Genomic DNA, 144,179 nt, shown 5'->3' on the forward strand with positions numbered 1-144,179 from the left:
AGGCCTCCAGCTGCCTGCCTCACAGGCCAAATATGCTATTTAGAAAACTGGGATATAAGAGACTGGAGAGGGGTTGAATTGAACGTTTGGTCAATCTACAGGACTACAACATTGTTAGTACTTCAACTCCAAAAGGCTGACTTCAGACCAGGGAAGTTAAGTCTGACCATTGTCAGCTGTCAGTCTCATGAGGAGGTGGAAATTCAAATCAAATCAAATGTTATTTGTCACATGTGCCGAATACAACAGGTATATACCTTAACCAACCTTACTTACAAGCCCTTAACTAACGATGCAGTTTAAGAAAAATAAGTGTTAAGAAATTATTTACTAAATAAACTGAAGTCTAAAAATCGAATCAAATCAAAAAGTAACACAAGAAAATGACATAACAATAAGAAGGCTATATACAGGGGGTACCGGTACCGTGACAATGTGCGGGGGGTACAGGTTAATCAAGGTCATTTTTAAAGTGACTATGCATAGATAATAAACAGCGAGTAGCAGCAGTGTAAAAAAAAAATGTGTCATACCCATGGTATACGGTTGGATATACCACAGCTTTCAGCCAATCAGCATTCAGAGCGCAAACCACCCAGTTTATAAATGATAGGCTTGAGAGCAGCTTCAGATAGTGATGCTAATGCTGCGTTCATTACATTAGCCAATCAGCATTCTCAGTAACTTCAAAGTAATAGTCAATGTAAATAGTCTGGTGGTCATTTGATTAATTGTTCAGCAGTCTTATGTCTTGGGGTTAGAAGCTGTTAAGGATGTGTGTGATGTACAGTAGGATGTGTGTGTATAATGTGTCTGTAATGTGTGTGTAATGTGTGTGTTATGTGTGTGTAATGTGTGATGATGACACAGCGCTGAAGCTGACAAACACACACACACACACACACACGCACACACACAATCACACTGTACAAATACACATACACTCACACACTGTACAAATACACACACAGACACACACACAGGTTTACATTTATTGGGATGAGTCTTGTCTTTGAGGCAGAACTGAGCAATTTTCAGCTAGATAGGCCAGCTGCAAAGACAAAATTGGCTATGTTGTAAAAATTAATGACAACAAAAATGAGCTTTTTGGTCTTAATTTAAGGGTTAGGGTTAGCAGTGTGGTTACTTTGTGACTGTGCCAGTACAAGATTAAGACAAAAAATGCTAACCTGCCACACACACACACAGACACACTTGGCAGGGTTATCTCAGTCTTTCTATGTCCTCAGTCCCCTCGGCCTGCACTGTCTGCTTGAGCTAATATGTGGCTTGTTTTCAATTAGATGTTTTGATAGGGGATGAAAGTTTGTCCATGCAAAACGTCGTTGGCCCTAAAAAAGGCTATCAAGGAACTGTACTACCTCAGCTTACAAATAACAAACATGATGAGGAGAGGAGAGCAAGTCTCCCGAGTGGCGCAGAGGTCTAAGGCACTGCATCGCAGCGCTAGCTGTGCCACTAGAGAACCTGGTTCAAGTCCAGGCTCTGAGGCGACATGGAGGCCCATGGGGCCATGCACAATTGGCCCAGCATCGATCCTGGTTAGGGGAGGGATGTCCTTGTCCCATCATTCTCTAGTGACTCCTGTGGCAGGCCGGGCACAATGCATGCTGACACAGTCAACAGTTGTATGTTATTTCCTATGGACACATTGCTGTGGCTGGCTTCCGGGTTAAGCGAGCAGTGCGGCTTGGTTGGGTTGTGTTTTGGAGGATGCACGGCTCTCAACCTTCGCCTCTCCCGAGTCCCCAACAATACTATCACAAAATATAGACATTTCACTGATGACTTGTGTCGGTTGTATTTATGACACAGCACCTTTTGATAAAAAATTAACTAAAACTAAATATCACCAGAACTAGCAGTGATAAGCTGTATGATTAAGCGTCATAGGTTGCAGGGAACCAAGCTCTGACACATTGATTCAAAGTAAAAACAGGCACATTTCAATGCAGTCACATTTCACAATTCAATACTAGAAAAAGGTAATTGGCAACTTACAACTCAACTGTCCCTGATGACTCAATGCAAACCGGAAACTTCACTGGACAATACTGTCTGTCACCTCAACCTGAATACAGAAGTGTCATTAATGAGCTGCCAAACTCTCTCACTCTCTCGTTTCTCACTTCTTTGAGTTCATATCTTTTATTCTATAGTTGAATGTTACTCTAACACAGCGAACGGCAACAGGGACCACTAGGCTTTTGTTCCTACTGAACCCGAACACACCTGATTTACCTAATCAATCAACCAAGCTTGGTCTTTGATTTAGACCACTTTCAGCTGAATGATGTGTATTGGTGCTGGGCTATAACACAAGCCTGCACCCGCTACAACCAGCCAGGACCTGAGTTTCCCACCCCTGCAGTATTAGGTCAAAGTTTGTTGTGTTTGTTTATTTTGCCTAAAAACAGACCTATGAATGATGTCACCGCCCAACGTTGGCGTGTTGCTTTGGTGAGAGCAGCTGTTGCTCAGCGGTACTGTGCAGTGTGGTGCTGTGAGTAGATGAGAAGTGGTGTGTACAGCAGTGTAACCAGTTTAAGGGGAGGGTTCCTATCCTCAGGGAGGGGTCCTGTTTTGGTCGTTCACAGGGGAAAGCTGCTGCTCGCTTCACATCATTGTTTGCTTTCCCAGCTGCCTGGAGTGAATAGAAAACAAGGCCTGAGAGGTCCGCCCCTTTCCTCTTTCTCTCTCCTTCCCTCCTTCTGACCCTTTCTTCTTCCTCAGTGTTCAAAACATCCCTGGAAGAAAAGCCAGTTGGCCTGGGAGAATGACCTCACCTATTGTCCCCAGCCTAACTCTGGCAGGCAGTAAAATATTGACACAGAGAATGACGTCTGCCTTCAACTTGAGTTTGTCAACAGCAGGGGAGCTGTGTTTGTTTTTGGTGAAGAAGTCATGTACAATGTCACAATATAACCCATAAATGGTCCATGTTAACATGATAATGCCAAAGGTGCTCTTTGGTTTACAAACATCATGGCAATCTAAGTAAAATCAAATCAAATCAAATTTTATTTGTCACATACACATGGTTAGCAGATGTTAATGCGAGTGTAGCGAAATGCTTGTGCTTCTAGTTCCGACAATGCAGTGATAACCAACAAGTAATCTAACTAACAATTCCAAAACTACTGTCTTATACACAGTGTAAGGGGATAAGGAACATGTACATAAGGATATATGAATGAGTGATGGTACAGAGCAGCATACAGTAGATGGTATCGAGTACAGTATATACATATGAGATGAGTGTGTAGACAAAGTAAACAAAGTGGCATAGTTAAAGTGGCTAGTGATACATGTGTTACATAAGGATGCAGTCGATGTTGTAGAGTACAGTATATACATATGCATATGAGATGAATAATGTAGGGTAAGTAACATTATATAAGGTAGCATTGTTTAAAGTGGCTAGTGATATATTTACATCATTTCCATCAATTCCCATTATTAAAATGGCTGGAGTTGCGTCAGTGTCAATGACAGTGTGTTGGCAGCAGCCACTCAATGTTAGTGGTGGCTATTTAACAGTCTGATGGCCTTGAGATAGAAGCTGTTTTTCAGTCTCTCGGTCCCAGCTTTGATGCACCTGTACTGACCTCGCCTTCTGGATGATAGCGGGGTGAACAGGCAGTGGTTCGGGTGGTTGATGTCCTTGATGATCTTTATGGCCTTCCTGTAACAACGGGTGGTGTAGGTGTCCTGGAGGGCAGGTAGTTTGCCCCCGGTGATGCGTTGTGCAGTCCTCACTACCCTCTGGAGAGCCTTACGGTTGAGGGCGGAGCAGTTGCCGTACCAGGCGGTGATACAGCCCGCCAGGATGCTCTCGATTGTGCATCTGTAGAAGTTTGTGAGTGCTTTTGGTGACAAGCCAAATTTTTCAGCCTCCTGAGGTTGAATAGGCGCTGCTGCGCCTTCTTCACGACGCTGTCAGTGTGAGTGGACCAATTCAGTTTGTCTGTGATGTGTATGCCGAGGAACTTAAAACTAGCTACCCTCTCCACTACTGTTCCATCGATGTGGATAGGGGGTGTTCCCTCTGCTGTTTCCTGAAGTCCACAATCATCTCCTTAGTTTTGTTGACGTTGAGTGTGAGGTTATTTTCCTGACACCACACTCCAAGGGCCCTCACCTCCTCCCTGTAGGCCGTCTCGTCGTTGTTGGTAATCAAGCCTACCACTGTTGTGTCGTCCGCAAACTTGATGATTGAGTTGGAGGCGTGCGTGGCCACGCAGTCGTGGGTGAACAGGGAGTACAGGAGAGGGCTCAGAACGCACCCTTGTGGGGCCCCCGTGTTGAGGATCAGCGGGGAGGAGATGTTGTTGCCTACCCTCACCACCTGGGGGCGGCCCGTCAGGAAGTCCAGTACCCAGTTGCACAGGGCGGGGTCGAGACCCAGGGTCTCGAGCTTGATGACGAGCTTGGAGGGTACTATGGTGTTGAATGCCGAGCTGTAGTCGATGAACAGCATTCTCACATAGGTATTCCTCTTGTCCAGGTGGGTTAGGGCAGTGTGCAGTGTGGTTGAGATTGCATCGTCTGTGGACCTATTTGGGCGGTAAGCAAATTGGAGTGGGTCTAGGGTGTCAGGTAGGGTGGAGGTGATATGGTCCTTGACTAGTCTCTCAAAGCACTTCATGATGACGGAAGTGAGTGCTACGGGGCGGTAGTCGTTTAGCTCAGTTACCTTAGCTTTCTTGGGAACAGGAACAATGGTGGCCCTCTTGAAGCATGTGGGAACAGCAGACTGGTATAGGGATTGATTGAATATGTCCGTAAACACACCGGCCAGCTGGTCTGCGCATGCTCGGAGGGCGCGGCTGGGGATGCCGTCTGGGCCTGCAGCCTTGCGAGGGTTAACACGTTTAAATGTCTTACTCACCTCGGCTGCAGTGAAGGAGAGACTGCATGTTTCCGTTGCAGGCCGTGTCAGTGGCACTGTATTGTCCTCAAAGCGGGCAAAAAAGTTATTTAGTCTGCCTGGGAGCAAGACATCCTGGTCCGTGACTGGGCTGGATTTCATCTTGTAGTCCGTGATTGACTGTAGACCCTGCCACATGCCTCTTGTGTCTGAGCCATTGAATTGAGATTCCACTTTGTCTCTGTACTGACGCTTAGCTTGTTTGATAGCCTTACGGAGGGAATAGCTGCACTGTTTGTATTCAGTCATGTTGCCAGACACCTTGCCCTGATTAAAAGCAGTGGTTCGCGCTTTCAGTTTCACGCGAATGCTGCCATCAATCCACGGTTTCTGGTTAGGGAATGTTTTTATCGTTGCTATGGGAACGACATCTTCGACGCACGTTCTAATGAACTCGCACACCGAATCAGCGTATTCGTCAATATTCCCATCTGACGCAATACGAAACATGTCCCAGTCCACGTGATGGAAGCAGTCTTGGAGTGTAGAGTCAGCTTGTTCTGACCAGCGTTGGACAGACCTCAGCGTGGGAGCCTCTTGTTTTAATTTCTGTCTGTAGGCAGGGATCAGCAAAATGGAGTCGTGGTCAGCTTTTCCGAAAGGGGGCGGGGCAGGGCCTTATATGCGTCGCGGAAGTTAGAGTAACAATGATCCAAGGTTTTACCACCCCTGGTTGCGCAATCGATATGCTGATAAAATTTAGGGAGTCTTGTTTTCAGATTGGCTTTGTTAAAATCCCCAGCTACAATGAATGCAGCCTCCGGATAAATGTTTTCCAGTTTGCAAAGAGTTAAATAAAGTTCGTTCAGAGCCATTGATGTGTCTGCTTGGGGGGGATATATACGGCTGTGATTATAATCGAAGAGAATTCTCTTGGAAGATAATGCGGTCTACATTTGATTGTGAGGAATTCTAAATCAGGTGAACAGAAGGATTTGAGTTCCTGTATGTTTTCTTCATCACACCATGTCCCGTTAGTCATGAGGCATACGCCCCCTCCACTCTTCTTACCAGAGAGATGTTTGTTTCTGTCGGCGCGATGCGTGGAGAAACCCGTTGGCTGCACCGCCCTGGATAGCGTTTTCCCAGTAAGCCATGTCTCCGTAAAGCAGAGAACGTTGCAGTCTCTGATGTCCCTCTGGAATGCCACCCTTGCTCGGATTTCATCAACCTTGTTGTCGAGAGACTGGACATTGGCAAGAAGAATACTGGGAAGTGGTGCGCGATGTGCCCTTTTCCGGAGTCTGACCAGAACACCGCCGCGTTTCCCTCTTTTTCGGAGTCGTTTCCTTGGGTCGCTGCATGCGATCCATTCCGTTGTCCTGTTTGTAAGGCAGAACACAGGATCCGCGTCGCGGAAAACATATTCTTGGTCGTACTGATGGTGAGTTGACGCTGATCTTATATTCAGTAGTTCTTCTCGACTGTATGTAATGAAACCTAAGATGACCTGGGGTACTAATGTAAGAAATAACACGTAAAAAAACAAAAAACTGCATAGTTTCCTAGGAACGCGAAGCGAGGCGGCCATCTCAGTCGGCGCCGGAAGTTGTATATTTACAGTATATAAACCACATGACCAAAAGTATGTGGATACCTGCTCATTAAACATCGCATTCCAAAATCATGGGCAATAATATGGAGTTGGTCCCCCCTTTGCTGCTATAACAGCCTCCACTCTTCTTCATTGCTGCGTGGACTTGCTTCCATTCAGCCACAAGAGCATTAGTGAGGTTGGGCACTGATGTTTGGCGATTAGGCCTGACTAGTTGGAATGCAGTCGGCGTTCCAATTCATCCCAAAGGTGTTCGATAGGATTGAGGTCAGAGCTCTGTGAAGGCCAGTCAAGTTCTTCCTGACCAATCTCAACAAAACAATTCTGTATGGGCCTTGCTTTGTGCACAGGGGCATTGTCATGCGAAAACAGGAAAGGGCCTTCCCCGAACTGGCACAGAATACTTTACTCCTGAAATTATTTAGGCATTTCAGCTTTTCATTTTGAATGAATTTGTAAAAAATATATATATATTATACATTATGGTGTATTGTGTGTCGGCCAGTGACACTAAATCTCAATTTAATACATTTAAAATTCAGGCTGTAACACAACATTTGGAAAAAGTGTGAAAACTTTCTGAAGACGCTATATATACACTGTATATATGTGTATAAATTATTGATACTATATCAATAATGGGAGGAATCAGTACAATGTGTATAACAGTGCAGATTGAGAATTGAATCGAGTTTTGAGATTTTGGAGTATAAAGTCACAGGTTTTTGCTCTGCTGACTTCTCCCATTCTGGAGGTGTTCTTTTATACTTTGTTATTACATACATATGACTAGATATTAGATAACACGAGAAATGACAGACTGATTACTCATCAAATCCAATTGTATTGGTCACATGCTTCTTAAACAACAGGAGTGGACAGTGAAATGCTTACTTACGGGTCCTTCCCAACAATACAGAGAGAGAAATGTCATGGTAATCAAACAGCAGTTATACAAGTAAACACCAGTTCATCCTGTTTCGTACAGTGAATATGTGAACTGACCACGGAAGCAATGCTTGGAGAGTCTTTGGGAGGAGGAAGCCTCAGAGTGTACAGTACACTTGTACTTTGGACACTGGGCCAATACTCCCCCTTATTACCTCTTAGTAACAGCTTGGGTCACGTGGTATTGCAACAACCTTTCACAGGAAGTGAATTTAGGGTAATCGTTTAGAAGTCAGGAACAGTCCACTCCCTCTGTAAGAGCAAGTTTTACCACATTCCAGAACCATAAGGTCAGGGACACCATTCCATCCATTCCATTGCACTGAGACTTGTAAGTGAGGGCATAGTTGTCATGTCTCTGTACCTTTAAATGACAGGGACATTGTGTTGTAGTAAACGCCTGACAGATAGAGACGGTAGATGGGTAATCTCACACACAGCTTGCAACTCCCAGCAACACTTGATCCACTTCACTTGGTTTGAGTTCAGTGACTTGGATGCGAAAATGTGATGAGGGGTGTCCCGGAACCTGTGACCTCATCATCCTGTTACCTCAAATACAGTCACAATTTTCTCCTCGCAGATGTCCAGAAAAGAGGATACCACCCTCCTCTTGGTTTCCCTGCTCTCAACATTGGAACGAGCCGGTGATGACACACCGGGTTTGGCAAACGTTGGTTGGGTTGCAGTTAGGCACACACACACGCGCACGCAAACACACACACACACACATTCCCATGTGTGAAAACTCCAGAGAGGCAGATGGAGAAAAGCAGTCAAGAGAGAGTGTCTGATTTTTAAGTTCTACAATTACTGACAGTTCTCATCATGGTGTTCTGAGTCAGGAAGGCTTTGTGTCATTTTCATACAAACATGCATCTTGAAGATGAATCTTATGAAACATGATGAACATACTGAACATACTGTAACGACCTAATACCAACACCTAGAAACCTCATCAAGGGTTTTATATATGTTGGCACAATGGCTAAGGTTGACAGTCTCTTCTACAAAAGGGCTCCTACAATCAACAATAACATGTTAAACTTGTTCATCATCTAAAAATAAGGATGTATCTCCCATTGGAAGAGGTGGTGATCTCCCATGGTGTTGAGTGAAAGTTGTGTTCTTTATGCAGGAAGTCGTATGCTCCTAGCCTTGGTGGGAAGGATTTCCTCAGGAGCATCCAGAGGGGAGTTTCACCCACCTGCACATTCGCAGGATTCCGATAATTCAACTGTTTTTAACAAGCTCTCCAGCAAACTGTCCTCCTCCCCTCCACCCAAGCCAACAGGCCTGCAGTTTGTCTCACACTCCTCCTCCTCTACATTTGAGTCATAACTGCCGCTTTTCACACTTTTTCAAAAGCGATCTCTTGATAGGCTAATTGGGTGAAGGCTGCCCCTTGTGCTGAGACACCAATACTGCAGGCACGAGCTCGGGAGAAAGGTCTTATCGTGTGGTCTGCAGGAGTAGGAGCCCCACACTGTTCTGTAGAGCAAGAAAGCATCTCAGTAATAGAGCTCTTATTATAAAATACATTGTGATTTAATATGTTTGCCCCAGTGCAAAGTTTGGACCTGTTTTTTGTATTTATTTTTAGATATGAATAAAAGGATCAAATAAATACAGAAAACTTCAACATTAATCTTGCTTTACTCTAATCTTGTCACCTTTTTGTTCTTATAGGTGGTAGGTGGGGTCTTTATGGATGCAGTGCTGATGCTTTAAGGCTTGGCCGTTATCAGGGGAAGGAAGCTCCACTACTACATGTGAATATCATATAGAACTCCACAACTGAAGTGACCTCCACAGCTAAGGGCTTCCTCTTATTAAGCAACAATGTTCTGTTTTGTTCTGTTAGAAGGGCTGTTCTTGAAAACATAGACGCGTAATGTGTAGAACATTGCCACTGAGTTCCACATTCTGTTTTATGCAAGCTAAACCCCCATGTTGGATTATGATGTGGAATGTTCTTATGAGTTCTGTAAATGATGTACATTCCATTGCACCATAGGAGGACCATGTGTTTCATGTAGAGAAGAGAATACTCTGTTCTATGCATTCCCCTCCGACGGTTCAGCATACTCCGTAGACACCATGTTAGCACCCAAAGTTCTAAGAGGAATGCATTAGAATGTTATTGTAATAAAATGTTTTGAAACAACATCGAGAACAGTCGATCACATTCTGTATTCTTGAGCTCTGACACTACCTCTAACTGGCCTGTCAGGTTCTCACACTGTGTACCATACGCCTCCAGACGTCCCTGTTGAACTTGAATGTGGTTGTAACGTTCGTCGTTGGGAGAAAGAGAGGAGGACCAAGGTGCAGCGTGGTAAGTATTCATATTCTCTTTTAATGAAAACGAATACTCAAACAAAACCAACAAAACACGAGAACGAAACCAGTCCTGAATGGTAAAATACAAACACAGAACAGAAAATAAACACCCACAAAACACAGGTGGAAAAAGGCTACCTAAGTATGATTCTCAATCAGAGACAACTAATGACACCTGCCTCTGATTGAGAACCATACCAGGCCAAAATCAAAACACAACATAGAAAAAAACGAACATAGACAACCCACCCAACTCACGCCCTGACCATACTAAAACAAAGACATAACAAAAGAACAAAGGTCAGAACATGACAGTGGGGGTGTTAGGATTTGGGACGGGATGGGATGGGAGGAACCATCTGCAGGGAGAAGCCATCCTTCCCCTGAAGAGGCCAGGAAGCAGAGTGAAGGAGGGAAACAGGAAGGGAACTCCTCCAATGTTAAACTGAAGGGATCTGGAAAGGAAGTCAACCTGTACCAGTTATTTTAAATGGTGAGAGATTTAGATGGTTGTTCTGGGTGAAGGAGAGAGGCTGGCTGTATGGTCGGCTGTCAGTGTAAAGTATGTAGGATGTCCTGGTATCTTGTGCTATATTTTGTGTTTGGAGTAGGAGTGTGTCTGTATATTGTGTTTCTGATGGGAGACCAAACAGAAAAGACTATGAAATAAGTCTACTCAAGGACTGAACACCTCTCTTCTATATGAAAGAGGGTTGAAATGAATCAACATATTATTGTTTTCTTCTGTTTTTGGGAGGGGTGGAGGGAGGCTATCTTTGGCTGTATTATTGTTTTGATAAGTAATGGGAAGAAAGAAGTGGTTCAAATAGGAAAGTGTTGTTTTCCCCTCCATTATTTCTTTTTCTATTTGAATCTGGTGATTATATTTGGACAGCTTTTGGAAATAACAATCTGGGCTGTGGTGTGAGTGATAATCAGTGCATGAGCAGATCAGAGGCAATAGCTGAATCCCAAATACCCCCCAAAGTAGTGCACTACATAAGGAGTAGGGTGTCATTTTGGGATAGAGACAATGGTCCATGGTTATCCTATTTATCATATCCAATTAACCAATCAATTATTCAATTATTCAATCAAGCTATCTTTCCATCTACCTACTTTTTCAACTATTACCAGTCACTACCATTACTACTGCAGTCATTACCACTAATTTAACTTATTTCACAACCATAAATACTTGAACTTTTCTTGTTTTTTCTTGGTACTCTAGCCTATCCCGAGTGGGATCCCGAGTGGGCTCCCGAGTGGGCTCCCGAGTGGCGGAGCGGTCTAAGGCACTGCATCTCAGTGCTTTAGGCGCCACTACATACACCCTGGTTTGAATCCAGGCTGTATCACAACCAGCTGGAATTGGGAGATCCATAGGTCGGTGCACAATTGGCCCAGCATCATCTGGGTTTGGCCGGTGTAGGTCATCATTGTAAATAAGAATTTGTTCTTAACTGACTTGCCTATATACATTAAAATATATAACCCTGCCATGACATTTTTTCTTCCATGCAGACTGTGTGATGCTTCAGAAGCCATGTTTCCTTCTGGTATCAGGAAGGTGTTTTTGCAGAGGTAAGCGGACGTGCTCCTGATTGCATCTCACCACCGCTGGGGCTCAAATAGAGCAGAGGGGGACATCGTGAGCTTAGACAGAGAAAGAAATGGGGGGGAGGGTATACTGTAGAGTGATAGTGCTGTGTTTGTGGAGGTCATAGTGCTGGGAACAGCTGCAGCAGGACTTCCTGTCCTGAACAGGAAACAAAATGGCAGCGGACGGAACACTCAGAACAATGCTGTGAAACTCAGCCGCCACCCAAGTAAAGAGGGGAGGGCCTGGTGAATCAGAGGGGAGAGAGCCGGACTGAGCCCATCCCAGGATCTCCGTAGGAACCACGTAGTGGAATATTGTTACCCCAAAGGCCTTTACAATATGTCCATCCTTATGACAGTACAGTATAAACCACATACTGTAACACTTCACCCCAGTGGCCTTTGGTCTGGTCTGGTTTGATTTCATTTCATGTGATTTAAAAAAAACACAAATCTAAAAAACATCTTAAATCCAAATATGTTGTTTTTGCTATGGTCCTCTTAGATTGCAGTCTATGACAGTATGATGGAGGCTTCAACTTCTGATATCTGGTCTGGCTTTGATATTTAGATAGTAGATTTAGTTAGTTTTGTGATGAAGGAAGATGATTCTTATCCATTAGATATTTATTCTATAATTGACCTTCTTTTTAGTTCTAAAAGTAACAGACTTTCCTCAGTCAAGGTTTCCATGTCCTTCTAACAAAAAAATATTTTGCCATGAGCATTTTCACGTTTCAAAACTTCATTCATTTATTAGAATAGCGAGGAGGATGCAAACGGACATGACTTTCTTGTGTTTAATGTCACACAGGCCCTATATTTAGCCTGAAAGACATAATAGGCTAGGAATGGTTGTATTGTCCTCAGGGCCTGCAAGCTTGGGAAAGGGTCTTCCAGGGTGACTATTGGGGTAAAGATGAGACAGGAGAGAGCAACTTATACACATACACTCAAGGGTTCACAGAGACACAAATACACCCATGCTGTACAATACACCCTCAAGTGCAGATACACACAAAAACACACACACACGCTCTTATGGACGGGTAAGCTGACAACGTCATGAAAATGATGTGCAAGCATCGATGAGGCAGAAGACCGTGTGGTGCTATGATTCTGAACTTTCAGAAAGCTAGCAACAATGACAAGAAGCTGCCACGTGAGGAATCGTATGTGGCTTGTGTTAAGAGTCAATGTGCAGCAGGTGGGACGGAGTCAGGCGCAGGACACAGGGAATGAATAAGAACGGACTTTACTCCACAAAACAACAAAATATACCAGCTCACAAATATAAGCGACCACTTAACACAGAACAAACACACACAAAACCATGGGGGGAACCAGAGGGTTAAATAAGGAACATAATTATGGGAATGGAAACCAGGTGTGTACAATGAAGACAAAACAAATGGAAAATGAAAAGTGGATCGGTGGCGGCTAGAAAACCGGCGACATCGACCGCTGAATGCCGCCCGAACAAGGAGAGGGACCAACTTCGGCGGAAGTCGTGACAGCTTGTTTCAGCTCGTCTTGCTTTGAGGTGTTTTGACTCATGTTTTGACTCATGTCTATGCTAATATGGCAAAAACGTCATAGCTAAATAACCAACAATTGTTACGATATATTTGAGAGACAACAAGTGCTCATTGTGCAAATCTATTTATGTTTTTGACATGTTGTCAACAATCTAAGCCAACCCAGTCTGTTTTGTCGCATAGTTTCGCACGCATCGGTTTTGCTGCTAAACAACCAACCCGAGAATACACAAATATTTAGACAAAAAAAACAACTGATATAGAACTACAACACTGATATAGAACTAGAACATTGATATAGAACTAGAACATTGATATAGAACTAGAACATTGATATAGAACTAGAACATTGATATAGAACTAGAACATTGATATAAAACTAGAACACTGATATAAAACTAGAATACTGGTTTATAATTACAGTGCATTCAGAAAGTATTCAGACCCCTTGACTTTTTTACACGTTTTGTTACGTTATAGCCTTATTCTAAAATGTATTAATTGTTGTTTTCCCTCATCTGTCACATTCTGACCTTTATTTCCTTTGTTTTGTCGTTATTTAGTATGGTCAGGGCGTGAGTTGGGGTGGGCAGTCTGTTTGTTTTTCTATGTTGGTTTTTATGTTCAGCCTAGTATAGTTCTCAATCAGAGGCAGGTGTCGTTAGTTGTCTCTGATTGAGAATCATACTTATGTAGCCTTGGTTTCACTGTTGGTTTGTGGGTGTTTGTTTCCTTGTGAGTGTTTGTCGCCACACTGTACTGTTTCGTTTTTTGTTTTCATCAGATCGTTTATTGTTTTGTATTTCAGTGTTCAGTTCGTTTTTAATAAATCGTCATGAACACTTACCACACTGCATCTTGGTCCGATCCTTACTCCTCTTCAGACGAAGAGGAAATCTGTCGTTACATCATCAATCTACGCACAATACCCCATAATGACAAAACAAAAACACATTTTATACATTTTTGAAAATGTATTTAAAAAAATCAATAATTATTCAGACCATTTACTCAGTACTTTGTTGAAGCACCTCTGGCAGCAATTACAGCCTTAAGTCTTTTAGGGTATGACGCTACAAGCTTGGCACACCTGTATTTGGGGAGTTTCTCCCATTCTTCTCTGCAGATCCTGTCAAGCTCTGTCAGGTTTGATGGGAGCGTTACTGCACAGCTATTTTCAGGTCTCTCCAGAGATGTTAGATCGGATTCAAGTCCGGACTCTGGCTGGGCCACTGAAGGACATTCAGAGACTTGTGCCGAAGCCACTCCTGCATTGTCTTGGCTGTGTGCTTAGGGTCATTGTCCTGTTGGATGGTGAACCTTTGCCCCAGGTTGAGGTCCTGAGCTCTCTGGAGAAGATTTTCATCAAGGATCTCTCTGTACTTTGCTCCGTTCATCCTCCCTCGATCCTGACTAGTCTCCCAGTCCCTGCAGCTGAAAAACGTCCCCAAAACATGATGCTGGCACCACCATGCTTCACCATAGGGATGGTGCCTGGTTTCCTCCAGATGTGACGCTTCCCATTCAAGCAAGAGTTCAATCTTGATTCTCATGGTCTGAGAGTCCTTTAGGTGCCTTTTGGAAAACTCCAAGGGGGCTGTCATGTGCCTTTTACTGAGGGGTGATTCCGTCTGGCCAATCTACCATAACGTCCTGATTGGTGGAGTGCTGCAGAGATGGTTGTCCTTCTGTCAGGTTCTCCCATCTCCACCGAGGAACTCTGTAGCTCTGTCAGAGTGACCATTGAGTTCTTGGTCACCTCCCTGACCAAGGCCCTTCTCCCCCGAATGCTCAGTTTGGCTGGGTGGCCAGCTCTAGGAAGAGTCTTGGTGGGTCAAAACTTTTTCCATTTAAGAATGATTGACGCCACTGTGTTTCTTGGGGACATTCAATTCTGCAGATATTTTTGGTACCCTTCCCCAGATCTGTGCCTCGCTCGAAGGACAATTCCTTTGACTTCATGGCTTGGTTTTTGCTCTGACATGCACTGTCAACTGTGGGATCTTATATAGACAGGTGTGTGCCTTTCCAAATCATGTCCAATCAATTGAATTTACAATCAAGTTGTAGAAACATCTCAAGGATGCTCAATGGAAACAGGCTGCAGCAGAGCTCAATTTTGAGTCTCATAGCAAAGGGTAGTAATACATATGTAAATAAGGTATTTTTGTTTTTGACACATTTGCAAACATTTCTAAAAACCGGTTATCGCTTTGTCATTATGGGGTATTGTGTGTAGATTGATTAGAGAATATATTTATATATGTTTTTGAATAAGGCTGTAATGTAGCAAAATGAGGAAAAAGTCAAGGGGTCTGAACACTTTCCGAATGCACTGTAGAACACTGATATGGAACTCGGCCACCGATTCAGAACACTGCTAGGCTTCCTGTGCACCAGCATTGTCTTACGTCAAATGGCATCACTCCCGCGCGACGGACGTTGCACTATCTGACGTGACACAGAGGCTAAGGGTGATGGAGGCAGAAAGGAAACTCAGCCAATGGAAATATGTAGCTACAGCACATCAGACAGCACTATACCATGACGTAAGTCTATTCCTCTGGGATATGCTTTTCCAATTCCAAACTAAACATACACCCTGATATAGGCCTGTAGCTATGAGGTAGAGGGGCCACAATGGAAACACAGTGGAAAGGTTTGATCAAATCTACTACTGTAAGAGCAGGGAGGGCAGGTACCAGGCAGCATGGGATGGATATTCCGCTCCATCACCAACTCAGGCTGGTTCCATCACCGTAAGCAAACAGAGGTGGAGTCTCTATCTTCTGGGAGAAGCGTCCATGTGTTGCTCATATGATAATAGGGTTGATTTGTTTAGTGCTTTCCAAAAATGGAATTTCACTTTGTTTTACGTAAAATAAATATTGACAAACTACCAACCATCATTCATTAAACAAAAAATCACACTGCTGAAAAGGAAAAATAACTCAGTAATTTATGCACATACTCACCTTGCTGTGATGATTTTTGTTGTGGTTTTTTTATGTTAATGATGTAAACTGAACAGAGGGAAATCAGCATCTGTTTGTCTTCACGGCCAATCAAGACAGAAACATAAAGTACTAGCCCATGGCTCATCCTTACTTTCACACAAAAATGTATAATTATCATGTTCTAACAGTAGTCAATGGTATTCAATGGCTTGTCATGTATTTCTGCAGCTGCTCCAGGTAACACAGCATCCTTTTCCTCTTAGAATTTCTACTCCCAAGGTGGGCCGGAATGCAGCGGAGGAGCTAAGAAGTAATTAAGCTTCTATTTTTAATGTATTTTTATCTGATACCTGCTCACAGAACTGAGACTGACAGACTGATAGTGGAGATTCGTACATAACAGAGGCCCTAAGGATGAAAATCCTGGAATAAGAAGGACCCGGACACCACTCATCTCCTTATCGCGTCGCACAGGTGTCTCTGAGTCTTATTGGACATACACCTGGCTGTGTGTGCCTGACAGTTCTGTTTACTTAACAGCCTCTATTCAACTCCTCTCCCAGCAAGACATATGAGAGATATGCCCTGCAAGTAAACAGGCTGATTGGGTGAATGAAGTGTCACTTGATTGATTTTCTTGTTTCGCTGTCATTATGATTTTGAGAATGACTGTGATAATGGCTCTTGCTTGTGAGGGTGACTGTGATGAGCAATCAGGTACTGTGTAGTTAGAATGGCAACAGTGGTCCACACTGTTCAAAGGAGAGCTCATCTTTTGGTCGAATCTTCTGTAAATGCAATAGGTCTACTGTGCATTTAATCTGTCCCTGAACTTTGAGAAACTCTGTTGGTAGTACACTAACTTTTATTATTACAGAACTAAATGTGTCTGTCGTATGTTTCTACTTCCTGAGAAGATTATGAATAGCGACAGCAGCAAAGGTGTCAATTCTTTTAAGCAATATCTGATGGTCCTCAAGATGCTGTATCATTGAGCTAAAATACATTCCTTCGCTGTACGCCTACCCAGATGCGTTTTCAAGCCTACAGGGAGCTAACAGCACCTCACACTTAATCCAACCTGTCCTGTAACTCGCCTCCAAGTGCTGTAACCTAACGTAGCAGGTGTACAATAAACACCTGAGCGGGGTCCCCACATCCGGTTTTCAGGGGAAAAGGAAGCTAAGTTGAAGATACTACATGTTTCTTCCGACCCTGCTGAGCATAACCGCCAACAGAGGTGCTCTGATGAAAACAAACAAACATTTTCATCTGTCAGTAGTCAGTAGTTCGTTCCTGTTATTATCGGTTCAGTTATGAAATTCTCTCTCTCTCTCTCTCTCTCTCTCTCTCTCTCTCTCTCTCTCTCTCTCTCTCTCTCTCTCTCTCTCTCTCTCTCTCTCTCTCTCTCTCTCTCTCTCTCTCTCTCTCTCTCTCTCTCTCTCTCTCTCTCTCTCTCTCTCTCTCTCCTTCCCTCCCCCTTTCTTTCTGGCAGAGCAGCTCATTCTTCTTCATTAGAGCATGTCGGCAAGAGTGATTGATGCAATAGTAATGGGAAGAGAGCAATGTCCCCTCTCCCTGTGAAGGATCCCATAAGGAGGCAAGCTGCTTCATCATGATAGAGGGATCTCCAGAAACAGTGTTTTATCTTTAAGGGGCAATGTGAGCTAGATAGAACAACAACAACATACGTAATACATGTGAATTATGGCAGTGGCAGTTCTACTCTACCATTTTGAATTATGTATGCCATTTCTGCCATGCTTCTAAATCGATCAATACATCCACTCTTTCTCATAATGTTATATACGCCATTAGGAAACAGTCTTGGGTTTGAATAAAGCATGCAGTGCACTCTACTCAGCCTTCTGAACAGCCATATGAGGATACTGTCTTCTTCCATTCTACTCTGACCTCTTTTCCTCTTCCCAAAACATCCTGCCAATGATGGCAATCTGTATTCATCCAGCAATCCTCAAGACCTTGTCCTTGAGACATTCTCTGTGTTTAATACTGCATAGTGTTTTAACCAACAGTATTGGAAAGAGATTTCAGTATTGCATGAATACTTTCCTCTGTGTTCATAATGGCCTAGTGTGGGCTTGATTCATGATCTATTCAGTAAACATTGAGTAACAGCATTTTGAGGATGGAATCTCTGTTGTCCTCTTGATGCACTGAGAGAGTATGGCGGCTGGTTGAGACGAACCCTGACCGTGTTGACCGATATTCACTGGCATTAAACAAGAGGCTGGCACAGCAGCCACTCAGGCCTGTAGCTGTAATGGGAAACTGTAGTGCATGACAGCTAATCAAAGCTAGCTTAGTATCACACAGGAAGATCTCATTCCCCAAGACCTAAAGTACTGCAAAACAAGGAGTAGGGTAAAGTTACCCCTAGACACTGATCTAAGATCAGTTTGGTATTTCATCCACTAATGGTTAAGATTAGGATTTGGGAAGTATAAGATTAAACTTCATCCTGAACCCTACAACTGCTCAAGCTTTACTTAATGAGTGAGGATAACATTTTGACACCTTAAAAATGAAATGCATATACAGTGGGGAGAACAAGTATTTGATACACTGCTGATTTTGCAGGTTTTCCTACTTACAAAGCATGTAGAGGTCTGTAATTTTTATAATAGCTACACTTCAACTGTGAGAGACGGAATCTAAAACAAAAATCCAGAAAATCACATTGTATGATTTGTAAGTAATTAATTGTCATTTTTTTTGTTGCATGTTCCCCCTGTAGGATGGCACATAGAGCTCAGCCTTCACGGCCTCCAGGAAGACATCTCTGTCTAAGGTGGCGATGTCCACTATCTTAGCCACTCCCTTAGCCCTCATCCTGTTAAGGTTATCATGCTTGTCGAAGATCAACGGGAGGCTGACTACGGGGACACCTTGGTAGATGGCCTCCTGGACTCCGTTGGTGCCCCAGGAGGTCGTTCTGTGAGAGCCCACCAGTAAGGTGTTGTTGCACATGGAGGCGGATCTCTTCCCAGTGTACCTCCAGATGACCTTCTGAGGAAGTTGGCGAATGTCGTGGTGATGCCCTCGGGGATGTCCTCAGGAAACTGTCCAAACAAGGTCCCCATGGATATAATGATGACCCCATGGTCCCCGGAGCTCTGGACAAATTCCTCCATGTCCTGGGGAAGTGACTTGGAGGGCTTGCACTGGAGACTGCCCATGTAGACCGTTGGCATGGTAGGACTTGGGAAATCAAAGATAAAGTAATTCATTATGAGTCAAATGTCTGCTGCCTGGAAGAACGTCATGTAGTGAATGTCAGTGTCGAAGTGACAAAGTTTAGCTAGGGTTTAGGAGATATGCGATTTGCAAATAAGACATTTTTACCCTCTCAAGAAAAGTAATTTTTCGACCTTATCTCCTATTGTTGGTGCATACCTTTGGTCATGTAGTGGATGTGGACACCTGCTTCATCTCATTCCAAAATCATGGGCATTAAAATGGAGTTGGTCCCCTCTTTGCTGATATAACAGCATCCACTCTTCTGGGAAGGTTTTCCACTAGATGTTGGTACATTGCTGCGAGGACTTGCTTCCATTCAGCCACAAGAGCATTAGTGAGGTTGGACACTGTTGGGCGATTAGGTCAGGGCTCTGTGCAGGCCAGTGAAGTTTTTCAACAAGCCATTTCTGTATGGACCTTGCTTTGTGCACAGGGGCATTGTCATGAGGAAACAGGAAAAAGCCTTCCCCAAACTGTTGCCACAAAGTTGGAAGCACAGAATCATCTACAATGTTATTGTATGCTGTGGTCGTTAAGATTTCACTTAGTGGCACAGTGGTAACTTAGTCTCTAGTGCTAGTTGTGCCACTAGAGATTCTGGGTTTGAGTCCAGGATCTGTCGCAGCCGGCCACGACCGGGAGACCCATGGGGCAGCACACAATTGTCACAGCGTCATCCGGGTTAGGGGAGTGTTCGGCAAGCAGGGATGTCCTTGTCCCATCTCGCATTAGCGACTCCTGTGGCGGGCTGGGTGCAGTGCACGCTGACACGGTAACCAGGTGCATGGTGTTTCCTCCGACACATTGGTGTGGTTGGCTTCCGGGTTAAGTGGGCATTGTGTCAAGAAGCAGTGTGGTTTGGATGGGTTGTGTTTCGGAAGACACAGGGTTCTCGACCTTCCCCTCTCCTGAGTCCGTATGTGAGTTGCAGAGATGAGACAAGACTGTAACTACCAATTGGATGCCAATTGGATACCACGAAATTGGGGAGAAAACTTGGTAATAAATAAATAAACAATAAATATTTCACTTCCATGGAACTAAGGGTAACCTAGCCCGAACCATGAAAAACAGCCCCAGACCATTATTCCTCCTCCACCAAACTTTACAGTTGGCACTATGCTTTGGGGCAGGTAGCGTTCTCCTAGCATCCGCCAAAACCAGATTTGGCCGTCGGACTGCCAGATGGTAAAGCGTGATTCATCACTCCAGAGAACACATTTTCACTGCTTCAGAGTCCAATGGCGGCTTTACACCACTCCAGCCGATGCTTGGGATTGCCCATGATGATCTTAGGCTTGTGTGCAGCTTCTTGGCCATGGAAACCCATTTTATGAAGCTCCCGACGAACAGTTATTTTGCTGGTTGCTTCCAGAGGCAGTTTGGAACTCGGTAGTGAGTGTTGCAACAGAGGACAGATGATTTTTACGCTCTACGCGCTTCAGCACTCGGTTGTCCCGTTCTGGGAGCTTGTGTGGCCTACCACTGGCTGAGCCGTTGTTGCTCCTAGACGTTTTCACTTCATAGTAAAAGCACTTACAGTTGACTGGCGTAGCAGGGCAAACATTTGATGAACTGACTTGTTGATAAGGGGGTATCCTGTGACGGTGCCACGTTGAAAGTTACTGAGCTCTTCCATAAGGCCATTCTACTTCTTGTCTATGGAGATTGCATGGTTGTGTGCTCGATTTTAAACACCTGTCAGCAACAGGTGTGGCTGAAAGGATGGAAGTTCAATATGTAGCTAGATGTAGAAGGCTAATGTTAACTAGCTAATGTTGCCCATGAAAGGAAGTTAGGCTAGCGAGCAAGAATTTTAGCCAGGTAGCCTAGGACAAAAAAACTGTTAAATGTGCACTGTATGACAGAGTGAATGATTGGCATTTCTCTACCAGTAGGGTGTCAACATGTTTTGTCTACTTGCATGAACGCACTCACACAGACACAAATCAGAACCATGAACAGCCATATCAAATGGAGCTTCGGTTAATTGGACACAATCTTTTATTTGTCACTGTATTACACTAAGCATAGGTGATTTGATGATGTTGAAATGTTGGTTGAAATTGTGCTGGAATAGTGAGATGTTAATTAAAACATCACGATGCCCCAAAAGGTGAAAACAAAACAAACATTTCAGCCTCAGGCCATCATCAGTGTAAATCGTTGGCACACACACCTGGCTTGAAGGATAATTGTACACTGTGAGGTTGGAATAATATTGTAAAAATTATGATAATGCCCTTTTAGCGTAATAGCTGTTTGTTTGAACAGACCACCTGAAATTTCTGCCTGTTTTGGTGGGTTGGAATTTTGGCCTGCCTGGTGACATCACCAGGTTGGTAAAATAGTTAATAGACCATTAAGAAATAGAGTTCCAAACCTCTCTGCCAATAAAAGCTAGTTTTCACTTTTACTCTTTTACTGTTTAAAGTGGAATTACACAAAAAAAATGTGTTTGTTTTCTTCCAGATGTAAAAATAATGGCCTTCTGATGTGATTTAAGCATTGACATGGAACAATTGTAATTTTGAGAGTGAAAAACAAAAACATTCTAAAACCAGATCTATTTAACTGTGTAAACATAATTTGGGAAACATGTCAAATATAATTTGTGGAGAAAATCTGAGATTTCACAGGGCCCCTCTTAGAGTTGTTTATTAACCATTATTTCACCAGGTATACTGACAGAAAAGTGCACTTCTTTCTCTTGTACACTAAGGACCCAGAGAAGAGCTGCAGGGATGAGAAGAGAAGAATGAGCCTATTTGAAAGCAATAAATAAAAATTGTAGCTTACCACATGATTCATTTGTTAAAAGTAGCTCTCGTGCTTGAAAAGGTTGGAGACCCCTGATGTAAAGTAACAACCTAACAAATAATAATTATTATTTTTCATAATATACAACTAAAAGATTTATATCAGCTCCATCAGACACCAAAAGGTATTTCATTTTTACAATTATTATCCAAGTGTTTAAAGGCCTTGGCATATATTATTATTATATTATTAATTCTAACATTATATTATTCCAACATGTAATACAACTCTCCAAACGTATTTTTCTTATTTCGTTAGCATTTTAGCATGTTTTTCTATATTTAGAACAAAAACACAATTTATAAAGCAAACATTATCCCTTAGGTCTAGAACAGCAAATACCTAAATTGTTTAAGTATATGTTGTGTAACAGTAATTACAATATTTTTTTCTGAATACTGACAAAAATATATATCTTAAGGGGGTTAGCCATCAATGAGGGAGTTGACAAGCCACTGATGGAGTTAACAACCGATTCTGTAAACATACAGTCCATGTATATATTTTTGCCTCTAAAAATAGTTCAATAAAACATTTGTAAAATACAGAAAATGATTTGTTTGGAAATCCCCAATAAAAACATGGTGGGGAGCTGCAATGTGTTTACAGTATATGCTATCTGGGGGCCCTGACCTTCAGGGGACCTGGAGTCTGTCAGAAGACCATTCAAGGCCATTCTCAAACAAACCAGTGTTGCTGGGACTTGTAATAACACATTATTGTTACTGCATGATGAAATTGTCTTGCCTAACAGTCGGATCTCCATCCAATCTTTTCATTATGTTAGCAGCAGTCTGTTTGAACTGTGGAGAGCTGCAACATGATGTCAATGTACACTGTCTTCAGTTTCCTCCCTTGCTTCCTCCATATTTGCACATTTGAACTTCTATTTGCACTTCAGATGACCTTAGCCACATGCAGACAATAGGCCTACTCAGAACACTAGGCCAAAGGGGTGTTCCAATCTAACAAGCATGCCAGACAACCTAAGAGCAGCTACTTCACCACTAGAGAGAGTGAGTAACAGTAGAGAGTGGGCTGTCAGTACAGTGTGGGTTGGTAATGTTGGGCAGAAAGGAGACAAAAAGAAAGTTGACCAGACAGAAAAATAGACAGGAGGGAGGGCGGACACTGACATGCTGGTGAGTACACAGTGTGATGGGTGGATGGCTGCAGTAGGTGGGTAGATTCTCATGTGTATAACATACAGGCAGAGAGATAGGGAAAGGAAACAGGCAGACACAGGGAGGAAGCTGGGCTGAAGCATAAAAACAGAGGAGATTGATTTCCAGAGTGTTTGCACCTGCTATTTTCAAAAGGGAATAAAATACACAACACAAAGCTAGAACCATGAAACTGTCTTCAATTTTAAGACTTTATACACTTTAACATGTTGTTCTAAAACTCCTATAGGTTTTACTACCTCTGGAAAAGAACAGGTGCTAGCACTGTATACATACGTGCAAGCTGTACACACACACACAAATGCTCAGTAAATCTGACCCTGGCCCTTGTACAGTGCCTTCAGAAGGTGTTCATACCCCTTGACTTATTCCACATTTTATTGTGTTACAGCCTGAATTCAAGATTAATTAAATATATTTTTTCCTCACCCATCCACATACAATACCCAATAATGACAAATTGAAAACATGTTTTTAGAAATTTGTGCAAATATATAGAAAATACAATACAGAAATATCTCATTTACATAAGTATTCACACATCTGGGTCAATATTTTGTAGAAGCACCTTTGGCAGCAATTACAGCTGTGAGTATTTCTGGATAAGTCTCCAAGAGCTTTCCACACCTGGAATGTGCAACATTTGCACATTATTATTTAAAACATTCTTTAAGCATTGTCAAATTGGCGTAACAACCATTTTCATATCTTGCCATAGATCTGTAACTGTAACCTGGCTACTCAGGAACATTCACTGTCTTCTTGGTAAGCAACTACAGTGTAGATTTAAACTCGTGTTTTAGGTTATTGTCCTGCTGAAAAGTGAATTAATTTCCCATTGTCTGGTGGAATATTTTTTATTTTGTACAGGTTTCCTTCTTTTCACTCTGTTATTTGCCTTAGTTATCTTTGTTTTCTTTATTATTTTGATTACGTCAGGGTGTGACGAGGGTGGTTTGTTTCGTTTTTGTATCTTCTAGGGGGTTTTGTATGTCTAGGGGATTTTGTAAGTCTAGGAGTTTATATGTCTATGGTTGCCTAGATTGGTTCTCAATCAGAGGCAGTTGCTTATTATTGTCTCTGATTGGGGACCATATTTAAGTAGCCATATTAATTGGGTATTTTGTGGGTTCTTGGTCTATGTTTAGTTGCCTGTCTGCACTACGCATATTAACTTCATGGCACGTTTTGTTGTTTTCATAGTCCTTTCAGTGTTTTTTCATAGTCCTTTCAGTGTTTTTTCATAGTCCTTTCAGTGTTTTTTCATAGTCCTTTCAGTGTTTTTTCATAGTCCTTTCAGTGTTCTTTCAGTGTTCTTTCAGTGTTCTTTCAGTGTTCTTTCAGTGTCCTTTCAGTGTTCTTTCATAGTCCTTTCAGTGTTCTTTCAGTGTTCTTTCAGTGTTCTTTCAGTGTTCTTTCAGTGTTCTTTCAGTGTCCTTTCAGTGTTCTTTCATAGTCCTTTCAGTGTTCTTTCAGTGTTCTTTCAGTGTTCTTTCAGTGTTCTTTCAGTGTTCTTTCAGTGTTCTTTCGTTAATTAAAGAACAATGTATGCTTACCACGCTGCGCCTTGGTCTCCGCATTATAACGACCGTGACATTGGTATTGTGGAGTAAATACAATGTTAATCCATCCTCAGTTTTCTTCTATCCCAGCCATTCAATTCTGTAACTCTTTTAAAGTCACCATTGACTTCATGGTGAAATCAATGAGGTTTCCTTCTTCTCCGGCAACTGAATTAGGAAGGACGCCTGTATCTTTGTAGTGACTGGGTGCATTGATACACCATCCAAAGTGTAATTAATAACTTCACCATGCTCAAATGGGTATTCAATGTATTTTTCTTTTTTTACCCATCTACCAATAAGTGCCCTTCTTCACGAGGCATTGGAAAACCTCCCAGGTCTTTGTGGTTTAATCTGTGTTTGAAATTCACAGCTCGGCTGAGGGACCAAACAGATAATTGGATGTGTGGGGTACAAAGATGAGGTAGTCATTCAAAAATCATGTTAAACACTATTATTGCACATAGAGTGAGTCCATGCAACCGATTATGTGACTTGTTAAGCACATTTTTACTCCTGAACTTATTTAGGTTTGGGTGGCAGCGTAGCCTAGTGGTTAGAGCGTTGGACTAGTAACCGGAAGGTTGCGAGTTCAAACCCCCGAGCTGACAAGGTACAAATCTGTCGTTCTGCCCCTGAACAGGCAGTTAACCCACTGTTCCCAGGCCGTCATTGAAAATAAGAATATGTTCTTAACTGACTTGCCTGGTTAAATAAAGGTAAAAATTAAATAAAAAAATATCTAAGGAGTTGAATAATAATTGACTCAATACATTTCAGCTTAAATTGTTTTATTAATTTGTATAAATGTTCCACTTTGACATTATGGGGTCTTGTGTTTCAGCCAGCGACAAAGCATCTCAATTTAATCCATTATACATTCAGGCTGTAAAACTATTTTTGTGGAAAAAGTCAAGAGGTGAGATTTCTTTCTGAAGGCACTGTATATAAACATTTGTTTTAGCATGACTGACAGTCCATGTCTCTGCAGGTGGGAGTTCTATCTGCCTCTACCTCTGTCTGGAAGCTCCCAGGTTGCTCATCCATATTGATATGCCACAACAATCAGACATATTTGGTAGACACTGGAGCTTGTTCAACATTGCAGCCAGGTCAAGACTGACTGATCTACAAATCACCTTGCATAATAAATACTCATTAGTAGATCAGCTACTCAGTCATAATTCACACACAGTGCATCCCAGATTTGATCTGCTTGAACACACCCACAGACTGTGCTGTCCTGCATTGAGAGCAAATATTCCTTGATTAAATATTTTGCCAGAGGTCGGTGCTTATCACTGCAGAAAGTCTTCAATTAGTCACTGTGGACCTATAGACAGACAAAGGTGTGAATAATTGCTGTTAAAATGAGGCAGAGAACTTTGACTGCTCTGTCTGACTCTCAGTAGGTTGCCACAGATAATGGTTGAAACTGTGCAAAGCGATATTTGGTTCAGGTCAAGTGGCCATCGTGCGCTCATCATGCAAGGGAGTCCCAGATGTTCCATCAGCAGCTGTTCAAGAGGGTCCTTTAAATCAGAAATGAAGTAAATGAACTGATACATTACAACATGACACGGCGTGTTAGCAACTTTCTAGATGAGTTACACCTGTGAACGTTTGGCAATGCATTTTATATGTGTGTGTGTGGTGGCAGAATTTGGGGTTACACTTTCTATTGAAAGAACTGTTGTGTAACAACATGATTGTATTATTACCTCCCAATATATAAGGGACATGTAACCATTTCTTCCTAGAGTTGGTCCCTGTGAAATCAGAGCTGGATCTTCCCTGCAGCTGCTTGTATTAACGATTATTCTACACTGCTCAAAAAATAAAGGGAACACTTAAACAACACAATGCAACTCCAAGTCAATCACACTTCTGTGAAATCAAACTGTCCACTTAGGAAGCAACACTGATTGACAATAAATTTCACATGCTGTTGTGGAAATGGAATAGACAACAGGTGGAAATTATAGGCAATTAGCAAGACTCCCCCAATAAAGGAGTGATTCTGCAGGTGGGGACAACAGACCACTTCTCAGTTCCTATGCTTCCTGGCTGATGTTTTGGTCACTTTTGAATGCTGGCGGTGCTTTCACTGTAGTGGTAGCATGAGACGGAGTCTACAACCCACACAAGTGGCTCAGGTAGTGCAGCTCATCCAGGATGGCACATCAATGTGAGCTGTGGCAAGAAGGTTTGCTGTGTCTGTCAGCGTAGTGTCCGAGCATGGAGGCGCTACCAGGAGACAGGCCAGTACATCAGGAGACGTGGAGGAGGCCGTAGGAGGGCAACAACCCAGCAGCAGGACTGCTACCTCCGCCTTTGTGCAAGGAGGAGCAGGAGAAGCACTGCCAGAGCCCTGCAAAATGACCTCCAGCAGGCCACAAATGTGCATGTGTCTGCTCAAACGGTCAGAAACAGACTCCATGAGGGTGGTATGAGGGCCCGACGTCCACAGGTGGGGGTTGTGCTTACAGCCCAACACCGTGCAGGACGTTTGGCATTTGCCAGAGAACACCAAGATTGGCAAATTCGCCACTGGCGCCCTGTGCTCTTCACACATGAAAGCAGGTTCACACTGAGCACATGTGACAGACGTGACAGAGTCTGGAGACGCCGTGGAGAACGTTCTGCTGCCTGCAACATCCTCCAGCATGACCGGTTTGGCGGTGGGTCAGTCATGGTGTGGGGTGGCATTTCTTTGGGGGGCCGCACAGCCCTCCATGTGCTCACCAGAGGTAGCCTGACTGCCATTAGGAATCGAGATGAGATCCTCAGACCCCTTGTGAGACCATATGCTGGTGTGGTTGGCCCTGGGTTCCTCCTAATGCAAGACAATGCTAGACCTCATGTGGCTGGAGTGTGTCAGCAGTTCCTGCAAGAGGAAGGCATTGATGCTATGGACTGGCCCGCCCGTTCCCCAGACCTGAATCCAATTGAGCACATCTGGGACATCATGTCTCACTCCATCCACCAACGCCACGTTGCACCACAGACTGTCCAGGAGTTGGCGGATGCTTTTGTCCAGGTCTGGGAGGAGATCCCTCAGGAGACCATCCGCCACCTCATCAGGAGCATGCCCAGGCGTTGTAGGGAGGTCATACAGGTACGTGGAGGCCACACACACTACTGAGCCTCATTTAGACTTGTTTTAAGGACATTACATCAAAGTTGGATCAGCCTGTAGTGTGGTTTTCCACTTTAAAGTTTGAGTGTGACTCCAAATCCAGACCTCCATGGGTTGATAAATTTGATTTCCATTGATAATTTTGTGTGATTTTGTTGTCAGCACATTCAACTATGTAAAGAAAAAAGTATTTATTAAGAATATTTCATTCATTCAGATCTAGGATGTGTTATTTTAGTGTTTCCTTTATTTTTATGAGCAGTGTATTATAACATTAAATGGTCTCTGCCTTAATCCTTGGATCAAATTTTCCACAACATGTGGGAGTATGAGGTTCCCCCTTTCAAGATCTCATCCCTCCAACAAGAGTACAGTAACTTATGTACTTGGGCAACTGTTCTGGTCATAGATGGGTTGCTATAGTGATATCATCACCCACATGGTTTTTCACACACACACACACACACACACACACACACACACACACACACACACACACACACACACACACACACACACACACACACACACACACACACACACACACACACACACACACACACACACACACACACACACACACACACACACACACACACACACACACACACACACACACACACCATTCTCAGTCTATTCTACATTCCTCAATGTATTTATAAGATAATGAATGCCCTTCAACACAGGAGGGAAAAATGCATATTGTTAAATGACAGTCGAGGTGACAGATTAACAAATGTTAAATCATTTAAAAGCTAAATCTGCATATGGATTAGTTATGGCCACTCTTGAAGTATCATTCCATTACTCACACGGTGATGTTTTGCAGATGAGCAATTGAAAAATCTCTGAAGCCAGTGCCATCTTTAAATGGTCATTTCCATTGTGGAAAAAGTATTTTCACATAAAGGTCTTCTGCATGACGTAAAGTAGAGATAAGCACACACCTCCGCACCTAGTCACAGGAGTCTAATACAGTTAGAGAGTAAAAAAAGAAATGATTGAGCCCACTCATTTTACTTCCACTGATCCTTTCAGTCAACTATTATGGTGAAATGACGGTGTATGTAAATGACATTTTTCATTACATAAATCAAACAAAGTCTTCAGTGTTTAATCCACTGGTAGAAGTCACAACCACGAATGCTTCTTGGGGAAGATAAAATGAAGGTAGAATGTTCTCAAGAGATAACTACTTCGCCTCCAGTTCAACACACACACACACACACACACACACACACACACACACACACACACACACACACACACACACACTGGTTTCCGGGCTTACATGAGAGGATGACTCATAAGGTAATGTGCTGTGTAGGAGTTTCAAACATGTGCCTCATTAAAGGTGAGATAGGTGATCCAGCTAGCACATTTGGTTCCTTGGAAGTTGTGGGAACATATGTTTTTGGTTTAATATTTGTTTTGGGAACGAAGCCATATGTTTTCTGACCGGTAAAACTGAATGTTTTTTTCAACGTTCTGAGAACAGAAGTGAAAATGTTGCCTGTTCTGTGAATGTTTAGTTTTAGGTTGCAGGGAGGTTCTGAGAACATTGAACTCTGGTTCCATTAAAGTGTTCTTGTCAGGTTTTATTAATGCTCTGAGAACAGAAATAATAAGGTTATTTGGAGGTTTTTTAATAACGTCCTAAAAACTCACACAGAATGTTTCAATATGACTTTTATTAACACTGTCAACTTTTTTGAACTTGTGGAAACTAATTTCCTTAGGCATTAATCATTGCAACACGTCTTTTTTTATTGTGACATGGCATCAGTGAGATTCAAACCTATAATATTTTGTTTTCTATCCATCTATCCATGGAAATGGTCCGCTACACCACCAGGATGGGTTTTTTACAGATACAAAGCTGTTAATTTTAGTCTATTTTAGTCAAGACCCGATTTCAAAGGAAACAAGCACTCATTAAGATCAGGTGTGGCCAACACATCTGAACAGACTTAACAAAATAGAGGATAGAGAGAGTTTTGTTGGTTCTGAGAATGAAATGTATATGTTTTTAAATAACATTCTTGGAATGTTCTCTTAACATTACTAAAGTTTTATTGTGGTTTTTAAATAACATTGTTAGAATATATATATATATATATTTTTTAACTAGGCAAGTCAGTTAAGAACAAATTATTATTTTCAATGACAGCCTAGGAACAGTGGGTTAACTGCCTGTTCAGGGGCAGAACAACAGATTTGTACCTTGTCAGCTTGGGGATTTGAACTTGCAACCTTCTGGTTACTAGTCCAACACTCTAACCACTAGCCTACCCTGCCGAATATCCTGTGAACACTAAAGTTTTCTTAACGTTCTTCGAACATAACTTTAAATAGAACCATGACAAAACCTGTAGAAAACGTTATGCTGAAATACTGAAATTCCCTCAGATGAACATTGTTTCTTAACTTTCTCTGAACTATTTGAGAACATTCCCAATGTCCAACAAGTGTTAGAATGCTCCTAGAATAATACCAACATTTAAATGAATTGAACTTTTAAGAAACGTTTGTTAAAGTAAGAAAATATCAAGAAAATAATGTTTTTTTTGTCAAGTTCCTGAAATGTGCTGAGATAGTTGCTTGGCTTTGGAACAAGCTTTCACCATTCCCAGAAAGTTGTGGTAAGGTTGTACGCAAAATATATGTTTTTTAGAACATTATGTGCTAGCTGTGGAGAGGGCTCTGTTAAGATCCTGCTGTGCTGTGCTGCATGGCACAGTGTGGGGGAGAGACAGCAAGTACTGCTAACACCCAATGCCCTGACGATAGCATGGAGACCAGCCTGCCAGCCATAGCTTCACCATGTGCAGACTGAGGAAAAGACCCTACAGAAATTTGTGCTCTAACTCAAAATGAGAATGTTACGGTAATGATGCTAAAAAGCCTACTTGTGTGAACTTGTGAACTCTACAAATGGATGAGAACTTTGATTCAGCAGTAACTGAGAGATCAATCAAAGATGAGCTCCTGTGATTCTGAGCTCCAGATGATTTCAGAGGGTTTCTCTTAACAACAAATGAAGTGGCTCAAAACAAAACTGTAAAGGCTTTTATTTATTCTCCAGTACCTAATATGATCAGAGGCTTAAATGCTCACTGGCCTTCGAAGCCCTGTTCTGTAATATTGGCAGACGGTGAGCTGTGTTGAAATTGTCTAGCCTCCAGGAACACTGCAATAAAGCCTTGTACCTGCCTGGAGGCGTCTGAGTTCAGCTGTTTCCTGTTCCTTCCAGAGGCAACGTGACAGGAGACACAGAGGAGAAGGAGAGGACACAATGTTCCTGAAGGCCCCTCTGGATACTAATGGGGACTGAAGTGACTGAGGTTAACACTAATGCTCAAGCACTATTTGGGAAAAGTACAGTCGTGGCCAAAAGTTTTGAGAATGACACAAATATAAATTTTCACAAAGTCTGCTGCCTCAGTTTGTATGATGGCAATTTGCATATTCTCTAGAATGTTATGAAGAGTGATCAGATGAATTGAAATTAATTGCAAAGTCCCTCTTTGCCATGCAAATTAACAGAATTCCCCAAAAACATTTCCACTGCATTTCAGCCCTGCCACAAAAAGACCAGCTGACATCATGTCAGTGATTATCTCGTTAACACAGGTGTGTTGACGAGCACAAGGCTGGATATCACTCTATCATACTGATTGTTTTTACATTTTATAATATGCTTATTATTTTCCAATAAAAAATTCAATAAAAAAGACAGCAATAACAAACAATGGCATTCATTGTACTGTTGAATGGGATGGCCAATTTATATGACAAAACAAAACTTAACTCACACATACACAAAATAAAACAAAATCCTATTAGGTGGTACATGTATAAGAAGACGGCATATAGTCATTACAAGCAGTGTAGTTAAGCCAAAAATAAATATTGAGTGGAGAACAGCACAGAGTAGCAGCAGATCGTCAACCCAGTTATGAAGCGGGACTAGACCATTTATCCAGTATCGGCTGCCATATTTTGTAAAACACTGGACTTCTATTGGAGGTATTGTATCGAATCTTTTACATATGTATTACATTCCCTAAATCCCGTAACCACATTTCAAAAGGTAGGTACAGTCTCCAATTTCCAAAATTGCAATATGAGCCTTTTGGCTAATAGAGTACAAAGAGAGACAGCCTTCCCTTCCTGGTTATTCACATCAACTGTACCAAACAGAGTGATCAATGGGTCTGGGGCTAGAAATCTATCAAAGGCTTTAGATAAGTAATCAAAAATGAGACCCCAGTAAGCATGTAACTTAGGGCATGTCCAGAATAAGTGGGTCAACGTCCCCTCATCCTGCCACCTTTCACACAGTGGTGAGGTGTCCGGGAATATTTTATGCAGTTTTACTTTTGAGTAATGTAACCTGTGTATCACCTTAAACTGTACAAGGTTGTGTCTGGCATTCACTGAACTGTGGTTTATATTCTTGAGAGCTTCTACCCAGTCCTCATCTGAGATTTCTGAACCAAGTTCTTGTTCTCAAGCCCTTTTAATGGTGTCTGTGGATGCATATTTGTGGGCCTGTAGCACATCATATAGTCTAGATACTGACCCTTTTGAATGGGGTTTGACAAGGAACAAGCTATCTAATGTAGGACTATTTGGCTTCATGCCACACTGTGGGATATGTGTCCTGATTTGGAGGTATCTGAAAAATATCATGCTGATTGAGTTCGAATAACAGACTGGAAGCATCAAAAGGAGGGTGGTGCATGGAATCATTGTTCTTCCTCTGTCAACTATGGTTACCTGCAAGGAAACACATGCCGTCATCATTGCTTTGCACAAAAAGGGCTTCACAGGCAAGGGTATTGCTGCCAGTAAGATTGCACCTAAATCAACCATTTATCGGATCATCAAGAACTTCAAGGAGAGCGGTTCAATTGCTGTGAAGAAGGCTTCAGAGCGCTCAAGAAAGTCCAGCAAGCACCAGAACCGTCTCCTAAAGTTGATTCAGCTGCGGGATCGGGGCACCATCAGTACAGAGCTTGCTCAGGAATCGCAGCAGGCAGGTGTGAGTGCATCTGCACGGACAGTGAGGCGAAGACTTTTGGAGGATCGCCTGGTGTCAAGAAGGGCAGAAAAGAAGCCACGTCTCTCCAGGAAAAACGTCAGGGACAGACTGATATTCTGCAAAAGGTACAGGGATGGGACTGCTGAGGACTGGGGTAAGTAATTTTCTCTGATGAATCCCCTTTCCGATTGTTTGGGGCATCCGGCAAAAAGTTTGTCCGGAGAAGACCAGGTGAGCGCTACCATCAGTCCTGTGTCATGCCAACAATAAAGCATCTTGAGACCATTCATGTGTGGGATTGCTTCTCAGCCAAGGGAGTGGGCTCCCTCATAATTTTGCCTAAGAACACAGCCATGTATAAAGAATGGTACCAATACCTTGTACCTTGTCTGGCATGTAGCCTATTGCATCCACCGTTCTTTATTCCATGTGCCAATGTATGCCTTGTAATTTTAAATACACTCTCTGCATCTACTTGTTTTCATTTGTGTCGGGTTGAATTGGCAGCAGGGCTCCTGTCTCAGACATCTCATTTGTGATCGTCATCGTGATCGTCATGGGTAAAGTTACTGCGGAGTTCACTGCTGAATTACTAGCTAGAAACCACCTCCTCACAAGGTGCTAACATGACAACCCTTTCACATGTTCACTGTTTATTTTTTAATACAAGCTACTTTTAAAACGTTGCCATAGTCATCAAGTGCGTGTACATTAACTGAATTTAAAAAACGAATGTCAAGCACAATGTATTTAAAAGTATAATATTACACTATACTTGCATGGGTATTACTAGCGTTATTACAAAGGTATCAGGTATGTAATGTAACATAGAAACTAGTTATATTTACAGTTTCTCATAGTTTCACAGTTGTCCTCCAATGTGTGTGTTTAAGTGAGAAGCCTACACTCAGTTCTTATAATGTCAGAGTGGAAGTTCAGTGGGTGCACTGAGCTCCAACCCTTTGAAAAACCTCTAATGTTTATCCAGAAAACATAACCAAAATTGCATGTTTACTCCAAAGCCTTCGAAGATGTTGATGCGTTAAGTGGAATGTATATTTGTTTTTGTCTCTACAGACCAGTGGCGGTTTGTGCCTTTCAAGATTAGGGAGGACGCTTTTTTTTATGAGCATGGCCTTATTTTTATTACAGCATATTGGATGACTGTCATTCATATTCCATTCGCCCAGCTCAATGTAACATCGATAGGGTTACGCTACAACATGATACTCAAATTTTCCCTATACCAATCATGAGGTTGTTACAACCTAGCCTACAAATATAAGTTTATAATTTTGGTGCACAAGACAAGAAACATAATTGGAGTAATCAAGGTGACCGACAATGACAAATTCAATACCATATTGCACACTCTTGCCTGCATCTAACTGATCTGGGGTGTAATCATTAGTCCAAACATGAGTTTCTATTGGACAAATTCAGGTAGGTTCCTCCTCATTACGTTCCGTTTGGTTCCGTTTAATTAAGAAACATTTTGCAACAGAATCTGCGGAATGAATAGACCTCTGATCATTCGCACACACAGTTCACTTTCATAGCAGCCACATAGATCATCACTTTGCTCGTTGTATAATTCCTTCTCGCCTCTACGCGCTCTCCTCCTCCTCCTCTCAACTTTTCCCTTTGCTACACAGCCTACATCGATGTCACCATATTAACGTTATAGTCAACAAACTAGAACTAGCGTGTTAGCAAACCCACTGTCCAACCCATGTGTAGAATCATGCAGTACAGTGTACAGCAAGCAGTTTAGCAGTTACACCGGCAGGCTCCAGTGGCAATAAATTAATACAATCGAAAGATTACCTTGCTTGGAAGAGTTGCAGCGTTGGATAGCTTTAGCCAGCTAGCTAACATAAACATAATTCCTCTCAGGTTGTCCAACACAGAGATAGCATTCCTCTCTGTTTGAGTCAGGTTGTTGAGTAGGCTAAATTAGCCATTAGCTAAGTAAGTGAAAAGTAAACTAAGAAGAAAAAATACAATGAAATATCTTGGTTATTTGGTGATATGTGAATATGTTTACCTAAAAATTATAACCTTTTAAATGCTTAACTATTATAAGTTCCCTTCCTCCTCTGATGAGCATCCACTGCTCCAGACAACACCACCAGAAAGATACAAGGCATGAAATAGCCATTTTAAGTTCTCCTCTGAGTGTCTACCCCACTCAAAGAAATTCTGTCAGCAGTGTGGGTACAGGCTCTGCAGTGAATGGAAGAGTCTGAATCACAAGCCTGTAGGCCCCCAATGTATACCCCCTCTCTTCTCCTCTATCCATAACCCACAACATTATTAGACCCCATTGTTGATTGTTGTCATCATTGTTGATTTTGATCAAAACCCACTTCTTCCTACAAGTTTTATTGTGGTGGTTGATTATGTATTAACTACCCTGGAAATTAGCCATATTGGTGGTGATGATGATGATGTGCAAAAAGAGTCAAATCCATGAAACAATGATGTTATTCTACATTTCATATTTTCACATTACCATACTCTTATTTGATGTTGCTGACCATCTCTGCTTTTTGAGCACAAACTAACTCTCTTCGCAATAAAGGTAATGAAGTATGGATGTGTGTCTTCCTGAGCCCAGCTGCTCCGTGAGTGAGTTAGTTAGTGTTATTATCTGTTTGTGAAATCCTGTAATCCAAACCCACACCACCCACCTGCTCACAGATAGGGCCACGCTGCTTCCTTTTGGAGCCCTCTACTTTAAAAACACTGCAGTGGACCTCTGTGCCTTCAGAAAGGATTCATACCCATTGACTTATTCCACATTTTCTTTTGTTACAGCCAGAATTCAAAATGGCTTAAATATTTAAGTTTTTCTCCCCCATCTACACACAATGCTCCATAATGACAAAGTGAAAACATGTTTTTAGATATTTCTGCTAATTTATTGAAATTAAATAAGTAAATAAATATCTAATTTACATAATTATTCACACCCCTAAGTCAATACATGTTAGAATCACCTTCGGCAGCTATTACAGCTATACACTTTTCTGGGAAAGTCTAAGTGGTTTACACACCTGAATTGTGCAATATTTGCACATTTATTCTTTTTTAAATCCTCAAGCTCTTCAAGTTGGTTGTTGATCATTAATAGCCAGCCATTTTCAAGTATTGCCATAGATTTTCAAGACGATTTAAGTCAAAACTGTAACTAGGCCACTCAGGAACTTTCAATGTTGTCATGGTAAGCAACTCCAGTGTACAGTACATTTGGAAAGTATTCAGACCCCTTGACTTTTTGACACATTGAGAGCACTCCTCCAGCTACGATGGAGTCCGTCACTCCTCAACAGGCCAGGCTTGGTCCTGTTTATGGGTGAGTCCCAGAAAGAGGGACAATTATCTACAAATTCAATTTTTTTGGGGGGGCAGAAAACAGTTTTCAACCAGCGATTGAGTTGTGAGACTCTGCTGTAGAGCTCATCACTCCCCCTAACTGGGAGGGGGCCAGAGACAATTACTCGATGCCAACATCTTTCTAGCTCATTTCCATGCTGAAGCTATGTTGCGCTTGGTGACCTCTGACGGTTTCATCCTAACATCGTTGGTGCCGACGTGGATAACAATATCCCTATACTCTCTACACTCGCCAGTTTTAGCTTTAGCCAGTACCATATTCAGATTAGCCTTAACGTCGGTAGCCCTAAACATCAGCACCATAGGTAACTTCCATAATGCTGTGAACAATCTAAGAGACAAGGTAAGAAGGGCCTTCTACACTATCAAAAGGAACACAAAATTTGAGATCCCAATTAGGATCTGGCTTAAAGATCCTTGAATCAGAACCAATTTCCCTTTATAGTTGTGAGCTCTGCGGTCTGCTCACCAACCAAGAATTCACAAAATGGTACAAACACCAAATTGAGACTCTGCATGCAGAATCCTGCAAAAACATCAGTGTGCAATGTAAAACACCAAATAATGCATGCAGAATAAAATTAGTCCGATACTCTTTTATTACCAAAATCCAGAAAAGAGCCATTCAATTCTACAACCACCTAAAAGGAAGCGATTCCCAAACCTTCCATAACAAAGCCATCACCTACAGAGAGATGAACTTGGAGAAGAGTCCATTAAGCAAGCTGGTCCTAGGGCTCTGTTCACAAACACAAACACACCCCACAGAGCCCCAGGACAGCAGCACAATTAGATCCAACCAAATCATGAGAAAATAAAAATATAATTACTTGACACATTGGAAAGAATTAACAAAAAAAACAGAGCAAACTAGAATGCTATTTAGCCCTAAACAGAGAATACGCAGTGGCAGAATACCTGACCACTGTGACTGACCCAAACTTAAGGAAAGCTTTGACTATGTACAGACTCAGTGAGCATAGCCTTGCTATTGAGAAAGGCCGCCGTAGGCAGACATGGCTCTCAAGAGAAGACAGGCTATGTGCTCACTGCCCACAAAATGAGGTGGAAACTGAGCTGCACTTCCTAACCTCCTGCCCAATGTATGACCATATTAGAGAGACATATTTCCCTCAGATTACACAGAACCACAAAGAATTCGAAAACAAATCCAATTTTGATAAACTCCCATATCTACTGGGTGAAATTCCACAGTGTACCATCACAGCAGCACGATTTGTGACCTGTTGCCACAAGAAAAGTGCAACCAGTGAAGAACAAACACCATTGTAAATACAACCCATATGTATGCTTATCTATTTTCCCTTGTGTACTTTAACCATTTGTACATTGTTACAACACTGTATATATATATATATGACATTTGTAATGTCTTTATTGTTTTGAAACTTCTGTACGTGTAATGTTTACTGTTAATTTTTATTGTTTATTTCACTTTTGCATATGATCTACCTCACTTGCGTTGGCAATGATAACACATGTTTCCCATGCCTATAAAGCCCCTTGAATTGAATTGACACTCCATGTATAGTAGTTCAGCAGTGCCCCCTACTGGTTTTGCAATGGGTCTGCAATGGGTAGGGACTATGGAAATTGCCTGTTAACTGGTTTACCTGAATTGACATTGTCTGATTTAGTTGTAGTACATTTAGTAAATTGCATGATTTTCATCTATTCAAGGAAAAGGAAATTCAGCATTATGAATAGTAATTTCAGAAGTTATTCAACAGTATCTGCTTGGATAGTGGTTTCTGACAGATCTCAAATTAATACAAACCAATTGAACGTACAATCAGTACATTTTTTTATCCCAGTCAATTTTTACAGTAACATTCCTGGCTAGATTTTGACGGTAGAGTAGCCTACCAGTGTTAAATTTGAAAGACGTCACGACTACTGTTACCTGGATCTCTGATTGGTTCAGAGACTCTATCCGGGTACTGAGCTGGAACGAGCTAAAGGTACCAATATGGCGGAGGTAAGAGGGAAAACAGGGGAGAAGCATCATATTTTAAATCGATGTTTAGAAAATGTGTGTTGCTAACTTTCTATTTAAATGTAATCGATTACATAGATTAAGTTGTTTTTGTTCAATATTTGTGGTTTTGTGTCAAAATTGCCGCAAATATCCCTCTAAAATATGTTTGAATGTATACACCGATCCTTCACGACAAGGCCTGTTCGCTCTCAGCTGCTTTGCTAAGGTCTACCGGGCAGACTCAAACGCCAATTTGATTGTGGGAAGAAAAATAAATAGACTTGATTTACAATTAATTGCGATTGTGTTTTTCGGTTCTTGTGTAAAAACAAAAACATCGCCTATAACTGGTGAATTGTTCACAGTTTTAGGTAACCGTGTACGAGGCAAAACAATAATTGTTTTTTTTATTGTCAATAAGATTAGCTTTAACGCTAATTTCAGAGCATTGGCAGTACACAACTGGATATAGGGCCTTGATGTTATTTTGCGTGCCACATCCAAATGGTATCATATTGCTACTTAATATTACAATTCTATAACATTAAATAAACCGCTGTGCGTTCGGTATGTGTTTTCAGGTTGCGGAAAAATGCATCTTTTATTTATTTATCCTGGTGGATATTATCGACAATGTCTGCTGTAAAAATAACTGTTTGTTTAAACGAAAATTTTCGAAAGTGTAACAGTAATATTCACAGATTCAAAATTGCTTAATTGGTGCTATTATATTTTTGTTCTTCTGAACAGGCTTCCTTCGGGAGTTCGAGCCCAGGTAATGTCGGAATCATTTTATATTCAGTTAATGTTTTGATACCATGTAGCTAAATACATTTATAAAATATTTATTAAGGAAGTAATTCTTGTAAATTATTTAATTGTGCTGTGGGTGCGCCAATGGTATTGACAAGCAGTGCCCGTTTTGTTAAGAGTATCTCAATTTATTTGTGGTTGTCCTTGTAAAGGTGCCTTTAAACTGCATTCTAAAATAGTTTTCGCCCACAGTTGGCTCTTTGTCGTCGGAAGATCATGACTTCGATCCGTCAGCCGAGATGCTAGTTCATGAATATGACGATGAGAGGACTTTGGAGGAGGAAGAGTCATTTGAGGGCGAGAAAAACTTCAACTCAGAGATAGCCGATCTAGAGAAGGTTGGTTGGCTATAGCTACAGATTGTAACACCAGATAATGTGATTTAACCCAACTTTTTTACCATTATACTGGTAGATACAGGTGTGACTATACAAAACATCAGCAGAGATGAACTAACCTTGTATTAGCGATTGGTGGAAACAGGAGTCTCGTCAAATGGATGCATCCAGTTGCACGGGGTCCGTTTTGATTTGAGAAAATGCTCTGATATTAAAATAATGTTGTTCATTAAGTTAACCAACAATGTGTACGTCGCCACCTTGTCTATTTCAAGTCTTTTCTCATTAATTGAGACAGGTGTGTCCACCCCCAAAGTGCTGCATGACAGACATCCTTGTCTAGATCAATGTGAGAAGACTTGAAATAGAAAAGATGGCGGCATACACATTGTTGGATTACTTCATGGACCAAAATATTTTAGTTATTTTAATAGAGCATTTTCTGAATTCAAATAGACCCACTGCAACTGGACACAGACATTTTATGAAACTCCTTTTTCCACGAATCGAGGGCGAAGATGGTATCGCCAATACCAGGTTAGTTGGAAAAATCTCTGACAATGTTTTTTTTTATATCCACACCTGTAATTACCAGTATAATGGTACACATCTTTTTCCCATGGAATCACATTATCTGGTTTTACAATCTGTAGCTAGATTGGCTAATAATATAAATTAATATACTGTTTCCTTTCTTCTAGACAGGCATTGTAGTTGTAATTTTTATTGGAATATTTTTTAATTCTGTCTGTTTGAATTACCACTTCCCTACTTCAATTAATAAAATGTTATAGGCTGGGGGGGAAGCATAATGTATACATGACTATGTTCTATGTTATTATGGAAACAGACACTGTGTCATGGAACTTTTTGTCTAACCATTCTTCACATAGCAGACATGAAATATCATGATTTTGATTGTAGAGACATGGTCTAATAGGATTTCTATTTGTTGTAACAGGAGGGGAACATGCCCTTGGAGGAACTGCTGGCCATCTACCGCTACGAGGCGTCTGTCAGTACGGCTGCAGGATCCAGCATGGACAGCTCTTCTGGGGAGCTGACGGATGAACTGCCAGACATGACTTTGGACAAGGTGAGCAAAATTCAGATTTGGTAAAGGGAATATTAATATATATTAAATATATTTTAAAAATGTCACCGTGTACTGTATAGACAAATTTGTGGATATTGAAAGAGGTTACCTTCTAACGTTACAAATGGTGATTGTGTTCTTCCACAGGAGGAGATTGCTAAAGACCTGCTATCAGGAGACTATGAGGAGGAGACCCAGTCCTCCGCTGATGACCTTACTCCTTCAGTCACTTCCCACGAGGCCACTGACTTCTTCCCCAGAACACTCAGATGTAAGGCAATTCACTTCAATTGCAACTTTAATAGGACACCTCAGGGGTAAATAAGACATTGTCAGAGCTCAAGAGAGACCAATTACAAAACGCAGATTCATATAGTGCTTTATAGTGTGAAAGTATTGAGTAACTGCAATATTTTATTTATTAAAGCTGCAATATAACTTTTTGGGCGACCCAACCAAATTAACAGAAATCTTATGTATTTATTTATTTAATATCCAAAACATACAATATACTTTCAGTGAAGCCGCTCAACAACTACATCATACCAGTCATCCAACAGACTCCCATTCAGAGCGACACACAGAAGCATCCAGGGTCAATGCTTGGATGGGCACATTGACTGATCTCCCACCAGGCCCTAAAAATCGTGAACCCAACCCCTCCAAGATCCCCAATAGCTGCCCCTCAACCATTCGAAACCCCTCCCACGACGAAAAAAATAATAATAATAATAATTCCACCCCCCCCCAATGTACCAACAACCAAGAGAATGAACTAATGAGAAAAAAAGAAAGACAGAAGAAAACAGCAAACAACAATGCAAAAAAAAGTATTAAATAAATAAATACATTTCAAACAAAGGACATCGAGGACAACTAAAATCCTAACAGCAAACACCTGCATGGCATCAGCCTCAGGCAAACCGGCATTAGTTGTAAAAACACTGCCCCTCTGTGTCATTCAAACTATTTTTATTATGTTTATTTTTTAAATGTTGCTTATTTTTGTTATGTCATTCTCATTGAATGGAAGTCTAAGAAACGGTAGATATGTTCTATGTGAGCTATTTCTATGCTTCCTGTTATGTTTTGCGTCTTTTACTTTCGGTTTTGTACACAAGTTTTAAACAGCTGAAAATTCAATATTTTTGCTTATGGAAAATATATTTCACAGTGGTTTCGATGGTACAATGATTATCTACACTATACTTGCTTGTTTTGTCACACAAATTGAAATTAGGCAAACCATTCTAATTTTAGCAACCAGAAAATGTCAACGCGATTTCTGCGTAGTGCATCTACTGTGAAGTGCAGGTGTCATTATTTTTTTTTACATTTTGATATATTTTTTGAATTTTTACCCCTTTTTCTCCCCATTTTCGTGGTATCCAATTGTTGTAGTAGCTACTATCTTGTCTCATCGCTACAATTCCCGTACGGGCTCGGGAGAGACGAAGGTTGATAGTCATGCGTCCTCCGATACACAACCCAACCAGCCGTACTGCTTCTTAACACCGCGCACATCCAACCCGGAAGCCAGCCGCACCAATGTGCTGGAGGAAACACCGTGTACCTGGCAACCTTGGTTAGCGCTCACTGCTCCCAGCCCGCCACAGGAGTCGCTGGTGCGCGATGAGACAAGGACATCCCTACCGACCAAGCCCTCCCTAACCCGGACGACGCTAGGCCAATTGTGCGTCGCCCCACGGACCTCCCGGTCGCGGCCGGTTACGACAGAGCCTGGGCGCGAACCCAGAGACTCTGATGGCACAGCTGGCGCTGCAGTACAGCGCCCTTAACCACTACGCCCAGGTGTCATTATTAACAAAAGCACAGTAACTTATTTATCTTGTGCTTTGTCAGCATTTATCCCCTCCCTAACATTCATACCATCTTTTAATATGATCTTATCTTGTTCGTGATGAGTTGATAAGCACAGGACGCCATTCGGATAGCAATAATTTTAATGGGGAGTGCCCTTTCTGTCTTTGCATTGTCAGCTAACACTATCTACGACGGTGATAAGGAGTCGGAGTGTGAGGAGGATGGGCCAAGCCCTGAGGACTCCAGAAAGGTAAGAATCCTGTCCTTTTAAAGCTGACTTTATTTGAAGGGGATACAAGATTAGGTTTCCCATAAGCACTAATTGGAGGTCAGTTATTTTACTTTCCAATGGTTGCAGTTATTTAGTGACCTTATTTTTGTTAACTGAACCTAGACCTGCATTTGGAAACATGGTGCTGCATGTTCTGTTTTGAGCGGTAAGTCTGTTTGTATTTCACAGGAAATAATGGTGGGATCGCAGCACCAAGCAGAGGTCCCCACTCACCTCTGTCACTATGGTGTTGACGAGAAGGGTGAGTGGAGGTTTTCTTACGAGGTTAACCCATAAACATATTGTCAAAGTTGCATTTGACAGTCAGATATTTAGAAGTGTTTCCAAGTGTAATATTGCATAGTGTCTAACATTGTGATTGTCATCTGCCATTTTCGTACAGTATACGAAGATGATGACCAGTTGCTATGGACCCCGGACGTGTTGTCAGAGAGTAAGGTCAGGGACTTCCTGTGTGAGGAGTTGTCATGGGCAACTGACGAGAGGACAAGAAGTAACACGGCAGGAGCTCATGTGAAAGACAATGAGCAGGTCAGTCATCACTTTAAGACTCACTGGATGTCATAACATTAGATATGCTCCTGCTGCCATCACAGAGTTCACCTATTCCTCTGTCGTCTCCCTGTAGGCTCTGTATGAGCTTGTGAAATGCAACTACAATACCCACAAAGCATTGGAGCGGTATTGCAGTAATGTGAAATCCTCAAAGGGTAAGTTACCATTTTGAATGATTAGTAGACTCATAAATGTCACTCTATTGTGAGGGAAAATGACTCCTTGTGATTTTTACAGAGGAATCCCCACCGTGGTCTGAAGATGAATGCAGAAACTTTGAACATGCACTACAGATATACGATAAGAATTTTCACCTCATACAGAAACACAAGGTGGGACTCTCTCAGTTACTGATTAAAGGGTGTAGAAATTATCATAATGTTGAAAGCTTCTGTAAGGATATGGACACTTTATGTAGCCTTTCTTTAAAAAGCCTTTGACACTAACTTCCTGTGTTGTAGAACTTTTCTCTTTATCATGTATTTCTGCCCTTCATCAGGTGAAGACACGGACGGTAGCTGAATGTGTGGCCTTTTACTATATGTGGAAGAAGTCGGAGCGCTTTGATTTCTTCGTCCAGCAGAACCGCTTTGGCAAAAAGAAGTATAGCAGCTATCCTGGCGTAACGTAAGTGATCGTTCATTCTGCTCAACAGTAGTAACTGAGGTCTGAATTCATTGCCAAATGTATGTAGACAGAGTTCTCTCTGAATATGATGAAAACCTGTGTTTGCAGATTTTATTTTATTGTGCTTGCAATTACATGAAAGGGGTGGCTCATGGTTATTAAAGGAGAATGTGTCTATGGCTGAGTGTGTGTTAACCTCGTGTGTCTTCCCTCTGCCTGCAGGGACCTGATGGACCGACTGGTGGACGAGGCGGAGGGCCTGGCAGTAGACAGCTCCTCCTCTGTTTGCTCAGGTCAGGTGGAGGAGGAGGGGTGAGGATGGAGCCCACCACAGAGCAGCAGCTCAGCCTGCTCAACTCCATCACTGCCAGCGACCTCACAGGTTAGTCAACAGGGTCTCAGATGTTCCACACTGCAATTAGCACAAACTGACCCCATCATCCTTGACAGGGTAACTATATTTTTCACAAGCATAACTTCAGATCTGGTATTCAGTATGAATCTACAGTACACATATTATATACAACTTTATACAATCTACATAAGTCCTAAAAACAATACATATGAAATCCACAGATAACCAAGTAGTTTATATACGTGTCCCCCTCCCTCAGCCCTGAGTAACAGCGTGGCCACAGTGTGCAGCCCAGCGGAGGTGAGCTGCCTGGACTCGTACAGTTTCCCCCCTCTGGAGAGCCTCCACCGGGGGTCCCTGGCCCACGACGAGCCCCTGGGCTTTCCATCCAACGGAGGGGACCCCAACTGTCTCAACATGCTGGATGCTGGCTTCTACCACTCAGACCTGGGCCAGCTGGGTGGGGTGTGCGGGGCCAAGGAATGTGAGCGGCCCTCTAAGAGGCTGAAGTTGGCACTGCCCGACTCCTTCATCAACGATGCTTCTGTGGGAAACCTCGGAGTGGACTTTGAGGGGCGGCGGAAAATGACACACCACCGTATCACTGGCACCAAGATGGCAGTGTCCGTCACAGACTTTGGGAGTTTGGCGGGGAGCCCAACAGACTTATGGGAGCAAACACACGGCATCACGCACAGCACAGCACGGCGCTCCAGTCAGTGTGACCTCCTGCCGCCCCGCCCCCAGAGTTCCACATTTAAAACCACCCTCCCATGTGTACATAAGACTCACTCACTGGAGAATTAGATTTGTATTTAATAATTATATATATATGAATATACATTTATTTCATTTGTGAAATATGACATCAGTGATGTCTTTATCGTATAGAACTAAAAATCTTGATTTCTCAAGAGTTTATATAGCCATTTATTTTCTCTGGTCCTGAGATGTTTAATGTCCGTGTTTGTGTACAGTGGGGTCCGGCCCAAGGCTGCGGATAGACAGTTGTTTGTCCCCCTCCCCAGTTATCCTGTCACTCATATTCAGCTGCCAAAACATCTTTGTTCTGGTTTCATATGTAGTTTGTTCATTGTTAAAGTGGTACTTTTGATTGAATATCAGTGTTTACAGGTAATTATAGTATCCAGGCTTGGGCAAATATTATTTTGTCTGAGATGAGCCTGGGATTTGTATTTAATGCAACAACACTCATTGTTGTCGCGGCGTTGTAGGTTATAACTCGTTATAACCTCCCTCTCTGCCTTAGTTTTTTTCTCCTGTGGAAGCTTATTTTGTACTCAACCTGCTTTTTTTCAGACCTTAACAGTCCAAAGTGGCCAAACCGGAGGAGAATGTTCTAGAAATGTAACAACAGTATATTATATGATAATTTGTCATTGTTCATTTTCGTGAGTCGTGACAGGTCAAGACAGATTCAGCCTTATAGTCTCTTAAAACTAACACCCCAATAAGCAGAGCAGCTGTATCTGTCCATCAGATTGTCTGAAATGTTTCCTTAAAAATCGCTCGTATTGCCCCAGAAATTAGTCTATCATGAAAATATTTTACTTTATGAAGGAAAATGTTTTTTTGGATTGGTATAAGTGTTGCTTTGAGATGTCATGTGTTCAGTTACAGTAATGTATATAGTTTCTACCCTATACTCTTGGCACAATACAAATCTATTTGGCCCAGGCAAGTTGTGCTGTTTGCATGTTTATCATGGAGTTCGTTGAGCTTGACCACTCGGCAAAAAAAAAAGAAGAGCAAAACAAATGATTCTAAATTGCATTGCAACTAAAACGGCCTGCGTAAGATTGTTAGAAGTATTATTTCCTTATTTAAAGCCACTTTCATGTAACTTCCACAGTACGGACGGGAGGATGCCTTTTATTATCCGGTCTATAAATTAATGTCCAGTTGCAGTCTAACAGCCTACTTCTTTTTCTCTTGACTGAACTAATTGTGAATTGTTGATTGTCGTGGAGTCATCACTGTGTTAATGAGTGCAGTAATAGTGTTTACTTAATTTAACTATGCATTGTGAGTTGGATAATTAGTTCGTTTTGGGGGTATTTAATTCTGAATGTCAGACACAGAAGTCCATAGATTTTTGCATAAAGATGTACCATCCAATAATTCACTATCCTGAGTGTGTCCTGTCGGGTTTCTTGCATATGATCATTGGTTTTACCTAGGTAGGTGTTATCTAGTCACTATTTCTATGGCAAACATTGGAGTCGGCTGTTTGTTCACCTTGCATTGTTTCCCCAAATGTGGACAGTTTCATGTAAATAATTAGCTAATAGCCTTGAGAATGTCTTCATTGACTTAAACTTGTGAATCTGGGTTGATACAAAGACTTTAAATTGTATTCCTTGTAAAAGGGCAATGTGTAGATCTGTACAGACATGACATGTTCTTACGTTTTACTGATGGACTTTGTTTGGATACTTTGGGGGGACAATGCATGCTAGCTGTGTGACAGTTCTTGAAAATGTACCACAAAAAAGGCTTTACCTAAGACTTATTAATATATTATTCAATGTCGCATTTTGTGTTCTGAAGTCTGCAATCATATGTACAAATCCCATTTTGTTTCTCTTTTATCATTTTATTTCCACATTGCTGTCTTTGTCTTGGTGATAAAGGGATTGCTTCTGTAGTCCCTATCTTGAGAGATGGGTCTAGTCCAGAATCAAGCCCTTGTCCCTATCCCTTAGGTACTTGCATAGATCTGGTATGGTTGGATAAATATAACCAAAAATGGTATACCATATTGCTTATACCCATCAAATACTTAGATACATCAAGTGCCTAGGGAGATGTACCAAATGATTGTTGCTCACCATCATACAAAGTGCAGATGCAGTGGGTGTGTCCAGGTGCTCTCTAGCTTTAGAAGTGCAGGGATATATTTTTCACCCAATGGTTTGTACAAAGACTTGGAAATACTGTCTGAATGTAAAGGCCATTGACTAGATTAATATTTAGATTTTACAACCCTGTGCTGAAATCTTGTGATTTCATTGAGACTTGTGTGTAAGAAAGCACTAAACTAATTCCTTTTATATTTTGTATTGTGTTTTGAAGATAGGGGGGGTTACTATAGCAGATATATATATATATATATAAAATCTAGTTCTGTGAATAAAACCTGCAAAACGTGTATCCAGAAATAGACAATCAACACATTTACAATCAAATGTTAAGAAAATCTTTATTGTTTATAAGAATTGTACATAGACACGGAATTGTTTTTTTTTTTTCTTTTGGTTTTAAGCATTTTGTATTTTCTGTTCTTTAATACATGGTGTACGGATCCAGAAAAAAAGATCTGGAAAATGTCTCAAGACTCCTGCTTTGACTTGTGACAGCACAATTGTGATTTTTGTGGTGTTCCCTAAAATGTGTTACCTGTCTCCAACTTCTTCACTGACATCACTATGGTGGGTCTAAACTTTATAGTTGTCCCCCACAATTGGGGCGGGGACTGTGGATCTCCGTCTGTTCATACGTTAGTCACATGGGATATCTCAGACAGCAAAGGCCTGATTTTGAAGAAACATCGGTGAATGATCTGTCATTCCATAGAGATCCAGCATTTACAAAATTACACTGATTGGCCAGATGGTGGTGCTATAAAAGACTGGAAATACCAACTTTGAAAGGTCACACCCCTCACCTTGTTTCACCTAAAACATGAAAGTTGGTACATATATCCCTCCTCACAAGGAACACATTTGCCTTAGGTCTGCCGTGATGGACTTTCTGCCATTTAGAATTTTGTCAAATTAACCCTGCTCTTCTGGTACCGAATGACCGATCTGCATGAAACTGTGACATCTATGGACAATGGTCTGTCAATGCAATATTTTCCAGACGAGTACCAATAAACATTCACGTGGGTGTGGTCAAGAACATAAATACATATAAATCAGTTAAGGATATTCGCATTGTAACACAGTTTAAGTGTTTAAAACACTTTCAAGACATCGACCACACAGTGGCACTATAACACACATGTTTATATATTTTGATCTATTTGACTTGTGTACTGAAATTTGGCACACATGCTCAGGGAAATGAGTCTAGCTAAGCCACGTGATATCGCAGACATTTTGATGAAAGTTGAGTGAATGATGCTCTTGCCATAAAGAGACGTCTTTTACAAAATTACACTGATTGGCCCAAGGACGACATGTTTACTGTGTGTTCCCGAAGAAAACTACATTATAGGGGGTTTTGGCATAATGTATCTCGGGTTCTGTAGTAGTCACATCTTGTCTTGCATTGTTAATCAATTTGTACTTTTCTAACAATACTAAGAATGTGTTAGTAGTACTTAATGTTTTGAAATCAAAATGTACTTTGAGCGCAGTATACCAAATTAGGCTACCTGCCGTTGGACTAGTAACTGAAAGGTTGCAAGATCGAATCCCGAGTTGACAAGGTAAAAATCTGTCGTTCTGCTCCTGAACAAGGCAGTTAACCCATAGTTCCTAGGCCGTCATTGAAAATAAGAATTTGTTCCTAACTGACTTGCCTAGTTAAATAAATGTAAAAATAATAATAATTCTGCGATGACATTACTTCATTTTTGTAATTTACCTCCATGATAAAATGGTAACAACCATTACTGTAGTTAGATGTGTTGAAAAATATTCCAGGATATGTCATTTTATTTGATTAACAACTCATTACACAATATACAAAGTATCTTACAAAACAGTATACCAACTAATACAGACAAACTTTATACACAGGGGTATAAACATATATTTTTTAAATAGGGTTTGTTTTGCTTGACCATTTTTCAGATTATGCAACATTTAAATAAAATGTAAATTCAATACATTTTGTCCACAATCCGGATTTGGGCGAGTGTTCGGCTCGTTCTCGATGCAGTGTGCTGTTGAAATCTACGACCACTAGGAGAAATGCGGTGAAAAGAGTGTCCATGTTACAACCGAACTTTCTGGTTACATTGAAGAGGATCGATTAAAGTCCCCAGGGCCCGTGTAGGCGTGTTTCGGTTGGAAATGGATTGCATTCGATTTGGAACCGGGCTGCCTCCCGGGTGTGAGCCAGGTGCCCCTTTCAAAAGCCACAACCCTTTCAGAGCAAGGGGAACAACTACTTCAAGGTCTCAGAGCGAGTGACGTTACCGATCGAAACATTATTAATGTGCACCCCGCTAACTAGCTAGTCATTTCACACAGATTACCGTTCGATTTGAGAATTGCCCTCCTCCCCGTTTTTTCCCGTTGATGTGAGACGGGCCCGGTGCCCCGCGGCTGAACATAATCGAATCCGCCCATTGTAACAACGTTGGATACAATGCGAACGCTGCAGTTTCATTGGTTTAACATTACAGAAAGGCGTGGTTAAATCTTGTTTATTCTGTTGATTATGAAAGGTCAAATGGTGGTTGAAACCTATGACATTGCAGTAGGTTTTGGCATATGAAAAGGTGAGAAATTGGCTATCTAACGTTAAGAATGGCCGGCGCACGCGCCCTCGGCTTCAAGGGATGTCTGAAGATTGGAGGCTCTCAAATAAGAAATCTGCTTAATGCAAAAGATTTCTTCCTTTTCGATTGCGATGGCGTGATATGGCACGGAGAAGAGGCAATAACTGGTGCCCCTAAGGTGGTGAGTTCTTTGATCAAACACGGCAAAAACGTGTTTTTCGTTACAAATAATTGCACTAGGCCACGTAAGAATTACGTGAACAAGTTCAACCGTCTGGGCTTTACTGATGTTATACAAGAGCAGATATTCAGCTCCTCGTATTGTTCGGCGCTTTACCTGAGAGATGTCGCTAAGGTGCAAGGTAAGGTGTTTGTCATCGGCGGAGAGGGAGTGCGTAATGAACTGTTGCAGGCTGGCATTTCTTTCGTTGGTGACGAAGACGCGCCTGACGACACTATATTTAACTGCGCATTGGCCTCGGATGTCAAAGCGGTCCTAGTTGGACATGATGACAAGTTTACCTTCCTTAAATTGGCCAAAGCCTCCTGCTATTTGCGGGATCCAGAGTGTCTGTTTTTGGCCACTGATGTGGACCCCTGGCACCCGCTGCAAGATGGAAGGATATTGCCAGGTATGTTTCCGATGCTGTGCACTAACTAACCTAGCTAGTAAACTAACTGACTGGTGTGCGTGTGGAAGAGGGGAACAGAGCTAGAGAAAAATAATAGTATGTACCCTATTTCCAACCCCCATCTCTTTCTCAGGTTCTGGGTGTCTGACAGCAGCGCTGGAAGTGGCCACAGGTCGGAAGGCTATGGTGATAGGCAAGCCCAGCCCCTTCATGTTTGAGTGCATCTCCAGCCAGTTCAGAGTTGACCCAGCCCAGTGTCTGATGGTGGGTGACCGCCTGGAGACAGACATGCTGTTTGGGGCCAACTGTGGCCTGGACACCATGCTTACACTCACAGGGATCTCTCAGATGAAGACAGCCCAGGAGTACAGAGACGGTGATCACTCCACAAATCAGAGCTTTGTACCGAACTATGTAGTGGATACCATTGCTGACTTCTTACCTGCTTTTGAGGACTGACTTTGTGTTTCAGATGGTGGTATTGTTGGTTCACCAGTGTTGAGTGACTCTGTCTTATAACTGACTGTTCAAAATATTACTAAGTTTAAGAAAAACAGTTGTAGGATCAGGAGTGAAATGTTACTTCTTTATTCTAGTATTGGTTGTAAGAACTACTCATCCCAGGTAAAGCTGTTTTAACATTTAAAGGTTCTAGCAATCAGGTCTCAATGTTGACATTTTTGGCAGTGCGTGTAGGCCTACTGTAAATATCCCAATGCATTTTTGATGTGTATAGTGGTGTGCTGTGTTTCAGATATCCCTTATTGGTTTTAGAACATGTGAAGATCCATATTTCTGAATGGCCTGTGACCGTTGCAGACTTACCACATTGATGAGGTAATCAATGCACAAATAGTATTGGAGAAACTGAAAACATTTGAAAAAAAGTCTTGAGATAATGACTGTCTTTTCAATGTATTATGATCTTGTAAGTCATTTAATACAACTGGTGCCAGTACTGTCAGTTGAACTATCCCTGTTGTGAACTCCTTTGCTGGTAGACTGAAATGTGAGATTTGACATTCATATTAGACTATTTCCCTTGGGTGTGGTGTTTGACATGTATTGTCAGATCCAATAAATGTATATTTTATATCTGAACACTGTCAATGAATCACTCTAAATACTCAACACCAGACATAAAACCAAGTTAATGTTCTAACATGTATAAGTGTGTTAAAGTCCATTGTTTACTCACTGTGGCACAAATGCCATCTTAAATATAAAGAAAATCACAGGCAATTTCACAGTAATCATTTTAATCATTGTCCAATATTAAACAATCCATTCACTTCTATTATGTATCCTACTTGCTTTGTACCCAAACAAATTTGCACCAGATTAATCCATGTTAATCTGGGCCATGAGAAATGAGCCCTTCATTTTCTTCAGTTGTGGCGTAATTCAGTCTGGTCCTTGTCATAGAAATATGCAACTATCGACAATGTAGTGTAGGGATGGGATAACAGGCTGGTCAATGGTACACAGATGTACTGTTGATGCCAACATTAACCTTCAAGGTTTGAATTGAGGGTGTAAAATAGTGAGCACTGAATGAGGTGGGTGCTGAACAAATAGTATAATTGGAAGATTTACTGTAATGGCTTTTCTTCTAAAATAAAACAATTAAAATGGACCCATTGAAATTAAGGTAGAATCAAGCAAAAAATATCTACAGTCACATCTTTAAAAATAAACTTTATATATACAATTTCAACATGAATAAAATCTTTATTCTGCATGACGTTTAATGAGGTGTTGCAGCAGGTCCTCTTGTTGAAGAACAAAATTAGGCAAAGAAACTGATTTCCACAGATAAGGACCTTGGTTGCATTCACTGAGTCACTAAAGTTCACTCTGGTCCACCACGCTGAAAAATAAACCAGAAGAAGAGTGGTTAGTGAGATCTTAACTATTACAACAGTAAGGTAACAGTTAATGCACTTTGTGTACCCGGGATGTCTTCTGTAACACTACGGGCTGAATTCAAAGCACATATCATACCCATGAGTGTAGCTGTATGTTACCACTTGTTACTTTTTAAAATCAACAATACCACACAATTACAGCACTTCTTCAGCGCCACAAAGGCATTAACCTGAATATAGTCCATCTCTTCTGCTTCCAGTGCTCTCCTGCGGTATCTTTGGGGGAGTTCCTTCACTGTGGCCAAGCTGTCTGGGGTTCCAGGGAGCCGAGTGAGAGGCCCAGGGGGTCTTGATAACGGCAGCGGCACTACAAGTGGAGGTGGACTAGGAGAGCTGACTGCTAATGTTTTCAGAGCCTCTTGGACTGAAACAGAGGAAATGGTTGTTTGTTTTTAAACAATATTAATGTAGCTTTTAAAATCAGTGACTTTGTTTTAAACATCCTTTGTTTTATGTTATTTTACTTTTATTGCTTCGATTAGCACATTCATAGCACTGTTTCTATAATGAAATTGGAAAGGACTAAAATAACCTTTTCCTAAATTACAGTCGTTGGCATTATAAAAAAAAAAATGGAAAATCAAGTCAGTGTTTCCCCTTTTATTTTAAAAGAACCTCATAACAATACCCAGGTTGGCCAACATAATGTCAAACTAACAGAGGACAAATGTTTTTAATGCAGTGAGCTACAAAGTAATATTACAATAGAACATTGTTTGACGCAATTCATACTGCCTATCATGTTCAAGTTAATGCAACTAATCAACATGCAACAAACACATTGATATGCAATAGGCTACATGTTGACGAACAAAGCATAATTGCAAACAGTAGCCGTGTCCCTGAACAGTCAAAGGGTGGAATGTCCTCTTCAATAGGGTTAGCACTATGCATGGACAAACAAAACAATAGCTCGTGCAACATCAAACTGACAAGTTGCTACTCACCATTCGGCCTGGGTACCCCCTCTCTGTTGGGAAACTTGATTAGTGGAGCATGAGGTTTCACAGCCTGAAAGGTAGTCAAATGAAACCAGACAAATTAAAATCAAACACTTAAATTAAAAGTAGTTATGACACACTTGTCTTTTGCAGCCAGCCAGTCCTATATACCATTTAATGCTATGAAGTGAAAACAATGCCATATTGTATTGTAGGCCTACACATGTTTATCATTACTTTGAATAAACTGCATACTGGGAGGCTGCATGGAGATAACTAGCCAGCTAGCTACTGGACAAAATAAATGAGCTAACTAGAGTAAACACTTTGACAGGAAGAACTACTGTCAACTACTACTGATTAATGAACTTGCTATGTATAGCCTTATTTCAACACCAAACCACATAAATCATGTTACACTTATGCCAGTTAGAGTGGAGCTAGTTAGTCAACTTTCATCTATATACTAGCTAACTACATGCTAACATTTTGGAATTTCATGCAGACCAACAAGGGCATTAGCACGGGTAGTTTGCTCGTTAGCTTTGGGGATGCACAGCAATAACATAAATGTCGCTGGTTTCTGACCTTGAAACCGTAACGTCTTACATTAACTAGTCAACGTTTAAATGTACTCACTTGAGTGACAAGAGTTGTTGCAGAGCGATAAATTACCCAGTTAGACAAGCGTACCTGTACAACCCGCCCAACAGTCGCCATTTTGCTACTGACTTTGCCCCCCATGACCTCACGGTTCTTCTTCCGGTTGAAAACAATTCGCAGTTCCTAAAAAGTACCAGAGTATTTGTCATGTGAAAATAACCAAGTCCACTGTATGGAAACCATAGGTTGGGAACAACGGTATGGATGGGATGTGATGCGAATGTGAGCTGTCAAAAAGCTAACCGGGTCACCGGCGGATAACACCGTCACATTCAGAGTCAAATACAGAATAAAATATCTATGTACGGGCTCCAAACCCTTCATAATTTCTTACCTTTGTATAGATGCAGTCAGCTGAAAATAGGCTTTATTATTCGAAATAACAGTAAACGTTCAGGTCAGTTTCTCATGCCATTACTGTCAAACGTGACTTTTGCTTGTACCAACTTGATTTCTAAGAATAACACAAGGAAAATCCTCTTAATCGATTAAAATGCTGGTAGCAGACAAATTCCATCAACCACATTGAGCTACGTAGGGTCCATTGAAAATTAACATTGTTTTATACGTCCAAATAATCAGTATAGAGTATAAGCAATGACAACCGCGGTTAGCAAAAGAAAATAACCGACCGGTACCTTAATTTTACTCCGCCTAGAAAAAAGCGGGGGGATACTGAAGAATTACTTGGTCACGTGGTTAGTCTTAATTTCCTGGCGGTATATTCGATATTGCACCAAGAGCGTATCATCGAGTCGAATTTTAAAGGACGTGACGTTTAACCAATGGAAATAATGTTACGGAAATTGTTAAAATGACTTGTCCAATAGGATTAAACTTCTCACTTCAGTTGAGTAGAAATGTTGTATTGGTTTGCAAGTTAACTGCTAAAGGGAATCCATACATTGTTTGTGTATTGAAAACTAAGAAAAGGGTACGTATTATATAAACGTCTGTATTATATTATTATATTTCAGTTAGTGTTAATGAATTAGTTGCTTTCAAGTTCTTACCCGACATTCCTGTCATTTAGCTGGCTAGCTAACTTTAGCTGGGGTTGTCCGCTTGCCTTTATCTAAGTCGTTCATTGATCATCTCTGGTTTCACTGACTTAGATGGAAATGTAATTACAGAGCTAAACAATTACAGAAAATCATAGCTAAATGTCCTTTCCTTGAGTTGATTGTTCTTCTCTATGGTTCTCTTGACGTTGGCGGTGAACACACTGACTGACACTTTCATTTTCCAGGAAATAATTGAACATGGAGTCCTTGGATAGACTGGAGAACCTTGCCTCAAGTCTTGAGACCATGGCATTGAATGGTTTTCAGGCTACTACGGTTGACAATGGACAGAAGGACAGCTCACCTGCAGAGATGCTAAGGTTTCTCCACAATTCTTATCTATAGATCATTCAATCATTCTGCAATACTTTCAGATGAATATGTATCATTCAGAATGACCATTTAACCAACCCATCTGTCATAGAGTATGTAATACAGGTAACTGCCAAAATAATAGAAACACTTGAGTAAATGAGGGATGCAAAGTATACTGAATCAGGTGCTTCCATCCAGGTGGGGTTTCTTCAGGAAACGTGCCTCAATGAAGGGATGGGATAACCCCTGTACTTCAGCATGAGAACGAAAAGGGCAGTTTTCCTGGAAAATTAGCAGTATTTTCGATCTTCTCAATGGAGCAGTGTGGATAAAGGTACAATTTTGAGCACAGTGGCATATCCCATCCCTGCATTGAGGTACTCTTTCCCAACCAATGTCTCGTGCCAGCTCCATGGTTTCTTAATGTAACCATGACTGCTTTACGATCTCAATGCAGCTCAGAATGGTTGGTATCTTCTGGCAAGGTGCAATTGAAGCTGTTCTGGCTCGTGGAGGCCCAACGCCCTATTAAGAGACTTTATGTTGGCGTTTCCTTTATTTTGGCAGTTACCTATGAATATAGCCGACACTTCTTAACCGACACTTCTTAACAAGACTTGTTATTAAATTCTACATTCATGAGTGTTTCTCCCCTCAGGATGAAAGAACAGATGTCAAATCAATGTTTTGAGATGGCAGTGAAGCTCCAAGCAGGTAAATTACATTACCTTTATTACTGAATTGGGTATGCTGATATACTATGTGACAATAAGACTGTAATTATTTATCAATTTCAAATGTCATTTATCAGGAAAAAGCAAAAGATCTTCTTGCAGTGCATCTGATGCTGAGAAAGACTTGTGAGTGTCTTTAGTTTGCAATATCATCTCATGTAGGCCTATCCATAACCAAATGGAATATTTTCTCAACTCATATTTTGAAAATGTGGATTTCTTTGTCTCTGGGTAATCCACAGGCTGGATTATGCAAATAATTTGGAGGAAGCAAAAATCATTCATTTTAACAAGACATTGGCCTTACACAGGTAACTATCACATTTCTGTATTGATATGTAAAGTAATGGTCTTTCAATCCATTAATTACTAGTGCATTAGTTATGATAATAGTCATGTGTTGCTTGCAAACCCTTTAAGTAGAAGTTTGGAGCATCAGTTCCATTTGGACAGTCTACATTTTTTATTTTTTTTACTGATTATACATTGTGTTGTATTTGTCAGGATGCAGGTGTGGCATGCCATCTCTGAGAAGCTGAAACAGAGTGATCCAGAGGCTGTGTAAGTCCAACAGGAGCAGATTGTAACAGCCTGTTTGCGTCCCAAATGGCACCCAATTCCCTATAGTCCACTACTGTTTACCAGAGCCATATTTACTATATAGGAAATAGGGTGCCAGGAAATAGACCCTGTCTTATTGATAGCAGTTCCTCCTAAACTGGCCTTTGAGAATAAAAATATTATTAACACTACCATTAATATACTTTGGGATTGATTTGAATTTGTTTGTAAAAAATTAAAATACACAAACCACCAATAGTTCAGTTGTTTCCCTACCGACATTGTTATTACACTTTACCTGCCTATACTGTACATAACTAACGTTACCAATTTAAAAACATGTAACTATATATTTTTAGCACTACTTGATGTGGTGTGGGGCCTGTATATTTTTATTCCAGAGCAATGAGGGGACTGACCAGTTGTAGCCTAGACCTTTGTTCAAAGATAAAGACACTTCAGCAGGTGGGTGCATCTGTTTTCAATATGGTTGGAAGTTTTCAACAATCTGATGGTGTGATTGCTATCCAACCGTTTTATAAATGAGAACAGAATGTTTATTGTTTTCATCAGAAAAACGGTGCAGTCATTGGCTTGGCTCTGATGTGGTGTCACCAATTGTTGCAGATTTATGGAATGCTCTTTCTGACCTCTTGTTTGCTTTGTCAAAAGGAATCATGTGAGCTGCAGAACCAAATCACAGATGTTAAAAAGCAGAGGCTAGGTATTACATCACCCACACTTACTGCTTTACCAAGGATGTATAGGAAAGTTCAAATGTATTTTTTGAACCTACTCTTATGAGGGTGTAAGAATTCACTCAATTTTAATGAAGATTAACAATCACTTCTTTAGTGAATGTTTTCGTACTTTGCCTTGTAGTTCAGGAGGATAAGTGACGTGAACAAAATAAAATCCCTCAAGCATATTTTATTATTTGACATACGTTTTATTTATTTTTCTACAGATCTAAAGCGTCTCACTCATGAGAAGATGAAGGAGATGGATGAACTGAAGAGGAAGAGGGAGCACCCAGAGGCAGAGAAGTACAGAAATGTCCTGCAGAAAGGCCAGTCTCATCTGGAGAAGTACCAGAAGATGGCCACCATCACACAGAATGTCCTGCGGGTAAATTGCACTCTATATCTTTAAGAATACAGCTCTTTATTCTTAGGGTGTGTCCCAATAATATCTAATTTCTTTTGAAGTGTGCACTAGATTACTTCGTCTCACAAATCTGAAAGCTTTGGACTCGAATGAATGTCCATGATATTTCTTGTGCCAGTCATTTCCTTCCAAATCAGTAAAGGGATGTGGGGAAGGTTATTTAATTGGGACAGAGCCTTGGTGCCAAGAGGATGGTAGCATTTTACCTGTTCTGTTAATAATGTCAGAACTCATGATGCTATGTTGGATTTTTTTCTCCAGGGGATCATCATTGCCAGTAAAGTGAACTGGAGAGACGACCCCAAATTGAGAGACATCTCCATGATGCTGGAGGACATTCCCATCTCTGAGGAATGAGCTTTCCGCATGGAAGGGAAACATTTCTGTGACATTGTTTATATGTATAATATGTTCAGTTATCAAGGGAGAGGGGGGAGAGATAACATGAACTGATGTTAAGAGCACTTGGTAAAGTGCATAATACACTGCATCAGATATGGACATATTTTTGTAATAAACCATTAGTTGTTTTTACAATAAAAAAACATATTTGTATTGACCATGTGTTTTTATGAATAAAACTGCTGTTCACCAGTTTTGAAATGTAGTAAATGTTTTAGTGAAAGGATGGGAAATAAATTTTATGCATGATGAAATCACAAGTGTATGGCTCTGCCAGTAGATGGCGGTACGCACCACTCGGCAAAGGTTTCTACCATTCTAACCACGGCAGCACATTTCCTGCAGACGTCATAAATCAGGATATTTCGGTTATTTGCACGTGTCGATTTTTTTGTTGCGACGAACAATTTTTGTGTAATTCGTTTTTCTTTGAGAGTGTCTCAAAGTCGATTGAAAAATGCCAAAAGTAAGGGCAGAAAAGAAAACCAGACAACACCAACAGGTTAAAAACCAAGGTTTGTTTCAGCTGTTTCTAGTATCTAGCAGCTAACGTTAGCAGTGGCTTAGTGCCAGTCGGAGCTAGCCAGTTGCAGATACGTTAACAAACGTTAGCTAGTCAGGCTTATGGCGCTATATATATATATATATATAGGCTAGAAAGAAGACACTATTGATCTGGCGTGATTTTATTTAACCATGCGTTTATTGTAAATTTGTTACCTGACTTGCGTAGTTGAATTAAAAACAAAACAACTGTTTATGTAAATGTATTCTAGGGGTCATGTTCAACACTGGCCTTGGTCAACACATCTTGAAAAACCCACTGGTAGTCAATGGAATCATTGAAAAGGTAATGTACTGGTTGTAACCACTTTGTTTACCATTGGTAAAGGTCAAGGATCACAACCACCCCTTCTACAATTTTCATAAGCATGCAAAGAAATGCCTTCACATTTTCAAGCAGCTGTACCCTCTCTGGTCAATATTACATGTTATTGATAGGAAGGCTCACTGACATGTTCCAATTCCGATATCCATGTTGGCAGGCTGCTCTCAGGCCGACAGATGTGGTGTTGGAGGTGGGGCCTGGCACAGGAAACATGACTGTCAAACTGCTTGAGAAAGCCAAAAAGGTGAGAGATTCGTTCTTACTGTCAGTGAAGGTTTGTAGCTAAAGGCTTATTTGAAGCTTCTGGTACTTACTGTTGCTTTCATCTTCCCCATGTCTGAAGGTAGTGGCCTGTGAGTTGGACGGTAGGCTGGTTGCTGAGCTCCAGAAGAGAGTGCAGTGCACGTGAGTACTTGCCATAACTTAGCTACTGAGATACATTTACAATTCCTTAAAAGGGGAGTATAAGTTGAAACTGTGATAGTGACATCTGTGTTCATTGTCTGTAATAGGCCTATGCAAACTAAACTACAGATCTTAGTGGGGGATGTCCTGAAAACAGAGCTGCCTTTCTTTGATGTCTGTGTTGCCAATTTACCTTACCAGGTAAAACTCATCACCCTCAGTAACCAACACTTACCCATTTCAGTATCATAATTCTGACAATAATACATACCTACAGAAACATGTTTCATTGTTGTTTTGCAGATTTCATCACCTTTTGTCTTCAAGTTACTTCTGCACAGGCCTTTCTTTAGGTAAGAGACAAGAGAAGCTGGCTGGTTCCAGAGCTGTCAGACCCCCCCCCCCCCCATCCATTAGTACACTTGGGGGCCAAATGTGAACCTCAAACAGGCATTGGTAGACCAGACTGTTGTGTAAATCATGCATTATTATCAATGTGGGGCGGCAGGTTAGCCTAGTGGTTAGTGCGTTGGACTAGTAACCGAAAGGTTGCAAGTTCGAATCCCAGAGCTGACAAGGTCCAAATCTGTCGTTCTGCCCCTGAACAGGCAGTTAACCCACTGTTCCTAGGCCGTCATTGAAAATAAGAATTTGTTCTTAACTGACTTGCCTGGTTAAATAAAGGTAAAATAAAAAAAGTGAGATATTTAGGGACATTTGAGTGATGTGCATGGATCTCAAGTTGGGATTTAGCCAAATCAAAGTGTGTTTGTCATATGCACAGGATACAGTGTAGTGTACAATGACATGCTTACTCGCAAGCTCTCCTCATAAACAGTGCAACAACTTAAACAACAGCTAAAACCGTTTATTTGGTGTCTTGTCAGATGTGCAGTGCTGATGTTCCAGAGAGAGTTTGCCATGCGTCTGGTTGCCAAGCCTGGAGACAAGCTGTACTGCAGGCTATCCATCAACACTCAGCTGCTGGCTCGAGTAGACCACCTCATGAAGGTCAGTGGGATCTCTTGCTTGCGTCCCAAATGGGCTCTGGTCAAAAGTAGTGTATTATATAATAGGGAATAGGATGCCATTTAGATTTTGGGACAGAACCATTGACTCAGCCATGAAACTGACATTCTGCATGCGGACTATTGTCTTTCTCAGCTATGTTTCATTCTTGCTTTATTCTTAATTCTCATTTCTCTCTTGCTCAGGTGGGGAAGAATAACTTCCGTCCTCCTCCTAAAGTGGAGTCGAGTGTTGTCAGAATAGAGCCTAAGAACCCACCACCTCCTGTTAACTTCCAGGTAAGTGTTAGTTCTGTGAAGGTGATTGTATAAGAGACATGGTTCACTGTCACCTACATGGGAAAGATAGGAGTTTAAATGTTCTGCTGTACAGTAGGTCTTGTGATCAGGTTTGTAATCTTGCCTCCAACAGGAATGGGATGGTCTCGTCAGAATTGCATTTGTGAGGAAAAACAAAACCCTCAACGCAGGTTTCAAGTGAGTACCAAAACAAAGCATATTCAAATCATTCTTGGTCATATCCTGTCAGCCTCAAATGGTTGTGTGAAAAGCTATAGCCTGAAGATGTTTTTTTCCAGGTCCACTGCAGTTGAGCAGCTGTTGGAGAAGAACTACAGGATTCACTGTTCAGTACACAACGTGGTAAGCACACACATGCCAATATTCCACTTATGCAGTCTATATTTTCACATTCTGGATGTGGTTGGGTGATTTATTACTAGTTAACGAGTCATTACATTTGTTTGTTTCTGGAACAGGAAATCCCAGCAGACTTCAGCATCACCAAGAAGATTGAGAGTGTTTTGCAGGAGGCTGAGTTTAGTGAGAAGCGAGCCAGGAGCATGGACATAGATGACTTCATGGTGTAAGTGGAGCTGGACTATTCTTATGTTTGCAGTTTTTTTCTCCTTTAATGTTAATGTTTTTTTTGTTGAGATTCTTCATGTCATCTGTCTTCTATCCAGACTTCTCCACGCGTTCAACTCTGCTGGGATCCACTTTTCCTAACTGGACAGCTGAGGACTTTGTGCAGGAGCGCAATATGGTGGAAACATATCCAGTTGTCAAACCTCCAGTGTTCTTTAAAGAACAGAAACTGGAAGCTTTTATGGATTGAGATCACATCCAAGAGTCATGTGATTGTTTGGATGATAACTACTTTCACTGGCTGGAGGAATGCAGCAAGACACCTCAGACTCATGGACTACCTTCATCATGCCTTTTATATGACCATGAAAGCTGGTGATAAGTGAAATTGTTTGTTTTGCTGAAATGTACATATTTACTAAGCAGTAACAGGTATAGTTGATGTTCATACATAAAACAGGTGACACAAGTACCTGTTGAGATGTGTTCTATGGTCAGCCCTACAGTATGTGCTTGGTTGTCATGGATAGGTTGAAAAATATACTTTGTCAGATGTCTGACTCATGGTTGTTGTGTGAGGAGCCCTGAGCCAATCTTACGCAATTCATGACTGCTTTACCACCATAAATGACCCCAACTCTTCATCGGAAAGACGTAATAGCTAAGATATGCGAAATATATAATGACATAACTTGGGAGTATTCAAACAGGCTTTGCTGCACTATACCCATCTCCCTATGAAGTCTGCCTCTAGATGGTGCCACTTCTGCTGAGTTACAGGGCCAGAGTCACGACAGTCCCACAAACAAAGGACATCACACTGCTTACTACACATCTTGTCATTTAACTAGAGGTTTTCCTACCCATGACGACTGGAAATTAAAGGGCTATATATAATCCGTGTCGTAGCTCGATTGACATTTAAATGCAATATTCACGGTAAACCATGCATGTCGGTGCAATTTTAAATATCAACCGTACTGTAATGGGTTCTGGATTGAATCTAGTCCAAATTTTCATCATACAGTGTTACTTAGCCCTGTAAAATCCAGGTTGTATTTTGACTGCATGTGCATTTGTCAGTTAAGGAGACAGGTTCTATTGGCATTTCAGTGGTGCAGGTCAAGGGTCAAATCAAACAGGACACTGAGCGTTGGGCCAGTAACCGAAAGGTTGCTGGATCAAATCCCCGAGCGGACAAGGTAAAAATGTGTTCCCCAGGAGCTGAAGAGGTGATTAAGGCTGCCACTGAGGGTTTGGGTTAAATGCGGAAGACACATTTCAGTTACCACTGACGAGGTATCCCCTTTACTTCCGCCAGTGTTACATCTGTGGCAAACACAGAAACATACCACTGACTTACTGTTGCGTATTTACTATACATTTGTCTTTACAAAGTTAAATGGGTGAAAAATGACTTTTTACAGTATTAAATAACAGGAGAACAAAACAAACTATAGACAAGGACTGGTAAGACATGAGAACCACAACTAGATTTGACTTCCTCTCAACTCAGGAAATTGAAGAGGAAGGAAAGAAAGACTGGCCCTACAGAGTAATGTATTCTGTACAGTGCCAACTGAGCAGGGAACCAACCACACGCGTTGGAGGCCAACAGAGAGTTGCACATGCATACATGTCAATCAGACCTACCAGAATACACAACACTTGTTGTAGAACCCAAAAGCACAACCAACAGGTCTCTGATGAAGACAAGTCAACAGCCGTTCAATTTAAAGTACATTTTTTTTATTTTTAAATAGAACCGGGCAAAAGAGTAAAAATGTAAAATCAGCTATAAAAGGTATCCAAGGTTGCATTCCCCTTCTGTTATTTCTGATGACATCCGTGGTGAGCCTGATTAGATGAGTCAGTTTGTTTGTGACAGATGTGCCACGTTTTTATAGTCATGTTCCTGTATGTGCCACTGCCCATTCCACACACAAAGACCACACCCCCCTCCCGTGTCAGGTCTGGTCTACAGCAGGGCACGTGGCCTCTTAGGATTGATCTGCTTACTGGCTTGTTCCTCTTCTTGGAGCGACGAGCGGAACGACTTCACTTTATCTGAAAAGAAAGGAGCAGAAAGAGTGGATTAGATATTACTGCTTATTAAAATAATACGATTGAAAACGCTGATACATGCAGAGAGACCAAAATCAACAAAAGAATGAAAGAGGTGGAGAATAATACAAATACACCAGGAGTCAAAATAAATCGCTAATTTTGAGCATGTGGACACCCCTTCAAATTAGTGGATTCGGCTATTTCAGCCACACACGTTGCAGAAAGGTGTACAAAATAGAGTACACATCCATGCAATCTCCACAGACAAACATTGGCAGAAGAATGGCCCGTACTGAAGGGTCAGTGACTTTCAACATGGCACCATCATGGGATGGCAAATTTCTGCCCTAATAGAGCTGCCCCGGTCAACTGCAAGTTATTTTATTGTGAAGTGGAGACATCGAGGAGCAACAGCTGCGAAGAGGCACCCCACACAAGCTCACAGAACAGGATCGCTGATGCGCGTAAAAATTGTCTGTCCTCGGTTGCAACTAGGGTTGCAAATTTTGGGGAATATTCAAAACGTGGAAACTTTCCATGGGAATTAACAGGAATATATGGGAATTAATGTAAATATATGCTAATTAATATAATTTAAAAGTAGATGTTTTTTTGCAATGGATATATTTACCATATCATATGGAGACAGAAACAAACATTTGACCTTATCATAAGTAGACATAATTGCAAATGATTAAATCCTTCCAATATAAATTTAAAAAACAATTCAGTTACAAATGTAACTTTAATTAAGTTGACTCTTCACATCACCAACTACTTCTCTGATAGAGTTCAGTGTGTCAAATCGGAGGGTCTGCTGTCCGGACCCCTGGCAGTCTCTATGGGGTGCCACAGGGTTCAATTCTTGGACCGACTCTCTTCTCTGTATACATCAATGATGTCGCTCTTGCTGCTGGTGAGTCTCTGATCCACCTCTACGCAGACGACACCATTCTGTATACTTCTGACCCTTCTTTGGACACTGTGTTAACCAGAAGGGGACTAGGGTTCCAATTTTGGAACACCCCCCCCCACGTTCAGCTGGAAGGTGGCGCATGGAATGCAAAAATATTCCTACAAATATTTAACCTCCACACATTAACAAGTCCAATGGCTCAAATGAAAGATAAACACCTTGTTTATCTACCCAACAAGTCAGATTTCTAAAATGTTTTAGGGCGAAAACATAGCACATATTTATGTCAAACCACCACCGAAGACACAGCTAATTTGCATAGCCAAGTTGAAAAAAATATGCAATCAACAAATGCAGGATTAAAAGAAAAATAATGCACTAACCTTTTGAAATCTTCATCAGATGACAGTAATATAACATGTTACAACACAGTACATTTGTTTTTTTCAATAATATGCTATATATATCCATAAATCTCTGTTTACAATGATGCATCGTTCAAAAAATGCTACTCAAATGTCCTGAGAAATGACGATAGCTCCGGCAGATAACGTCAGCTAACAAGGAATACACATCATAAACTTTGACTAAATATGCATGTTCTACATATATATATAGTTAGATACACTTCTTCTGAATGCAATCGCTGTGTTACATTTATTTTTAACGTTACAGGTTTCGTTCACTAGGCTATACTATGAGTCGGCGCTCAAAAAGTAGCATTATGGCTCCTCTATCTTAGAGTCCACAGAAACCCAAATTTACTACATAAATATTCCCTTACCTTTGCTGTTCTTCCATCAGAAGACCTGGAAGGAATTATACTTACCAAAAACAGCGTTTAGTTTTGCAGTCTGTGTCTTTCGGTTCTCAAACACGACACATTTCGGTTGAAATGTAGCCAAAAGTCAAGTGGATGCGCACCAAAACGTCGAACTTACATATTATATGTCGACTAAACTTATCAAACTAAGTTCATAATCAAGCTTTAACATGTTATAAATGTGTACAGCAATCGTGAGGACGAACAGAAACGCATGCATTGTTTAATCGATCTTGGAAAAAAGACAGGAACGGAGTAGAGCGCGCATGAAAGTGACCTGTTTTTTCGCGTGACCGAAAGGTTTCAGCCCGCCAAAACTCTCGTGAGCGTGCGATTCTCACAATGAGAATCCCCATTGAAAGCTGAGATCGCGCTGAAGACAAAGAGACTGTTCCCAGACCTGTAGGTGCTTGGGAAGGGTGGGGGCGATGACGTCAATGTTGGGCCAACTTTTCTGATGACAAGAGAGTTTGGGAGAATGACTGCCCTGAGAGTTCTGCTTTACATACAGACATAATTTAAACGGTTTTAGAAGCTTTAGAGTGTTTTCTATTCAATAATATTTTTATTTGCATATATTAGCAACTTTTGACAAAAAAAATGTATGTTTACTATGGGCACGCAATTACTCCAGCGGGGGCAGTAAACAGCCCTATCCCCAAGAGGTACCCTCCAGGCAAGCTTCAATGCCATACAACTCTCCTTCCGTGGCCTCCAATTGCTCTTACAGTCTTTCTCAGTCGCTTTGGTGCATTTCTTAGATCAAAAGTGCAATTCTTGATACTACTTGTACAAATTCCAAATCATCTAGTCACTTGTGCACATCATTAAAACAATTTCTTATTCCTTTGAACAAATTGCAATTGATAATGTACAAGTGTCAGCTTTTTTCTACATTATCAATTGCTCATGTCATGTTGATCAAAATATAGTAGATGGTTCTCTGTTGAATAGTCTTACCCCTCAAAACATCTAGGCATTAGTTCCTTGCATAAGCCATTACATGCTAAATTGTTGAACTATTTGTCACAAACTGTCAAGCATAGTTTTATACATTTCTATTAGACCTTTTGTACAAAAATGTGAATTGATGAATCGTGCAGGTGAAATTGACCCTCAAGTGTTAGTTCAACCAACAATCAACCAGTTGTCTAAATTGCTCAAAGGTGCATCTCATGAAAAATCAATTGGCAAGCATATATAGACAGATAGAGTTGCAATTTTCCAATAATGGATGGACCAGGAAACAAACAGGGTCAACAGCCAAGAGGAGGAAGAAGAGGAGCAAGGATGCGTGGTGGAAGGCAAAACAGAGGAAGAGGCAGAAGAGGACATAGGCGCATATCTGATAACATAAGGGCCACTATTGTAGACCATGTTGTCAATCATGGACTTACAAGGGCTGAGGCGGGTCGAAGGGTGCAGCCGAATATTGGGAGATCAACCGTGTCCTCAATAGTTCAAATGTTTCGAAGAGAGAACAGGTATGTCCACCAATGTACAGTGCATTGTTACTGTATATAAGTATACTGTATACTTCCTACAATGCTTCATATTACAGTAGTCCACTTGTATTTCACAGCATACAGAAATACTCTATACAGATACATACTGCACCTTACATGCACCCGCCTGTATGTTTTACAGTAAAATGTGTGTTCGCATAGTTTTTGTCTATGTGAAAGTGTGCGATGCATCACTGCATTTTTCCCCACATAGGACTGTAAGATTACCTCAAACCGGTGGCAGAGGACGCCTTTTCAGACCTCAACAGGAGGAGGCTATTTGCACCATGGTCCGAGTAAACAATGCCATGAGACTCAGGGAAATACAAAGGACCATTAGAGAAGACAACAATCTCTTTGAAAACATCCATACGGTTAGCATCTCAACCATCGACAGGGTGCTGCATAGAAACCAGATGAGTATGAAACAGTTGTACAGTGTACCATTCCAAAGGAATGAGGACAGAGTTAAGGAGCTACGGTACCAGTATGCACAAGTAAAACATATCTATGTAACTACTTTACAGCAACATTTTATAGTGATACATAGTACAGTAAGCATAAACTGCACACATTTCCATTGCTGTGGAAGGAACATGCAATATATGTACATTTTATGTCACTCTTCCTTACCAAAACAAATTCAACTGTGTGTTCTGGGATATAGCGTATAATGGAGTTGGAATCAAGTGAACCCTCTCACAACTTTGTATTCGTGGATGAGGCTGGTTTCAACTTGACCAAATGCAGAAGGCGGGGTCAGAATATCATCAGTCACAGAGCTACTGTGGATTTGCCAGGCCAACGAGGAGGAAATATCACCATGTGTGCTGCTATTTTCGGAGCATGGTGTCCTAACCTATATCCCCCTTATAGGGCCATACAACACCCAGCATCTACTCAACTTTTTAGACACTCTCTACAGAGCTCTCATCCCTGATGATGAGAGGGGTCTGTTTAGAGAGGACTGGCCAAAGTATGTAGTCATTTGTGATAATGTGAGTTTCCATCGATCAAACATCATAAGGCAATGGTTTGTGACCCACCCGAGGATGCTCATAGAATTCCTCCGACCTTATTCACCATTCCGTAACCCAATTGAGGAGTTATTTTCAGCATGGAGGTGGAAGGTGTACGATCGTCAGCCACACACACAGATGACCCTGCTGGCTGCAATGGATGCAGCATGTGCGGACATCACAGTAGACACCTGCAGAGGATGGATAAGGCATTCCAAAAGATTCTTTCCACGTTGCATTGGAAGGAAAAATATCCGGTATGATGTGGATGAGAATATGTGGGCCGATAGACAGGAACGTCTGGATGTGTAGAGACAGCACAATAGTGCTGCGGGCAAAGTTGTACCTTATGGGTGGTTTCCTGTTTTCTTTCTAATTTAGTTTTGTTTTCCCCTGTGTGCCCCTTGGGTTGTCCAGTCTCTTTCAATCAATAACCCACATACAGTAATATGTAAATAGTACTGTTGAAATTGATATGCCATAGAAGTGCAGCCTTGTGCATTTTCAATACAGTAACTGTCATCCAAACTGTAGCCTAAGTTTACATCAGGTAATACTGTCAAAGTACAGTTACATTGACAACATGCCTAAACATTTTGACGACCTTGTTCGTGAACAATGACTCAATGACTTATCATTCTGATGACACTGACATGATCATTGGCATGAATATTTACTTTTGAGAGATGTACTAATGATTTTTAGTGACTGACTAGCTTTAGAAACATATCTATTGTATATTGCAGTTTGTACAAATTGTTCTGAGAAATGCACATGTTAGGGATGATGTGAAAAATGCACCAAAGCGACTGAGAAAAACTGTAAATACTAGTAAAACTAAATGCATGCTCTTCAACCGATCGCTGCCTGCACCTGCCCAACATCACTACTCTGGACGGCTCTGACTTAGAATACGTGGACAACTACAAATACCTAGGTGTCTGGTTAGACTGTAAACTCTCCTTCCAGACCCACATCAAACATCTCCAATCCAAAGTTAAACATACCCTTGTAAAACTGACCATCCTACCAATCCTCGACTTCAGCAATGTCATTTACAAAATAGCCTCCAATAGCCTACTCAACAAATTGGATGCAGTCTATCACAGTGCAATCCATTTGTCACCAAAGCCCCATATACTACCCACCATTGCGACCTGTATGCTCTCGTTGGCTGGCCCTCGCTTCATACTCGTCGCCAAACCCACTGGCTCCATGTCATTTACAAGACCCTGCTAGGTAAAGTCCCCGGTTATCTCAGCTCGCTGGTCACCATAGCATCACTCACCTGTAGCACGCGCTCCAGCAGGTTTATCTGGTCACCCCCAAAACCAATTATTTCTTTGGCCGCCTCTCCTTCCAGTTCTCTGCTGCCAATGACTGGAACGAACTACAAAAATCTCTGAAACTGGAAACACTTATCTCCCTCACTAGCTTTAAGCATCAACTGTCAGAGCAGCTCACAGATTACTGCACCTGTAAATAGCCCATCAATTTATCCCAAACAAAACAACTACCTCTTCCCCTACTGTATTTATTTTATTTATTTTGCTCCTTTGCACCCCATTATTTTTATTTCTACTTTGCACATTCTTCCACTGCAAATCTACTATTCCAGTGTTTTACTTGCTATATTGTATTTACTTTGCCACCATGGCCTTTTTTTCCCTTTACCTCCCTTATCTCACCTCATTTGCTCACATCATATATACTTGTTTATACTGTATTATTGACTGCATGTTTGTTTTATTCCATGTGTAACTCTGTCGTTGTATGTGTCGAAATGCTTTGCTTTATCTTGGCCAGGTCGCAATTGTAAATGAGAACTTGTTCTCAACTACCTGGTTAAATAAAGGTGATTTAAAAAAAATAATAATAAAAAATAAGAATTTCACTGAACAACAAAAAGGGAATATTGAATGATCCCCAATGATCCATCGCATCTCCCAAAAACATGTTCAACATACATCTGTAAAATTATAGTCTAGAAACTAAAGCTTTTGTTGTCTTACTCTCAGGCTTCCATGTCTTCTCCCTGGACATCCTCAATGTCCACCTCTTGAACATTAGACTTTGAAGCTTCACTGTCACTTTCCAACCATGTTGAGGATGGCTCGTTGTCGGGCTCAAAAAGGCTCAAATTTGCCTGGATGGCCACCAATTTCTCAACCCTTGTATTGGTCAGCCTGTTGCGTGCTTTGGTGTGTGTGTTCCCAAACAAGGACCAGTTGCGCTCAAATCCACAAATTCCCTTCCACCAGGTAGCCTAATGGTTAGAGCCTAGTGGTTAGAGCGTTGGGCCAGTAACCGAAAGGTTGCTGGGATCGAATCCCAGAGCTGACAAGGTAAAAATCTGTCGTTCTGCCCCTAAACATATGGATTTCCATATCCGAGCACCCGCACACAAGCCTAAGATCACCATGCACAATGTCAAGCGTCGGCTGGAGTGGTGTAAAGCTCGCCACCATTGGACTCTGGAGTAGTGGAAATGCGTTCTCTCACGCTTCACCATCTGGCAGTCTGACGGACAAATCTGGGTTTGGCTGATTCCAGGAGAACACTACCTGCACAAATTAATAGTGCCAACTGTAAAGTTTGGTAGAGGAAGAATAATGGTCTGGGGCTTCTTTTTCATGGTTCAGACTAGGCCCCTTAGTTCAGTTGAAGGGAAATCTTAATGCTACAGCATACAATGACATTCTAGACAGTTCTGTGCTTCAAACTTTGTGGAAACAGTTTAGTGAAGGCCCTTTCCTGTTTCAGCATGACAATGCCCCCATGCACAAAGCGAGGTCCATACAGAAATGGTTTGTTGAGATCGGTGTGGAAGAACTTGAGTGGCCTGCACAGAGCCCTGACCTCAACCCCATTGAACACCTTCGGGATGAATTGGAACGCCAACTGCGAACAAGGCATAATCGCCCAACCTCACTCGTGGCTGAATGGAAGCAAGTCTCTGCAGCAATGTTCCAACATCTAGTGAGCCAAGGACGACATGCTTTCTAGAAACTAATTGTGTAGTTTATTGTGTGTAGTCTTAGAGTGATTATCTTAATTTACCGAGGTTAGCTAGCCAGCTATTTGTTGTCCTTAACGTAGGAGACACTGCTAGCTAGCCAACAGCTAGCCAACGTCTTCCGAATAGAACTTCCCCACTCAACAACCCGGTCGCATTCCGCTTCGCTCCACAGGTAGTATCACATTTTCATTTAATTTCATTACAGTACAACGGTTTGATTTGTTTGATCGTAGCTAGCTACATAGCTAGCTACATAGCTAGCTACATAGCCGTCTTTGTATCAAAGATAATTGTGTAGTCTAGAGCGATTTTCTAGGTTAGCTAGCCAGCTATTGTCGTTCTTTTAACGCAACGTAACGTAATCAACACTGCTAGCTAGCCAGCTAGCCCCCGAATAGCAGCACTGTAGAAACTATTACACTCAACGGAACGACTTGATTAGTGTAGTGTCAACAACGCAGCCACTGCCAGCTAGCCTACAAAGTCAACAACGCAGCCACTGCCAGCTAGCCTACTTCAGCAGTACTGTATCATTTTAGTCAATAAGATTCTTGCTACGTAAGCTTAACTTTCTGAACATTCGAGACGTGTAGTCCACTTGTCATTCCAATCTCCTTTGCATTAGCGTAGCCTCTTCTGTAGCCTGTCAACTATGTGTCTGTCTAACCCTGTTCTCTCCTCTCTGCACAGACCATACAAACGCTCCACACCGCGTGGCCGCGGCCACCCTAATCTGGTGGTCCCAGCGCGCACGACCCACGTGAAGTTCCAGGTCTCCGGTAGCCTCTGGAACTGCCGATCTGCGGTCAACAAGGCAGAGTTCATCTCAGCCTATGCCTCCCTCCAGTCCCTCGACTTCTTGGCACTGACGGAAACATGGATCACCACAGATAACACTGCTACTCCCACTGCTCTCTCTTCGTCCGCCCACGTGTTCTCGCACACCCCGAGAGCTTCTGGTCAGCGGGGTGGTGGCACCGGGATCCTCATCTCTCCCAAGTGGTCATTCTCTCTTTCTCCCCTTACCCATCTGTCTATCGCCTCCTTTGAATTCCATGCTGTCACAGTTACCAGCCCTTTCAAGCTTAACATCCTTATCATTTATCGCCCCTCCAGGTTCGCTCTGAGAGTTCATCAATGAGTTTGATGCCTTGATAAGCTCCTTTCCTGAGGACGGCTCACCTCTCACAGTTCTGGGCGACTTTAACCTCCCCACGTCTACCTTTGACTCTTTCCTCTCTGCCTCCTTCTTTCCACTCCTCTCCTCTTTTGACCTCACCCTCTCACCTTCCCCCCCTACTCACAATACGCTCGACCTCATCTTTACTAGATGCTGTTTTTCCACTAACCTCATTGCAACTCCCCTCCAAGTCTCCGACCACCACCTTGTATCCTTTTCCCTCTCGCTCTCATCCAACACTTCCCACACTGCCCCTACTCGGATGGTATCGCGCCGTCCCAACCTTCGCTCTCTCTCCCCCGCTACTCTCTCCTCTTCCATCCTATCATCTCTTCCCTCTGCTCAAACCTTCTCCAACCTATCTCCTGATTCTGCCTCCTCAACCCTCCTCTCCTCCCTTTCTGCATCCTTTGACTCTCTATGTCCCCTATCCTCCAGGCCGGCTCGGTCCTCCCTCCCGCTCCGTGGCTCGACGACTCATTGCGAGCTCACAGAACAGGGCTCCGGGCAGCCGAGCGGAAATGGAGGAAAACTCGCCTCCCTGCGGACCTGGCATCCTTTCACTCCCTCCTCTCTACATTTTCCTCCTCTGTCTCTGCTGCTAAAGCCACTTTCTAACACTCTAAATTCCAAGCATCTGCCTCTAACCCTAGGAAGCTCTTTGCCACCTTCTCCTCCCTCCTGAATCCCCCCCCCTCCTCCCTCTCTGCAGATGACTTCGTCAACCATTTTGAAAAGAAGGTCGACGACATCCGATCCTCGTTTGCTAAGTCAAACGACACCGCTGGTTCTGCTCACACTGCCCTACCCTGTGCTCTGACCTCTTTCTCCCCTCTCTCTCCAGATGAAATCTCGCGTCTTGTGACGGCCGGCCGCCCAACAACCTGCCTGCTTGACCCTATCCCCTCTTCTCCAGACCATTTCCGGAGACCTTCTCCCTTACCTCACCTCGCTCATCAACTCATCCCTGACCGCTGGCTACGTCCCTTCCGTCTTCAAGAGAGCGAGAGTTGCATCCCTTCTGAAAAAACCTACACTTGATCCCTCCGATGTCAACAACTACAGACCAGTATCCCTTCTTTCTTTTCTCTCCAAAACTCTTGAACGTGCCGTCCTTGGCCAGCTCTCCCGCTATCTCTCCCAGAATGACCTTCTTGATCCAAATCAGTCAGGTTTCAAGACTAGTCATTCAACTGAGACTGCTCTTCTCTGTATCACGGAGGCGCTCCGCACTGCTAAAGCTAACTCTCTCTCCTCTGCTCTCATCCTTCTAGACCTATCGGCTGCCTTCGATACTGTGAACCATCAGATCCTCCTCTCCACCCTCTCCGAGTTGGGCATCTCCGGCGCGGCCCACGCTTGGATTGCGTCCTACCTGACAGGTCGCTCCTACCAGGTGGCGTGGTGAGAATCTGTCTCCTCACCACGCGCTCTCACCACTGGTGTCCCCCAGGGCTCTGTTCTAGGCCCTCTCCTATTCTCGCTATACACCAAGTCACTTGGCTCTGTCATAACCTCACATGGTCTCTCCTATCATTGCTATGCAGACTACACACAATTGAACTTCTCCTTCCCCCTTCTGATGACCAGGTGGCGAATCGCATCTCTGCATGCCTGGCAGACATATCAGTGTGGATGACTGATCACCACCTCAAACTGAACCTCGGCAAGACGGAGCTGCTCCTCCCGGGGAAGGACTGCCCGTTCCATGATCTCGCCATCACGGTTGACAACTCCATTGTGTCCTCCTCCCAGAGCGCTAAGAACCTTGGCGTGATCCTGGACAACACCCTGTCGTTCTCAACTAACATCAAGGCGGTGGCCCGTTCCTGTAGGTTCATGATCTACAACATCCGCAGAGTACGACCCTGCCTCACACAGGAAGCGGCGCAGGTCCTAATCCAGGCACTTGTCATCTCCCATCTGGATTACTGCAACTCGCTGTTGGCTGGGCTCCCTGCCTGTGCCATTAAACCCCTACAACTCATCCAGAACGCCGCAGCCCGTCTGGTGTTCAACCTTCCCAAGTTCTCTCACGTCACCCCGCTCCTCCGCTCTCTCCACTGGCTTCCAGTTGAAGCTCGCATCCGCTACAAGACCATGGTGCTTGCCTACGGAGCTGTGAGGGGAATGGCACTTCAGTACCTCCAGGCTCTGATCAGGCCCTACACCCAAACAAGGGCACTGCGTTCATCCACCTCTGGCCTGCTCGCCTCCCTACCACTGAAGAAGTACAGTTCCCGCTTAGCCCAGTCAAAACTGTTCGCTGCTCTGGCCCCCCAATGGTGGAACAAACTCCCTCACGACGCCAGGACAGCGGAGTCAATCACCACCTTCCGGAGACACCTGAAACCCCACCTCTTTAAGGAATATCTAGGATAGGATAAAGTAATCCTTCTCACCCCCCTCCCCCCCTTAAAAGATTTAGATGCACGATTGTAAAGTGGCTGCTCCACTGGATGTCATAAGGTGAACGCACCAATTTGTAAGTCGCTCTGGATAAGAGCGTCTGCTAAATGACTTAAATGTAAATGTAAATGAAAGCCTTCCCAGAAGAGTGGAGGCTGTTATAGCAGCGAAGGGGGGACAGACTCCATGTTAATGCCTTTGATTTTGGAATGGGATTTTCCAGGTGAGCATACTTTTGGCCATGTAGTGTAAATGGACCAAACCTCATTCCTTAGAGATGTTCTTCCATCTGACTGAAACGGTACCATGTCACTGTAATAATACATGTCTAGGCTGCTTACCTCTGAACTCAGTGAGGATATCAATCTTCTGATCCAGTATCTGCTCTAGCTGAGTGGCGTAGGAGTCAACGTCATAGTCCACCTCCTCAGTCATTTCCAGCAGAACCTTCTCATCCTCCAGCCACCGGATAGACTCCTGCTCACAAAAGACACACACACATTAACAACTCACCAATAACGGTCATCTCATCTTCCTACTGACAAACAAATTATTTAAATCAATGACTTTGCTCCCATCAAGTCAGTATTACATTAGCTTGAAGAAGTGGATGATTTAGAGAATTTCATGGATAGTCGCTCCACAGGACATTAATCTTGCAGATTAATTAAACCCAGAGGTCCTCCTAACCATATGTGAAAGGATCTAAGAGGAGCCATCTGTTAATGTCGTCTGACCTGGAAGACAGCTCTGTGGTCCTCCAGCACCTGTTCCTCCATCTCCACCATCTGAGACACAGCCTCATGGAAGTTAAAGAGCTGGGGTGACACCTCCTCCTCCTGGAAAGACAAACAACAGTCAGAGTAAAACACACACACCAGCATCACAAGATGAGTGAGCATAAAAGTGCAATAAGAGTGTATTATAAGAGTGTGGCTTACGTTCTGCTCACAGAGCAGTTTGAGGTCGTCTCTCTGGGGGGAGCTGCCCAGGTGGTCCCAGTCATAGTCCAGCAGGTCCACCACATGGATGTTGGGCCGGACCCCCTCGGTCACCTGGTTAGCGTCCACCGTCAACTCCTTCACTCTGTGTGTCAATCAACACCATCCTCCAGTCAGCTGACAGTGCTCCTCAGCCCAGTTAAATACACTCCATATGCTGGGCCGTATTCAGTAGGGACAAACAGTCAGGATATTGCAGATAGAAATGCATTACTTGGATAGGACTGACTCAGAATATTAAGTCTCGTCAGTTGTATGCAATACATTTGGCTGAATGTTTTGGCCCATTTAATAGATACCCAGAAACCATCACAACACCAGTGACACCATGTGCAGCCAATGGGTCCATCATCAAATGAAATCAAATTTTATTTGTCACATACACATGGTTAGCAGATATTAATGAGAGTGTAGTGAAATGCTTGTGCTTCTAGTTCCGACAATGCAGTAATAACCGACAAGTTATCTAGCTAACAATTCCAAAACTACTACCTTATAGACACAAGTGTAAGGGGATAAAGAATATGTACATAAAGATATATGAATGAGTGATGGTACAGAGCGGCATAGGCAAGATACAGTAGATGGTATTGAGTGCAGTATATACATATGAGATGAGTATGTAAACAAAGTGGCATAGTTAAAGTGGCTAATGATACATGTATTACATAAAGATGCAGTAGATGATATAGAGTACAGTATATACATATATGAATAATGTAGGGTATGTAAACATCATATTAGCTAGCATTGTTTAAAGTGGCTAGTGATATATTTTACATCATTTCCCATCAAATCCCATCATTAAAGTGGCTGGAGTTGAGTCAGTGTGTTGGCAGCAGCCACTCAATGTTAACGGTGGCTGTTTAACAGTCTGATGGCCTTGAGATAGAAGCTGTTTTTCAGTCTCTTGGTCCCAGCTTTGATGCACTTGTACTGACCTCGCCTTCTGGATGATAGTGGGGTGAACAGGCAGTGGCTCGGGTGGTTGTTGTCCTTGATGATCTTTATGGCCTTCCTGTGACATCGGGTGGTGTAGGTGTCCTGGAGGGCAGGTAGTTTGCCCCCGGTGATGCGTTGTGCAGACCTCACTACCCTCTGGAGAGCCTTACGGTTGTGGGCGGAGCAGTTGACGTACCAGGCGGTGATACAGCCCGACAGGATGTTCTCGATTGTGCATCTGTAGAAGTTTGTGAGTGCTTTTGGTGACAAGCCGAATTTCTTCAGCCTCCTGAGGTTGAAGAGGCGCTGCTGCGCCTTCTACATGATGCTGTCTGTGTGGGTGGACCAATTCAGTTTGTCTGTGATGTGTACGCCGAGGAACTTAAAACTTATTACCCTCTACACTACTGTTCCATCAATGTGGATAGGGGGTGTTCCCTCTGCTGTTTCCTGAAGTCCACAATCATCTGCTTAGTTTTGTTGACGTTGAGTGTGAGGTTATTTTCCTGACACCACACTCCGAGGGCCCTCACCTCCTCCCTGTAGGCAGTCTCGTCGTTGTTGGTAATCAAGCCTACCACTGTTGTGTCGTCCGCAACCTAGATGATTGAGTTGGAGGCGTGCGTGGCCACGCAGTCGTGGGTGAACAGGGAGTACAGGAGAGGGCTCAGAACGCACCCTTGTGGGGCCCCAGTGTTGAGGATCAGCGGGGTGGAAATGTTGTTGCCTACCCTCACCACCTGGGCGCGGCCCGTCAGGAAGTCCAGTACCCAGTTGCACAGGGCGGGGTCAAGACCCAGGGTCTCGAGCTTGATGACGAGTTTGGAGGGCACTATGGTGTTAAATACCGAGCTGTAGTCGATGAACAGCATTCTCACATAGGTATTCCTCTTGTCGAGATGGGTTAGGGCAGTGTGCAGTGTGGTTGAGATTGCATCGTCTGTGGACCTATTTGGGCGGTAAGCAAATTGGAGTGGGTCTAGGGTGTCAGGTAGGGTGGAGGTGATATGGTCCTTGACTAGTCTCTCAAAGCATTTCATGATGACGGAAGTGAGTGCTACGGGGCGGTAGTCGTTTAGCTCAGTTACCTTAGTTTTCTTGTAAACAGGAACAATGGTGGCCCTCTTGAAGCATGTGGGAACAACAGACTGGGATAGGGATTGATTGAATATGTCCGTAAACACACCAGCCAGCTGGTCTGCGCATGCTCTGAGGGCGCGGCTGGGGATGCAGTCTGGGCCTGCAGCCTTGCGAGGGTTGACACGTTTAAATGTTTTCCTCACGTCGGCTGCAGTGAAGGAGAGTCCGCATGTTTTAGTTGCAGGCCGTGTCAGTGGCACTGTATTGTCCTCAAAGCGGGCAAAAAAGTTATTTAGTCTGCCTGGGAGCAAGACATCCTGGTCCGTGACTGGGCTGGTTTTCTTTTTGTAATCCGTGATTGACTGTAGACCCTGCCACATACCTCGTGTCTGAGCCGTTGAATTGAGATTCTACTTTGTCTCTATACTGACGCTTAGCTTGTTTGATTGCCTTGCGTAGGGAATAGCTACACTGTTTGTATTCGGTCATGTTTCCGGTCACCTTGCCCTGATTAAAAGCAGTGGTTCGGGATTTCAGTTTCACGCGAATGCTGCCATCAATCCACGGTTTCGGGTTTGGGAATGTTTTAATCGTTGCTGTGGGAACGACATCTTCAACGCACGTTCTAATGAACTCGCTCACCGAATCAGCGTATTCGTCAATGTTGTTGTCTGACGCAATACGAAACATATCCCAGTCCACGTGATGGAAGCAGTCTTGGAGTGTGGAATCAGATTGGTCGGACCAGCGTTGAACAGACCTCAGCGCGGGAGCTTCTTGTTTTAGTTTCTGTCTGTAGGCAGGGATCAACAAAATGGAGTCGTGATCAGCTTTTCTGTGCTCTTATTGGTTGCAACTTGCTTGACAATCCATTTTAAGTTACAGTGATATGGTATCTTTAAAATAAAATGTTTTATTTTTTCAGTCAATAAAACCAAATTAAGCAATATAAGAATAATGAGTTAATCAAATTCCAAGTGCTAGATTAGTTGTTCCCCACTAAAGCAGCTCTAAATGCTGATGCTATGGAACTGTAGAAGCTGTGTGTTTCAACAGGGCCCTTGCATGTTAGCCATGTTTGGCATGACAATGAGCGACAATGAGTTGGCATGATAGCACAAACATATGGCCAGGACTGTCTATACTTCTGGCATCTCGTGTATGTTTAATGAGGTGTGACTGAGCTGATATGGTCCAGTACAGCCTAACCTTATTGACTTGTGTCTAAGCCATGACTGACTGGGTGGTGACAGGACTTGCTTTAGCAGTTGGAATAAACACAGGCTGGTCTCACTGCACCTTTGGAAATAATTGCAGGTACTTAGCCAAGGAACTATCCTCTAACTAGCATAGTATAAAATGACCAGTCAAATATTAGGCGTTAACTAATAGGCCTGACTGACTGGTTATGCTACATGACACCATAAACAAAGATTTGGAACCAAATGCCACATCACAAGAACATTATGTGAAAAAGTGCAAGGGCACACATTATTGTCCATGAGAAGATATGAGGAGAACAGCTTTCACAAGTTAACACAATCTCACTCAGCACAGCAAAAGATGATCGCAGAGCACATGCAAAGGCTGGAGAAAAGGATGAAAGAATGTTTCATGGAGATGGAATAAAAAGGGAAGGAAATGAGGAATAAGACGCAGGGACAAGTCCTCCACAGAGACTGGTGAGAACGATGGAACAAAGACCAAAATAAGAAAGTGTGTTGTGTGTATTATACAACTAATGTATGCATACATGGAAAGCATGCAGGTAAGTGACAACCAAAAAGGTATTTGTATGTGTGTGCACACAATGGGAAGGTGCTTGAACTGCAGGAAGAAGTAGCAAAGTCATCGTACTCATGGGTGGGCGAGAGCTCCGAGCGACTTCCACCGCCCTGGGAGAAGGGGATGTCTGAGGGACTGATCCCAAACTCCTTTACTCTGCAGAGCAGAGCACAGCACAGCACCAGGCCCAGAGTAGAGGAGCAGGAAACACAAGAGAGAGGGGATGAGGGTCAGGACACACAAAACTAGAAGAGAGAAATAGGCATTTTCCTTTCCCCATGACCTGCCTGCCACAGTGGCACTCATTCAGTCTTTCACATGTAGCCTACATCTCATCAAACTGCTGCAGGCAGATATTCCCAATTCAAATAATATGATCATAGAGAGCCCTTTCTTTACATCATTATATCTGCCTATTGAGGCTCAGAAGCATCATCTACCCATTTCTAAGCACAAAAATGCTGTGTGAATGAGCACAGTGAAGAGCTCAAGGTCCATAGAAACATAAAGGGAGCGTAATTCAAAGAAGAGGTTCCTATATTCCTTTTCTCAAGACACTTCTGTGCTGATCACAGATGGAAAGCACAATTGTAGGAGAGACAGTTTCCCATGGCCAGCTGTAACACGTGTGCCCACCTGTTAGCGTAGCGTAGCGTGTTGAGGGTGTTCTCACAGGATGTCATGCCAGGAGAGATGGTGGCTATCTGGATAGGACAGAGGTGAGGAGAAACTCAGTGGCGGTAAGGTAAGGCCAGTACAAAGACCAAGTAAGGTGGCCCGTCCTTTGCAGAAAGTGTGCTTACTTACAAGCTACAGGGTCCCCTACAGGGTCGGTATAGGCCTAGACCAGTGGTCACCAACCTTTCTGAGTCAAGATCACTTCAAAAACATGTCTATGCAACATTAACAAATTAAAAATAGTTCTGTAGCATTGAGGTTCATACAGTAGGTTATAGGCCCAACACATTAACACTGCATATTGGCTACAGTTGAATTTCCCTGAAAATTATATACTTCTTTTGAGGTAGTCTATATGATCACACCGGTAATAGATCAGTTATTGTATTACTTGTGAGGCACAGCTGATAAATAATTAACTTTTTCTTTTTCTGGGCTGATTGATGGTGCCTGCATCTGATGGTCAATATCAGCAGAGGGGGAGAGCAGCAGACTGAGGGTCAGCCTCTCAACATCCTTCCACTCCCTTTCCTCCACTGACCAAAAAGGGACACCGTCTTCTAGCTGATAGCCAAACTCTAGTCGCACCAAATTATTTCTACCTCATGCACAAATTAATGTTGTTATTCCTATGAACAGATAAAGTGAAATATTCCCAAGCCGCTAATAATAACAACAAGCCTATCGATACACTTTCCTTCTCATTCATTACAGCTGCAGTGGTGGTTGTAGCACAAGTGGAAGAACACCCATTAAATGGCTTATGAAAGAGTTGTATAAAGTGTTGACAGTGCTGAGTAAGAACAAACATGAACTCAGTCACAAAAACAGCAGCTCTTTGCTGTATTCATTGACAGTCTCTCTAGTCATGGTTTTAAATGTTTTAATCTCACAGCATCAACTTTAGCTTTCTTTTAAGCCTGCTATGTTATCGCAGACATGGTAATCTGAGACATCCGATTGGCCAGCAGTAGGCCTATAGTGTGCTGTATTTGCTATCTGGGCCCGACGGGAAGGCAGAATATGTACCTTCAGACACATGAAATGGTTCAAAATGGGAACACTTCACCTACCCAGCCAACGGCGCGATCAAAAACAAACAAAAATAGAAACGCAAGGCTTTATCGTTGTTTTTTAAAGAGAAATGTTTGGCGATCGACTAGGAATACTTTGGTGACTCCCTGGCCTAGACCATGGGCAAGGTGTCTTAAAAAAAGCCATTTTTAATAAAATCTGAGATGACTGAACCATATGCCAGTGAGGAAAGAATTCACCAATTACCAATCCCACTAGCAGTGACTAATGATGAACTCACCATGCATGTGCGGGAGTTCTCCCCTATGAAGGAGTCTCGGAGGACCTGTGTGAGCTTGCTGGCCCTGAATGGAGTGTGTGGTTTGTTCCGTCCCAGCGCCCTGATGCACTCCTGGTAGAGTTAGAGAGACACAATGAGCTACAGTTTGTCTGCCTGCTGCTAAGTCTGACTGGCTGACTGATATACATTCTGAGAGAGATGGGATAGGAAAAATACAGTTGACCATTTCTACCAGATTACGTTATGTCCAACTAAGCCTGCTAGTTCTGTTCAACTGGAGGAAAAAGCATCTCAGACAGCACACTATCAGAACTGTATTCATGTAAAATCCTGTAAATCCCTCTAAGATGAATAAACTTTTACTTGAACTACCAGACTAAACATCTGCTGACTTTCTACCGAGTGTCCCTGTCAAAATGCTCTGCAGCTGCCCTCTGACCTTTAGTGCCAGAAGGCTCTTGTTGATCTCAGCGCCCTCCAGGCGTGTCTGGCGGTCAGCGCTGGATGTGTCGGCCCCCCTCTCGTTCCCCGCCAGGTCGATCAGGGAGAACTTGCCATGCATCTTCCCCTTCCTCCTCAGAATGATCTGGAACACGGCGTGGCTACGGGACGAGTGGGCGTTGGCCGAGGTCTGCCCTGACGTTCTGAGAGAGAGGGACAGAGAGGGAGAAAGAAAGCAGGAAGGAGAGCATTTAAATGTAATGCACAATAACATTTTAAAGATCACCGTTTGTCATTAGTTAGGGAAACTGTGGGATGTTGCTACAAATACCTTCCACTCCGTTGCCTTTACCTGCAGCTGTTGCCCACTTCTATGAGTTTGAGGACGTCCTCTGTGCATTTGACATCTCTCTCATGCAACCCCACCACCTGCACCTGCTGCTTCCCATCCTCCAGCACCCGGAGCTTAGCCTTACCATTCAGCAGGTCAAACACCTAGAAGACACACACAACAATCATGTCAAATACCTATACAACCACACACGCAGTCAGGTCCAACACATATAGAACCGCAATTTAAAACCAGTCTGTCAATATAATCACCCACGGGAGAAATACACAGTTTCCCCTTACAGTCAGAGTTAAACACTTACAACCAAGTTCCCTACATTATTTTGGGTCACTGACCAATTGAGGTCATGGAAGCAGAAACTTGAACATTGTGAGAATTCTGTGCAACCTCCAGCACATGTTTACAGTGAACACTGAGGCTGTACCCTTACCGTTTTAGACAGTAGTCAATAATCTAATGGCTATTTGAGCATAATGTAGGCCTATCAGTGGCCTACCAACGAAACCAATGGAGAAAATCCTCTAATATTTTCACATGGAAATAGCTTTAAATTTCTATGATAGGCATAGAAAAACATTATTATTATTTTTTTACATCATGGACCAAATAGGTCATTGTAAATTGCATTGTAGTGTGTTATATGATGCAATATAAACTGTGCGGTTCGAGCACCGAATGCTCATTGGCTGACAGCTGTGCTAAATCAGACCGTATACCATGGGTATGACAAAACATGTATTTTTACTGCTCCAATTACATTGGTAACCAGTTTATAATAGCAATAAGGCACCTCGGGGATTTGTGATATATAGCCAATATACCACGGCTAAGGGCTGTGTCCAGACACTCCGCGTTGCGTCGTGCATAAGAACAGCCCTTAGTCGTGGTATATAGGTCATCGTGCCTTATTGCTTAAATAAACCACATTACAAAATCAAATATATTATTATTACCAAGCAATAAGGCCCGAGGGGGTGTGGTATATGGCTAATATACCACGGCTAAGGGATGTTCTTAAGCACAACGCAACGCAGAGTGCAAGGACACAGCCCTTATATGGCCAATATACCACAGCTATCACAAAACCCTGAGGTGCCTTATTGATATTATAATCTAGATAAAAACATAATTAGGGCAGTATAAATATTTTTTTTTGTCATACCCATGGTATACGGGCTGATATACCACAGCTTTCAGCCAACCAGCATTCAGGGCTCGAACCACCCAGTTTATAAAGAGAATTGGACAATGTAGGCTATACTCTGCCTATTAATTTATATGCAACAGACCCTTTAATTAAAGTCTCAATCTTGCAGAGTTAGATTTGTTTTGTTGCATTGAAAAGGGGCTGATAATGTTGATTCGATCACATTAGAGAAAACGTTGATAGTGCAAACTGATGGGACGAACTCAGTGAAACTCAAATCTCTTGCGTCTACTGCCCCGGCAGTCCTGGAGATGCGTGGCCACGCACACACGCAGCTTAGAAGGAACATTGCCTACAGCAAAAACCACAAGTGGATGCTGTATAAACAAGTCATTAATCACTTGCCTTTCCACTGTAGATTTCAAAGAAGGTTGCGTACACCTGAAGATCTAACTTCTTGTGGCAGGGTTTCTTCAACATGACAAACACATCCCGAGCTGCATGAGGACAAAGGGGAAAAAGACTAAGAGAAAGTTTTACAATTGTAATAGGTTCTGAGCATTACAGCACCAACAACAATACTAAGAATACACTAAGAATCACTTACCAGCTAATGCATAAATCCCTTTAGAACAATCCTGGTTCTTTCCAGAAAAATCTCCACCCATAGTCTGAAACAAAAGACGGTAATTTTCACAGTTCTGATTGTGGGTGAAACATAAACAGAAATGAAAATGCAACAACGCTTGTACACTTTGAACCTGGATGTCGCGGATGTAATGTTATTGTTAAGTTAGTGTTTAATAATTGACATGCATCAGCAGAAGAGGAGGCTGGTGTGTGTGCGACTCACATGTGTTTTGCCACTACCAGTCTGTCCATAGGCGAAGCACGTGGCCATGCCCCTCTCAAAGATGGTCTCCACCAGGGGCCTGGCAGTAAACCTGTAGTAGAAACACACAAATCCACTCAGTGTGTGTGCATTCACACACACTAGCAAAACACATACTTGCACACATTCAATCACAACACCCTAACAAACACACACACACACACACACACACACACACACACACACACACACACACACACACACACAGTCCACCTGGATTGAATTCCAGTAAAAACATACAGCTGACAAACAAAACAGTTGTTTTACTGCAACAACCGACTGCTCTCTGTCGGACCTGTAAACCATTTCATTAGTGGTGCTGTCATCAAAGGCGTAGTCGAAGCGGAAGGTCTGGTTCTCCAGGTAGCGCGTCAGGTCCACCTTCTGCTTGGGCTCATGGACCATCACCACATCCTTACTGGGGATGGTAATCACATCCAGGTCCCTTATAGTCAACTCTAGAACACACACAGCCATGTTAATGAAAGTATACAGAAAATATACACTATATACACAAAACTATGTGGACACCCCTTCAAATTAGCGACTTCAGCCATTTCAGCCACACTCGTTGCTGACAGGTGTCTAAAATTGAGCACACCGCCATGCAATGTCCATAGACAAACATTGACCTTACTGAAGAGTTCATTGACGTTCAATGTTGCACCGTCTTAGGATGCCACCTTTCCAACAAGTCAGTTCGTCAAATTTCTGCCCTGCTAGAGCTGCACCGGTCAACTGTAAGTGCTGTTATTGAGAAGTTCAAACGTCTAGGAGCAACAACGGCTCAGCCGCAAATTGGAAGACCACACAAGCTCACAGAACAGGACCGGCGTGTGCTGAAATGCAGAAAAATAGTCTGTCCTCGGTTGCAACACTCACTACCGAGTTCCAAACTGCCTCTGGAAGCAATGTCAGCACAAGAACTGTTCGTCGACAGCTTCATGAAATGGGCTTCCATGGCCGAGTAGAGTGGTGCCAAGCGTTGGCTAGAGTGGTGTAAAGCTCGCCGCCATTGGACTCCGGAGCAGTGGAAACGCGTTCTCTTGAGTGATGAATCACGCTTCACTATCTGGCAGTCTGACGGATGAATCTGGGTTTGGCAGATGCCAGGAGAACGCTACCTTTGCATAGTGCAAACTGTAAAGTTTGGTGGAGGAGGAATAATGGTCTGGGGCTGTTTTTCATGGGTCGAGCTAGGCCCCTTAGTTCAGGTGAAGGGAAATTACATTCTACATGATTCTGTGCTTCCAACTTCATGGCAACAGTTTGGGGAAGGCCCTTTCCTGTTTCAACAATTCCCCTGTGCACAAAGCAAGGTCCATACAGAAATAGTTTGTCGAGATCGGTGTGGAATAACTTGACTGGCCTGCACAGAGCCCTGACCTCAACTCCATCGAACACTTTTGGAATGAATTGGAAATTCAACTGCGAGCCAGGCCTAATCGCCCAACATCAGTGCCCGACCTCACTAATGCTCTTGTGGCTAAATGGAAGCAAGTCCCTGCAGCAATGTTCAAACATCTAGTGGAAATCCTTCCCAGAAGAGTGGAGGCTGTTATAGCAGCAAAGGGGGGACCAACTCCATATGAATGCCCATGATATTGGAATGATGATCAGACGAGCAGGTGTCAACATACACTTTTGGTCATGTAGTGTAGTTTCCCCGATTGCAGGCCATAAGAAAATACCTGAACCTGACTGATTATGACCGTCCAAAAGCTCATAGTAGATAAACTCTTGACTGGTTCCTCATTATGATTAAAGGCTCTGTTGGATGTCCTCCTTACCTTTCTTGTTGAGTGGACGTTTCCTCACACAAACACATATTCTGTGCTCTTCAATCTGACAAAATAAAAACACACATTAATCAGGCCATTGTATTGGGACAGAGGAAGAGAAAGCAGGGAGAGGGAGAGAGAGCAGGGTGTTGTCTGTACTCACCAGATCTGTGGTGGACAGCGGCCGGTAGTCCAGACTGGCACGGAAGTCTCTGATCATATGCAGGATCTCATAGTTAGGGACAGTGGTGTCCACCTCCTGAGAACGGTTATGTTAGGTCACTGTTCAATTTATACTCAAATTGAATTAGCAAGTTATTTTCACTAAAGAAAATGTGTTCAATGACTAACATCACTATAGTGAGTCAATTATCTTATTTTATCCTCATTTTAAAAACCCAGATATTAGAGGAGATATGGGGGGGGGGGTCAGAGGATGGAAGGAGGAGTGCCCCTGTACCTGTGCCTTCTTCTCCCTCAGCTCCTGTTGCTGTATCCGTCGTCTCTCTCTCTTCTCCTGCAGTTTCTCCACTTCCTTCACACAGTTGGACTTCCTCCTCGCTGCCAGGAAACCCCGGCAAAGGAACAGGAAGTCACAAACGCTGCCTTTCACAGAACATGCACACTCAACCTTTCTGAAAGGGATCTCTTCCTCTGCTGGTGTTTCCCTACTATAGGGTTGTCCAGACAGAGTGGTGGCTGGCTGGGGACTGGGCCTTCTAGCAACCAGGGGGACAGCAACTTTATACAGGCCTGAGGGCAGGCTACAGCAGCTGGCACAAACCTTACCCTGGTAACACTTCTATTCCTATTACACTACTATAGGGCTCTTGACCAACCACTGATCCAACAACAGTCAAATGCTAACTGGAAAAGCAGAGATATGAGTACATAGGGGACTTCTTAGTCTAGGTTCCTCAAAAGTTACATAAATCCTGCATCACATTACAGTTAGTGCCATTTAGAAACCCAATTCATAATTTGAAAATCCGATCATAAGAGAGAGGAGAGTATAAAGTGAGTGTCAGTAGCCCATTTCTGATTCCACCAGACCCAAAGATATCCAGCTGAGCAGCACAGTAACCCTTCCTCTTGCATACAGCCCCACCTGAAGGCCTGCAGGCTCGTCATTCAGAGCAGAGAGCGAGGATTAATAACCTGCAGTAATCTGGAGGTTCCTGCCGGCCGGCAGGAAGAGAGAAATGGAGAGAGAGCTACGAGGATGTCTCTCTGTCTCTGATTCCATTGGTAGGGGGGAGACCCCATCAAGGCTTTGATTATAGCGGAAGCCTTTTAGGCGAGAATAATCACAAACTAAATGTTCTCCAAAGGAAAGCGACAGGGCTCTAAGATAACATTAAGCATTGGGGTGGTAGGGAGAGTTGATACATACAAAGCTGTCCAAACTCCTTTCTGCTTAGCTGATGCAATGACGCTTCTGTGACACACATGTGATCGACAAAGCATAGGAAATCAGGAACATCAAGCCTATTGGTCAGATGTTATCGTAACAAATACACAACATGAAATGGAATAACAAATAATATTTCTGGGGAATGCTTAGGAGGGTGAAAATGACAGAACATTCAGATTTCCGGAATGAGTAAATATGTCAAAATGTATCTCCAACATAGATGGATATAGCCGTGATGTTCCTACCATTGGCTAACTGTTGGGCTGTCTGGGCCTGGGTGGGCTGGGATGGCTGCTGGGCAGGAGGAGGAGAAGGCTCTGGCTGCTGGGGTGGAGCTGGTCTGGCCTGGGTCGACACCACTGTGGAACCCACAACACAGAGAGTTATCAAGAGGGCCTGTTTCAAGTGAATTAAGCTACATGGTACCCATGAACATTTCAAGACAATGTTCAACTGTCAATGATCAAAAACAAGTACACAAACACACCTCTGTTATCCCTGGATGGAGTGCCATTCTTAGCGGGCGCTATTGTTCGCCGGTTCTGCTAAAGAACACAAAATAGAGGGAGATAAGATAAATGCATTGACAAAAATAATTGAAGCCATGAAGATTAAACTGTAATCATGGTTTACGAAATGATTTTACCCAGCAGATCACAACCCTGAAGAATACAACACTTCTCACTCCCATGACTGCAAAACAAGGGTTATAGAAATGGACAAATACTGAGAATCAGATTACTGGAGCTTCCTTTGTTCGCATCTGTTCTGTGTTTTTTTTGCCACTCCAGCAGTGGGCCTCTGAGGCCACACACTGCACCATAGGCAAGATATCAGGTTCTCCATCTATACACTACACAGGCAGACTTCACCCTGCAGTGGTTATCCTAGCAGTCCATAACAAAACTAAATTCCATCGCATGAAGCGCTCACCTTGGAGATCTTGTTGACCTTCACAGAGGTGGGCGTTGGTGGGGGAGGGGTCTCTGGGCTGGGGGCGATCTCCTCTTCTGGGGCCACATCTGGGTTTAGTGCAAATATACTCTCCAAGTCAATCTGGATAGAGAGCAGTGTGTGTCACTGTAATTGTACCTAACCCATACAGATCGCTCCTGAACAATTCTACTAGTCCCTTCTCTTTGCCCTTCTTGTGTGTGTGTCTGTGTGTGGTGTGGCAATAAATGTGTTGACTGTACATCTCTCTCCTACTGGTCATCATTACCACACCTTCTAACAGAGGCCACAACCAATTGGTGCCCTTTCTCATGGCCCTTCGAGCCAGACTTTTCAAGTCAATATTCAACAGGAGATCTAACACAATATACTCTACACATCAATATGCAGAAGAGATTAGGTGCAAATATACTCCGTTAATATGTACCTTATATGTTAGTATATGGAGAGCAGAGAAGTATATCTGTGTAGCTCAGAGGAGCAGAGAGCAGCAGGACAACATCTGTATTCAACAGCAAAGCTCAGGAAATATGACTACTGTAAGGCTCTCTAAACTCAAGTATATTCAGGGCAGAGTGATGTCTGGCAGAACATGCAGAAGGATTGTGTAATCTCCAAAACTCTAGAATGTCTTCAGATGCATTATTCATAGGGCTCAATGCCTAAGAGCTGAGCGGACGCCGGCTGTCGTGCTATAAGCTACTAGCTAGACTTGGTTACCTCTTTCCCTTTGGTGTCTCCATTTTCAATCCACTCCACAGTGACGCTCTCATTGTCTTCATTCAACGACGTGACCATGGCTTGGTGTATTCGTCCTGTAACAAAGCACGTGTGGTTGTGCACTGTCTGACAAACACCCACAGCACAGAGAAGTTGGAAGACTAAAGGGGAGTTCTCTGAAATGTAACAAATTAGTTAATTCCTTAAAATTGTTGCATAGTACTGTCCTAACTCTGGCCTACATTACAGCCATTAGGGATGACTGACTGCATGACACATCTTTATTGTAAGGGTGGGAGTGGGAGGACTTTCCCCAGGGAATCAGTCAGCAGGGAAGATAGCTACTAGTAGCTACCCAACTGGAGAAGTGCATAGGGACATTGAACTACTACAATGAAGCTGGAGTACACAGACCCCTGCAGCACACACACTTCAACATGCTCTCTGAAACTGTATGGCTATGCCAGCCTGACAATACAGTACATGACAAAATAATTGGCCTTAAACATCCCAAACTAGCTTCTCCAGGACATTACTCAACAGAAGTGTGTGAAGACAAGAGAGGTGGTCTATCTAAACTTCAGCCACAGATATGCCATTTAGCAGACACTTTTATCCAAAGCAAGTTACTGTCATGCATGCATACATTTTAAATATGGATGGCCCTGGGAATCAAACCCACAACCCTGATGGTGCAATCACCATGCTCGACCAACTGAGACATAAAGCCATGCCAGACAAAATCAAATCAAATTTATTTATATAGCCCTTCGTACATCAGCTGATATCTCAAAGTGCTGTACAGAAACCCAGCCTAAAACCCCAAACAGCAAACAATGCAGGTGTAAAAGCACGGTGGCTAGGAAAAACTCCCTAGAAAGGCCAAAACCTAGGAAGAAACCTAGAGAGGAACCGGGCTATGTGGGGTGGCCAGTCCTCTTCTGGCTGTGCCGGGTAGAGATTATAACAGAACATGACCAAGATGTTCAAATGTTCATAAATGACCAGCATGGTCAAATAATAATAAGGCAGAACAGTTGAAACTGGAGCAGCAGCACAGTCAGGTGGACTGGGGACAGCAAGGAGCCATCATGTCAGGTAGTCCATAACGGTCCTAGGGCTCAGGTCCTCCGAGAGAGAGAAAGAAAGAGAGAATTAGAGAGAGCCTGGGGTGGCCAGTCCTCCTGGCTCGGGTGAGATTATAACAGAACGTGGCCAAGATGTTCAAATGTTCATAAATGACCAGCATGGTTGAATAATAGTAAGGCAGAACAGTTGAAACTGGAGCAGGAGCATGGCCAGGTGGACTGGGGACAGCAAGGAGTCCTCATGTCAGGTAGTCCTGGGACATGGTCCTAGGGCCCAGGCCAGTTGAAACTGGAGCAGCAGCATGGCCAGGTGGACTGGGGACAGCAGGAGTCATCATGTCAGGTAGTCCTGGGGCATGGTTTTAGGGCTCAGGTCCTCCGAGAGAGAGAAAGAAAGAGAGAAGGAGAGAATTAGAGAACGCACACTTAGATTTACACAGGACACCGAATAGGACAGGAGCTACTCCAGATTGACCCTAGCCCCCCGACACATAAACTACTGCAGCATAAATTGGAGGCTGAGACAGGAGGGGTCAGGAGACACTGTGGCCCCATCCGAAAGACAGGGCCAAACAGGAAGGATATAACCCCACCCACTTTCAGTACAGCCCCCACACCACAGAGGGAAATCTTCAACCACCAACTTACCATCCTGAGTATAGCCCACAAAGATCTACACGGTACAACCCAAGGGGGGGGGGGGGACCCAGACAGGCCGACCACAACAGTGAATCAACCCACCCAGGTGACGCACCCCCCAGGGACGGCACTGACAAGCCAGTGACTCAGCCCCGTAACAGGGTTAGAGGCAGAGAATCCCAGTGGAAAAAGGGGAACCGGCCAGGCAGAGACAATCAGAGCCTTTGTTCACCTTCCCACTCCTGGGCCAGACTACACTCAATCATATGACCCACTGAAGAGATGAGTCTTCAGTAAAGACTTAAAGGTTGAGCAGTTTGTCTCTGACATGGGTAGGCAGACCGTTCCATAAAAATGGAGCTCTATAGGAGAAAGCCCTGCCTCCAGCTGTTTGCTTAGAAATTCTAGGGACAATTAGGAGGCCTCGTCTTTTAGCGCAGGATACGGCAGGACCAAATCAGAGAGGTAGGTAGGAGCAAGCCCATGTAATGCTTTGTAGGTTAGCAGTAAAACCTTGAAATCAGCCCTTGCTTTGACAGGAAGCCAGTGTAGAGAGGCTAGCACTGGAGTAATATGATCAAATTTTTGGTTCTAGTCAGGATTCTAGCAGCCGTATTTAGCACTAACTGAAGTTTATTTAGTGCTTTATCCTAGCCGGAAAATAGAGCATTGCAGTAGTCTAACCTAGAAGTGACAAAAGCATGGATTAATTTTTCTGCATCATTTTTGGACAGAAAGTTTCTGATTTTTGCAATGTTACGTAGATGGAAAAAAGCTGTCCTCGAAATGGTCTTGATGTGTTCTTCAAAAAGAGATCAGGGTCAGAGTAACGCCGAGGTCCTTCACAGTTTTATTTCGACTGTACAACCATTAAGATTAATTGTCAGATTCAACAGAAGATCTCTTTGTTTCTTGGGACCTAGAACAAGCATCTCTGTTTTGTCCGAGTTTAATAGTAGAAAGTTTGCAGCCATCCACTTCCTTATGTCTGAAACACATGCTTCTAGCGAGGGCAATTTTGGTGCTTCACCATGTTTCATTGAAATGTACAGCTGTGTGTCAATAGCAGTGAAAGTTTACATTATGTTTTCTGAATAACATCCCCAAGAGGTAAAATATATAGTGAAAACAATAGTGGTCCTAAAACAGAACCTTGAGGAACACCGAAATGTACAGTTGATTTGTCAGAGGACAAACCATTCACAGAGACAAACTGATATCTTTCCGACAGATAAGACCTAAACCAGGCCAGAACATGTCCGTGTAGACCAATTTGGGTTTCCAATCTCTCCAAAAGAATGTGGTGATCGATGGTATCAAAAGCAGCACTAAGGTCTAGGAGCACGAGGACAGATGCAGAGACGGTCCGATGCCATCAAAATGTCATTTACCACCTTCACAAGTGCCGTCTCAGTGCTATGATGGGGTCTAAAACCAGACTGAAGCATTTGTATACATTGTTTGTCTTCAGGAAGGCAGTGAGTTGCTGCGCAACAGCCTTCTCTAAAATCTTTGAGAGGAATGGAAGATTCGATATAGGCTGATAGTTTTTATATTTTCTGGGTCAAGGTTTGGCTTTTTCAAGAGAGGCTTTATTACTGCCACTTTTAGTGAGTTTGGTACACATCCAGTGGATAGAGAGCCGTTTATTATGTTCAACATAGGAGGGCCAAGCACAGGAAGCAGCTCTTTCAGTAGTTTAGTTGGAATAGGGTCCAGTATACAGCTTGAAGGTTTAGAGGCCATGATTATTTTCATCATTGTGTCAAGAGATATAGTACTAAAACACTTGAGCGTCTCTCTTGATCCTAGGTCCTGGCAGAGTTGTGCAGACTCAGGACAACTGAGGTTTGGAGGAATACGCAGGTTTAAAGAGGAGTCCGTAATTTGCTTTCTAATAATCATAATCTTTTCCTCAAAGAAGTTCATGAATTTATCACTGCTAAAGTGCAAGTCATCCTCTCTTGGGGAATGCTGCTTTTTAGTTAGCTTTGCCACAGTATCAAAAAGGAATTTCGGATTGTTCTTATTTTCCTCAATTAAGTTAGAAAAATAGGACGATCGAGCAGCAGTAAGGGCTCTTCGGTACTGCACGGTACCATCCTTCCAAGCTAGTCGGAAGACTTCCAGTTTGGTGTGGCGCCATTTCCGTTCCAATTTTCTGGAAGCTTGCTTCAGAGCTCGGGTATTTTCTGTGTACCATGGAGCTAGTTTCTTATGAGACATTTTTTTAGTTTTTAGGGGTGCAACTGCATCTAGGGTATTGCGCAAGGTTAAATTGAGATCCTCAGTTAGGTGGTTAACGGATTTTTGTCCTCTGGCGTCCTTGGGTAGGCAGAGGGAGTCTGGAAGGGCATCAAGGAATCTTTGTGTTGTCTGTGAATTTATAGCACGACTTTTGATGTTCCTTGGTTGGGGTCTGAGCAGATTATTTGTTGCAATTGCAAACGTAATAAAATGGTGGTCTGATAGTCCAGGATTATGAGGAAACACATTAAGATCCACAACATTTATTCCATGGGACAAAACTAGGTCCAGCGTATGACTGTGAGAGTGAGTGGGTCCAGAGACATGTTGGACAAAACCCACTGAGTCGATGATGGCTCCAAAAGCCTTTTGGAGTGGGTCTGTGGACTTTTCCATGTGAATATTAAAGTCACCAAAGATTAGAATATTATCTGCAATGACTACAAGGTCTGATAGGAATTCAGGGAACTCAGTGAGAAACGCTGTATATGGCCCAGGAGGCCTGTAAACAGTAGCTATAAAAAGTGATTGAGTAGGCTGCATAGATTTCATGACTAGAAGCTCAAAAGACGAAAACGTCATTTTTTTTTTGTAAATTGAAATTTGCTATCGTAAATGTTAGCAACACCTCCGCCTTTGCGGGATGCACGGGAGATATGGTCACTAGTGTAGCCAGGAGGTGAGGCCTCATTTAACACAGTAAATTCATCAGGCTTAAGCCATGTTTCAGTCAGGCCAATCACATCAAGATTATGATCAGTGATTAGTTCATTGACTATAATTGCCTTTGAAGTAAGGGATCTAACATTAAGTAGCCCTATTTTGAGATGTGAGGTATCATGATCTCTTTCAGTAATGACAGGAATGGAGGTGGTCTTTATCCTAGTGAGATTGCTAAGGCGAACACCGCCATGTTTAGTTTTGCCCAACCCAGGTCGAGACAAGTTAGGAAGCATGTAGTCAATATACATGGAGTTACCCTTTCCCTGTCCTCCCTCCCATCTACCGCTGGTCTAAATACACACTCCACAGGCAGCCTGAGCTGAGCCTGCTCCATAATTACCAGCAGCTTCCTGTGCCTAACCCTGGTCTATGACACACTACATCACATCCCCTGGCTGCTCACTGTAAGGGGTGAAGCGGGGGGGACATGTTCCCAGCATTCATTATTTAGAGCAGAGAGCTTTATGGATGCTTTTAGTGTTCGCTGCTGCTATGTTCTACCCAAGTAATGATTCTACAGCGCACAGCAGTGAAAGCCCACTTAAAACTCAGTAACAGAACAAGAATCCCTTTAATCTGAGATAGTAAGTGTCAGACAGTGATGTAAAAATAGCTTACATCAGCACTGACAGAGGTGGCAAGTGAAATGTGGAACATGCGGTCAGATGCCTGTCATGAGTCCATAGGCATGTCACTCCACCATGATGTCTTTCCTTCTCCTCTTTGGCAGATCTGCTCTAGAAAACCCTGCTTCTGGTCAAGAGGGACACACAAACTGATGTGTGTGTCTTGGTGAGCCTATGCACTACTACACTGACCTGAAGAAATACAACTTGCTGAGGAGAACTTGCTGCATAGAGACTAGAGGTCGACCGATTATGATTTTTCAACGCCGATACCGATTATTGGAGGACCAAAAAAGCCGATAACGAATAATCGGACGATTTTTAAAATGTATTTATTTATTTGTAATAATGACAATTACAACAATACTGAATTAACACTTATTTGAACTTAACATAATTGTTAAGGGAATTTTAATCAATGATGACTAATTATGTATACATTTCAATCAGGACTGACTAATCAGAATACTATTATGTTACTGTATATGTACTAATCAGAAAACTATTATGTTACTATCTATATATGTAAGAATTTTCTTTTTAATTCTAGTACTGAATATAATGTGTGTAAATATAATCAAGAATTAGAACAATGACTGTCTGTTCCTTGGTAGAAATTAATTAACTATATCACCAGAAGGCTTATCTTCAGAAGCATGTCCTTGGCTCGGTCGTATATTATCTTAATAGGGAGAGACGATGTGAGAACCATGCAGCCTTTGTATTAGAACGGAGATGGCACGGGTTGGTACTGGAACTAATGACGTCATTTTAAGTTTATAACCTGTGGTAAAATGTGTAAGGAGGAGTACTCTCGTGAATAAAATCTGCTGTTTGTCTTTAAGACTGGGCTCTGTCCATTACTATAAAATAAGGGTCTTACAAATCCTTATGAATTGACAAAGTGTTTAATTTTATTTGGGTGTTAAAACATAGAGCAATTTAATTCATCAATAAAATCAATTTAGCCTCAAGTAAATAATGAACATGTTCAATTTGGTTTAAATAATGCAAAAACAAAGTGCTGGAGAAGAAAGTAAAAGTGCAATATGTGCTATGTAAGAAAGCTAACGTTTCAGTTCCTTGCTCAGAATAGTTGAAGTCATAAACAGTGCAATGCTTAACGCACAACGAAGAGCTGCTGGCAAAATGCACGAAAGTGCTGTTTGAATGAATGTTTACGCACCTGCTTCTGCCTACCACCTCTCAGTCAGATACTTCGATACTTGTATGCTCAGTCAGATTATATGCAACGCAGGACACGCTAGATAATATCTAGTAATATCATCAACCATGTTTAGTTAACTAGTGATTATGATTGATTGTTTTTTTACAAGATAAGTTTAATGCTAGCTAGCAACTTACCTTGGCTTACTGCATTTGCGTAACAGGCAGTCTCCTTGTGGAGTGCAACGAGAGAGGCAGGTCGTTATTGCATTGAACTACTTAACTGTAAGGTTGCAAGATTGAATCCCCCGAGCTGACAAGGTGAAAATCTGTCGTTCTGCCCCATAACAAGGCAGTTAACCCACCGTTCCTAGGCCGTCATTGAAAATAAGAATGTGTTCTTAACTGACTTGCCTAGTTAAATAAAAGGTATACAAATAAATATATATATATATATTTTTTTTATTTTTATCTGCGCCCAAAAATACCGATTTCCGAATTGTTATGAAAACTTGAAATCGGCCCCAATTAAATCGGCCATTCCGATTAATCGGTTGACTTCTAATAGAGACTGCGTGTGTGTGATTTTGAGAGCTATGTCTCAGAGATCTTTATGGTAGGGCTGGACCAGCACCAAGCTAGCTGGCAGTTAAATCCCATCTTGGATCAGCAGGTTGATTGTAAACTACCCTGGCAACAGCAGGTGACTGTAGACACACAATGGCAGACAGGCAGCATTACTTAAGAACAGGGACACATGGGAGGTGACAGAGCCCAGTGTGTTAAGGAGGATTAGATGAGGACACACAGACAAGGAAAAGGAATCACCTACCATTGTGGAGAGAGCAAGAGCAGCAGGTGAATACTGAACAGACTGGCACTCAGGCTTGCAAGACCTGTGGCAATTGAATCACTAATAATAGAGAATGGCCTGGTCCTCCAAGAACTTCTTTGTACAGACCAACCAACCACCACACTATCTCAGCAGCTTTACCCACACACTCCTCGAATAGCACTACATGCAAACAGAATATGTATTGTGTATTCTGTGTGTAGAGAAACTTACACAACACATGCATCCATCTCATCTGTAAACATGTGAATGGTAACTGACAGGTGAATGGTACCCTGTCCGTGTGCACTGACTGCAGTGTAGTGCCATACTCTAGCCCTTTGTTCTAAAATACTAACCTAAGGTGACTAAAAGCATCTGTATGCTTCTCAGCCGAAGCAGTTTGTTAGAGTTGGTGCATACAGTACCAGTCAAAAGTATGGACACTCATTCAAGGGTTTTTATTTTTACTATTTTCTACATTGTAGAATAATAGAAGACATCAAAACTTTGAAATAACAAATCAAGATTATCCTACCAGCAGGACATTAAAAGCGAATATCTCATGTTTTACAGAGTCGTAGCTGAACGATGACATGGATAATATAGAGCTGGAGGGATTTTCCATGCATCGGCATGACAGAGAAGCAATGTCTGGTAAGATGAGGGGTGGGGGTCTGTTTCCATTTGTCAATAACTGCTGGTGAGTGATGTCTAATATTAAAGAAGTCTCGAGGTATTGCTTGCCTGAGGTAGAGTACCTTATGATAAACTGTAGACCACAATAACTACCAAGAGAGTTCTCATCTATATTATTCGTAGCCATCTATTTACCACCACAAACTGATGCTGGCACTAACACCGCACTCGACCAGCTGTATTAGGCCATAAGAAAACGCTCATCCAAAGGCGGCGCTCCTAGTGGCTGGGGACTTTAATGCAGTGAAACTTAAATCTGTTTATGTCATTTCTACCAGCATGACACATGTGCAACCAGAGGGAGATTTTTATATATATAATAAATAAAAACAAAAACTCTAGACCACCTTTACTCCACACACAGAGACGCGTACAAAGCTCTCTCTCGACCTCCATTTGGCAAATCTGACCATAATTCACTTGATTCCTGCTTACAAGCAAACACTAAGGCAGGAAGTACCAGTAACTCCCACAATATGGAAGTGGTCAGATGACGCGGATGCAACACTAAGGGACTGTTTTGCTAGCACAGACTGGAATATGTTCTGGGATTCATCCAATGGCATTGAGGAGTATACCACCTCAGTCATTGGCTCAATCAATAAGTGCATCGACGACATCGTCCCCACAGTGACAGTACATACATACCCCAACCAGAAGCCATAGATTACAGGCAACATCCGCATCAAGCTAAAGGCTAGAGCTGCCACTTTCAAGGAGCGGGACACTAGTCCGGATGCTAAGGAATCCCCCTATGCCCTCAGACGAACCATCAAACAGGCAAAGTGTCAATACAGGATTAAGATTGAATCCTACTATACCGGCTCTGGCTCTCGTCGGATGTGGCAGGGCTTGAAAACGATTATGGACTACAAAGGGAAACCCAGCTGCGAGCTGCACAGTGACGTGAGCCTACCAGAAGAGCTAAACCCCTTTCATGCTCACTTCGAGGCAAGCAACACCAAAGCATGCATGAGAGCACAATCTGTTACGGACGACAGTGTGATAATGCTCTCCGTAGCCGATGTGAGCAAGACAGGTCAACATTCACAAGGCCATGGGGCCAGACGGATTACCAGGACGTGAACAAAAGACCAACTGGCAAGTGTCTTCACCGACATTTACAACCTCTCCCTGACGGAGTCTGAAATACCTACTGTTGAAGTCGGAAGTTCACATTCACTTAGGTTGGAGTCATTAAAACTTGTTTTTCAACAACTCCACAAATTTCTAGTTTACAAACTATAGTTTTGGCAAGACGGTTAGAACAACAATTGTTTACAGATAGACTATTTCACCTATAATTCACTGTATCACAATTCCAATGGGTCAGAAGTTTACATACACTAAGTTGACTGTGCCTTTAAACTAGAGTTTGACTGATTAATCGGAATAGCCGATTAATTAGGGCTGATTTCAAGTTTTCATAATCGGAAATCGGTCAAATTGGACACCGATTTGACCTTTTTTTTAACACCTTTATTTCATCTTTATTTAACTAGGCAAATCAATTAGGAACACATTCTTACTTTCAATGACGGCCTAGGAACGGTGGGTTAACTGCCTCGTTCAGGGGCAGAACGACAGATTTTTACCTTGTCAGCTTGGGGGATTCAATCTTGCAACCTTACAGTTAACTAGTCTAACGCTCTAACCACCTGCCTCTCATTGCACTCCACGAGGAGACTGCCTGTTACGCAAATGCAGTAAGCCAAGGTAAATTGCTAGCTAGCATAAAACTTACCTTATAAAAAAACAATCAATCATAATCACTAGTTAATCTAGCGTGTCCTGAGTTGCATATAATCCAATGTGTACCTAATCATGAACATTAATGCCTTTCTTAAAATGAATACACAGAAGTAGCTAAAAGAAATCCAGGTTAGCAGGTAATATTAACCAGGTGAAATTGTGTCACTTCTCTTGCGTTCATTGCACGCAGAGTCAGTGTATATGCAACAGTTTGGGTCGCCTAATTTGCCAGAATTGTACGTAATTATGACATAACATTAAAGGTTGTGCAATGTAACAGGAATATTTAGACTTATGGATGCCACCGTTAAATAAAATACAGAACGGTTCCGTATTTCACTGAAAGAATAAACGTTTTGTTTTCGAAATGATCGTTTCTGGATTTTACCATATTAATGACCTAAGGTTGGTATTTCTGTGTGTTATGTTACAATAAAATCTATGATTTGATAGAGCAGTTTCACTGAGCAATGGCAGGCACCAGCAGGCTCTTAAGCATTCATTCAAACAGCACTTTCGTGCGTTTGCCAGCAGCTCTTCGTTGTGCATCAAGCATTGCGCTGTTTATGACTTCAAGCCTATCAACTCCCGAGATTAGGCTGGCAATACTAAATGTTAAAAGGAACCACCAGCTTTCATATGTTCTGAGCAAGGAATGTTAACGTTAGCTTTTTTACATGGCACTTTTACTTTCTTCTCCAACACTGTTTTTGCATTATTTAAACCAAATTGAACATGTTTCATTATTTATTTTAGATTATATTGATTTTTATTTAGGTATTATATTAAGTTCAAATAAGTGTTCATTCAGTATTGTTGTAATTGTCTTTATTACAAATATATAAATACATTTTTTTTTTAAATAAGCTTTTTTTGGTCCTCCAATAAATCGGTATAGGCATTGAAAAATCATAATCGGTTGACCTCTAGTTGACACCTCATGTTGAGCGGGGGACAGAGCGGGCAGTTAGGGAACACATCAAGATAGAGCAACTTAAAGGAGCAATTATGGTCAAGTGCCTTGCTCAAAGGCACACACCAATATTTTGCTTTGTTTGCGGGGGGGGGGGGATTCGAATCAGAAATATTTTGTTTACTGGCCCAACACTCTTAACCACTAAGCTACCTGCTGCTTCCTTACTTAACTGACTGCTGTCAGTTGGTCAAAAATGTCTCCATGGCATCTACTTTGAAGGACACTGAATGGGGATCATTTCATGCAGACATTATTAGAATACAGTTGATAATCCACATGAAGATTAAATAGGCCTTTCTCTTATGCCATTGAAAGAGGGCAAAAAGTGTTTCCTGTCCTGGCTGGGATTAAAAGGAATTCTGGTGCCAGACACACTGACAGACACACTGCACAGTTAAAGTTCTAGTAGACTAGACTGAAGTGTCAATGTCAAAAGAGAAATTAGCTGATATAAAAATATATTTAAAAAGAGATTAAATATAATAGAGGCTTAAAGCCTCATCTAACTGCTATACTTTTACCAATTTTCCTCTCAAGTCCTTATGATAGTCTGCTATCATGGCACACAGTAGGCTATTCTGTGGTTGAGTGATGCCTCCATTCATCGCAGAGCCCATCAGTGCCTGGCTAATGGCAGGACTAGAGACTGAGGGAGGAGAGTACTCCTGGTATATTCCAGAGAGCTGCCTGCAACAGATGAGGTGGTGGTGGTTAATAGCTTGAATTAGGCTTCGCCAGGCACCGCCCCCAGAGATAGCACTCCCTACCCACGATGACACAGACAGCTCTACCTACAGACACTAGATAGGACCCACTTCCCATACATGATGCACCAGTAAACATTAAAACACCCACGTAATCCATAACAACTCAACTTACACAAAACTCTTCACCCCTAGTTTATAGTAATCAGAAGGATATGATGGTTTTGTTGCAGCGCTATACCTCATCCCAGGAGGGATCTGTCTCCTAGGAGTGTTAACCCGGTTTGGCTGCCTGAAGCAGGTACACAGAAACGGGCAAATGCCATAGCAGCCAGCCCCTTTCTCTCCCTTACAACAAATCAGTCAAGCTCATCTTGGGTGCACTGCAAAGCTACCAGATCATCAAGTTGATCTGAATATAACAACTGTGCGTGCTAGTCAATGATGTGTATGGTGGTAGTCCTAAAAATAAAAAGAGGCCATTAGACTGGTTGTCATGGTTATGTTTTACTGACAGCTGCCTGCTATACCTCTAACATTCATGGGTAGCTAGATAGCAGCTAAGTGCCTCAGTTTCAAACCATCCGTAACGTTACAGTACTTGCCTAGCTTACTAAACTCCACAGTGAAGGAAGTTTGAACTCCTCAACCTCCTTCACCGCGAAGTTCAGTCAGCTAGCTACTACCCCCGCACAACAATTATCTGCAGTAGCTAGATATTAACGTTATTGGGAGACCTCAAACCCCTGGTTGATAATACCCACCAAACGACCTATGTAACTTATGTAGCTAGTCGTAGTATGACACAATGCTAACTTGACAATAAGTTTAAAGCCAGCCTTCTCACCCCCCAAAAATAAAAATAAACACTATCAAAGTTAACTAGCTACAAATTATATTAAATATATTTTTTAGCTAACGTTAACCTCTATATAGCCAGTTAAGTTAGCCAGTTAAATTACCTAGCCACTTCAGTGTTCTGAAGCATAATACAAGGACAGCTGGTAGCTTACCTTTGCTAACTAACCAGAACACGTATTTTGCGGTACCTTTCACAACCTAACGTTACTTAACTAGCGGGTGGCTTTGGTTAGCTAGTTTGTTAGCTGCTAAACTAACGTTAACCAGTGACCAGAGCTGTGAATTCTGTAGTTACTGTAAAGCGTTAAGGCGCTAGCTGCTTTAACTGGCTAACTACACTAGTAAGTCCAAGAACCCATTGTAACTGGTTGTTAACTATCCAGTTAGAATGTGCATTTGTTGTCTAGGTAGTCAGCTAGTTAACGTTACATGGGCCAAGTTGGCTAGCAAGCACAGCCACCCCAACTTTGCGGCTGCTACTCGGCTTCAACCGTTGCAGTGTATTCACAGCAACACAAAGCTTCTCAAAACAACTACAAGCGAGGTAAAAAAACAATCCAGACATCAGAAATGACATACGAACGTAAACTTACCATCGCTTCGCTTTATTTCAACGTACACGCCGACGACGATTTTCCCCAAACTACCCGACATTCTTCATTAGTGTAGAGTATCCTGAAAGATGTTGACTTGTGTTTGAAATAAATCTACTTTGACCGGAGGATGCATGGAGCAGCCAGCCAGAGAGAAATAAGGGATTTCAATAGTTACTACAGCCACAAAGGGAGAATTGGTTATATCGTAAAAATACAAATAAAATATTTTTGGTATTCCTTTAGGGTTAGGTTTAAAATCACATTTTAAGACGATGAATTGTAGAAATTGGCGTTTTTCTTTTACTAGTGACGATCGGAAAAAAAGTGACCTAACGTGTATGCGCATACGGTGTCAGACAATTTCGCAATCCATACTGCTGCATATAACATAGTCTGGTCAAAGATCAATGTGTGTTCTTGCCAATGCCAACACCATTGCTGTGTTTGTTTGGCATGACAAGGAGTTGGCATGATAGCACACAGGCTATACACAAGCATTGTCAACATCTGAACCAGTCTAGAGTGATTTGTTCTTGCTATCATGCTTGTTAAACTATTTTCAGAGTAGGGTCCCAGCCACCTGTTGATTGGTGTTGTACCAAGTTCAGAGAACCTATCCCCACACCTCACCGACAAGACCTTCCCCCTGTACTGCTGTTGGGACACGCTCTTGAACGCTGCACCAGGGTGTCATTCCACTTCAAACGCCAATGTGAATAGTGCATTAAAGTTTCTCCTCCTAAAGCAGTCAACGAAGAACAGCTGGTAGGGTTTTATGAATGTTAAACACAGTGTGTTATGAGGTTTTATTATTGACAGGTTACAAGGGGATTTCCTCAAACTTACCCAAAAGATTACATAATGATTTTAAAAAATGTATAAGGTCATGTGTCTACAGCTATTCAAGTGAAGTATCAACATAACTTTCAAAATCTGCTAGCGAGGATAAAGAAATGCATGTGAAAACCAAATCAGAGTTCACTCAACATCTTGAAGGCTACAATTAAAAGTAGAATAATTCATATATAATTGCTGCAATTAACACATGGGTTGATTGAATGACAGCCTAATTGTTCATCATTTTTTCATTTATTTTAACAAATATGGACAGGTAAGCCATAGGATGAAAAATAATAATAATAATTTGAGGCCCCAAAGCAGTTCCCTTAATAATTTGCATTCCATTTTCACTGATCAATAAAATCAGGGTCTTATGCCATCTATGTTCCACACTGAAATATGTTGAAAACACAAGTTACACAAACACGCACCATCTGTTGAAATGAAAATGTAAGATGTGCCACATTTTGAACATGAACATTTAAAAAAACACTTCATAGATGAGCCAGGTCAATCCGGACAGCTCCACGGGCCCTCATTACTGGCGATGGCTCAGGGGGCCCCCATTGTCAAGCATGTTCACAGCCACCTCTTCATTATTGTCTCTAAAGGAACAAGATACATGTCATTGACATGGCAAATCAATGTTGAGTAGCAAAATACCATATATCTATTACCTGGGGTGTGTTCAGTTCGCTTCAACTTTTGCGATGTTGAGTGATGGTGCATACTGAACAGCACGTTTCTCCAAAACGATGTGCAATCTTCAACAACCTTTGCTCCCTTTGGGTGGGTGTGGTGTATGTGGCCTGACCAATATGGGTGTGACCACTTGCGCAGCACACCATACGGTAATAGCCGTCTGGGTCATCATAATCACTACGTTTTTCAATTGGTCGTTAAGTACATTGTAGTTTCCATTGAATTCAGCCTTGCACACCGTTCGGTCAAATATTGTTCTCTACTATACCTATTGGCAGGACCTCCATTAAGATTGATACCGTTGTTCAGAGCACTCATCTCAGTCTCTTCATCTCTGCAGCAAAACATGCAGCAGTAATCACTCAATATATCTTACATCTGATTATGATTAAAACCATTAATATTATACATACTGGTTTCTACTGGCACCCTGCTGCTTTTGTCTGTAGGGAGACAGATGCAGTGTTTTAACTTGTAACAGAGAGAATAAAATATTATTCTAAAAGACAGTGAATATTTTATGAAAGTTCTAGTATGAATATCTGTGTGTGTCTAAGCGCGACTAAGAACAACTTTAACAGAACATACCTGATCAAATAGACTGCAACAACGACACCAATAAAGCCTGACAGAGAAAAGTGCCAATTAATCAAAAACATTACTTTCAAAGACTTAATACTGTGAGTAATGCAAGCTCTAATGGTGCTAAACTGCACCTGGAACTATAGATGAAGCAATAATTTCAATATGGAACTGAGTAAGTATCAGGTGAATATAATGTGGAAGATATTCTAAAGAAACTAATATCTCACCTCGTAACAGGCAATCAAGACCGGGAAATAAACAGAAGAATACAGGAGACCATGGCAAGAGCAGCAGCAGATACAGCAGCATCAAAGCTTAGCCCTCAAGCAATCATTGATATTAGTTATGCCTGCAAGACCAGCTTCACAAAATATACAAATTCATGTTTATAAGACATTCTGTAGAAGTACTTTAGCAATACAAGTAAAATATTAACTACAGCCATACCAGCGGCGACAGGAAAAGCAGTAGCAGAGCCATCTAATATTAATAATAATGCATTTAATGTGCATAGTGCTTTTCATTCGAGTCCTTCAAGGCTCTACTTAAGCAAAGAAAAATGCAAATGGGCTAGATGCAAAAAAAAAAACTGTTTTCAGATGAGGATTAGACCTATGAGAAAAAGTCTGTAGAAGTGAGTTTTAAAGGCCCATTTTAAACACTTGGATTGGTGGAGCAGCGCTCAGAGGGTAAGGGAGAGCATTCCATTGGCAAGAAACAAGGGAGCAAAAGGCTTGTTCCCACCCCCCTCCCCCAAAAAGCACATTTAAGATGTAGTACAGGATAGGATTGATAGGAGGGGCCCTTTTCGATGAAATTTACCAATAACTAAAATGACAATGACTCCGACAAACAATGAACCTATGGGAACAGAAAATCACAAACTGTTTAATTGCACAAACATGGCAGTTTTACAAAGGTCATTCTGTCTATTGGATCTTACCATTTTCAGGTGGTGGTGAGGTAGTCATATCAGCTGTTGAATCAAATCAAACTTTATTTGTCACATGCACCGAATACAACAAGTGTAGACCTTACCGTGAAATGTTTACTTACAAGTCCTTAAACAGTGCAGTTCAAGAAGAGTTAAGAAAATATTTACCAAATAAACGAAAGTAAAAAATAATAACAACATAACAATAAATAGGCTATATACAGGGGGTACCGAGTCAGTGTGCGTGGGTACATGTTAGAGGTCATTTGTACATGTAGGTAGGGGTGAAGTGACTACGCATAGGTAATAAACAGTAAGCAGCAGTATACAAAACAAAGGGGGAGGATTGTAAATGTAATAGTCTCCTCTCTGCACAGACCATACAAACGCTCCACACCGCGTGGCCGCGGCCACCCTACTCTGGTGGTCCCAGCGCGCACGACCCACGTGGAGTTCCAGGTCTCCGGTAGCCTCTGGAACTGCCAATCTGCGGTCAACAAGGCAGAGTTCATCTCAGCCTATGCCTCCCTCCAGTCCCTCGACTTCTTGGCACTGACGGAAACATGGATCACCACAGACAACACTGCTACTCCTACTGCTCTCTCTTCGTCCGCCCACGTGTTCTCGCACACCCCGAGAGCTTCTGGTCAGCGGGGTGGTGGCACCGGGATCCTCATCTCTCCCAAGTGGTCATTCTCTCTTTCTCCCCTTACCCATCTGTCTATCGCCTCCTTTGAATTCCATGCTGTCACAGTTACTAGCCCTTTCAAGCTTAACATCCTTATCATTTATCGCCCTCCAGGTTCCCTCGGAGAGTTCATCAATGAGCTTGATGCCTTGATAAGCTCCTTTCCTGAGGACGGCTCACCTCTCACAGTTCTGGGCGACTTTAACCTCCCCACGTCTACCTTTGACTCTTTCCTCTCTGCCTCCTTCTTTCCACTCCTCTCCTCTTTTGACCTCACCCTCTCACCTTCCCCCTACTCACAAGGCAGGCAATACGCTCGACCTCATCTTTACTAGATGCTGTTCTTCCACTAACCTCATTGCAACCCCCCTCCAAGTCTCCGACCACTACCTTGTAATCCTTTTCCCTCTCGCTCTCATCCAACACCTCCCACACTGCCCCTACTCGGATGGTATCGCGCCGTCCCAACCTTCGCTCTCTCTCCCCCGCTACTCTCTCCTCTTCCATCCTATCATCTCTTCCCTCCGCTCAAACCTTCTCCCACCTATCTCCTGATTCTGCCTCCTCAACCCTCCTCTCCTCCCCCTCTGCATCCCTTGACTCTCTATGTCCCCTATCCTCCAGGCCGGCTCGGTCCTCCCCTCCCGCTCCGTGGCTCGATGACTCATTGCGAGCTCACAGAACAGGGCTCCAGGCAGCCGAGCGGAAATGGAGGAAAACTCACCTCCCTGCGGACCTGGCATCCTTTCACTCCCTCCTCTCTACATTTTCCTCCTCTGTCTCTGCTGCTAAAGCCACTTTCTACCACGCTAAATTCCAAGCATCTGCCTCTAACCCTAGGAAGCTCTTTGCCACCTTCTCCTCCCTCCTGAATCCTCCCCCCCTCCCTCTCTGCAGATGACTTCGTCAACCATTTTGAAAAGAAGGTCGACGACATCCGATCCTCGTTTGCTAAGTCAAACGACACCGCTGGTTCTGCTCACACTGCCCTACCCTGTGCTCTGACCTCTTTCTCCCCTCTCTCTCCAGATGAAATCTCGCGTCTTGTGACGGCCGGCCGCCCAACAACCTGCCCGCTTGACCCTATCCCCTCCTCTCTTCTCCAGACCATTTCCGGAGACCTTCTCCCTTACCTCACCCCGCTCATCAACTCATCTCTGACCGCTGGCTACGTCCCTTCCGTCTTCAAGAGAGCGAGAGTTGCACCCCTTCTGAAAAAACCTACACTCGATCCCTCCGATGTCAACAATTACAGACCAGTATCCCTTCTTTCTTTTCTCTCCAAAACTCTTGAACGTGCCGTCCTTGGCCAGCTCTCCCGCTATCTCTCTCTGAATGACCTTCTTGATCCAAATCAGTCAGGTTTCAAGACTAGTCATTCAACTGAGACTGCTCTCCTCTGTATCACGGAGGCGCTCCGCACTGCTAAAGCTAACTCTCTCTCCTCTGCTCTCATCCTTCTAGATCTATCGGCTGCCTTCGATACTGTGAACCATCAGATCCTCCTCTCCACCCTCTCCGAGTTGGGCATCTCCGGCGCGGCCCACGCTTGGATTGCGTCCTACCTGACAGGTCGCTCCTACCAGGTGGCGTGGCGAGAATCTGTCTCCTCACCACGCGCTCTCACCACTGGTGTCCCCCAGGGTTCTGTTCTTGGCCCTCTCCTATTCTCGCTATACACCAAGTCACTTGGCTCTGTCATAACCTCACATGGTCTCTCTTATCATTGCTATGCAGACGACACACAATCTTCTCCTTTCCCCCTTCTGATGACCAGGTGGCGAATCGCATCTCTGCATGTCTGGCAGACATATCAGTATGGATGACGGATCACCACCTCAAGCTGAACCTCGGCAAGACGGAGCTGCTCTTCCTCCCGGGGAAGGACTGCCCATGATCTCATTTAACATACATTACATTTCCATGATCTCGCCATCACGGTTGACAACTCCATTGTGTCCTCCTCCCAGAGGTGGGGCGCCAAGAACCTGTCCTGGCGTGATCCTGGACAACACCCTGTCGTTCTCAACCAACATCAAGGCGGTGGCCCGTTCCTGTAGGTTCATGCTCTACAACATCCGCAGGTTCATGTCTACAACATCCCTGCCTCACACAGGAAGCGGCGCAGGTCCTAATCCAGGCACTTGTCATCTCCCGTCTGGATTACTGCAACTCGCTGTTGGCTGGGCTCCCTGCCTGTGCCATTAAACCCCTTCAACTCATCCAGAACGCCGCAGCCCGTCTGGTGTTCAACCTTCCCAAGTTCTCTCACGTCACCCCGCTCCTCCGTTCTCTCCACTGGCTTCCAGTTGAAGCTCGCATCCGCTACAAGACCATGGTGCTTGCCTACGGAGCTGTGAGGGGAACGGCACCTCAGTACCTCCAGGCTCTGATCAGGCCCTACACCCAAACAAGGGCACTGCGTTCATCCACCTCTGGCCTGCTCGCCTCCCTACCACTGAGGAAGTACAGCTCCCGCTCAGCCCAGTCAAAACTGTTCGCTGCCCTGGCCCCCCAATGGTGGAACAAACTCCCTCACGACGCCAGGACAGCGGAGTCAATCACCACCTTCCGGAGACACCCGAAACCCCACCTCTTTAAGGAATACCTAGGATAGGTTAAGTAATCCCTCTCACCCCCCTTAAGATTTAGATGCACTATTGTAAAGTGACTGTTCCACTGGATGTCATAAGGTGAATGCACCAATTTGTAAGTCGCTCTGGATAAGAGCGTCTGCTAAATGACTTAAATGTAAATGTAAATGTAGTCTGATGGCCATTTGATTAATTGTTCAGCAGTCGTATGGCTATTATATAGGTCCTGGATTGCGGGAAGCTTGGCTCCAGTGATGTACTGGGCCGTACGCACCACCCTCTGTAGCGCCTTATGGTCAGATGCCGAGCAGTTGCCATACCAGGTGGTGATGCAACCAGAGCTCTCGATGATGCAGCTGTTGAACTTTCTGAGGATCTGGGGACCCATGCCAAATCTTTTCAGTCTCCTGAGGGGGGAAAGGTTTTGTCGTGCCCTCTTCATGACTGTCTTGGTGTGTTTGGACACAGAAACGCATACAAAGCTTTGTATGCGTTTCTGTGTGTGGAGTAAAGGTGGTCTAGTTTTTTCCCCCTCTGGTTGCACATGTGACATGCTCGTAAAAATTTGGTAAAACAGATTTAAGTTTGCCTGCATTAAAGTCCCAGGCCACTAGGAGCGCCGCTTCTAGGTGAGCATTTTCTTTGTTGCTTATGGCCTTATAGAGTTGGTTGAGTGAGCTCTTAGTGCCAGCATCGGTCTGTGGTGGTATGTAGACGGCTACGAATAATATAGATGAGAACTCTCTTGGTAGATAGTGTGGTCTACAGCTTATGATAAGGTACTCTACCTCAGCGAGCAATCGCTTGTTTTATATTAGACATCGTGCGCCAGCTGTTATTGATAAAAAGACACACAACTCCACCCCTCGTCTTACCAGACGTAGCTTCTCGGTTCTCCCAGGGGAATTGAAAATCCCTCCAGCTCTATATTGTCCGCGTAGTCATTCAGCCACAACTCGATATTACAGTTCTTAATGTTCCGTTGGTAGGATAATCGTAGGTCATCCATTTTATTTTCCAATGATTGCATGTTAGCAAGTAGAATTGATGGCAATGGGAGTTTACTCGCTCGCCTACGGATTCGCAAAAGGCAGCCTGATCTGCATCCTCTTTTCCTCCATCTTTTTTCCAAACAAATGACGTGTATCTGGACCTGTATATCTTTCTCGTCTGACTCATTAAAGGAAAAAGCTTCTTCCAGTCCGTGAAGAGTAATCCCAGTTCTGATGTCCAGAAGTTATTCTCTTTCATAAGAGACGGAAGCAGCAGCATTATGTACAAAATAAGCTACAAACAACACAAAAATCTAACTAAATAACACAATTGATTACGGACATGTAAAACGTCAGCCATCCTCTTCGACAACATTTTATCGCCATTTTATCCCTGAAGACAGGAGAGCGAGGTTAACTAAGCTTTACTTAAGCAACAAGACACAGGAGGGGGGGGATATGGCCAATATACCCCGCCTAATGCCTGTTCTTATGCACAACACAACATGGAGTGCCTGGATACAGACCTTAGCCGTGACATATTGGCCATATACCACAGACCCCTGAGGTGCCTTATGGCTACTATAAACTGGTTACCAATGTAATTAGATCAGTAAAAATACATGTTCTGTCATATCCGTGGAATACGGTCCGATATACCACAGCTGTCAGCCAATTGGCATTCAGGGCTCGAACTACCTAGTTAAGAATTCAGAATAATACACAGTTAAAACCTAACCCTTCTGTTATAGCTCACCATTGAGAGTTGGTGCTGACAAAGTGGTGTCACCTATGTAAAGAACAAGAGAAACAATTAAATAAGATTCACAAAAACTAAACGATGAAAATGTCATATTTTAAGTTAACTCCGAAACATGTTTTTGTCTGTGTTGCATAAACAAACAGAACCTATGGACAGAGAGCTTGCCTCGAACAGTGTCCAACCTTGAGTCTTGAGCAGCCTCCAACAATGGTGGACACTCTGAAACATAATTCCAGAAACGTTAAACTTTTTTTTTTAAACAAGGCTCACCATAGACATAGCAGAATGTGTCTTCAGTTGAAGTGAATACCTGTCTTTTCAGAGGGCACATGGTCATGATATTGTTCCATATCACACTTCTTGCCCTCTTCAATCATAAACACAAATGTCCGACCATCATGCTGGCAAACAGTCTTGACTTTTGGGAAATGCTTGTGCAGAGTGGGATCGGTAAACCCTTCAACAGTTCATCCTCCCCACACCATATCTTAGTCACATCAGCAGCACATCCAGGACTCTTGCAGGCGATGCATGACAAACTCTGGTGATCTACAATGGCACGCAGAAAGACAATGCACTTGGCATAAGAAATACCTGTTCTGTTAAATGTACAGAAAAAAAAGTATGGCAAAATGTTTGATCCATCCTCACCGTTGCTTGTAAAGACACCCCAGTGCCAGATGCCACCCCGAGCATGACTATACAAAATAAACTATCTACAGAGAAACAAAATATTAGAGGCATATCTATAGCATATGGATCACATCAGGGTTGGAGTCAATTCCATTTAAATTCAGAATGTAAACTGAAATTCCAATTTTCCTTAATGCTTCTCCAAGAGAAAATGTGGAATCGGAATTTCAGTGTACTACCTGAATTCAAATGGACTTGACCCTGAAAATGGATCCCATGTACATATCTTACAACTTACTTGGGGACCAGCATAACATTGTTGGTGAGAATGCCTGCAGCCATAGGAAGACTGACAGTAGCAATGAGAGAACAGTCTCTACAAAGGAAGCACTGGAATTTGCCTCTTTGTCACGTTGAGGTTTGGCTGATCGTCTGCGTTTCCTTATATTCTTCCTCTTGGGAGCCACCTTGTGTTCTTTCTCTAGGACTAGTTTTCCCTCTATCTTTCTCTTCAATCTCTCTTCACAGCCCTCTCAGCAACCAACTCCTCCCCTGACTCATAACTGTTTGTCCCCTTTCCCTCTTTCATTTCAGCTCTCATCCCATCTTCAAACTCCCCCTCAGCAGCCATCTCAGTCACCTCTACTCCAACTGGGACAAAGCAGTCTCCCTCTCTCCACTCTGCACTGACTATGTCACTCACAACCTCTGAGAAAGCATCTCTCCTTTCCTCCTTATCACGGTCACCTGAGTTCCAACTCAGCTCTTTAACAATCCCACTTGTATCCTCATCACCAGTGAATACCCTCTCTACACTTCCCCCACCTTTGCCTCCCTCAGCCAAGTTCAGGTTTATCTCTCCAGATTCATGAATATTCTCCAGGATAGCTGTTGGTGGAGCTGACAACACCTCTCTACTGCTAGAGATGGAGGTACCAGATTCCAGTGCTGAGCTTGTTTCTGGTGGAAGGTTTGTGTCCTGTGCAGGGCTTGAAAGAAACAGTAAAGAAACCATTATAATTCATATATATTTGAATCCTAATTTGGTTTGAGACATGCAGCGAGTAAATGCATGCACTCAGAATGTAGATAATGGAGCAAGTAAAATAGCCTATATCAGATTTGTCAACACTATACTGTACTGTTTTGCAATATCAGGACATTATCATCTCAGCACATGACAACACATTCTTCAAAATATAGTAAAGACAAGCAAAAATTACTGTACAAAATAATTCAAATACTGAGTTATAGTGTGCAAAAATACAAAATATTATTTTATACTAATACAATTTCTCAGAGAACAAGATTTATTTTAACAAGTAATACAAATTCTCAAAACTTCGATCAATAACAAAACATCAAAAGATCCACCCAGCAGTGGTGGGTATGGCATTGAAATAAGAATCCATGAGCAGACAATAACCCCATACCTACTGTAAAATAAGGTGGTGGATCTTTGATGTTATGGAGCTATTTTACTTCCATTGGTCCTGGGGCCATTAAGGTCAACGGCATCATGAACTTTACCCAGTACAAAGACATTTTTGCCAAAAACCTGGTTGCCTCTGCTAAGAAGCTGAAACTTGGCCACCATTGCGTCTTCCAGCAAGACAATAACCCCAAGCACTCATCAATATCCACAAAGAAGTGGTTAATTGGCCACAAACGCAACACTTTTCAATGGCCATCTCAGTCTCTGGACTTGAAAACCTGTGGTTTGAATTGAAGAGGGCAGTTCATAAGCGCTGACTATTGATATGAAGGATCTGAAAGAATTCCATATTAGAGGAATGGTCTGAGATCCCTCCCAAAGTCTTTAACAGATAAAACACTTTACAAAAAGGCTCAGTGAGGTATTGAAAACAGTGGTGTCAATAGTTTTGACCCCTACCTTTGAGAAAAAAAAATATTTACTTAATATATATATATATTTTTTTTTATTGCTTTCTCTGAGCAATTGTATTAATATAAAATAAAATTTTAAACAAAATGTAGCATACAATATAGCTCAGTATTTGAATGATTTTAAAGTCATTTTTGCTCATCTTTATCAAGTGTCACTGTATATGAAGGCTTACCAGTTTTTTCTGCATTCAGTTTCTTCATAGACCGCCACTGCCATAGCTGACCCACCTACTTGAGATGATACAAATAGACCTCAAATTCCATTCATGATCCTTCTCTCCAGCCATTAGCAAAAACATCAAATGTACATGTTTGTCAAATATTCAACTTTTTTAAATAGAAAAAGACCCTACACATTTACAGCTTTCATTAACGAGGCAGATTTCAAAACTTCAGCAGTAGGGTCGGCCTACACCCGAGTATCCTCCACCAGAGGAGCCAATGAAATAGTAGAGAAAACTCCCCTGTTCACCTATTGGGCCGTCAAAGTTTTCACCATCATTGCAAAGCCCTAGTTATTTTTTTGCTTTGACCAAGTCATTTCTGAAGATGATTTACTTCATGTGATCAGCGATTCATTTATGCAGGTCCCTCATTTTAAGGTCAACCCTGTTATGTGAACTGAACAATTGATTTAATAGGGTGAAACTTTTCCTATTTAAATTTATATTTTTTAAGAAACATTGAACATCTAATTAGAGGTCAACCGATTATGATTTTTCAACGCCGATACCGATTATTGGAGGCCCAAAAAGGGCGATGCCGATTAAATCGGCCGATTCTTATTTATAATAATGACAATAACAACAAAACTGAATGAACTTATTTTAACATAATACATAAATAAAAATCAATTTATCCTCAAATAAATAATGAAACATGTTCAATTTGGTTTAAATAAATGCAAAAACAAGTGTTGGAGAAGAAAGTAAAAGTGCAATATGTGCCATGTAAGAAAGCTAACGTTTAAGTTCCTTGCTCAGAACATGGGAACATATGAAAGCTGGTGGTTCCTTTTAAGTTGTAGTTATTATAGGATTCTCTCTCTATACCATTTGTATTTCATATACCTTTGACAATTGGATGTTTATATGGATGTTGGATGGTTATAGGCACTTTAGTATTGTCAGTGTAACGGTATAGGTTCCGTCCCCCTCCTCGCCCCTACCTGGGCTTGAACCAGGAACACATCAACAGCCACCCTCGAAGCATCGTTACCCATCGCTCCACAAAAGCAGAGGCCCTTGCAGAGTAAGGGGAACAACTACTTCAAGGTCTTAGAGCGAGTGACGTCACCGATTGAAACGCTATCAGCGCACACCCCGCTAACTAGCTAGCCATTTCACATCGGTTACATCAGCCTAATCTCGGGAGTTGATAGGCTGGAAGTCATAAACAGCTCTTTACTTGAAGCACAGCGAAGAACTGCTGGCAAACGCACAAAAGTGCTGTTTGAATGAATGCGTAAGAGCCTGCTGGTGCCTTCCATCGCTCAATGAGACTGCTCTATCAAATCATAGACTTTATTATAACACACAGAAGTACGAGTTTTAGGTCATTAATATGGTCAAATCCAGAAAATATAATTTAGAAAACAAAACGTTTATTCTTTCAGTGAAATACGGAACCGTTCCGTATTTTATTTAACGGTGGCATCCATAAGTCTAAATATTCCTGTTCCATTGCATAACCTTCAATGTTATGTCATAATTACGTAAAATTCTGGCAAAGTAGTTCGCAACGAGCCAGGTGGCCCAAACTGTTGCATTTTCCCTGACTCTTGCGTGCAACGAACACAAGAGAATGGACAATTTCCCTAGTTTAATGTTGCCTGCTAACCTGGATTTCTTTTAACTGAATATGCAGGTTAAAAAATATATACTTCTGTGTATTGATTTTAAGAAAGGCGTCGATGTTTATGGTTAGGTATATTCATGCAACGGTTGCACTTTTTTCGCAAATGCGCTTTTGTTAAATCATCCCCGTTTGGCGAAGTTGGCCATCTTTGTTAAAAAGAAATAGTCTTCACACAGCCAGGTGGCCCAAACTGCTGCATATAACCTGACTCTGTTGCACAGAACGCAAGAGAAGTGACACAATTTCCCTAGTTAAAATAAATTAATGTTAGCAGGCAATATTAACTAAATATGCAGGTTTAAAAATATATACTTGTGTATTGATTTTAAGAAAGGCGTTGAGGTTTATGGTTAGGTACACATTGGTGCAACGGCAGTGCTTTTTTCGCAAATGCGCTCGTTAAAATCACCCGTTTGGCAAAATAGGCTATGATTCAATGATAAATTAACAGGCACGATTATATGCAACGCAGGATGAGCTAGATAAACTAGTAATATCAACCATGTGTTGTTGATCACTAGTTATGTTAAGATTAGTTTTTTTATAAGATACATTTAATGCTAGCTAGCACCTTCCCTTGGCTCCTTGCTGCACTCACATAACAGGTAGTCAGCCTGCCATGCAGTCTCCTCATGGAGTGCAATGTTATCGGCCATGATCAGTGTCCAAAAATGCTGATTACAGATTGTTATGAAAACTTTAAATCGGCCCTGATTAAAATCGGCCATTCCGATTAATCAGTCGACCTCTAAATCATAGTGTAAAAGCAGGTGAGCCGGTTCTACTCTTTTTGGCAATTTTCTGATTTTTTCTAGTGGAAAACTGAGCGGATCGAGCATAACACATTTACCCGGTTATCCATACAGTGCATTCGGAAAGTATTCAGACCCCTTCCCTTTTTCCACATTTTGTTACGGTGGAAATCTGTCCTTTGGTCTAATGTTGAGATTTTTGGTTCCAACCACTGTGTCTTTGTGAGAAGCAGAGTAGGTGAACGGATGATCTCTGCATGTGTGGTTTCCAACATGAAACATGGAGGTGTGATGGTGTGGGGGTGCTTTGCTGGTGACACTGTGATTTATTTAGAATTCAAGGCACACTTAACCAGCACAGCTACCACAGCATTCTGCAGCACTACACCATCCCATCTGGTTTGCGCTTAGTGTGACTGTCATTTGTTTTTCAACAGGACAATGACCCAACACACCCCCAGGCTGTGTAAGGGCTATTTGAACAAGAAGGAGAGTGATGGTGCCACATCAGGTGACCTGGCCTCCACAAATCACCCAACCTCAACCCAATTGAGATGGTTTTGGATGAGTTGGACCAGAGTGAAGGAAAAGCAGCCAACAAGTGCTCAGCATATGTGGGAACTCCTTCAAGACTGTTGGAAAAACATTTCTCATGAAGCTGGTTGAGAGAATGCAAGAGTGTGCAAACCTGTCAAGGCAAAGGGTGGCTACATTGAAGAATCTCAAATATATTTGGATTTGTTTAACACTTTTTTGGTTACTACATGTCTACATATGTAATAATTTGTCTTCACTATTATTCTACAATGTAGAAAATAGTAAAAATAAAGAAACCCTAACCTTGAATGAGTAGGTGTGTCCAAACTTTTGACTGGTACTGTATATCTCCACATATCCCAAAAACAAATGATTCATTCTTTAAGCTCATGGAGGTAAGCAATCCCATTGAGGATTTCCAATCACCTCCAAAATACATTTGGCATCCACAAATGTATCTAAAAGTAAACAGATTTCCTGCTCAAAATCTTGAAATAGGTCTTTGTGTCTCACCCTGATCCGTTTCACCTGTCTTTGTGATTGTCTCCACCCCCTCCAGGTGTCGCTTATTTTCCCCAGTGTATTTATCCCTGTGTTTCCTGTCTCTCTGTGCCAGTTCGTTGATATACACCACTAGTGGTGTTGTCTGATCTAACCAGGACATGCTTTCCCTTCAAGTAGGGCAGGAACTGTTGTAGTGCCAGTCAAACCACCCTGAGCTCCAGCTCACACATTGATGCGCTTTCCACTCCATGGGGGGCTCCTGCCACCGCTCGCTGCCATGCTTCTCAACACTGGTCCGCAACCTGCTAGTGAGGCATCAGTGCACACATGCTCCCTGCGGTGGACTCTTTTCAGTATCACTCCCTCGAACAGGAAGGCGTGAGAGTGCCATTTCAGAGTCCTCACACATGCATTAGTCACCGGTAGCTGACGATGTCTGTGTCATCTCTGGTATAGATGGTGAGATTTGAACCATAGCTGGAGTGGCCTGAGGTGAGGAAGGCCCAGTGGAATCCACAGAGAAGCAAACGTGAGTATGCAGAGTATCTTCTGGCACTCTAATATGGACACGGCTCATCCAAGCAGGAAACGGTCTAGGTAGGTCTGCATGTTCTCCAATCTCACCTGAGGGAGACGTGCTCTCAGAAAATGTGAATAAATCAACATCCCCAGGAAGACCACCATTTATGAGGGAGTCAGGTTGTTCTTCACCCTGTTTAGGGTGAGGCTCAGGTCTTGAATGTCATTCACAATTATCCTTGGGTCTGCTGTAGCTTGCGCTCTTGATTGAGCACACACCAACCAGTCATCCAGGTAGGTCAGCACTAGAATACCCTGGGATGTGATAGGCACTAGGACTACGTCCATGTACTTTGTACGGGAGGACTTTGAATTCGTAAGCCACAGAGGTACTTCCAGTGACCTCGATGAACAGGAACGTGGAAGTACGCATTCTTCAGGTCGAGCTCGAGACTGCCTGCAACACCAGCGCTGGTGAGAGCATCTTGAACTTGAGCTCCTTTAAACATTTGTTGAGGTCAGAATCATCTGAAAGTTGGAACTATGAAATACGTTGAGTAGAACCCACTTCACCATTCTAGTGGCTCTACCTTCCTGATTGCATCCTTGCTCAGGAGCAAGACCAATCTCCAACCAGAGTGCCTCTTTCCTCACCCCATCTGACACTCTAGGTGACGCAGATGCTCCTGTAGGTCGTCGGTATCACACTGGAGCACTGTCACCCAACTCTCCTCCAGAGTGGAGAGAGAGGGCCTCGTTGCAGTCATCATCCCCCCGTAAAGCATCCCCTTCCTCCCGCAGGTTTTCCGCCTGATGTTTGAGGCGGATCAACTCCTCAGCGGGACTAAGTTTGGAGGGTGGGTCCCCAAAGCGGCCGTTGGGGTGCTGCCGCCATGACGCATCAACCCAGAGGGGGGAATACGGTCATCATGGGAGGACTGTACTGTGGCCCTCATCCCCTTCAGGTGTGCTAAGCGCATGTTTTCCAAAGGCGGCGCAGGACAAACAACTATTAGGTTCTCTAACCACTCTCCGTGCGTGATCTAACCCAAGACAGGTCATGTAGGCAGAGTGTGCTCTAAGTTATTGAATACGCTCTAACAGAGCTCTTACCAAACGAATGCTCTCTGGAATGAACTGAGAAAAGGTAGTGGCGGCAGCTATTTAAGGGGGTCAGCTGCAGCACTACCCAGAACACAGGACTAATCTGATATTCTTACTTGGAATGTATCCTGCTTTTTTTTATTTTACCTTTATTTAACTAGGCAAGTCAGTTAAGAACAAATTCTTATTTTCAATGACAGCCTAGGAACAGTGGGTTAACTGCCTGTTCAGGGGCAGAACGACAGCTCGGGGGTTTGAACTTGCAACCTTCCGGTTCCTAGTCCAACTTTCTAACCACTAGGCTACCCTGCCGCCCCAATATAGTGCTACATAACAGCACAGCAGACAATCACTCGTTGTTTCATGCAGTCTCTCTTGTTCCGGAAGCGCGTAGAGTTTCAAATTCAATCTCCTCTGATTTCCTCCCTTTCTTGGGAGCGGGGGTGTTGGACACATAGTCCGGCTGCGCCACCAGATAAGGGCAAGTTGCATCAGAACGTGCATAACAGTGAGTCATTTCTGTTAGCCTTCTTAGCAAGCTAGTGGAGTAGCTTAGATGTTAAAACATTACACTCCATGAAGGGTATCATCAAAAGGCTATTTTTTCTTGCACTTTTAATTCAGTGCAACATCAGATTACCAATTTGGCCAGGTTTGTTCACAAAAAAAAATTGTTATGTGGGAAAAATCAAACAAAGTTAATCAGGCACTGTATACTACGACAACATGGAACAGAGAGACAGATATTTCACCAGATATATCAAATGTGAAGCATCCAGTTGGCATTTCCACTCACTAACACTGGGTGGTGAGAGGAAGTCCAGTTGCAGAAGATGTTGAGAGATGGATTTTAGCCAATGGTGGAAAAAGTACCCAATTGTCATACTTGAGCAAAGATAAATTAATAGAAAATGACACAAGTAAATGTGAAGGTCACTTAAGTAAAAAAGTGTAACAGATTTGATTTTAAATATACATAAGTATCAAAAGTACAGTGGTGCAAAAAAAGTATTTAGTCAGCCACCAATTGTGCAAGTTCACCCACTTAAAAAAATTAGGCCTGTAATTTTCATCATAGGTGCACTTCAACTATTACAGACAAAATTAGAAGAAAATACAGAAAAATCACATTGTAGGATTTTTTATGAATTTATTTGCAAATTGTGGAAAATAAGTATTTGGTCACCTACAAACAAGCAAGAATTCTGGCTCTCACAGACCTGTAACAACTTCTTTAAGAGGCTCCTCTGTCCTCCACTCGTTACCTGTATTAATGGCACCTGTTTGAACTTGTTATTAGTATAAAAGACACCTGTCCACAACCTCAAACAGTCACACTCCAAACTCCACTATGGCCAAGACCAAAGAGCTGTCAAAGGACACCAGAAACAAACTTGTAGACCTGCACCAGGCTGGGAAGACTGAATCTGCAATAAGTAAGCAGCTTGGTTTGAAGAAATCAACTATAAAGCAATTATTAGGAAATGGAAGACATACAAGACCACTGATGATCTCCCTCGATCTGGGGCCCCACGCAAGATCTCACCCCGTGGGGTCAAAATGATCACAAGAACGGTGCGCAAAAATCCCAGAACCACACGGGGGGGACCTAGTGAATGACCTGCAGAGAGCTGGGACCAAAGTAACAAAGCCTACCATCAGCAAGGGCATTGAATATGAAACGTGGCTGGCTCATTCAGCATGACAATTATCCCAAACACACCGCCCGGGCAACGAAGGAGTGGCTTTGTAAGAAGCATTTCAAGGTCCTGGAGTGGCCTAGCCAGTCTCCAGATCTCAACCCCGTAGAAAATCTATGGAGGGAGTTGAAAGTCTGTGTTGCCCAGCAACAGCCCCAAAACGTCACTGCTCTAGAGGAGATCTGCATGGAGGAATGGGTCAAAATATCAGCAACAGTGTGTGAAAACCTTGAAGACTTACAGAAAACGTTTGACCTCTGTCATTGCCAACAAAGGGTATATAACAAAGTATTCACAGAACAGGGCTCCGGGCAGCCGAGCGGAAATGGAGGAAAACTCGCCTCCCTGCGGACCTGGCATCCTTTCGCTCCCTCCTCTCTACATTTTCCTCTTCTGTCTCTGCTGCTAAAGCCACTTTCTACCACTCTAAATTCCAAGCTTCTGCCTCTAACCCTAGGAAGCTCTTTGCCACCTTCTCCTCCCTCCTGAATTCCCCCCCCCCTCTCTGCAGATGACTTCGTCAACCATTTTGAAAAGAAGGTCGACGACATCCAATCCTCGTTTGCTAAGTCAAACGACACCGCTGGTTCTGCTCACACTGCCCTACCCTGTGCTCTGACCTCTTTCTCCCCTCTCTCTCTCCAGATGAAATCTCGCGTCTTGTGACGGTCGGCCGCCCAACAACCTGCCCGCTTGACCCTATCCCCTCCTCTTCTCCAGACCATTTCCGGAGACCTTCTCCCTTACCTCACCCCGCTCCCTGACCGCTGGCTACGTCCCTTCAGTCTTCAAGAGAGCGAGAGTTGCACCCCTTCTGAAAAAACCTACACTCGATCCCTCCGATGTCAACAACTACAGACCAGTATCCCTTTCTTTTCTCTCCAAAACTCTTGAACGTGCCGTCCTTGGCCAGCTCTCCCGCTATCTCTCTCAGAATGACCTTCTTGATCCAAATCAGTCAGGTTTCAAGACTAGTCATTCAACTGAAACTGCTCTTCTCTGTATCACAGAGCTGCTCCGCACCGCTAAAGCTAACTCTCTCCTCTGCTCTCATCCTTCTAGACCTATCGGCTGCCTTCGATACTGTGAACCATCAGATCCTCCTCTCCACCCTCTCCGAGTTGGGCATCTCCGGCGCAGCCCACGCTTGGATTGCGTCCTACCTGACAGGTCGCTCCTACCAGGTGGCGTGGCGAGAATCTGTCTCCTCACCACGCGCTCTCACCACTGGTGTCCCCCAGGGCTCTGTTCTAGGCCCTCTCCTATTCTCGCTATACACCAAGTCACTTGGCTCTGTCATAACCTCACATGGTCTCTCCTATCATTGCTATGCAGACGACACACAATTAATCTTCTTCTTTCCCCCTTCTGATGACCAGGTGGCGAATCGCATCTCTGCATGTCTGGCAGACATATCAGTGTGGATGACGGATCACCACCTCAAGCTGAACCTCTGCAAGACGGAGCTGCTCTTCCTCCCGGGGAAGGACTGCCCGTTCCATGATCTCGCCATTACGGTTGACAACTCCATTGTGTCCTCCTCCCAGAGCGCTAAGAAACTTGGCGTGATCCTGGACAACACCCTGTCGTTCTCAACTAATATCAAGGCGGTGGCCCGTTCCTGTAGGTTCATGCTCTACAACATCCGCAGAGTACGACCCTGCCTCACACAGGAAGCGGCGCAGGTCCTAATCCAGGCATTTGTCATCTCCCGTCTGGATTACTGCAACTCGCTGTTGGCTGGGCTCCCTGCCTGTGCCATTAAACCCCTACAACTCATCCAGAACGCCGCAGCCCGTCTGGTGTTCAACCTTCCAAAGTTCTCTCACGTCACCCCGCTCTCTCCACTGGCTTCCAGTTGAAGCTCGCATCCGCTACAAGACCATGGTGCTTGGCCACGGAGCTGTGGGGGGAACGGCACCTCAGTACCTCCAGGCTCTGATCAGGCCCTACACCCAAACAAGGGCACTGCGTTCATCCACCTCTGGCCTGCTCGCCTCCCTACCACTGAGGAAGTACAGTTCCCGCTCAGCCCAGTCTAAACTGTTCGCTGCTCTGGCCCCCCAATGGTGTAACAAACTCCCTCACGACGCCAGGACAGCGGAGTCAATCACCACCTTCCGGAGACACCTGAAACCCCACCTCTTTAAGGAATACCTAGGATAGGATAAGTAATCCTTCTCACCCCCCCCCTTTAAGATTTAGATGCACTATTGTAAAGTGACTGTTCCACTGGATGTCATAAGGTGAATGCACCAATTTGTAAGTCGCTCTGGATAAGAGTGTCTGCTAAATGACTTAAATGTAAATGTAATTGAGAAACTTGTTATTGACCAAATACTATTTTCCACCATAATTTGCAAATAAATTCATTAAAAATCCTACAATGTGATTTTCTGGATTTTTCTCCTCATTTTGTCTCATAGTTTAAGTGACCTATGCTAAAAAGATAGACATGTGATTTAAGTGGGAGGACTTGCACAATTGGTGGCTGACCAAATACTTTTTTGCCCCACTGTATAAATCATTTCACATTCCTTATATTAAGCAATATTTTTTTGTTTTATTTACAGATAGCCAGGGGCACACGCCAACAATTTACAAATGAAGACATCCTGCTTTTGCTTCGATCACACCGACAGTGTCGTTGCATTTTGGTACACCGGCATTACATTAATTTCCAATTAAACGCTGCGTTTGCCTTTCAGCATTGTGGTATGGATTTATCGAACGTATGCGTCAAACTTTATGATTAGACGGCTTGACAGAAATGGTAGCAGAAATTGAATACATATTCAGATTATGCTGTGTACTATTTCGCACAAAAACACTGTCGGTGTATTCGAAACGTAATTTTCTCATCGATTAAAATGTATATCCACAGCTAGAATCTGTTACGAACAGATTCGTCTAAGTTTAGCAGACTTTACCCGTTGACAAAGTCTCAAAAATTGTGTTGTTTAGGAGTGCAAGGGTGCATTGAACAAATTGTCTGTCGACATTTATAAAATAGTACCGGCATTTCCTGATTCCAACAGCCCATTCGTAACTTTATGGATCAGGTAATTAATCCGCATGAAATGGTTGGATGGAAACATTTACTACCTTTTCTTCTAGCTGTTTTTTAGCGACAAGATAGTTAGTTGAATGGTCACGGACTCTAGCAGGCAATTGTTGCCCTATAAGACAAACTTTCTAAACGTCGACAAAAAAAATGCTTTATCACAGGACAAGTTAATGGAAACATAGTTACGGTTAACTATTTACACTTACCTTATTTCTGGTAATCACAAATAACGATGCAATACCCGCTGCAGGAAAAGTCAACTAGTACGTTCGTTTGAAGTGTAAGGTGGAGAAAATTCAGTGTTGCCAACTAATTTCGAACCCAAACCGACTGCGCGCTTGCGCTATCGTGCATACATTTATTTTGCCCCCCACACCAAACGTCATCACAACACGCAGGTTAAAATATCAAAACAAACTCTGAACCAATTACATTAATTTGGGGACAGGTCGAAAAGCATTAAACATGTATGGCTTACTAGCTAACGTTAATTTGTCCTATTTAGCTAACTTGCTGTTGCTTGCTAATTTGTCCTGGGATATAAACATTAAGCTGTTATTTTACCTGAAATGCACAAGGACCTCTACTCCGACAATTAATCCACAAATAAAACGGCCAACCGAATCGTTTCTAATCATCTCTCCTCCTTCCAGACTTTTTCATCGTTTAATTTATATGGTGATCGCATCTAGAGGCAGGTTGATTTGTTGCTAAATGACGTTGCGATGTCATTGCGAAACGTCATGAAAACAGCGTCATTACGTAGATTACACATCAAAAATATTAATATTAAATATTAAAAAATATTATTTGACATTTGTTCAGGTACATACCCACTCTTTTCTGTACAATTTTGATTGATTTTGTAAGTTCTGTTCAAGATCAAACATTCGTGACCAATTATATTCATTGGGTTTGGCTAGTCGAACCCGTACTACTGCTGCTGCAGTCAGCCAACAGTGATTTGCAATTTACTGTGCACAGCTGAGCGCCTGCTGCTGACGTCACTCACAGCGCACTTTTGCAGCCAGGCCGGTGTTGTGACAATCTTTTTTTGTGTCATTTAGAGGGAAAATGCGTGCATTTTAGCGTTTGAGTCACTTTTCAAAAGTTGCTAAAAAATTCCAAATACATTTTTAAAACTAGGTAAATTTGTTGTCAGGTGCTGTTTGAAAAGAATAGTTGCCAGTGTAGTCTGAAAAGTTGCTAAATCTAACAACAAAATTGCTAAATTGGCATCACTGGGAGAAATACTGTAGGTACGTGCACTACGATACCAATATTTTAGAAAGGAGGGGTTTGAGTGTCTGGTATTATATATTGACAACCCTAACAATCCATGCAAGAATCGAACAGCGTATTTTCCTAAAAATCCAATCTTTATCCTTAAGTGAAAAATTACATTAAACAAACACCTCTCATCAACACAAATACACTTTACTTAACTGACTGAAAACTCAGATAAATATATTTGTATGGTCTCTGAATTCAGGAGAGCAGACCCTGCTTTAATTGCTCAGGTTGATCGGTCCTATCGCCTTGCCTCCCTGTCCATAGGCCTACAACCTTACATCTCTGGACCTCGATCTGTGGGATGAATCTCATCAGTCCATAAGAAAGTTACTGTAATTAGCTCTCAAGTTGTAGTTTTCTTTTTTTTTTTTAAAAGGTACGATCTGCAAGTTCAATGTCCTGTGACAAGTGTTAACCTGACACTTTGAGGGGACTGAGGGCAGTGAGGCGGTATGGGCATCTGCAGGTGTACCCGCCAAATAAGAGGGGGAACATGAGCACTCATTGGACTAGAATGGAATTGGCATACAGGTTCTTATTTCTGTATGTGTGTTATTTGTTTCTGGTTGATTGGGTTTGTATTTCCTCTCATTGCCACAAGAGACAAATAACTTGGTGTTGCGCCTTTGAGGGGGTAGGACCAATGCATGCCAGTCCCTGGTACTACAAAAAGGTTGAGGAACACTGGTTTAAGGGGTTGTGAAGGGCTTGATGAGCCCGAGGTCCATGGCCTTGACCAGGCAGGTGCGTGCCACATCGATTACAATCTGCCTCTTGGGGTTGTCCATTGCTTTGCCAATCACTGTCAGGATCTCCAGGATCTCGCTCTCCATCAGCTTCTTGGCCAGCTCGTTGTCGTCCGAGTTCAGCATGTTGTACACGATCACAAGGCCTCTGTGCTGAATCTGGGGCTGATCATGGAGAATGAGCCTCTGAAGGATCTCCATCCACTGCAGCGTCTGTGGAGAGAACCGAGAAAAGATTGATCAGTCAGTCAAATGATTACTTTACATTTGACAAGTGATGTGGAAGAGGCCTCATAATTATGACACATATTGATTAGGTAATATATATTTTGTTCAAAATATTAGGAACACCTGCTCTTTCCATGACAGACTGACAAGATGAATGCTATGATCCCTTATTGATGTCACTTGTTAAATCCACCTCAACACTAATTCGGTAATATAGAACTGTAATTAGTATCAAGATGATTCAGTGTTGTGCTTGTTTGGCACAGTTCAATTAAATTAGGAACTTTGCACAGGAACTGTCCTTGGGTCACCCCAAAGTGAGTGGTGAATGCAACCAGACAGACGTACCACCAGGGTCATCTTGGTGCACAGCTTCTTCTGGGCAGCGGTGAGCATGGCCAGGCCCCCGGCTGCTGCTCTCTGGAGCTTTTCATTGTCCTCAACACACATCAGCACCAGCAGCTTCAGTCTATCATTCCCATCCTCCAGGTACCGATCCTGCACCTGGAATACACACACACAATTTTTTTAATTTTTCCTTTATTTAACCAGGCAAGTCAGTTAAGAACACATTCTTATTTTCAATGACGGCCTGGGAACAGTGGGTTAACTGCCTGTTCAGGGGCAGAATGACAGAATTGTACCTTGTCAGCTCGGGGGTTTGAACTCGCAACCTTCCGGTTACTAGTCCAACGCTCTAACCACTAGGCTACGCTGCCACTAGGCTACAGTGATGACGTTACACTGGGTGACAAGTTTATCACACACACAATGTGATGACATTGTTCCCAAAGAGTGATGGGGTTCCCTCTTACCTCTTTGCACGTCACCAGGTTGCACATGCACTCTGTGGCTGCCTGTCTGATATGGTCATGGTCTTCAAACATGTACTGCTCAATCTCAGGGAGAGCCTTCTCTTTCAGGATCTTCACCCTAGTGCCACAGAGGATGGGAAGAAAGAGTTAATGAATCAGGCAACCATCTCATCTCCTCCACTCAAAATGGTTTGGCAGCAACAGTGAAAAAAATCTAAATATACTCTGGAAAGTCCCCAGAGCATATATTAGCCCATAGCTGTTTCCTGTTTAGTGCCATATGAATACACACACTTATCCTCTCACATCTCAATATTACCTTATATTGATTGTTGAATTGTGTAATTAATCCAAAATAGTCTCTGGTGTTTTGTTGGGTTATACACACATACATACATACATACATACATACATACATACATACATACATACATACATACATACATACATACATACATACATACATACATACATACATACATACATACATACATACATACATACATACATACATACATACATACATACATACATACATACATACATACATACATACATACATACATACATACATACATACATACATACATACATACATACATACATACATACATACATACATACATACATACATACATACATACATACATACATACATACATACATACATACATACATACATACTGTGGTGTGGTTGGTAAACTAACAGACCCTCACCTCAGTTTGTGGTTGGAAAACTAACAGACCCTCACCTCAGAGACCAGCCAAATTGGTGAGACTCAGAAGTGCCTCGTAGTTCTGCACCCCATCTCTTTCAGGGTGCAATAGGCTGACCAGAGGACGCACCACCTCATAGATCTGCCAGAGAGAGATGACAAGGCATTTTTTATTTAACCTTTATTTAACCAGGTAGGCTATTTGAGAACAAGTTCTCATTTACAACTGTGATCTGGCCAAGATAAAGCAAAGCAGTGTGACACAGACAACAACACAGAGTTACACCTGTAATAAACAATAAACAAGCCAATGACACAGTAGAAAAAAAGAAAGTCTATATAATAATATATGCCATTTATACAGTGTGTGCAAAAGGCATGAGGAGGTAGGCAATAAATAGGCCAAAGGAGCGAATAATTACAAATTAGCAGATTAACACTGGAGTGATAAATGAGCAGATAATATGCAAGTAGAGATACTGGTGTGCAAAAGAGCAGAAAAGTCAATAAAAACCATATGGGGATGAGGTAGGTAGATTGGGTGGGCTATTTACAGATGGACTATGTATAGCTGCAGCGATCGGTTAGCTGATGTTTAAAGTTGGTGAGGGAAATAAATCTCCAACTTCAGCGATTTTTGCAATTCGTTCCAGTCACTGGCAGCAGAGAACTGGAAGGAAAGGCGGCCAAACGAGGTGTTGGCTTTGGGGATGATCAGTGAGATATACCTGCTGGAACGTGTGCTACGGGTGGGTGTTGTTATCGTGACCAATGAACTGAGAAGGCGGAGCTTTACCTAGCATAGATTTATAGATGACCTGGAGCCAGGATCTCGGACGTTACGAAAGAGAGGTTGAACAGACTGGTAATTGGCGTTGCAACAATGGCGGCAGATAGTTTTAGAAAGAGAGGGTCCAGATTGTCTAGCCCAGCTGATTTGTACGGGTCCAGGTTTTGCAGCTCTTTCAGAACATCTGCCATCTGGATTTCTGTGAAGGAGAAGCTGGGAGGCTTGGGTGAGTAGCTGCAGGGGGGGGGCTGTTGGCCGGGGTTGGAGTAGCCAGGAGGAAGGCATGGCCAGCCATTGAGAAATGCTTATTGAAATCTTCGATTATCATGGATTTATTGGTGACCGTATTACCTAGCCTCAGTGCAGTGGGCAGCTGGGAGGAGGTGCTCTTGTTCTCCATGGACTTACAGTGTCCCAAAACTTTTGAGGATGCACATTTCTGCTTGAAAAAGCTGGCATTTGCTTTCCTGACTGACTGCGTGTATTCAAATCAAATCACATTTTTATTTGTCACATACACATGGTTAGCAGATGTTAATGCGAGTGTAGCGAAATGCTTGTGCTTCTAGTTCCGACAATGCAGTAATAACCAACGAGTAATCTAACTAACAATTCCAAAACTACTACCTTATACACACACAAGTGTAAAGGGATAAAGAATATGTACATAAAGAAATATGAAGGAGTCATGGTACAGAGCGGCGTAGGCAAGATGCAGTAGATGGTATCGAGTACAGTATATACATATGAGATGAGTATGTAAACAAAGTGGCATAGTTTAAAGTGGCTAGTGATACATGTATTACATAAAGACGCAGTAGATGATATAGAGTACAGTATATACAAATACATATGAGAAATAATGTAGGGTATGTAAACATTATTTTAAGGAGCATTGTTTAAAGTGGCTAGTGATATATTTTACATCAATTCCCATCATTAAAGTGGCTGGAGTTGAGTCAGTGTGTTGGCAGCAGCCACTCAATGTTAGTGGTGGCTGTTTAACAGTCTGATGGCCTTGAGATAGAAGCTGTTTTTCAGTCTCTCGGTCCCAGCTTTGATGCACCTGTACTGACCTCACCTTCTGGATGATAGCGGGGTGAACAGGCAGTCGCTCGGGTGGTTGTTGTCCTTGATGATCTTTATGGCCTTCCTGTGACATCGGGTGGTGTAGGTGTCCTGGAGGGCAGGTAGTTTGCCCCCGGTGATGCGTTGTGCAGACCTCACTAACCTCTGGAGAGCCTTACGGTTGTGGGCGGAGCAGTTGCCGTACCAGGCGGTGATACAGCCCGACAGGATGCTCTCGATTGTGCATCTGTAGAAGTTTGTGAGTGCTTTTGGTGACAAGCCAAATTTCTTCAGCCTCCTGAGTTTGAAGAGGCGCTGCTGAGCCTTCTTCATGATGCTGTCTGTGTGGGTGGACCAATTCAGTTTGTCTGTGATGTGTACGCCGAGGAACTTAAAACTTACTACCCTCTACACTACTGTTCCATCGATGTGGATAGGGGGGTGTTCCCTCTGCTGTTTCCTGAAGTCCACAATCAACTCCTTAGTTTTGTTGACGTTGAGTGTGAGGTTATTTTCCTGACACCACACTCCGAGGGCCCTCACCTCCTCCCTGTAGGCCGTCTCGTCGTTGTTGGTAATCAAGCCTACCACTGTTGTGTCGTCCGCAAACTTGATGATTGAGTTGGAGGCGTGCGTGGCCACGCAGTCGTGGGTGAACAGGGAGTACAGGAGAGGGCTCAGTTTTACTCACCTCGGCTGCAGTGAAGGAGAGTACAAATTTTTTGGTTGCGGGCCATGTCAGTGGCACTGTATTGTCCTCAAAGCGGGCAAAAAAGTTATTTAGTCTGCCTGGGAGCAAGACATCCTGGTCCGTGACTGGGCTGGTTTTCTTTTTGTAATCCGTGATTGACTGTAGACCCTGCCACATACCTCTTGTACCTGAGCCGTTGAATTGCGATTCTACTTTGTCTCTATACTGACGCTTAGCTTGTTTGATTGCCTTACGGAGGGAATAGCTACACTGTTTGTATTCGGTCATGTTTCCGGTCACCTTGCCCTAATTAAAAGCAGTGGTTCGGGATTTCAGTTTCACGCGAATGCTGCCATCAATCCACGGTTTCTGGTTTGGGAATGTTTTAACCGTTGCTACGGGAACGACATCTTCAACGCACGTTCTAATGAACTCGCTCACCGAATCAGCGTATTCGTCAATGTTGTTGTTTGACGCAATACAAAACATATCCCTGAACAGTTGCATATCGCGGGGACTATTCGATGCAAATGCAGTCCGCCACAGGATGTTTTTGTGCTGGTCGAGGGCAGTCAGGTCTGGAGTGAACCAAGGGCTATATCTGTTCTTAGTTCTGCATTTTATGAACGGGGCATGCTTATCTAAGATGGCGAGGAAATTACTTTTAAAGAATGACCAGGCATCCTCGACTGACGGGATGAGGTCAATATCCTTCCAGGATACCCGGGCCAGGTCGATTAGAAAGGCCGGCTCGCAGAAGTGTTTTAGGGAGCGTTTGACAGTAATGAGGAGTGGTCGTTTGACCGCGGACCCATAGCGGATACAGGCAATGAGGCAGTGATCGCTGAGATCCTGATTGAAAACAGCGGAGGTGTATTTGGAGGGCAAGTTGGTCAGGATAATGTCTATGGGGGTGCCCATGTTTACAGATTTAGGGTTGTACCTGGTGGGTTCCTTGATGATTTGTGTGAGATTGAGGGCATCTAGCTTAGATTGTAAGACTGCCGGGGTGTTACGCATATCCCAGTTTAGGTCACCTAACAGAACAAACTCTAAAGCTAGGCATGATGAGGGAGGGAGGGTAAAAGAGAGGAACCCGAAAGAGAGTGACATAGTAAGAAAGGATATGAAGGACAGAGAAAGAAGAATAAAGTTGAGTTGAAAAAGTATGAGTTTTACTGAATGCAAGACAACTAAAATACATACACGTAACAGGAAGTGGTCAGACAGGTTCTTACCCTCTCTCCAGGGAATGCGATCTCTGGGTTGGAGACAGCAGCGATCTTGGCCAGGGCATGTGCGGCCCTTATTTTCCCTATAGCTGATCCCTCCAGAGCCAGTGGGATCAGAGCCTGGTGATCACACAGTAAGAGATCAGAGGTTCAGACACAGACCCACACACACTTCAACTTTTACTGTGACATTACAACATACTCTAGCCCAGGGGTAGGCAACCCTGTTCCTGAATGCTGCAGGTATTGCAGGATATTGTCCCAACTAGGCACCATGCCAGACCAACTGAGCTCATTTATTAGTTCAGTGATTGACTAAATTCAACACACCTGGTCTTCCAGCTTGGTTAAATCAAAAACATGAAGTGCCTGCTGCACTCCAGGACTGCCTACCCCTGCTCTAGCCTGCATTCCCTATGGTTGGCCAGACACTACTTGACTGATCCATGCTCAAACCACTGTTTAGTTTTAACTATGACATCTCATAGTTGTTTTGAAAATATAACATTTTCTCTATAAGAGTCAGAAAACTACTGGTTAAATAAAGGTAATAAATCAAATGTAAATTTAGACTGTGTTATAGATTATACTAGAATGTAAAATATTGTTATGTCTGTCACTCACCTTGCCCCCTCCATGGGCGCAAATAGTGCCACGGTCTTTGGGATCATCTGCCAAGGCAAGGAACACCCTGCAAATCAAAGCAAATACCAATTATTTCAATCTCATTTGTTCTGCAGTATTGCTAATTGCATGTACAGACTGGATAAATATGAGTATTTTATTAGGATCCCCATTATCTGTTGCTGAAGCTGCAGCTACTCTTCCTGGGGTGCACACAAAACATGACATAATACAGAACATTAATAGACAAGAACAGCTCAAGGACGGAACTACACACATTTAAAATAAGAACAATAGAACCAAAAAAGGTCCTGCTGACACAACACAGAGAAACAGAGAGACCCATTGCTCTAGGCCTACATACAAATACATGAATTATTACATTTCCAATCTCATATATTCCATTCACATTCAGTTGCATCTATCAGTTACATGCATACATACATCAGTACATATGCATATACACTGAGTATACAAAACATAAAGAATACCAGCTTTTTCCATGACATAGACTGACCAGGTGAATCCAGGTGAAAGCTATGATCCCTTATTGATGTTACTTATTAAATCCACTTCAATCAGTGTAGATGAAGGAGAGGAGACGGGTTAAAGAACGATTTTTAAGCCTTGAGACAATTGAGACATGGATTGTGTATGTGTGCCATCCGGAGGGAGAATGGGCAAGACAAATGATTTAAGTGCCTTGAACTGGGTATGGTAGTAGGTGCCAGGCGCACCAGTTTGTGTCAAGAACTGCAACGCTGCTGGGTTTTTCACGCTCAACAGTTTCCTGTGTGTATCAAGAATGGTCCACCACCCAAAGGACATCCAGCCAACTTGACACAACTGTGGGAAGCATTGGAGTGAACATGGGCCAGCATCCCTGTGAAACGCTTTGAGGTTATTCTGAGGGCAAAAGTAGATGCAACTCAATATTAGGAAGTTGTTCCTAATGTTTGGTATACTCAGTTTATAAGAATGTCTGTGACATAGCTAAATGCTCGAGCCTAGTACAGTTCCAGGTTGCTCACCTTGCCAGCATCTCTTTGGTCTGGTCAGTCAGGAGAACGTTGTCAGCTTTCACCATGACAGTGAGAGCTGAGATGACCCCTCCCTTTAGCATCCTCTTCACTCTCTTCTGGATGAAATCTTTCTTGTCCTAAGGGCAGAGAAGTGTGTGTATTGTCAGCTCCTACCTCAGATAATATACAGTACCTAGGGCCTCACAATAAAAAATAACTTTTCTTACAGTAGAGAGCAGCATAGTCACATTTATATATACTTTATGCTAGTTAAGTTAACAGTGCTTATTCTGTCCTGACATAAGGATGACTTGTTGTACAGTTCTGCCCACCAGACAGACAGAGGGAGGCCTGTGTCTTTCTCTTATCTTACCTTGGGGTGCTGCTCAGGGACGTGCTGCTTGGAGAACTTGGCCAGCTGAACCAGCTCAGGCATGATGTCTTTCTTCTCATAGCTGTTGGTGCAGTTGACCAGGGTACAGGCCACAGCATACAGGATGGTCTTATCTTTAGACTGTGTCACAGGGAAACAGGGAATAGTGAAGTTTAATCCTCTCCTCCAGGTCGCATATGTAATGCCACTATGCTCATGTTATGTGCTATGAGTGGTGTCTATCCTCTGTCTTCAATAATACAGTACCTACCTTGGCCAGGTCAAACATGGCTTTCATGGCAGGATCGTCCTCAACAAAGTCATCTTTTACATCAGCGTCTTGGGTTAAGTAGGCCAAACCTTCTATAGCCCACTTCCTGGTCCTTGTGTCCATGGCAGAGTTACACAACCACCTGACACACACAGGAAGAGTGTTACCAGGGAACAGGGCTAACAGGAAATGGTCCGCCATCTTGGTATTATGATCATGGGAAACTATTTCAAAATCACTCCGAGGGAATATAATGAACATAAGGTTACAGCTCTGTACCCAATCTATTACTCCTGATATTGTTAGTCCATAATACTTTTGAAAAAAGAGCCTGTGATGGACTGTCTATCTATTAATACTTCAATGAGCATTAACACCAAAAAGTTACACAACAGCTACAGTTGCAAGAAAAAGTATGTGAACCCTTTGGAATTACCTGGATTTCTACATAAATTGGTCATATAATTTGATCTGATCTTCATCTAAGTCACAACAATAGAGAAACACAGGGTGCTTAATAAATTAATAACACACATGTTATTGTATTTTGTTTGTCTATATTGAATACATAATTTAAACATTCACAGTGTAGGTTGGAAAAATTATGTGAACCCCTAGGCTAATGACTTCTCCAAAAGCTAATTGGAGTCAGGAGTCAGCTAACCTGGAGTCCAATCAATGAGACGAGATTGGAGATGGTTAGAGCTGCCCTGCCCTATAAAAAACACTCACAACAGTTTAGTTTGCTATTCAGAAGAAGCATTGCCTGATGTGAACCATGCCTCGAACAAAAGAGATCGCAGAAGACTTAATAAGATTAAGAATTGTTGACTTGCATAAAGCTGGAAAGGGTTACAAAACCCACTCTAAAAGCCTTGATGTTCATCAGTCCACAGTAAGACAAATGGTCTATAAATGGAAAACATTCAGCACTGTTGCTATTCTCCCTATGAGTGGCCGACCTGCAAAGATGACTGCCAGAGCACAGCGCAGAATGATCAATGAGGTTAAGAAGAATCCTAGAGTGTCAGTTAAAGATTTACAGAAATCTCTGGAATATGCTAACATCTCTGACGGGTCTACGATACGTAAAACACGATACAAGAATGGTGTTCATGGGAAGACACCACAGAAGAAGCCACTGCTGTCCAAAAAAACATTGCTGCACGTCTGAAGTTCGCAAAAGAGCACCTGTATGTTCCAGAACACTACTGGCAAAATATTCTGTCGACAGATTAAACTAAAGTTGAGTTGTTTGGAAGGAACACACAACACTATGTGTGGAGAGAAAAAGGCACAGCACACCAACATCAACCTCATCCCCACTGTAAAGTATGGTGGAGAGAGCATCATGGTTTGGGGCTGCTTTGCTGCCTCAGGGCCTTGACAGCTTGCTATCAATGACGGAAAAATAAATTGACAAGTTTATCAAGACATTTTGCAGGAGAATGTTAGGCTATCTGCCCGCCAATTGAAGCTCAACAGAAGTTGAGTGATGCAACAAGACGACAACCCAAAACACAGAAGTAAATCAACAACAGAATTGCTTCAACAGAAGAAAATTTGCAGTCTGGAGTAGAGGTCGACTGATTAATTGGGATGGCCGATTTCAAGTTTTCATACCAATCGGTATTTTTGGACACCGATTGGCCGATTTATGATTTAAATGTTTTTTAAAACACCTTTATTTAACTAGGCAAGTCGGTTAAAAACACATTCTTATTTTCAATGACGGCCTAGGAACAGTGGGTTAACTGCCTTGTTCAGGGGTAGAACGACAGATTTTTACCTGGTCAGCTCGGGGATTCGTTTTTGCAACCTTCTGGTTACTAGTCCAACGCTCTAACCACCTGCCTTAGCCTGCTCCTCGTGGAGTGCAATGTGACTACCTGTTACGCGAGGGCAGCAAGAAGCCAAGGTAAGTTGCTAGTTAGCATTAAATGTATCTTATAACAAACAATCAACCTTAACATAATCACTAGTTAACTACACATGGTTGATATTTCTAGCTTATCCTGCGTTGCATATAATCGATGCGGTGCCTGTTAATTTCTCATCTAATCACAGCCTACTTTGTCAAACGGGTGATGATTTAACAAGCTAATTTGTGAAAAAAGCACTGTCGTTGCACCAATGTACCTAACCATAAACATCAATGCCTTTCTTTAAAATCAATAGACAAGTATATATTTTTAAACCTGCATATTTAGTTAATATTGCCTGCTAACATGAATTTCTTATAACTAGGAAAATTGTGTCACTTCTCTTGCGTTCCGTGCAAGCAGTCAGGGTATATGCAGCAGTTTGGGCCGCCTGGCTCATTGCGAACTGTGTGAAGTACATTTATTCTTAACAAAGACCGTAATTAATTTGCCAGAATTGTACATAATTATGACATAACATTGAAGGTTGTACAATGTAACAGCAAAATTTAGACGTAGGGATGCCATCCGTTAGATAAAATACAGAACGGTTCCGTAATTCACTGAAAGAATAAACATTTTGTTTTCGAAATGATAGTTTCCGTATTCGACCATATTAATGACCAAAGGCTCTTATTTCTGTGTTATTATGTTATAATTAAGTCTATGATTTGATAGAGCAGTCTGACTGAGCGGTGGTAGGCAGCAGCAGGCTCGTAAGCATTCATTCAAACAGCACTTTTGTGCGTTTGCCAGCAGCTCGCTGTTTGACTTCAAGCCTATCAACTCTCGAGATTAGGCTGGTGTAACTGATGTGAAATGGCTAGCTAGTTAGCGGGTTGCACGCTAATAGTGTTTCAAACGTCACTCGCTCTGAGACTTGGAGTAGTTCCCCTTGCCCTGCAAGTGCCGCGGCTTTTGTGGAGCGATGGGTAACGATGCTTCGAGGGTGGCTGTTGATGTGTTCCTGGTTCGAGCCCAGGTAGGGGCGAGGAGAGGGATGGAAGCTATACCAATGCAATAGTCAAAGGTTAATGAAATACAAATGGTATAGAGAGATATAGTCCTATAATAACTGCAACCTAAAACTTCTTACCTGGGAATATTGAAGACTCACGTTAAACGGAACCACCAGCTTTCATATGTTCTCATGCTCTGAGCAAGGAACTTAAACATTAGCTTTTTTACATGGCACATATTGCACTTTTACTTTCTTCTCCAACACTTTATTTATTTGAGGCTAAATTTATTTTATTGATCTATTATATTAAGTTAAAATAAGTGTTCATTCAGTATTGTTGTAATTGTCATTATTACAAATACATTTTTAAAAACCGGACGATTTTAATCGGTATCGGCTTTTTTTGGTCTTCCAATAATCGGTTTCGGCTTTTTTTGGCCTTCCAATAATCGGGTTCGGTTTTTTTGGTCTTCCAATAATCGGGTTCGGCTTTTTTTGGGGTCTTCCAATAATTGGTATCGGCTTTTTATGGTCCTCCAATAATCGGTATCTGTTGAAAAATCATAATCGGTCGACCTCTAGTCTGGAGTAGCCCAGTCAGTCCTGAACTCAACCCGATTGAGATGCTGTGGCATGACCTCAAGACAGCGGTTCACACCAGACACCCTAAGAATATTGCTGAACTGAAACAGTTTATTTTTAAAGAGGAATGGTCCAAAATTCCTCCTGATCTTTGTGCAGGTCTGATCCACAACTACAGAAAACTTTTGGTTGAGGTTATTGCTGCCAAAGGAGGGTCAACCAGTTATTAATTCCAAGGGTTCACATACTTTTTCCACCCTACACTGTGAATGTTTACACAGTGTTAATAAAATACATAATTGTTTGTGTTATTAGTTTAAGCAGACTGTTTGTCTAATGTTGTGACTTAGATGACATTTTATGACCAGTTTATGCAGAAATCCAGGTAATTCCAAAGGGTTCATTTACTTTTTCTTGCCACTGTACATAATCAGAGCCACAAAACCACTTACTTCCTACACTGCTTGGCCAGTTTCTCAGTGGAGCCTTCAGCAAACTGCCTCATACTATAGTCATCTCCACCTGCTGAGCCTAGCTTACACAGACCCTGGGGAAAGGGACCCACACACACAATATTGAGTTCATGAACTTGTAAGGTTGGATAAATCTGAAGAGTCCCTGTAATGCTTTCAAACATGAACTATCAATGAACCCCTAAAAAATAAAAATGTCCATTCTATTCCATCTTTCCATAGTATGGAAATCTAAAGTTCGCTCACCACCAGCGCACGGATTTTGATCTTATCGTTCTTCGTCTTCTTGTAGATGTCTTTGAGCAGTGACACACCGTTGGTGATGATGAAGGAGGCGCGGCTCATCTTGGTCGAGGAGTGGATCAGTGCTTCCACTGCGACCATCTGGTCCACCTCACGCTCGGAGCCGCACAGTGCCACCATCATCTCCATGATGCCCTGGCGACCCACCAGCTGGTTGCCCACCTCAAAGGGGCCCTGCAGCAGGCCTGACAGAGCATTGATGGCATGGATGTTCCTGTCCATGTCGTTGGGGTCAAACTTGCCTCTGTGGAACGGGACATGGTCAGGTGGAGCGGGGTTAAGGAATAGATGAGGGAGGAGGTCAGGGATAAATGTTAGTCTGTTAATTTAGTACTTATCCCTACCACCAACTCTATGGTGCTGTTAAATACTTCCCCTGTTGTAACATTACTCATGATGTATGCATGCATCACATATCGCTTAATGTCTGTATGATGTTATTGTCATTAGATATGGTAAGTTGCTGTTATGTTACTAATTTGTAACTCACTTGATGTACTCGTCACAGACTTCCCTATAGTTGTCTCTCTCTGGGTCGCAGCGCAGGTCGTCCCAGAGCTTGTCGAGGAGCACGCTGGCGATGAGCTGAGTGTTCTCTGTCATGGGCAGCTGGTCTGGGAGGTCAGGTATCTGGCCACACACCTTCAAGATCTTCTTCAGACCTGGGGGGGGGTTTCACAAAGCAAGATGAATGGCAACTTTCCTACATTAAGTTGTTACTCTCAGTACTACATTTTTTTTTTCAATACAAACCATAAAATAATGTTTCTCAAGAACAAGACATAAACCCACAATTGACATAAACAGGGTATAACTATATCATAGGCCTACTTAGTGTCACAGATCATGGTCAAAGCTACAGTAACCCACTCACCGTGGTCGATCGTAAAGAGGCTCTTGGAGTGGTCAGGGTCTTTCTTGTCCTTGCGAGGCACGTTTCTGGTCAGTAGGTTCAGGGCCTGGTCTCTGCCATGTCCTGAAACCTTCTTACTGGCAACCATCTCCAGCAGGGCCATCAGGATGCTCTTCAAGTCCTTGCTTGCATCTGCAGGGGAGCATAAAGTGTCAGACCCGTTTTATAAAACACAAACAAGATTAGAATGACGAGACCTTCAAAATCAGCTTATATAGCTGATGATGCTATTCAGAGGCATTTCAAGTTTGGTAAAAAGCATTACATAAATGTATATACATTTAGGACTTTTGAGTGAAACTGCTTAGGAAATCAGGAATGTGAGTGGATGTCTCACCCAAAACCAGGGCTTCCTCCTTCCCATAAAACCTCCGGTCTCCGCCAGTGAGGGAGTCATTGATGCACTGGAACAGGTCACAGGTTGCCAAGGCAATGTCCTCATTGTCGACAGCCATGATGCTGCACAACTTGTCTATGCCCACCAGGTGGATAATGGCCATGGTCTGTTCAGAGACAAACATACAGGTCAACTGAGTGTCCAAAAGGGAACTATTGCTAGACATTACAATAGCAACTTTGAAAATGATCCATATCTGGCTGGAATGACCAGGAGTTGTGAGGATCAGAAGTACTTGAGGTTTGGCTCCCCGTTTATCCCCTTCTCACAGAACCTATAATGCACCTCTCTGTCTTCCCTGCCCCTCACCCGAGCTTTGTGTCCAGTGCACATTCCAGCGAAGGTGCGGATAGCGGCCAGGACCATCTCTACTTTTCCGGTCTCAAGCAAATCCAGTAGCAGAGGCACTCCATTGTTCTGGAAGATTCTCTCTGCGCCAGCTTCTTCTCTGGCCAGAACCACCAGGTTGTTAGCAGCCTACATGGGAAGAAAATATTATTCATTTTCCATTAAAGTTACACACATTGCATTTGATATCAGTCTTTAAAAATATTAAAGACCACAGCATCATGCTTATTACAGTTGAATCAATGGAACTGATCTCTACTATGGTGTCATACAAACCATTTCCTTCTTGTCCTTGTCCATCTCCTCATCAAGCAGAATGTCAAACATGTTCTGAACCCGTGAGTCTGTGGAGAAGGTTGTCTTCAGCTGTAGACAGAGAGCGAGAGAGAAGTATCAGATGTGTTTTTTATGTCTAGTTCATAAGTCAATAAAATATTATAATCACATAGTCATCTGTAAGTAAACCAATGGATTGTGTCTAAACTGTCCCAGAGGGTAGCAGACCTTGGCTTGGATCTCAGCCCCCAGCCTCCTGAGGGTCTCCAGGAAGGTCTTATTTTTGGGCTCGATGGTGGAACACCTCTGGACATCTTTAAAGGCCATGTCCAGCTTGCCCAGCTTCTCCAGAGCCTGGCAGCGCCGGAACAGGGCTTTGACGTCTGCTGCATCCACGTCAATGGCTGTCGGAGAGCAGAGAAGTATACAAGTGTCTGGGTTGAAGTGAAAATATCCCTGTGGCATGAGTATAATACATTATTTGTCATGTTATGTGACAGTGAGTGAGCAAAAACCATAACTGGCTGTGTTTTGATTCTTGTTTACGTACTAAACATTTGGTAGACTGTACCGTACCTTTGGAGGCATCGGAGGCTGCATTGGTGTAGCTTTCCTGAGAAGGAAAAAGAGTTCAAAAACATCAGAGGATCAGGAAATCACACCCAGGGATAATTATGAATAATTATAAAACTATTCAAATTTTGCTTGATGAAGGCTTGTGGTTTAGGTGAGGTGTTTACCTTTTTCAGAAAACAGGCTGATCTGTTCCTGTAGACAACGGCGAGAACCTTTTTGTCCGTGCACAACTTGATGGCTTTAGTGTAACACTCAATGGCCTTGTCGACCTCACCGGCTTGGAAATGCTTGTTCCCCTCATCTTTGAACTGGATTGGATCTGCCATCTCACCCATCTGGTAAGGAGAGGAGAAGTTGTAGCTCAAAATCCTAAATATCTTGGTTAGAATTCAGTTGGATTTTTTTACTTCAGGTTTCAGTGTCACTGGTACTTACAAAGTAAACAGCACATGTTTCTGGAATATTCCATTACTCTTCTAACACTATACATTGAACATGTACAGTGGCTATATATACTTAATAACACATTAATGAACTTTAGAACAGATTGCAGCCCATTCTAAATCTGGAAGAATAATAATGTTACCAAATATAACCCTGTTTCTGGTAGATTGTTTAACTTTACAACCACTTAAAGGAAACAAGTCAAGAACAATGCCAGCTAAAACATGATCATTTTGACAAGGTTTCCATTCATTGTGAATTAAACATATTAACAGCATGACTCAAACTTTAAGTCAGCATGAGCGATGTACCACATTTCCTAAAAATGACAAACAAATGACAGAAAATATAACATTCTATGAAAAACGGTTACTCTTCTTACCATTTTCACTATAATGTCTCCTTCTGACCCGAGTCCCCTTTAGCAAATGGCCCTGCACATGTAATCTCTAACTTGAAATGGCCTCCCCTCATGCCTTATTTGGGCATCATTCTGCACCCCAGTGGGGGCCTTACCACTGATATAACCATCCTAATGGACAGACAGCTTCCTGCCACTCCTGATAGACAATCACCATGCCCCTCTCCCCTGGCCTGAGAGCCTCTGGCAGGCAAGCATGTCACTCAAGACCTTGTACACTCAAGACATGTGTTCCTTAGAGCCATACGGTACCTTTAGGATTGTGTGATTGTGTCGTCTCCTTTCTTCTCTTCTCTTCCCTTGCTTGGGTTGTCTAGTGTTGAGCTTCACTGCCTGATTGTTGCGCTGTCAAATTTTTTTGTAGTAATGCAACTCCCCCTCCGTCACAATGTATATTTATACTGAATCTCAATGAGGTGGGCCAGAACCAAGGTGGATCCATTTTAAATAAGGGATGGGGGTCTACTCTCCACAGAACAGACACTTGCTGGGAGAACTCTACACTGAATTCCCACATTTAGCATTGGTTTGGGTTTGTTACAATGTCTCATTGCTTTTATGACAACATTCCAATGGAGAATCTTTAGAATAACTGCATAGTAGTTCCTCTTTTTGTTCTCTATTTGTACATAATGACATAGGTAACCCCATTGAATCATGGTCTGTTCCTGATATGGTCTATTTAAGGAATAGGTTCGATGACAGCTGAGAACTCACCAGCAAATGCATCTACAGCTCTAGTGAAGCGTGGGGCGGGTTGGGTGGAGTGGGGGGTATGGCAGCCACTGACAGCTGTAGGAACACAGAATGACCTGGCAGCTTCTAGAAAGAGAGAACGCTCTCGTGTGTGTGTTTGTGTGTGTGTGTGAGAGAGGTATTTTCTACAACTTTTTGGATCTACTTGAAGGTAAACTCCAGTCCTGACTGATGTACATAGAGTTGTTTAATGTAGAATATCGAAGGGGAAAAATAGAAAGACTGTGTATAGGCTCATCTGTCATTAAAAAATACACACCCCTTTATCAAAAACAAACAGCAGGCAGATGTCAACAACAAGCAACTGTCTCCCCCTCAGAGTCTGGTTCTTCTAAAGTTTTCTTCTGACCTAGGGAGTTTTTCCTCGTCAACTGTGCCTATGCATATTCTCTGTGGGTTTTAGTTGGGTTATGGAAATGACAGCCATTGAATTGTACAACTTTGTGAGTAGACAAATGTAACAGACGTTCTCAGCCACTAAAAGGCGTTATTTGCCATAATAAATGCACCGTACTGCAAGTGGCAGATCAGTGGTGAAAATCAAATATTTTGCAGCTTAACATTACCATAACTGCCCTGTAGATGGCTAGCTGATTCTAGTTCTGCATCACAGCAGAGTAGGTTGTTGGTGCACAATGTCTGGTTATGCTGAGAGGCAGAGAATGAGACATATGTAACCAAGCCTACCCCTCTCTGTCAGTAGGCTACAGCATAAACTAGGTTACACAGGGAGCCGCACTCACAATTGCTCGCTCGCTCGCTCTCTCGTAAATATTGCTACCCGGGACTGGAATACTCCCTGTAATCCCACAGAAAGATAAAATCAACGTCAATCAATCGGTGTACTTCGCTTCACAAACGAGGGCGAACAGCTGGTAAGATTGAGGTGTTATTCATGATAACGAGAATTCTGATATTTACCTGTCCATTGAGCTATCGATTTGAAATTGACAATATTGGTCAGGTGACATGGGGATGACGTTTCAGCAATTGCTTGGCGAAGGTGTTTTTCTCAGTCGAAGAATCTAATTTGTATTAATATTAATAACAGAATACGCTGCTACCTCACGTCAAGAGCTGGCAGTAAACTTTGCCAGACTGCAGCTGTATTCAAGGTAATCGGGGTGCACCGAAGTGTTTGCTTGTGCAGGCTATTGGCAATGAGGTTTTCTGGTGTTGTGTTCTTATCAACATCCTCGCCCTATTTTGAGAAACACAGTTTATTCAGGAAAGTGAAATTACGTAATATTGCGGGGAAGTGGCACCTAGCTTGGGGTTAACTTGAAATATTGTGAGTTTGCGACATGAACGTGGTCAGTTCTTGAACACAGTGCAGTTGACAATTTACCATTGGTGATAAATTGGCTAGACTGGTGCAATTCCACGGTTAAAGTGATGCTAACAGAATGACAGCACAAACCATCATTTTACCCAACTTTCCTTCTACACTAATTCTGCAAGTAAATGTGTTTCTGTAAACGTTTCCATGGAAATGGTTCAAAGTAGTCATTGTGCAATGTACATAGAGTTGCATGGTTTGTTTAACTTTGTAATAATTGTTTTTTGTTTGACATTTTAAAGTAAAAAAATATGAGTCTCAGCAACACTCTTAACATGGAATTGCCTGCCTCTTATTGATGATCACATAGGGTTTGTGCTGAATAGCCCATTCCTGTTGTTGATTTCTGGAAAATAAGCCTACCAATTTACTGAGACCAATTATTTTATCAACATTGGCTGGGTTGGAGACCTTTCTCATTGTTCCAAGGACAAGGACTCTGAGAAGCCTGGGGCATTTCAACACCTGGCGTCCTCAGGGACACACACACACACTTAGTCTTGTTTAACTAATCTTGTGGCGACAAACAATTGATTCCCATTCAAAATCGTATTTTTCCTAACCCCTAGACCTTACCCTAATCTTAACCCTAAAACCTTAACCTTAAATCTAACTTTTAACCCCTAAACCTAACACTAATTGTAACCTTAACTCTAAATCTCCTAGAAATAGCCTTTTTCCTCGTGGGGACCAACAAAAGGTCCCCAGTTGGTCAATTGTTTGTTTGTTTACTATTCTTGTGAAGAATTCACACACACACACACTGCTCTTTGAAATACTTAGTAGGTCACCTCTATGATGTGATTTGTTTTATTTACAGTAGGCTATTGAACTTGAACAACAGGCAACTTTTTGTTACACACAACTCCATTTTAATTTCTCTGAAAATAATCATCACAGAATTTGAGCAATGCCCGTTCTTTTACTACCGGATTCAATTTCATTTCAAAGGGTCCGTACCGAAAAAACATTGCACACAATGTTTTCTATGTAACATCCAAAATGCAAAAGGCTACTGAAAAACTGTCCTATTACTAACTCTATCAAAGCTGTTATTAACAGCTATTCTATATTATATACAGTAGCTAGTTACTTTACTGTTGTGCTCTTTGAGCCAGCATCTCAGTATAAATTTCAGTGTAGTGTTGAGGTGTGTGTTTGCCAAACTGTGAGGTCGACTGCTGCTATGGGCGCCAGTCTAATTTCTTCAATGTTTGTTGCTTAGCTCATTGCAACCGCAGTTTCTTGTTTTTTCTGAAAGAAGTGGAACTCTGTTAGGTCGTCGGCTGCCATACCCCATTTGTGTCAAGGTACAACGAGTTATGCACACTTTTATGTGTCTTTGGGCACCAATGTTGTACTGGACAGACAGTTGACTATGTAGCCTGTCTGTTGCTATGCACAATTCGTGTCAGCCTCCTTTGTCCTCTTTCATCAATGACCCGTTTTTGACCAGTGGCCTGCCGTTGGCTGGAAGTCCTTTGGGTGGTGCACCATTCTGGATACATAGGGGAAACTGTTGATCATGAAAAACCCAGCAGTTTTGCAGTTGTTGACACACTCAAACTGGTGCGCCTGGCACCTACTACCATACCTTGTTTAAAGGCACTGAAATATTTTGTCTTCCCATTTACCTTCTGAGTGGAATACATACATACATACACAGATCTGCACACACAGAGGATGTGATCATGCTGTAGGAAGGTTAACTGGAAGACTGTGCAAGACAAGGGCTTCGATTCAGCCCTCAAGGAAGCAGACACGACCACATAGACGTGTTGGTCTCTTTGTTGTGGGCATAGTGTTGGGAACATAAACAGCTCAACAGGGTGTTGTTTTCTCTACGGGTTTCTTCTAGTCAACAGTGAACTACCTGGAATCCATGTCTCCATTAACCGTGTGTGACTGGTGGGGGTTAAACCCGGGTCAACTGCATACCACTAGACTGCTAACCCGCTGAGCTAAAGCCTAGTCATTAGCTCAAGGAACGAAAACCAGCCTTCAGGTCTCAGGCAAGATTACTCATCACACAGGCTTGATTTACCGTTCCACATTCATTACATGAGGCTAGGTTCAAATAAACAGTGTCAGGAGATGGTTTCCACAAATTGGATGTCTTAGAACTCATCTGGTTTAAGCAGGTTTGTTGAACAAGCTCTGTCCATTAGCTCAGTGTTTTGCATAGCCCACCCAAAACATCTTGTCACCAGTTTTGCAAACACAATCACTCTGCCCCTCTCATCATAGACACCTTACACTGCTCTGGAACAGTCACAAGGTGTCATGGAGAAAA

General features: G+C 42.7%; 8 protein-coding genes across 16 annotated transcripts in view; 5 read left to right on the forward strand and 3 right to left on the reverse strand.

Moving 5' to 3' along the window:
* The first annotated feature begins 38,252 nt into the window (after positions 1-38,252).
* mier3b (mesoderm induction early response 1, family member 3 b) lies at positions 38,253-47,556 on the forward strand. The gene is given in 14 exon segments (XM_046350982.1): positions 38,253-38,305; positions 39,056-39,080; positions 39,311-39,456; positions 40,418-40,552; positions 40,700-40,823; positions 42,553-42,626; positions 42,837-42,909; positions 43,051-43,199; positions 43,297-43,378; positions 43,461-43,555; positions 43,723-43,850; positions 44,073-44,142; positions 44,145-44,232; positions 44,465-47,556. Coding segments are annotated over 14 exon segments (1,746 nt in total). The 5' UTR covers positions 38,253-38,296; the 3' UTR covers positions 45,013-47,556.
* A 1,631-nt stretch (positions 47,557-49,187) lies between these two features.
* LOC124036419 (chronophin-like) lies at positions 49,188-51,414 on the forward strand. The gene is made up of 2 exons (XM_046350990.1): positions 49,188-50,313; positions 50,447-51,414. Exons 1-2 carry the CDS (start codon positions 49,710-49,712, stop codon positions 50,770-50,772), a joined length of 930 nt encoding a protein of 309 aa, XP_046206946.1. The 5' UTR covers positions 49,188-49,709; the 3' UTR covers positions 50,773-51,414.
* A 580-nt stretch (positions 51,415-51,994) lies between these two features.
* mrps36 (mitochondrial ribosomal protein S36) lies at positions 51,995-54,513 on the reverse strand. 2 transcript variants are annotated; one of them, XM_046350995.1, is made up of 5 exons: positions 54,180-54,513; positions 53,876-53,968; positions 53,189-53,252; positions 52,412-52,605; positions 51,995-52,183 (listed from the first exon to the last, which is right to left on the reverse strand). In XM_046350995.1, exons 2-5 carry the CDS (start codon positions 53,924-53,926, stop codon positions 52,166-52,168), a joined length of 327 nt encoding a protein of 108 aa, XP_046206951.1. In that variant the 5' UTR covers positions 53,927-53,968; positions 54,180-54,513; the 3' UTR covers positions 51,995-52,165. The 2 variants fall into 2 exon arrangements, with proteins under 2 accessions (XP_046206951.1, XP_046206950.1); XM_046350994.1 differs by having other exon boundaries at positions 53,822-53,968; positions 54,180-54,510.
* Positions 54,514-54,644: 131 nt separating this feature from the next.
* cenph (centromere protein H) lies at positions 54,645-58,241 on the forward strand. Its single transcript, XM_046350993.1, has 10 exons — positions 54,645-54,779; positions 55,095-55,229; positions 55,883-55,938; positions 56,036-56,084; positions 56,201-56,269; positions 56,463-56,519; positions 56,921-56,984; positions 57,192-57,243; positions 57,487-57,647; positions 57,948-58,241. The coding sequence occupies exons 2-10, from the start codon at positions 55,108-55,110 to the stop codon at positions 58,041-58,043; spliced, it is 726 nt and encodes a 241-aa protein (XP_046206949.1). The 5' UTR covers positions 54,645-54,779; positions 55,095-55,107; the 3' UTR covers positions 58,044-58,241.
* A 174-nt stretch (positions 58,242-58,415) lies between these two features.
* Positions 58,416-61,837, forward strand: dimt1l (DIM1 dimethyladenosine transferase 1-like (S. cerevisiae)). Its single transcript, XM_046350992.1, has 12 exons — positions 58,416-58,603; positions 58,865-58,938; positions 59,135-59,221; positions 59,321-59,382; positions 59,490-59,583; positions 59,686-59,735; positions 60,270-60,393; positions 60,597-60,689; positions 60,823-60,887; positions 60,989-61,052; positions 61,169-61,275; positions 61,376-61,837. Exons 1-12 carry the CDS (start codon positions 58,546-58,548, stop codon positions 61,416-61,418), a joined length of 921 nt encoding a protein of 306 aa, XP_046206948.1. The 5' UTR covers positions 58,416-58,545; the 3' UTR covers positions 61,419-61,837.
* Positions 61,838-63,004: 1,167 nt separating this feature from the next.
* LOC124036417 (kinesin-like protein KIF2A) lies at positions 63,005-102,122 on the reverse strand. 7 transcript variants are annotated; one of them, XM_046350985.1, is made up of 22 exons: positions 101,625-102,119; positions 99,988-100,153; positions 88,718-88,812; positions 87,977-88,099; positions 87,531-87,588; positions 87,289-87,402; positions 86,090-86,190; positions 85,793-85,888; positions 85,639-85,693; positions 84,144-84,306; positions 83,810-83,900; positions 83,564-83,627; positions 83,362-83,453; positions 81,810-81,952; positions 81,456-81,660; positions 81,017-81,127; positions 79,660-79,727; positions 79,096-79,179; positions 75,157-75,301; positions 74,953-75,054; positions 74,557-74,692; positions 63,005-63,344 (listed from the first exon to the last, which is right to left on the reverse strand). In XM_046350985.1, the coding sequence occupies exons 3-22, from the start codon at positions 88,793-88,795 to the stop codon at positions 63,256-63,258; spliced, it is 2,118 nt and encodes a 705-aa protein (XP_046206941.1). In that variant the 5' UTR covers positions 88,796-88,812; positions 99,988-100,153; positions 101,625-102,119; the 3' UTR covers positions 63,005-63,255. The 7 variants fall into 7 exon arrangements, with proteins under 7 accessions (XP_046206941.1, XP_046206942.1, XP_046206940.1 ...); XM_046350986.1 differs by having other exon boundaries at positions 101,611-102,119; XM_046350984.1 differs by lacking the exon at positions 99,988-100,153 and having other exon boundaries at positions 87,531-87,585; positions 101,625-102,122.
* Positions 102,123-123,666: 21,544 nt separating this feature from the next.
* On the reverse strand, positions 123,667-139,817 carry LOC124036423 (protein unc-45 homolog B-like). The gene is given in 20 exon segments (XM_046350996.1): positions 123,667-124,558; positions 124,922-125,077; positions 125,389-125,506; positions 126,131-126,246; positions 129,892-130,005; positions 130,510-130,576; positions 131,541-131,668; positions 131,905-132,045; positions 132,176-132,317; positions 136,093-136,187; positions 136,360-136,660; positions 136,907-137,078; positions 137,291-137,461; positions 137,667-137,832; positions 138,036-138,203; positions 138,351-138,440; positions 138,579-138,754; positions 138,927-138,963; positions 139,091-139,261; positions 139,753-139,817. Coding segments are annotated over 20 exon segments (2,802 nt in total). The 5' UTR covers positions 139,756-139,817; the 3' UTR covers positions 123,667-124,288.
* A 1,541-nt stretch (positions 139,818-141,358) lies between these two features.
* Positions 141,359-144,179, forward strand: part of LOC124036425 (phosphatidylinositol 4-phosphate 5-kinase type-1 beta-like) — an 85,485-nt gene continuing 82,664 nt past the window's right edge. For both annotated transcript variants that reach the window (XM_046351001.1, XM_046351002.1), the window contains exon 1: positions 141,359-141,422. The gene's annotated coding sequence lies outside the window, so the exon portion shown is untranslated. The remainder of the gene's footprint in view (positions 141,423-144,179) is intronic.

Source organism: Oncorhynchus gorbuscha, linkage group LG05 (genome assembly GCF_021184085.1).
Source record: "Oncorhynchus gorbuscha isolate QuinsamMale2020 ecotype Even-year linkage group LG05, OgorEven_v1.0, whole genome shotgun sequence".
In the NCBI taxonomy this organism is placed as follows: domain Eukaryota; kingdom Metazoa; phylum Chordata; class Actinopteri; order Salmoniformes; family Salmonidae; genus Oncorhynchus; species Oncorhynchus gorbuscha.

Coding starts and splice junctions, on each gene's coding strand:
- LOC124036419 (XM_046350990.1), top strand. CDS start 49,710: ATGGCCGGCGCACGCGCCCTCGGCTTCAAGGGATGTCTGAAGATTGGA. Junction 50,314..50,446: donor AGATGGAAGGATATTGCCAG/GTATGTTTCCGA, acceptor TCTCTTTCTCAG/GTTCTGGGTGTCTGACAGCA.
- cenph (XM_046350993.1), top strand. CDS start 55,108: ATGGAGTCCTTGGATAGACTGGAGAACCTTGCCTCAAGTCTTGAGACC. Junction 56,520..56,920: donor CAGAGTGATCCAGAGGCTGT/GTAAGTCCAACA, acceptor TTTTTATTCCAG/AGCAATGAGGGGACTGACCA. Junction 57,244..57,486: donor TGTTAAAAAGCAGAGGCTAG/GTATTACATCAC, acceptor ATTTTTCTACAG/ATCTAAAGCGTCTCACTCAT.
- mrps36 (XM_046350994.1), bottom strand. CDS start 53,926: ATGGGGGGCAAAGTCAGTAGCAAAATGGCGACTGTTGGGCGGGTTGTA. Junction 53,253..53,821: donor CAACAACTCTTGTCACTCAA/GTGAGTACATTT, acceptor ACTACCTTTCAG/GCTGTGAAACCTCATGCTCC. Junction 52,606..53,188: donor GGGGGTACCCAGGCCGAATG/GTGAGTAGCAAC, acceptor CCTCTGTTTCAG/TCCAAGAGGCTCTGAAAACA.
- dimt1l (XM_046350992.1), top strand. CDS start 58,546: ATGCCAAAAGTAAGGGCAGAAAAGAAAACCAGACAACACCAACAGGTT. Junction 59,584..59,685: donor TTGCCAATTTACCTTACCAG/GTAAAACTCATC, acceptor GTTGTTTTGCAG/ATTTCATCACCTTTTGTCTT. Junction 60,690..60,822: donor CACCTCCTGTTAACTTCCAG/GTAAGTGTTAGT, acceptor TGCCTCCAACAG/GAATGGGATGGTCTCGTCAG.
- LOC124036417 (XM_046350983.1), bottom strand. CDS start 101,685: ATGTCGGGTAGTTTGGGGAAAATCGTCGTCGGCGTGTACGTTGAAATA. Junction 88,100..88,717: donor GAGACACCAAAGGGAAAGAG/GTAACCAAGTCT, acceptor CTCTCTATCCAG/ATTGACTTGGAGAGTATATT. Junction 85,694..85,792: donor CGCTGTCCACCACAGATCTG/GTGAGTACAGAC, acceptor TTATTTTGTCAG/ATTGAAGAGCACAGAATATG.